The 144,179-nt window shown below is 42.0% G+C and overlaps 1 protein-coding gene across 7 annotated transcripts; it reads right to left on the reverse strand.

Annotated features, from left to right (window-relative positions):
* Window positions 1-1,998: 1,998 nt before the first annotated feature.
* On the reverse strand, window positions 1,999-103,836 carry SULF1 (sulfatase 1). 7 transcript variants are annotated; one of them, XM_053395931.1, is made up of 21 exons: window positions 103,601-103,835; window positions 90,462-90,520; window positions 53,446-53,681; window positions 50,946-51,185; window positions 42,310-42,461; window positions 39,517-39,686; window positions 33,363-33,513; window positions 31,780-31,955; window positions 31,082-31,210; window positions 30,761-30,817; window positions 28,944-29,073; window positions 17,994-18,210; window positions 14,731-14,983; window positions 13,508-13,604; window positions 13,057-13,151; window positions 12,454-12,522; window positions 11,797-11,969; window positions 8,740-8,882; window positions 8,204-8,327; window positions 5,919-5,952; window positions 3,165-3,289 (listed from the first exon to the last, which is right to left on the reverse strand). In XM_053395931.1, the coding sequence occupies exons 3-21, from the start codon at window positions 53,615-53,617 to the stop codon at window positions 3,259-3,261; spliced, it is 2,613 nt and encodes an 870-aa protein (XP_053251906.1). In that variant the 5' UTR covers window positions 53,618-53,681; window positions 90,462-90,520; window positions 103,601-103,835; the 3' UTR covers window positions 3,165-3,258. The 7 variants fall into 7 exon arrangements, with proteins under 7 accessions (XP_053251904.1, XP_053251899.1, XP_053251900.1 ...); XM_053395930.1 differs by having other exon boundaries at window positions 3,165-3,292; XM_053395929.1 differs by lacking the exon at window positions 5,919-5,952 and having other exon boundaries at window positions 1,999-3,289; window positions 103,601-103,836.
* Between the last annotated feature and the right edge of the window lie 40,343 nt (window positions 103,837-144,179).

The raw sequence follows: 144,179 nt of genomic DNA on the forward strand, positions 1-144,179 counted from the left end.
ACATCCAATGGCTGGTAAGGAACAGCAAACAATTTTCTGCCTTCTGAGGCATGTGAAAGAAGTGTCCTATATTATTTAGTAGCTGTAAGAGTGAAAATTGAAATAAGTGATGCCTTTATTGCTAGCCTGTCTCACACTACTGAGTTTATTCCAGTCCTAAATAGTGGCAGACTTTTCTACCACAATAAAAACTAGTTGTTCTATCCAACTAGGATTCTATAGAAGCATTGAACGGTTATTTAAAATGGTTATTTAGAAGTCCCACATAGAATTAACTCAAATCTGCATAAACCTATTAATTATCAAATTTAAAGATTTTGGTCAGCTATGCTGGAATATAAGCCGGAATCCCAATTCTGAACCTACCTTGTCATCAGTAGATGTTTTCAGAGATTTCATAATACTTTAACTAAATTGGCATTCTACTAATTATAGTATTACTGTGTAACTATTGCCCATAAACATACAGTAAAAGTGTCCAACTCACAACTGAGCATAGTGAGTGGTCTTCACTATTAGCTTACCTTAACACCAATGTAAAGTTTACTTAATACTTTGCCTTCAGTAATTGACGTTTGAAAGTATGGAAACATTTGCTACGTTAGCCTTATGAATTTTTGGTTTCACTCAATTTTTTTTTTACTATGAAACAGGTACAGGAACTCTTTATTTCAAGAAATATTGCTTCTAGACTTCACCGAAGTCAGAATTGTTCTATAAAAGTATTGCAGAATATATAATTTTTTTTTTACAAGAACACAGTTTAAAGTCTAATAATGGACACTCTATATACAAACAGCATCATTCATGCCCATAAATACGTTTGTTCGGTCATTCCGCTCATGACACACACATGATTAAACACCTAGTTAATGTCAACAACTTTACAGAGTCCATCACAAGCTTTTCCTTAAAATTATTAAAAAGCCTACTGAGCACCAGGAACACGCAATTGTCAATTTTAACCTGTGTTATTTAAAACAAATACTTTTTAAACCCTATTTCCATTACCACACATAAAGACATGTACCCTATAGATCAAACAACACAGAAATACCACTTTGCTCTATTTTATAATTCAAATGTGGTTCAAAAGAACCTCTAAAAATGTTTGGCAAAATCAAGCAACGAACTTATACTCAAGAGTTTGTCTGTAGTTACGTACCTTCCGCGTCTTCTAAATCTATGGTTACCAAATTTTTGGATTCAACTGTTTTGTTCTAAAGCAGTCCAATCCATTAAGTAATGTGGGTCGTATGGGAGATGGTGCTTTTCCGTCTTTTTGAAGTCACTGGAGAAGCCCTTGGAGATTTCCTGTGTTTGAGAAGCCTCTGCATTAAGATGTATGGCTATAATCCAGCATTCATATGACTACATAGAGAGAAGGCCTCACAGTTGTGTAGTCTCCCATTGGGATGAGTAAAAATCTGAGTGACTCTCCACTATACCCTTCCTAAAAAATGCTTACTGAACATGCTGGTATGAAACACTGCCAGTGGCATATTTGTATAGGCACATTTTTGCATAAACCAGTCCCCTTCTTTGGATGAGAGTTCAGTTACAAACAGAGGTAGCTGACCCATGGCCCTCCAGATTTAGACTTCACCACACAACATCTCTGACCCTTGGCCATGTTGGCTGGGACTGACGAGAGTTGGAGTCCAGTAACATATGGCAGACCACAGATTAGCCTCCCCCGTTCTAAACTCTAAAACTTATCTGAGTAGTTTCCGAGCACATCAAGGCTTGTCTTTGCCTAATGAAAATTAAGCTTCCTTTCAAGCAAAAGACATCGAAAATTTGAAAACCTTAATTACTTATTAGTTTCCTTATACATTGAAATCTGAAAATATAACACCTTCTCTATTACATCTTTTGTTAGCTGCTTCTTTCTGAGGAAAAATTACCATAAAATCAATTTGAGCATAGAGGCTTAAAACCAAACATTGCTTTCTGCTCAATGTTCAGATAATTGGTTTTCATAATCCATGCTGCATATTGCTTATGCTACCAACCTACTTTATTTTGTTGCAATTACACACTATTTAGCAAAACTAAGAACATGTACCAGATTAATAAAGGCTATGGCACACAGATTATAAAAGTGCAATATAATTTTACTCTTATCAGTATGAAATTTCAGTGGTTAATTAAAAAAAAAAACCATGATTCAGGGAGCTTAAGTGGGCAGAAACATTCATTTGTGGTGAGCCATTTGCGTAACAAGAAGACAAATGACTCAAAAGACTAATTTGCAGATGCCTTTATACTGCAGAAAATCAGGGTATCACTGCAATGTGACTTTCTTTTTAAACACTGGAACTCTGGCTCCTTCAGTTACACTTTAAGAGTTTGTGTATGTGTATGCAGAGCACATATCAAGGTCTCATTTTGCTAAAAAAAGTTAACAGTAGCAAAATTTGGAATGTCAGTTGTCATAACTACTACTATTTGCCAACTAATTAATAAAGAAGAAAGAATGTGTGGTTTACCACAATCTAATCTGAGGAGAGTGGAGATGAGGCACTGCCTTCTACACTTAGATGCTGTGAAGCATTTGGAAAATGTTCCCTTTTTTTCAACGCCCTCTCAGTTTTATGCTCCATGATGAACTGGTGGATTGCCCCTGCATTCATGGGAAGATAGATTTGCTCTTCAAAAATATCTTCTGCAGAGTCACTGTCTTGGGCTGAGTCTTTCTGAAGAATGTTACTGGGTTGTAAGGTGAAGCTATGGCTAGACTCAAGCTCTGTCAAGTCATTCCCACTGAAATCTGTTTCAATACGAACTGGTTCTTTGGTCTCCAGCCACGCGTCGGCTTGGTGACTATTCCACTGTGGTAGGTTTGCACTCACGTTTGCAGGAATATCATTGCTTAATTCAGGTTTGCTCTCCTGGCTTAACATAATAGAGCTCAAAGCCAGTGTCCCCAAATCTGTAGGCATAATAGGCTGGGCCTCTTGGGCTGTCAACCAACTTGAACCTTCGTCTGATTCAGCAGAGCTCATATCTAGCAAGGCAAATGGTGTGGATGATTCATCCAAGTACCCACTGGCATAAGTAGCCGGAGTCTTTGCTCTTCCATTTTGCTCAGAGAAACTGTTCAGCAGTGCAAAGATTCTATCTACATCCTTCAAGTAATTTGTCCAGTCGTTAGGACTAAGTCTGTAGTCATTTCTGGCTTCATATAAACTTTCATTCACACTGTACAAATCTTCCAGTCCTTGCCAGTTGACATTTTCCATGAAGATTGGCAACTTAGCCTTCCCATCCATGCCATAACTGTCCTCTGCTAAAAGAGAAGAAATGAAACTGTAATTAGACTAAAGTTCAGTATTGATTGTGTTTGCTACCACTGTCCTGACTCAGTTCAGTAGCTCCTTTTTTTCATAACTGCAGCATGTCGATTGGTTATGGAAAAAGATAAAGATCACACGTTTTTTCTTTTAAAGAAAGTGTGGGGACACCCACAGTGAAACACCCCATATTTTACTTATAGATGGGGAAAAGGCACTTTGATCCAAGTAGCAATAATCGAGAAAAGGAGTCAGAAGCAGCCCACAATCAAAGCAGGAGTGGTATTCAACTAAGTTCTATGGACAGCAGACCCACTGAAATTAATGAATTTAAGTTAGTTGTGTTTACTATCTTCACTGGGTCTACTCTGAGTAGGACCAGCATTGAATACCATCCAATGTGTGCATATGGGATCAATGAACCTTACTTGTTTTCCAACTCTATCAATAATAATAAAGTAATGAAGTAAAATACTTATGACGACATTGTGGTTCCAATAAGATGCTTCATGACCTACTACTGTTTCTAAACTGTTGTGCATAGCCAAGTTACTGTACATTTTCATCTTTAAAAAGATGGCAATGATGTGGTATCAGAAAAGGGGGGTGCTATAATGCAATATAAGAAAACACTGGTGCTTCTAGTATATCACAAGTAAGCCTGTGGATTTAGACAGTAGAAATATTACTGAGAACACTTCATTGAGGATACCCAGGGAATCAACATACACATAACAAAAGGGAAACAAATGTTTGTCCTATACAATAATGGCAAAGTCAACTACAGAATTATGAGGGCTATGCAGCCAATGAGAGGCTACTGAAGAACAAGAGTAAGGTATCCATGTACCAAAGGTCTCTTCTGTTGCCATCTTTTACTCTACCCCAGGTAAATAAACAATTATTCAAGTTTACTGATTCAAAACAAATGTAGTAAGGCCCAATGTCTTCCTGAAATTTTTCTAACAGTCTTGAGTATTCTCAGGGTTCCTCATCTCTGAAGATTCACTCAAGTACATATTACCCAACAGGTCTTCTAGCCAGGCTCTGATTATGTCCAAATCTCCATGGCTTCAACAATGCTACGGTATGAGGTGCTTTCAGACTACATACGGGACAATGCAACTTTTCACTTGGGTTACAGATTCAGGAAATGCAAAAACACATTTTTCGTATCACTTGTGAAAATGCCCTAAGTGTCTGAACATCCTGATCAAGGTCCAAATCTTGAAAGCCAGTACCTACATACTTATAACTTTACAAAATACCAATTCATTAGGGGAGTTAAAAGTCAACATTTATTCAATTGTATGGGATATGACATGCAGAGCTGAAGTATTTTTAATTGCCGTATCAGCTTCGTTGCTGCTGACGATAGCAAGAAGATAAGTGTATTTATAATGAAACATTCTGAAAAGACCAAAATAACAACAACAAAAATGCTTCCATCATTGAAAAATGCATCAGAAAAGGGAACCTCAAGAAAGAATGGCAAGTAGAAGCAAAAAGTAACTGGCATAATCAAAAGAGATAAAATATTGACCCAATGTATTTGGACCATCTTCATGGAAATTTAGAGAGACAAATATCCAACATTTAGATGTGCTGTTTCTTCTTTTCTTACCCTATGATATCCAAAACTTGTTGGATCAATAAACATCGCTTTTGAATCCCACTTTGCTTTTTCTCTTCTGCTTCCAGTTTAGTCATTATAAACAATCAAGATTTGAATGGCATAGATTTTTAAAAAGTGACAAAAGATTTGAATGAATTCCCCTTTGTATAAACCGAATGGCTTGAGAGGGAGCAAGATTGCACCCACTGGTTGTGCCCTTGGTGTCCATGTGTTCAGCATTCATGCACAAGGCTGATGACAGGTGAAATATTCTGGTGGTCACTGACCTCCAGACCACCCTGGGGGTGTCCCCAAGTAAGTGTGCCAGGCAGCAGTGAGGGGTTCCTTTTTACTTTTATATATATATTTATACTCAAGCGCCGTATTCTTGGGACAGAAGTGGTGAGTGACTGTATGCAATTTGCTTAATGGTGTAAAGTGATGCCAGCAACTGCTGCCATTCCTGGCGGCCCCAGCTTTTGCCTGACCGTGCCGACTCTGGGCCTGACACTTATGTATAGGTGAGACTCCTTGTCCCAAGGTTCCTAATTGCATGAAGACGCCTTCTGCAGATATGTCTGCGCATGCATGAAATGCCTTCCATAGGTTTGCTAAATATGTAGATGTTGTGGGACCAGTGGGTGCAGTCTCATTCCCCCCATGTGCATCCATGAACACGAGCAATGCTACTGTCGCATGAAACAACATACAGTACTTTCAGAGAAGTATGCCGTGCCTTCCACTCACCCCCAGCCCCCCGTACAAGGATGATGAGTGAATTTCCTAAAGCAGGACTAATGTAAAATGAGCTGCATGAAGTCTCAGTGTGAGCAAAGTTAAATGTACAGTGGAAGATGTAAAAACCAGTGGCCAGGTGCAGAACATCATTAGCGCTTGCATGCAGCAAAAGCTACGCAATGTGCGGGATACAGGCATTAGTCGAAATGGACCAGGTCATGCAATTATTTGGAAAGAAGCTGCTGAGGAGAATAATAAAGTGTGGATACCTGTGTGGATCATAGCTTCCTCCATCTTTATTTCCTGATATAGGAAAATACAAGAGTAACTTTTGTTAGTGTTTAGATTTGGTAAAAATCATTCATAATGTAGCTTTCCATGCACAGCATCTACCTCCTAAAAAGAAATTTATCGTGTTATAATTAGGTAAAGCGACAGTCCAACAAAGATACCTGGTAGGGAGTGTACTAAATAAATCAAAAATAGAAAAAGTGATAAAATTGTAAGAAAAGGGAAATGTTACATCATATTATTATTATTATTATTATTATTATTATTATTATTATTATTATTATTTTATTAATTAAATTTTTATATCGCCATTCTTCTGAAGATAAAAGGGCGGTTCACAACAACAAAAATACAAAACGAGAACACAAAATGCATAATAAAGCAATAACAAAGCTATAACCCACTCCCACAAACACCTTTAAAAGGCCATAGAATGTTAATCAGCCAAAGGCCTGGTTATAGAGAAACGTGTCTCCCTGGGGAGAGGATTCCACAAATGGGAAGCCACCAAAGAAAAAACCCATTCTCCCGTTGCCATCCTCCAGACCTCTTGTGGAGGAGGTACACAAAGAAGTGTCTCAGGTGATAACTGCAGAGTCTGGGTGGGTTCATATGGAGAGAGGCAGTCCTTGAGGTATTGCGATCCTGAGCCATTTAATGATTTATAGTTCAAAACCAACATTTTGAATTGGGCTTGGAAAGTAATTGGCAGCCACTGCAGTCAGGTCAGGATTGGTGCAATGTGTTCAAACTGTCTTGCCCGGGTGAGCAACCTAGCTGCTGAATTCTGTACCATCTGAAGTGTCTGAGCTGTCTTCAGAGGCAGCCCTGCGTATAATGTGTTGCAATAACCTAACCTAGAAGTTACCAGTGCATAGACGACATAAGCGATCCCTGTCCAGACAGGGGCACAGCTGAGCTGACGGAAGGCATTCTGTGCCACTGAGGCCACCTGAGCCTCAAAGTGACAGCAAAGGATCCAGGAGTACCCCCAAGCTACATACCTGCTCATTCAGAGGGAGTGTAACCCCATTAAGAGCAGGCAACCTCTCATCCACCCAGTCTAGAAAACTGCCCACTTAACAGTGCTTTAGTAACTGGACTGAGCTTCAGTTGGCTCTCATCCATTCCACTACTAAGGCAAGACAACAGTCCAGCACATCCACTGGCCTTACCTGCAGATGTAAAGGAGAAGTAGAGCTGTGTGTCATTGGGATATTGCTGACAACATACTCCAAAACTCCAGATAACTGCACTCAGCTGTTTCATGTAGATGTTAAACAGCATAAAGGATTAAACTGAACCCTGAGGAACCGCATATTGGTAACAGGAATTATTATTGTTTTTGCAAAATTTTAGAGAAAGATTTCCCTGGAACACGGCCCACAACCCCTAATCACGTTACAGGCTTCAGATTACAAAAGAGTAACATAATTCCTTATTTTTCCAGGGAAAATGGAGAGCTAAACACAGGGGACACGGCTATGTACTTTCTCAGTGGGGTTTGATGCCCCTTGGTGGGCTCAATCCCAGGACAAATTCTCATTTGTTCTATTGGCAACCCAATATACGTATTGGACAGATACATATAAAAGCAGATGGTGACCTCAGGCCTTCTCCCAGGCCCAAGGGAATACCTGGTGAAGAGAGGGCTGTAAGATTGGTTTCTACTAATATTTTGAGTGACAATGGAGAAGATGCATAAAATGAGCACACACACACCCTTTAAGGACTCAAAACTTCATGTCCTAACAGAGCAGTTCATTGGTACAGTGAAAAGAAGAATCTGAGCACAAGGCTGCATAGAATAAACCTTTCCAGATGTGTTTTGGAGGACAAGTGGAGTTATTCAGAGAAGCGGGAGTAAGTTTGCAATGTTCAAAGGCAATGCCTTCTTCATTATTGCTTCACATTTCCCAAGCTGACTCCTTGCATTGAGGGAGCAGGGGAGATGTCAGGCTAACAAAAAGAAGAAATCATATATACATGCAGCATAGTAAATAATGCAATTAACTCTGCCTGCTTTTGTAATTATTATGCAGTTTTCCTGTAATATCTGTGTACAGCGAGGTGTCATATATTCTTCAGCTGCAAATCACGTCTAAATGGCTAAACATATTGTAAATACCCCATTCTGATTATGCTTAAAATCATTATTTTTCTAGGTGTTTCACAGACCACTTTAACCATTCCTTGTAGTCATTGAGGGTTCAGGGACGGAAACAACATTAACAACCCAGAGTTAAGCATCATTTGTTATTACCTGTGTCAAGCCCCTTGGGTCTTGGATTGCACTGCTTATAACCTTGACAACTTCGTAGCTCCATTAGCTGTATGTGTAGCTGGTTCAAGGTGCCTCTTTCTACAGTGTGTACTGTATTTGTCAGCTAGACACAGGTGGGAGGGGAAAGGGGGGAAAGAAATGTTATGAGTGTCTGCAACTGCAAAGGGTGCAATACTCAAATGACTGAAGTCTATACGCTTACATGTAAGCCAAGCTTTTGGGAACCACCATAGCTCAGTGGTAAAAGCATGCAGCTTTGCACGCGCAGCAGGTCCCAGATTCAAACCCCAGCATCTTTAGGTAGGGCTGGGAGAGTTTCATTTTCCCATGAAACATCCCAAAGTAATTAACAATAAAAACAAATTTTAATCCACTATAGATGGAAACTGGGATAAGGAACTCCACTTAAAAGGCTTGTTGAGAATTGAAGGCCTTTAAAGAGGTGTCAAAAAGACAACAAAGATGGAGCTTAAATGAAGCGTAATGGGAGGGGCAGACGTTAAACACACATTTACCTGGTAGGGGTCTGTGTTCATGTCAAAATACTCCAGGAATCCTGTAGCAAACTCACAGAAGAGGAAGTTATGTGTTTCATTTAGTGTTCGTAAGCACCAGTAAGTGTTATTGTTTGAGCTTGTACAAGCACAAAACGATCCCACTGTTGGGGAAAGGGGGAAAAAACTTAATCAGTATTAAGGAAGCAGATATTCAATCCAGGAAAGGCAATTAGCAGTGACCAGAGGAGGAATGACTGCTGGGAGGAGCAGAGAGAGAAGAAAACGCCATGGTACACCTGAAGCAACCCAACCAGACGCCTTCATCTGCCCCAGCTGCAACAAAACACATCTCTCCCATATTGGTCTCTATAGCCACAGCAGGTGCTGCAACCTTCCAGCAGCTTGACTTCAGCCCCAAAGGTGCACTCCTCCATTGTCTCCCGAGACAGATGGATGCCAACAACAAAATTATGCATAGTGCAAGGTGCATACCATCTCTCTGGATGCAGTCTTTCATGCGTTAAAGGAAAATGGTTTGCGTGTTCAGACCCAGAGACCTCCCCCTAAATAAAGACACATTTGACTCAAATTTTAGTTTTGGTTTTTGGCAGAATTTAGGCCACAACTTTATTGATTACAGAAAGTGAGTGGTTGCATAGGCTCTGGTTCGACTAGCTCCCTGCACCCTTGCAGGTAGCGCTGACCCAGAGCTCTATCATAGGTCAGCCAAGGGTGAACACCAGAGGTAGGTGGAAAGCCCAGGAACAGACTATGTTCACTCCCCAGATGCTCCCCTGGACTCAGGCACGGGCACAACCCCCTCTCAGGGGTTGACCAAACCAAGCTGAGTCCCTGGATTCCTTTAACGGAATACCCTTCACATAGGGATGGCGAGACTGTTCTCGCATCCCTATCCGCAACCTTACAAGTTGTGACAATTTGCTACGCAGCAGGCGAAACCCAAATGGCAACAGCCAATCAGCCAAGTGGGGGAAATTTCTGTTGTGCCCCTGTCCCAACGACAGACAACACACGACGGCATAGCAAGCTCAATCGCAAAATGCCCTAAATAGGGAGAGGTGGGCAGGTGTTCAGATGCACGAGCTGAAAGAGGGTCAGGTGCTTAGGTATATATAGGTCCCTCAATCCGTTTAGACTGCTCCCCATTGGCCAGATTAAACCCAGCAACGAGGGACCTACCAATCGGGTGTTGTGGCTGTCCAATATACCCACCCACAACTAGGAGGTCAGTCTCCAGGTTTCACTGCAACACGGGCCCTCTTTTAGGGAGGACACGCTTTAGGAAACATGACTGCATCCAGCACCTGGAAGTGCACACATATAGTGCTGTATTTCAGCACCTCATGTGCCCTGGGTAGGCAATGGTAATTCCGACAGCACTGCTCATCTCTGTGGGAGGCACAGATTCCAAGCATCTCCCACCTAACTTTTAAACTTTGCAGCACCAACCATCTGCTTCATAGGGAGCATCTTTGCACTGCTGCTGCCACACACAATATCTCTGGTTCAGGACCATTAATTTTAAATTCATTTTCACAATTTTCTTTGAAAACAACAACTGCATTACACAACGATAAATGTAAGTTCTGAAGTTCAAGGTTTGAAAAAATGCTTTTTGCGCAAGAAAAAAGAAGACGACAGAATGTCTCTGCAGTTTACAGGTGACCCCATCCACATTAAGCATTTTTTAAGGGCCACTGGTTTCAAGGAGAATGGGAGAAACACTATGCTTAAATATCTCCCATTAAAATCAAAGGGACTAAAAAGTGCTTCATTGGATCACATCTTTTAACCCTGAATAAAAAATGGCGGTTAGAAAATATCCCACATTTACAGTAATTAAAAAACTTATTTTCATGAATTATATGCTCTTTCATAAATATTCAGGATTCTGGAATAAATAATCGCTTAAGTGATCCTGGCACTCCAATAAAAAACTTATTTTAACAATAAGAAATGTTGGCTGTATGTAACACAGTGAACAACCCAGTTATACACGTGTTTACGGTTGATGGTGGGAAGGCAACACTGACACCGACACAAACATTAAATTGTATCCAGTGAAGTCAACCTCTTAGTGCAAGGACCTACGCCTTTGCAATGGGACTTCCTTTCCCCCAGAAGAGAGGTGGGGCAGGACATGGTGATGTGTGGAGAGAGGAAGTCCCACTGCAGAGCAGGTGGAAGTCTTGTGTTAACAGGATGTTTTTCACTGGATACAGCCCAAAATCTTACTCTTGAATATTTACAACATCAAAGGCAATGCTTTCTTTAGAGGAAATTGCCACCATAATCTATTGCCCCTGTGGAAGATTTTAGATCAAAGCACACTTCATTTTATGCTTTCAGTTTAAGAATATGGTTTCCATTCTTCACCAGTTGGAGACTTGTCTCTTCTCTTCTTCCTCCACACCCCCAACCTGGTGTTGCTTCTCCTTTTTAATATTGCTCTCTCTTTATCTATACATGTGTGGGAAGACCATGTACTTGAAGACTACGGCTGCAATTCCATGCACAATTATTTGGGAACAAGCACCACTGTCCTCAGTGGGACTTCTGAGTAAGTTAGCAGAGAACTGGTCTGGCTACACCTAGAACCATTCAGGAATCATTCTACTGGGCAGGTTCATAATGTGTGAACAGGTCAAATAATGGAACGCAAACAGGTAAGGTAAACAACTTAAAAGAGGAGTAAGCTATCGCCCAGGTGGGCTCAATGAATAATTCAGATGAGACAGAAAGTGGTATCTCCAGGATACCAGAATCCTATAATAACAACAACTATTGTGCATGCTCTGTGGTCCCATAACCTCATCAGAAATTTGAATGTGCCTGTATTCCAGTTTCTATTTCATTTTTGGCATTAATTTAAGGGGGGGAAAACCTTTAAAAATATTAAACTCATTAAAATCCAGTTTTAAATACAATTTAAATTCAATTCCAGTTGTATTTAAAATAAATAATTCAAAAAAACCACAAGAGTATATATAAATCTCCCAACACTGCAAGAGCTCACACCGACCCCTGAACCCCAGAAGCGAAAGTGGTTCTCACAGTTCCAGAATGGTGCAGTCTGCCAATGGTTGTTATCATGTGTAAAACAAGTGAGTCCAGGAAGGCTGCATTCGTCTCCTTTTTTCTGGCGCTTTTTCCCTTTCCTTTCTTTCCTTCTCCTCCGGTTCTCTTTGAAGAGCTGAAGTTTACCATCTACCTCTTGGGCAGCTTCCCTAGTCAGATTCAAGAATATTTCATAAACCAAGGCTTAATCCTAACAGTTTTCATCAAGCACCTACAATAGACTGGAGTTCTCATATAAGCAAATCAACATGCTTAGCAGCTGGAGGGGAGAAGTGGATTGTTTCAGGACTGATTTTAAAGGTCACCTCCCACCTGTGCTTGCTGCCAAAATCCTCTTCCCTGAGCTGTGACTCATATGGCAGAGAGCAATGCTTAAATGTTCTTGCTACATGCACTAATTTACATGCAGATAGCACACACCAGAGTTATCTGTATCAGGGCTGTGCAAAGCGGGAGTTTATATGGTCAAGAAATTACATATCTGTACCATATGGCTAAAAATGACTTTGCACAGGCAATCTTATAGCCAAACAGCCAATGATGTACACAAATATAAATAATATTAACAAACAATAATACATAGCTTCTTAGAAAGAAAGAAAGAAAGAAAGAAAGAAAGAAAGAGGGGCTTACTTGAATGGATGAAGGTGACTTGTCTTAAGCTTTTCTTGACCTTTAACCCCCTTTTCTTTATTGTAATAGCTGTAATGAAATGTTATGACAAAATGAGGCTTCACGGAAAACCAGCACTTAAAAATGGAAGTGTGGCTATTAGTTTCATTTCATATTTGTACAGAGATTACCCCACCAGCTTTTACATAAATATAACTGTTGGTAAAAATGTTCAAACTCTTTATATCTTTATATATAATATAAAAGATTTCAGTGTATTCTTTACCCAAAGGCTATGAAACAATCAATTTTAACCTTAACCAAATGAAATACTCAGATATTATAAAGTCCAAAATGTTGCTTCAAAAACTCCAGTAGGATCACTTATTTAAAATTTATTTCAGAAATGCAAATTACTGTTCTGTGTGGCACTCCATAGAAGAAGCATTTCAAGCTGAACCAGATGAAAACATGCCTGAAGTTTGGCCAAAATGTATGACTGCTATCTTTATGCTTTATCCCATTTTAACCAGAAAACCAAACCTTGGGAGTTATTATCTGTTCCCCCAGATACATTGATTTTCCACCTGGAATTATGCAGATGAGAAAAAGAAATGCCCTTACCTTTTTTTGCTACAGTCACAGTCCTCAGGTTTTCGTCTTTTTAGATGTCCTCTCACTTCTCTTAAATTCTTAATTTTATCTTGGAGAGCCTCAATCTGCAAAGTTAGTTGCAGGTTTAATAAGAATTTCATTCAATACTTATCAGTGCAGCAAAACGTTGCTACTAACAGACACTGAGTATTGCCAATGGTCATATTACTATTTTACTATTCATCATTTGATAAATCTCACACATTGCATCTACAATGATAGCTGCTTTATACCACTTGGTGAACTGACATCAAGAAATAATTATTTGTACAAGTCCACATAGTGATATTATTCAAGCAGATATTTGAACCTAAATCACCCGGTTCCGATTGTGATCCTTCACCCACTGGTACGTTTTGTGAGATTTGCATTTTGGTAAGATACCAGCACAGGCGTTTAATAAAGGAAAATGACTTCAAACCTCTTTGTCAATGTAGGCTTTGTGGTCTTTCCAGGCTCTGGCTGATTGGTATAGTTCCCTCTCACAGTGAATAGAGTCATTTGGAAGAATAAAACACCTTTAAGTGGAGAAATGGAGAAAAGAAAATAGGGGTGATATTTGGGGGAGAGCTTGGGTAAATGCAGCCTAAATCCTCTGAATCCAGAGAGTAAAGAAAGCACTATAAATTACTTTTACTACGGTAGTTCCAGCATCTCGTAAGATTCAAAGTGGGCAAGTACTTGCTCTGCTTCCTCTCTAGGGTGGAAGGACACAGCTTGGTTGGAGTCTCCTCAATAGCTACGGGCACATTATGGAACAGCTTCCCCTGTGAAGTGTAGTTGGCTCCTTCCTTCCTGGCTTTGTTTGCCAGTTACTAAAGACCTTTTTATTCTTGCAGGTTTTTATCCCCACCCCACCTTGAGAGGTTTGTAGGGTGGCAACAGGTTTGGAGAATGGGCCTATTCTGTGTTGGCTCACCGTCTGAGGAATGCTCTCCCCCAATGATCCTCAAATGAAGGGTAGTATAGGATTTAATAAATAATAATCAGGCTAGTTTCCACATTAATCACAACTTCCTTGCCCTTACCTTTATAATAATGATAAAGATGATGATGATTTATACCCCGCCCATCTGGTTGACTTTCCCCAGCAACTCTGGGCAGCTCCCAACAAAATATTAAAAACATGATAAAACATCAAACATTAAAAACTTCCCTAAACAGGGCTGCCTTCAGATGTCTTCTAAAAGTCAGATAGTTGTTTATTTCCTTGACATCTGATAGAAGGGCATTCCACAGGGCGGGCGCCACTACTGAGAAGGCCCTCTGCCTGGTTCCCTGCAACTTCACTCCTCGCAGTAAGGGAACTGCCAGAAGGCCCTCGGAGCTGGACCTCAGCGTCTGGGCTGAACAATGGGGGGTGGAGACGCTCCTTCAGGTATACTGGACCGAGGCCGTTTAGGGCTTTAAAGGTCAGCACCAACAGTTTGAATTGTGCTCAGAAACGTACTGGGAGCCAATGCAGGTCTTTCAGGACTGTTGTTATATGGTCTTGGTGGCCACTCCCAGTCACCAGTCTAGCGGCTGCTCCTAGCCTCACTACCCTTAATCTCCCTTATCCATCCATCAATCCCAATGTATCTCTGCTCATCTACTTGGCTCCTCTGACTTCACCATAGTCAGCTGTGGCAAAAGCATTCTTACTTATGAGTCACTCTGACAGAGTCTGGCTGGCCGACTGCGTTGGTTCCATCGGCTAACATCGCTTTGTCACCACCAGCGGTATCTTCTGATTGGCCCTCCTCCTCTTCACTGTAACCTCCATGCCGCTTAACAATGCTTTTGGGTTGGAGGATATGCAGTTCTTCCTCCTCCAGGTTTATATCATATATTTCCCCTTCAAATTCCACAGACAGGGAACGAGTCTGGCGCGTGTGAACAAACCGCGGTTTGTATTCTACATTGGTAAAAGAACACAGAAGTGTCAATTAGTCAACTACTCACAGTGCACTCTTTATAAAGAGGGGAAGGAACCAAGACCCGGGGACTGATACAGAGTAATCATACATTCATGATGATTTTCACTACAAAGCTCTTTGGTCCAAACAATCAATGCAACAGACATGACCCTACCTAGCCCTGCACTGAACACTTCATTTCTTTAAATAAAATGGGACCTAACTTTCCAGGGCAAAAAAACCTTCCCAAGGCAATTTTCAAAAATTGCTCTGCCCAGGCCTGCTCTACACAGCACAATGGACTGTGACGCTATTCTTGGAGAGATTTTAATTTTAATAGAGAAGCATTAGGACGATGTCATTTCCTCTCCCAAAATCTGAACTGCTACAGCCTAATTTACATTCTCATTCTGTTCCATTTTTCAGAGTCAGACAAGAGAAATGCAAGTCCCTAGGAGCGGGGAGGATATGAAATGCAACTTTACCAGCATAATCTTGCACAAAAATGGTCCTTTTAAGACAGCGATGGGAAACCTGAAACCCACCAGATGTTGCTGGACTCCAACTCCCATTAGCTGCAGCCAGCATGACCAATGGTCAGGGATGGTGGGAGGGGGGCGGTAGAGCTCAACAACACTCATAGGACAACAGGTTATCTTTCTCTGATTTATGAGATGTTCACATGGAGGTCACTATAATTGTGAGCAAGGCCTGTGATGTTCTGGTCAGGTGAGGTTTTTATTTTACCACCCCTCTGCAGCTTCCTTGGTCCGGTCCCCCCGCCCCCCCCCAAATCAAGTATAGCTATGTTGAGAAATGCCCTACTCCACCTGGTAGGCAAATACAGGTTTTCTGGCTGGTTACAGAGCCACCATAGTGAACTGCCACTTTGCAGATTACTGGGCATAGTACCTTGTCTGTCTCCCTAATATAAGAAATGTGCACTTGATTCAATTTGATAAGTAGTTCACATCGGAGTCCACTGGAGGGCACTGCAGAAACATGTGTTGGAAACTAGCTAGCTAGGAATTTCGCTTTAACAGAAATCTGGATGCATTAAAGTACAACAGGGACAAATAATTTGTGTACAGATGGCTGAACAATTTAAACTGCATTTAGGGCTGGGAAAAAGTGATGAGCTGAGTGATAATATTGCCATTGCCAGGTTGATCTAAATAGTTTGTTCTAGATGTTTTCTGCCCAGCAGAAAGCCATTCATAAGCATAGCTTTTTATCTTGTAAAAAAAAAAGTGTAAGACAGCAGGCAGTTTGCATTAAGGATGCATTCAGTAAATATATACATCTAGATGAGAAATAGCTGCTCAGGAGGACAAGAATACAGAACATCTACTTGGGTATATTTTACTAGCCTTTATAGAAATGTACTAGAAGCATGCTTTTGAGCTACACTAATAACTTTTTCTTCAGATATAAATATTTAAGTACTACTTAAACCTGGCTAAGCTCACCGATGTTGTTTATAATAGTCTAAAAACACAATGCTCCATTAAACTGAGAGCAGACAGATTTTGTAGTGGTGTGGTGGTTAGAGTTGGACTAGGATTTGGAGACCTAAAGCTCACTTGACTATGAAGATTCCTGGGTGTACCTTGGGATAGACACAAACTCTCACCTTGACCTACCTCACAAGGATGTTGTGAGGATAAATGGCGGGGGGAGGGGGAGAGAACCATGTACAGCACTTATAAATGCAATAATTCAAGGGAAAAAATGTTTGTAGAGTCAGGAGCTGATGGGAGTGGGAATCGCTTTGGAATAAAAATAGTACTTTCTCCACATTTACTTCTATGGTTTAACTTGCTTACCCGGTTGGCTCTGGCCTGAAAGCTGATTAGTTGCCCCTTCCTAATTTATGCTTCAGGTGAGCGGCCTTGTTTGCCCCACCCGACCCACCTTGCATACTGAATCCAATCTTATTATCTTATTATTTCTTTACCACACTTCAAAATCTTCTCTGAAGGGGTGGGCAGCTTTGTCACCGATGAAAGATCCAGTCAGTAAGCGCTGTAAAAATTCACCTTCTACTCTAACACACCCTGCCCTCCCAAACCGGAGGAGAAGACTGTAGGGTTGCCAGAATTATGGTAGGTTTCCAAATCAAGCTCACTGCCGAAACAATGCACATCTATGTGCAGCCTTACTGGAAGCCCTATTGTTCATTGGAAGCCTTCGGCAGTGATGGAAGCTGATTACAAATTTTCTTAGAATTCCCGAAGTATAATGGCATCAACTTTCTAGTCTCAAGAGGGCTCAGAGCAATATATGTGGGAGACTACAGCTGCAACCCCGTGTCATTGGTTGCTTACTGCTCCACCTGTCTCCTACTCACAGCCTGCTTTAACGGATGCTGAAATGCAGAAGCAGAGGTACCGGCACATGTCTCTTGAGCAAAGCAACAAATTGTGCCTGTTAGACTGCATGACTGGTTGGAAACGTACTGAACCTGCTTGTTCTGTCAGGGGCCTCTCTCAATAGCACAGTCTGTGAAACACTGGATGAAGGCAATTAGGAATGATGGGCAGGTAGTCCAGGCCAGTGAGAAGCCGTTCCACCAGTGCACTGGATGAGGAAGGTGGGAATAGCTCTGTACAAACGGCCAGGGGGAACTGATGCGGACGTCACACAGCATCTATTGCCTGAGGTGACCACTTCACTGTGTCTAGTGGTAGGGCTGGCCCTTCCAGAGCTGAATGAAGTTCGTGACTAATGCATACAGTTATTAGTTTATTACATCAAAAAATCACACAAGGTGATATCTGACTAAGTCATACTCAGAGCACACCACCAAAGTCAATGCGCATACTCTTTGAATGCAACGTACTCTACCAGATGCCGCCCACAGTGATTTATATTAAGTGGCATAATTTTTTTCAGTCCACAGAGAACTTGCAGGATTTGTTTCCCCAGATGGAAGATGTGTGGTGCCTAAACCTGGAGCAAATTAAAGTCTCTGACCTTTCTGAAAGCTTTCAATATACCGTCACCTACTTTGTATTCCGGGGTTTCTCATAAAAGCTCTTTGATTTTTTCTTTGAGTCCTACTGCTCCGGTAATCAGCTTCTCCGCAGTCGCAGTCATTTTCTTTGCTGCTGTATCCCCGGGAGTGAATGCTTCGCGTTCTCTTTCTGATAGCAAGGATGTCACTGGACGCTTTACATTTGTGAATGCGGAGTTTGCCAGACGCGTCTTCGATGCACTGCCACTTCTGCGGGGAAAAGACAACGAACAGGCTGCTCAAATTTATCTCTCTGAACCTCCATTTTTATTTTGAGAAGAACAACAGGCAATGCCTTCCTTGTGGTCCATAGTTTCTTTTTGCACTCTTGCAAAATGTTACCTTACACTCCAGGTAAACCTGTGTTTGCATAACATGCAAATGAATTACACCATGGGTAGGCAAACTAAGGCCTGGGGGCTGGATCTGGCCCAATCGCCTTCAAAATCCGGCCTGCAGACAGTCCAGGAATCAGTGTGTTTTTACATGAGTAAATGTGCCCTTTTATTTAAAATGCATCTCTGGGTTATTTGTGGGGCATAGGAATTTGTTCACCCCCCCCCCCGAAAAAAATATAGTCCAGCCCCCCACAAGGTCTGAGGGACAGTGGACCGCCCCCCTGCTGAAAAAGTTTGCTGACCCCTGATTTGCACCATTGCAGCAATGGGAAATATATAAACCATACAGATCAACTATATTAGGAGTAGCTGGGCAAAAAAAGCAGCCTCTGCTTCTCACTTGGATGGTGTGGTGACGGGGAATAATGGGGGCCAGTGATGGTCACTGGTATGCCCCTGCAGCCTCAACCTCACTGCTGCCCTACCCCACACCATCCCAGTTAACTGATCCCACCATTAGGACGGTGGCTCCATATCCCACACCCCACCATGCCAGCTGTGTCCAAACTGTTGCATCCAGTGTCTCCCATTACACTCAACTTGTATGTCCACTCACTGACCAGCCTCAATTAACACAGCCAAGAAACCTTCAGAGGACTCCCTTTCAGGAATACACTGGTGCAGGGCAACAAGAAGTTGCACCAAGGTTTCTCTCTGCAATCCCATACACTGTGCAACCAATCACAGCACATCCTTGCAACTTCTCCTCTAGTCAGAGTCTGCACAGCTCCTCAAGGGCAGGCACCAAGCCCATTCTTCTCTGCACTTATATGCTCTCTTTGACTATTACTTACTGCACTATGTGGACAGGTTAAATGGAAGTTGCATAGGACTGAAGCCCTTCGATAATCTGAGCTTCGGGCTCACGCTCTGAAACTATTACTGCTTTTAATTTTTATGAATGTGCAGGCTTTAAAACATCCCAGCTAATCTACCACAAACTGCAAGTTTCCCAATGGGCTAATGAAGAGAGATAATGCAGTCCTTGAGAAGGAAGTTTTCCAAAAAGCCACAAAGTAGTAGTTAAGCTTGATCTGCTGTTGCATAAAACAGCACTTTTCATGCACTGAAAACAATAGTTTGTGAGTAGAAATAGATCTGGAGCACATCCACGTCTGCTGAAGTCCAGCTTTCTTTGCTAGATCACAGAATATCAAGAACAGCTGCTAATTGCTCCTAATGGAAGTTAAAAGCCCATTCAGGTGACCTGCAATATCAGGGTCCTCCGTTTGATCCCATATGCAGCTGGAGCAAAGCCACACACACATCGCATACAGACCAGGGGTGGTGACGGAGGAAGACAAGAAGAGTACTAGCATGCAATCTGTTGGATCGGCTACTTCTGGACAAGCATAGCCTCGATCTACAGAGATCAGTAAACTACAACGGACAGTTTGCTATGTTTAAAATTGACCTATCCTATGTCGCCCAGCCAACTACAGAGGGTTTCACTTAAACATGGGTGTGCTAGATGCCAAAACAGATTAAACCGTGAAGTGCTTTCCATGTCTACTCAGACGTTATGTCCCACTGCATCCAACAGGGTAAACTCCCAAATAAGTGAGTATAGGACTGCAGCCTAAATGGATATAACCAGAAATGGAAAATTACTAAAAGCAAGGGATGATATGGTTTGCCCTAGACTCAAGGCAAAAGATTCCATCACTAAGAAGCACTAATGTAAAGATAAAGGTAAAGGTACCGCTGCCCGTACGGGCCAGTCGTGTCTGACTCTAGGGTTGCGCGCTCATCTCGCTCAAGAGGCTGGGAGCCAGCTCTGTCCGAAGACACTTCCGGGTCACGTGGCCAGCGTGACGAAGCTGCATCTGGTGAGCCAGCACCAGCGCCGCACACGGAAACGCCGTTTACCTTCCCGCTATAAAGCGGTCCCTATTTATCTACTTGCACTTAAGGGTGCTTTCGAACTGCTAGGTGGGCAGGAGCTGGGACCGAACGACGGGAGCTCACCCCGCCGTGGGGATTCGAACTGCCGACCATACGATCAGCAAGTCCTAGGCACTGAGGTTTTACCCACAGCGCCACCTGCGTCCCTTAAGCACTAATGAGACCTGGTTGAAAACAAGGTACTATGTTGCTGAGCACAGGGTGCCACACTTTATCATCACTGATGGGACAGGGAGGGGGTTTTATCAGAGGGCAATGCCTAACCGTGTCCCTTTGAGCCACCATTTTTTCTCAAGTTAGGAAACTTCCCAAAATGATAGCTGCATCAGTCACCAGTGCTTCCTGCCCTCGTTGATGTGCTTCTCCTTTAGATGACTATACAGATCAGCTTCGCTTCCTGCCTTTACTGCTGAGGGTTCTTCTATCACTAACCCTGATGGCTCTTCTTTACAGACACAGCTAGCCAGTCACCTGTTGCCCACTGGCAGCCAGCTGAGAGAAATCCATGACCATCCTCATTTCTTTGACCCAGTCATAGCTTTCAGGATTATGAAAAACCCTCCCACTTGTTTAACATCCGTTATGCCCTAAGCTTCAAAACACAGTCCTGAAGAAGGAAAAATGCTTGGAATGTTTTGGAAGGGAAATGTAATGATGTCCACCTAGGGAACCTTTGGCCCACCAGATGTTTCTGAACTACAATTCCAATAATCCTCTGCCACTGGCCATGGGCTTGCTGTAGCTGATGGGAATTGTAAGTCAACAAGAGGGCCACAGGTTCTGTTGAATAGTGGGTAGATATGGCAGACGACACAGCGATTTCTCCAAAGCAGCTCTTTATTTTGTAAGCTGTAACAGAAAACTGAACAGCAAACAGCTCAGCCAGCCTGCTTTTATAGGCAGCCAGCTATCAACATTGTAGCAACAACAACCCAGGGTTTCCCGCCTAAAATAAGTGACGTGGACCTGAGTGAAAACTATCTACAGTATCCCCCTGCTGGCCCAGGGTGAGAACTTCAGTACATAACACCCCTCCACACCAAGATAAGGCGTTAGTTACAATCGTAATGGTTTCCTTATATACAGCACTACACGTAATGGTTCAATTAGGCACAAAAGCATATCGGTTACATTTCCCATACTTAGACCAACAGTGATACATGTCCAACAACGTAGTCCTTTAAATAAGTTGGGCGCTTGGAAACTCTGCCAGACCGCCGGGGACTGGTAGCCAAGTCCGGGGGGCCACACAATTCTTGCTGAGGCTGTGGTGCGACCCTAGGTGGCGTTGAAACCAAATCCCCTGGATCCGCTGCTGTGGGTGGAGCCTCCGCAAGTGGAGTGGTCTGAGTCTGTGGTAAGTCTGGCAGACCCTCTGAAGCGGCTTGGTTCGGCTCCATGCTGGCAGTTTGCGAGGGAGGTGTAGGTGGAGCCTCGCCATCTGTAAGTGTCTCTTCTGGAGCCACAAGCGCAGTTGGGGGCACCACGGTAGTGTCCAAGTCCCCAACCCTGCGCCTAAGCTGGTCTATGTGCCGGCGCCACAAGCGTCCGTCTTCGAGTGCCACCTGGTACGAGCGAGGTCCAGTGACTCCCACTACTGTGGCTGGCACCCAAGGAATGTCCCCCACATAGTTCCGGGCAAAGACCTGGTTTCCTGGAACAAATGACCGTGGCGCGTTGGCACAGCCTGGGGGTTCGGCCACGGCAAAGTCCGGGTGCAGCCGGTCAAGCGGTGACCTGAGGCGGCGGCCCATAAGCAGTTCAGCAGGACTTCGCCCTGTGGCTGCATGAGGGGTGATGTGTTGCACGAACAAGTATTCGGCGACCCGCTCATGCCAGTCTCCCCGGTCCAGGCACGCCAGTGCCTCTTTTGCACCATTCTCTCCGCTTGCCCGTTGCTGGATGGATGAAAGGGTGCCGTTAGGGCATGGCAGATGCCCAGTCCCAAAAGATACCACTCAAAAGTGCCTGATGTGAACTGCGGTCCGTTGTCGGAGACAAGGACATCAGGACACCCATGCGTCGCAAACAGGCCTCGCAGCACCCGGATGACGGCCTCGGTAGTGGTGGAGGGCATCAGGGCCACCTCCAGCCATTTGAAATAGGCGTCCACCACTACCAGAAAGGTCCGGCCGTGAAAGGGGCCAGCCAGATCGATGTGCACCCTCGACCAGGGTGTCTTTGGCGTCTCCCAGGTGTGTCCCTTAGCTGCCGGTGGTGCAGGCCTCGATTCTTGGCACGCTTGACAGGCGGACACCCAGGCAGTGATGGCATCGTCCATGTTAGGCCACCAGACGTAACACCGAGCCAACACCTTCATTTTGACAATTCCCAGGTGGCCAACGTGCAGAGCCTCCAGGACGCGTTGACGGAGTCTTTGGGGAATCACGACGCGGTCTCCCCACAGCAGACAGCCGCAATGAGCCGAGAGTTCATGTTGTCTGGTTGCAAAGGGCTGGAACTCCGATGCAAAAGGCCCTTGTGGCCATCCCCTCCACACCCAGTTGAGCACACGGCTGATGGTGCGATCCTGGGCAGATGCGGAGGCCACAGTGGCAGCCAATACAGGCACTGCCGGAAGATCCTCAATCAGGAGGAGCGATGAAGCTGGAGCCGGGTCTTCCACAAACGCTGGAAGAGGGCAACGGCTGAGGGCGTCGGCATGGCCCATTGATTTCCCCGGGCGATGGACAAGCCGGTAGTACATAACAGGTTCCCCACACCTGACCCAGGGAAACAGATTTCACCTGAGAAAATTGCCACTGATTTCTCTCCTGTTACCCAAAGGGGTGCTGCAGATCTTTGGCCACAATTTAATTCCTTGATATTTATACAAGTCCCCTCTTTTGTTCAGCATTGATGTGGTTGCACTTACTGGTGTAAAAATAATTCATGCTCTGCTACATTAATGTCCACATCCACCAGACAGCGATCCTAGCCTGACTGCACTGGCTGCCAATTAGTTTCCGGGCCCAATTCAAAGTGTTGGTTTTGACCTATAATGCCTTAAATGGCTCAGGACCACAATACAGTGGTACCTCAGGTTCATACGCTTCAGGCTACATACACTTCAGGTTACAGACTCCGCTAACCCAGAAATAGTACCTCGGGTTAAGAACTTTGCTTCAGGATAAGAACCGAAATCGTGCTCCGGCGGTGTGGCGGCAGCAAAAGGCCCCGTTAGCTAAAGTGGTGCTTCAGGTTAAGAACAGTTTTAGGTTAAGTATGAACCTCTGGAACGAATTAAGTACTTAACCCGAGGTATCACTGTACCTGCAAGACTGCCTCTCCCCATATAAACCGTCATCAGCTGAGGCACTTCTTTGTGTGCCTCCTCCACGTGAGGCCCGGAAGGTGATAACGTGAGAATGGGCCTTCTCTGTAGTGGCTCCCATTTGTGAGATGCTCTCCCCAGGGAGATTCGCCTGGGGCCTTCATTATATATTTCTGGGGCCAGGCAAAAATGTTCCTCTTTAACCAGGCCTTGGGCTGATTTATATTTTGCTGCCTTTTAAATGTGTCTGTGGAAATGGGAGTTATTGTTTTGCTGTTTTGTTTTACTTATTTTCATGTTTCTATCCTCTATTTTACTCTGTGAACTGTTCTGTGAATCTAATAAACAACAACAACAACAATAACCAGTCCATGATAATAATTAATATATGCCTCTCCCACAGGTTCATTGTAGTTAATGGCACAGGGGCACCTACTGCCTATTTGTTGCAGAATACCAAATCTGCCTTGACACGTCTTAGGCCTGTTGCATATTAAGATAGCCCAATGGTTGTCATGGTGACTACAAAGCTCTGAGCTGTTTCCAAGTCTGAGACCGCTTCCATCAGCTCTGACAGGGATTGGCTAGGCAAAGGGATGATTGGTACTGAGGAAATCTCCGAAGTCTCTCCATGGCCCAACACCAGGCAAAAGTATTTAATATATGTTGTCTGCCATGCAAGCTACCTGCTGATAGAGACTGAATATAATTTAAGCTCCTTGGAGGATTTTCCAGTATCGATTATGAACCACAGCACAGTAACAGCTCAATCCAGCTTAATAAGTGTTGAGATGAGCTGAACAGAAAATCCAAAACTGAACTGGCAAATCTAAAAGTAGCTCCTCTTACAGATTTGACATAGTCTTGGGAATTAAGTAAAAGGGCAAACACGTACACATTACTGCTGGTTTTCTAAAGGTTACAGTAGAAAGTACCCATCAAATATAATGTTCAAATAACTACAAGTAATTATTTCCTATTGTGGCCTTAAGCAAGTTCATACTTCTTCTGAGATATACAAAAGGAATCTTTTGTAAACTCCTCATTACTACAAGTAACTGTGTTATCTAACAGGAAGAGAGAATTTACAACATATTTCAAACTGCTAGTATAGGGAACACACAAACAATACTTATTTTTCTATATTCTGCCATCTATAGACTACATGCAAAATTCTAAGGACCAAACTAGACATGATGCTAGATGTGTCTTTGCATTTAATCACAGAACTGAACTGTTGGGAGGGACCCCAAAAGTCATTTCATCCAACCTCCTACAATGGGGAAATAGAAGTCCCCAACTTGAAGTTCCTGGAGCAAGAAATTAAAAAGTCCCTGTCCCAGGTCCTTACTTCCATTTGCCTCCTCCTCCATTCATGCCTGAAAAGTTATTCCCACAAATCTAGTCACCTGAAAGGAATCTGGACAGTCTTTTCAAGGAACTGCCAAGAAAACTGGCAGCGATACACACCATTCTGGAAAGACTTTTCAATAAATCCCAAGAGGCAGATTATGGCGCCCTCCACTTATTGGTTTTATGTGTATTAATATAGATTTACATTCAACATTGTTAAAGTGCAATAAATGCCCCACTTAAGTATTTAAAATGAACACTGTTTACTTAATATGCTGTGATAGCTTTAGACAGCCATTAAAGCCTTTCATGTAATGAGGAAATTAATTACAGAGCCTACAAAAGATGCCTCAACGGTAGGCATGCTTAGAGGTTATGGAAACTCTGGCAGCTGACAATTTAGGCTTTAAGAATGTTGGAAAGGTTGATCACCAAGGCATAAAAAATACGGTCCAGAGTGAAGAACTCATTTATTTTCATTGAATGTCCCCAAAATATCCCTAATGACCCCTGCAGAACGCTGCAGAACCCCTGCAGAACAAATGCCCAGATGGCATAGTTGAAAGAGTTTACCTTTAGCTAATTAAGTCACATTAAAGGTAACTGGAATGCATCAACTTACAAGGTAGCATAAAATAACTGAGAACAAGGTAGAAGGCATAACATTTACATGCCAGTTTCCCCATTAAATTTTCTATTTCCTAGTCAATTGAGGGGGAAAAACACATTTACAGGGAGGAAATTCTTCATAGAAACTGCTTGGGGCAAGTGTTATTCTGAACACATTAATGGGAGTATACATTCTTTAATATCTATAAGAGCTTGTGGCTATTCTTGCCAGCATACTGTACTTTTCAGTGCAAACATTATTGAAAATTTCAAAGACGTTTATAAGGAATGTGTAGTTTCATGCTAAAAGACATCAATATTATTATCAATATACAGGCATACATAGAACAGCACATAACCACATAAAAATATAATCTTAAATACACATTAAAATCTAATGGCGGAGGAAGGTGATGGTGGGGTAGATGCCAAACTGATTCTGCAGGATTGAAGCCACTCCTATTGATAATAGTGCATGGTTGAGTCACATTGAAGATCAGTGTTGCAATAATTTTAAAAGCTGCCATAAAATGAGTCTGAAATACCCAGAACAAAGGGGCAGAAGGAGCGCATATAAAGTCTAATGCATACTGGACTAAAGATAACCCAAAGCCAACACCAATTTTGGATACGCACAACTCTTTCAACTCAATTTCAGCCTTGGTGAGGCAATTAAGGACAAATGGGTGACTGTCAAATTCTGTTTCTCTCACTTCCTCATTTTTCCAATCTTAATTTTGCACATTTTCACATCAGTTTGCAATTTTTTTAAAAGCTGAAAATGTGTTGCCATTTTTGTGTGAATTTCTCCTACCATTCAGATTTCTGTATGCAATTTCTCCTAGTAGACACAGTTTCACAAAGCAGTTTTAACTAACAGAATGCATCTTTATGTTATTTTTGTACACATAACTTGGAAGGAGAACCACACTGCAAAATTTGGAGAAGTGTGAATTTTGAAGTATGGCTGTGTTTTGGTTCATATATTGTTTTGCGCAGTGCAAGTTAGATAATTTCACCTTTAAATGTGTTCTGGACTAAATTTCTTCTCAATCCCTAGGAGAAACCCAGTTATTCCCCAAGGCTCAAAATGATATGCAAGCATGAGAGGGTTTTTTCCACTCTTAAACTTGCCTCTCATTCTATGGACTAGACACTTACCATCTCATGTGTCCTGTGAATGATAGTGGAAGAATGTGCAACCTTATACCCAAACACTGTCCCTTACATTTACTTACACACACACACACACACACACACACACAACCTAGAGTCTGGGCTTTTGTTTGATGATCCTACTTAAATTAAAGTTTCCTGTGCACCATAATTGCTTTTGTAAATGCTACAAGGTTGCTTCAAAAATCAATAATGTCAGCAGTCATGTTTATACGCAGTGTCATAATATGAAATGCTTTTAGTGGATTCTTGGGACTGTCTGTCTGGCTAACCACTTGATACTTCAACCCAGCTTTTACCTGCTGATGTGTTTCAACTGTACTCTATTGCTACCCATAAAGGTGGCCTTTACCAGTATATGAATGGATACTTATTTATTTTGGGAGCACAGAGAGAGCACCAAACGAGACTCTGCATTAAACGGCATCCTAAACTTCCTTTGAAGCATTAAATGCTCCTCGAGTAAAAGCAGCAATCTCTACAAAACTGTACAACTCATGGGTCTCTGAGCAACTTCTAGGACAAAGCAACAAAACGGACATGAAATCTGTCATTAACATAAAAGCTGCTTTGAGAAACAGTAAATGCGTTAACAAAAGTGACATAAAACTACTGCTAGCTTTTTCCAAAGCTAATGCCAAACATCTAAGAAAACCCCTTTAGCTGTTCTAAGGGTGGACTCAGGCAATCCTCCTCTTTAGACCACACAGTGATACTTTCAATAGCTTGGAATTCACATAAAACTGAAAAGGACTGGCATACATTTGATTTCTATAGCCTTCTATGTAGCAATGACATACCATGGGCTCCTCTGGAGCTGGGTGAGAGGAGGCCTTGTCCAGTTGATTATAGAGAATGGAACCCATCTAATCTAACATCCTGTCTCCAGCATCAGCTTACCAGATATCTCCAAAATATTCACAAGCTGAGCCTAAAGGCAGCACCAGTGTTGCATCTAGCAGTGCCCTTGACACCATTCCAAGTTTCCCCTCCTTACTCCCTGTGGCAGCAGCTGGGATGTGACAGTTTGGGTCTTTTTTACTATCAGCACCTCAGCAGTGGCAATGGTAGCAGAAAGGTGTAGCAGCAGCAAACGCAGCAATCTAGACAGCCAGTGCTACTGTTGGCACCTAACGCTGAAAAGAATTCCTCCCACAATCTCTGAGGAGCTGGTGTAGAGTTGCTTAGGGGGGATGCCAGCCAGGCCAAAAGCCACCCAGTGTCTGGCACTGAGAGAAGCCTCAGGCCCAGGAAGCTTTAGGTAGCAGCCTGTTTGCTGACAGGCCCTCCTGAGGGCTCAGGCCATTGGCAACTGCTCACTGGTGCCAACTTCTGGTGCCAGATCTACATGAAGACACCAGTCCTCTCCCACTTGTTTTAACTGTTTGGCAGAGGAACGAACTACCTCGGAAGATGGTTGTCAGGGAACTGCCATTGGCACAGAGGCGAGAGATAGAGGGGGAATTGTGTTACAGGGAGCCTCTGAAAATCTTGCGAAGCAGTTCCTCTTCCGGTGAGGAGGAAAGCCCCACCTACAGTGGAGAAGAGGTGCAAGAACCAGAGGATGCTAGAAAGAGCCTTAACACCGCGCCTGAGCAAGCCGGAGAGGAGGGAAGCACACCCCTGCCTTCGCCCATCATGCACAGTAGCTTGAGGTGCAGGGAGGGGCAGAAAAGGCTGGGGGTGATGAAACTTTATGTTGGGGGAGGTACAAGAACAGACCACTCCCGGATTCTGCTAGCGATTGAGCCAGACATTAACTTATGACGCTCTGCACTATAAATAGTTTGCATCAAAATAAAGCCCGTAAAATACAGGTCAGAGTGCTGCCTGGTTACTCTCGAGCAACCACATCAGCATCTGACAATGGTGGACTCTCCCTTCACTGGAGGTTTTTAAACAGAGGTTGGGTGGCCATCTGTCTGGGGTTCTTTAGCTCTGATTCCTGCACTGGAGTAGATAACTCTTTGAAGTCCCTTCCAACTCTACAATATTTTCAATATGATTTGCTTCCCAGGTTCTAGTGTCTAAGAGGCCAGAACCTGGAAGTTTCATTTGGCTCGTATGGAGAGGAAGAACCATATGTGCACTGCCTTGAGCTCCTTGGGAGAGAGGTAGGATATAAAAGTAATTTCAAAAAATTAATAAATTGTGTGCTCACCTAATCTCTCAAGAAGGCACACACAGTAGAGACATAATGAAAAACGGAGGGATAGTCTCTTGCTTACCTGACCAGGCTGCTCACAAGCTGTTTGGTATCTTGCTTGCTGACACAGCTCCTTTACTCTCTCATATTTGGGCAAGTGATTCGATTGCTGGGCATTTTTGCTCGCTTCTTCCTTCTTGCGCAGAAATTTACTTTTTTATAAAAGAAAAGAAAAGAAGCAGCACTCTAAGGCATTTATAAGTAGCACAAATGAATAAATTGCTTACAGGTATCCTGAAGATCAAGCAATATAGAAAATGTCGTGAAATAAATAAGGCAAGCTTTCCCTGTAGCAGTAGCAAATAACAAAAAGCCAAGAAAAAGCCAATGTCGTACCTTTCCAGATATTGTTATACTGCGACTCCCACCAGCCCCACCCAGCATGGGAAATGTTCAGGGATGATGAGAATGGTAGTCCGATAACCTTTGAGAACAATGTGAGCTATGTGCCTTGAGATGAACGATGTTCATCAGGCCCAGGGTAAAAAACCTGGAAATGGCTTTCATCTGTATCTTTGGGGATTTCTCTGTTTCAGCCAAAGTTATCCCCTTTCATAAGACCTTCTACTATTAAGAAGTTGCGTGGAAGCCCCGCGCAAACCCTTTCCAGATACAACACACCCCAAAAGAATATAAGTAGGGAGGGCAGCACTGAAGATGTCACCCCTGAAATGATGCATGCTCATTAGAACACCTGAGCAGAGTCCCTACACAGACTGCCATGCACACAAGCCCTTTTTCTGTGAAAGATTCTGCATCACGGGAGATGGGAGATACAGTCATACCTCGGGTTAAAGACACTTCAGGTTGAGCGTTTTCAGGTTGCGTCCCGGGGCGACCTGGAAGTAACGGAACGGGTTACTTCCGGGATTCGCTGCTCACGCATGTGCAGATGCTCAAAATGACATCACACGTATGCGCAGAAGCGGCGAATCGCAACCCGTGCACATGCGCAGACGCAGGTTGCGTTCTGCGCAGGTTGCAAACGGGGCTCTGGAACGGATCCCGTTCACAACCAGAGGTACCACTGTACTTGCACAGTTGAAACTCCCTTCTTCAGACTCCTCCCCAACCCCACACTCACTGTGGGAATGGGAGAGTGAAGGGGATGCAAAGAGTTCAGGAAGCAGGACCACACTCTGGCCATGACACAACTAAGGGGAGGGTGCCTGACCAGAGTTATGAAGGTGCCTTCATGCATTCTAATAAACGTGCATAGGTCAAGGGCTGCAGCTTATTGCTCCCATGTACGTATTAATGTCCAAAAAGGAACAATGCACACGCATGCATGTGCGCACGCACGCACGCACACACACACACACACACACTCTGCAGATGCTCCTCTCCCTATTCCCAAGAAGAGCAGGCTGCTTAAGGCAACTCATCAGTGAGAGGGAGGTTCTCTGGATGTGCTCACACACACAACTGTCTTTATTACTGCTTCATATTATTTCGGGGTTGACCTCAGGCATCAAAAATGCCAAGTCTCAATGTTCGACACATGAACCATGAGTCAGAGGCTGTTGCTGCAGGATTATGGATCTTGCAAAGACCTCTTGGCATTGGACAAACAGCTAAGAGCAGCAATTAACAGACAAGCTGAAGGAAAGAGAAACAATGGGATCTGGAAAATTGCTGGATGAAGCTGCTTTGAGGTAAGGAATGAGCTTCATAGACTGCAGTGTCAATGGCAGCAAACAAATGGGCCAAGCTACCAGAAAGAAAGAAGTTAAATCTGTGCATTTGCACGTAACATTTATTGCTTTGCTGCCCATTAAAAAAAAGTGCAGTTGCCCACCAGGAAGATTTTCCCAGAACTCTCTCAGCCCCAATAATTACCCTCTTTCCACTAGGAATGTATCACGCCAAACTTTGGTTTTCTTGTTTGTTCGAAACCTGAAATCAAAATAATAATATTTACTGTTGGCCTCTATGACTATGTTTGTCTAGGCAATTAAAGGTGAACTATTTATTTTCCCTCCAAACCAACTAGCTGCCCACATGTTCCCACAGTTTTAGAAATGTGTTCTTTAAAATAGTTTTAAGCTGGGAAAGCAGAGGCCGACTTCACTAGTTTTACCACAGTTCGTTTTCTATCTGCTTATTGATTTACTCAGGCATTCGCTACCAGACAGCCTTCAAGAAAGAGATTTAACTCACCTGTTTCCTGCTTTTTCAAGGTCCAGCAGTTTTAGAATAGATTTGCCATCCATATCGGGAGGCGTGTCAAGTCCTGCAATATCCAAAACTGTTGGAGCAAGGTCAATATTCAGTACTAACTGAGATATTCTGCAAAATTACAAGAAAAGGTCAGAGTTATATTAGGCACGTTGGAAGCAACCTTTCACATCCTTGTAGAATTTGAACGGCAATTACTTCCAGTGTAGTACTTTGATGTCAAACTGTATATAATAGGAGTGGAATCTAAAAGTTCCCCTTCCAGAACTGTGCAATTAGCAGGAACATGCTAATACTGTATCAAGACATTTTTTTAATATGAGTCTAAGTTAAGCAGTGATATGAAGCAGACATTCTCACAAAATCTATATGTAGCCTGCTACGCCACCATGAGTACAATATATCTTCATGTGACCTTAATAACTCTTTAGCAGCAAGCCACAAAAGAAGAACTGCACAGGGCTATAATAAAACAATGAAGGAGCTCCATTATACCTTTAGCAAGTGCTCCCCCCCCTATATATATGTAAAGGGGAGGGGGTAGGTTTGATCTTCATAGCCAATGCTTTGCAATAATCTTGTTGAAATAAAAACCAGCCACTTAAGAATGACAATCAAATGTGCTTACAAATATTTTACATTAGGTACAACAGCTGCGCTGCAGACATAGGAGAACGTACACTGATCCCGGCTCTACACTTGGACCACGAATAAAGAAAGGGACGCGGATGTCAAAGTCATATGGCATTGACTTCCCTTTGACCAGTCCAAACTGCCCAATATGGTAACCATGGTCAGCAGTGTAAATAATGTAGGTATTCTCCAGTTCTCCAGTCTCCACTAGCATGTGATATAACTGAAACAGAATAAATAGAAAAGTAAATATGGAAAAAATGCTAAGTCAAATCTATCACACACACAGCAGGCCTATACAAGCGAATATATGCAAACGATCTTATACGGTTGCATTTCGGTGTTGAACCAAAAACACCAAGTCAGCAACTTTTCATATTGTAGTTTATTAGGGTTTTTGAGAGAGCTTGTGGGTTTCACACAATGTATGTCCACTGCAAATATCCTGTACAGTGGGTGACCACTGTTGGTTGTAACCGTATCTGTCTCAATAGCAGAGGATGGACAAAGGCAGTTGTAAATCATTTGCTACTGAAAAGTCTTCCTCTCGTGTGGTTATGGAGCCACATGGATATGTCTTAGACCATTATTCCTTCTAAAAGTACCCAGTATCCTCTACTCTAGATGAGAGGTAGCTCATCAAGGCCTCAAGTGAAGATCTTTCCCAGACCTTCCATTAGAGATTTCCTATCCACAAAGATGCCAGGGAACCTTCTACCTGCCTACCATGTGCTGTACCAAAAAGAGAGAGCAACATTATAGTGAGCGTTTCACAGAAATGGTGCCTGCAGAATGAATTGCTCCAGAAGATTCAACTAATGGGTTGGATTTGTAGACACTTCTGCCAATAGATATAGCTCCTCTGGATCCAAACAAATGAGCTCAACCACATGGTATATATCTTTATATTCTCTCCATTTGCTAAATCCAATTCAGTCTTTTCCTATCAAAAATGGAATTACTTTTTGCCACATTTAACAATAGAAAAGGACTTCTTATGGCAGTCGTGCATGGTTATAGATGTGCAATTCATATATTTGTCCAAGGAACTCTAAGGCAAGTAATATCTGTGTCCAAAGCAGCCTTCTCACCATTCCAGAGGAGTAAATCTCCTTTTGAGAAAAGGTCATAGTCAAGTTAAGAAAATAACCTACAGAACACAAATTAAAACGCAGCCTAACTCTGCCAAACTGCTGAAAGATTTCCTGGATACGGTTGCTTCTTCAGAATTGCTTGTTAGTGTTATAAATAATACCACATCATTCTATGCCATTTCCCCTCGTACAAAGAGCTGCAGAATTCTGGGCAGACATCTCCTTTAGGACAGGAAAGACCTATCTCTCCCTCACCCACTTTGTTCCTCTCCCTTTCAACAGAGAAGTATGAACTGGGGAAAGAAAGAGGGGGAAGTGCCTCTTTGGGGTTAACACCAATGTGGGAAATACTGTATTGTGGGACAGGGATTCATTATCCTGCTAACTTCTTCTTCTTCTTTCTCCTTTGGCGATCACTCATAGCCAAGTAAGACTGCCTTCCATGAACACAATATTACTAAGGGGCTCATGACAGCAGCAGGATTAAAGAGAGTGGAAGGCTAAAAAATTGTTTTCAGGATTTTCATTTTGCTCACCCTTTCCATGGAGTCATCAACTGACAGCAAAGTTTGAAGTCGTTTGCGCTGCAAGGTATTTGTGAATTCCATGTGGATAGGAAGCATGGGACCTGTATATTGCATGATCCAATGCTTATCCATATTTGGTGCATAGTTGTAACTGGGAGTTCTAAAGAGAGAGAGAGAGAGAGAGAGAGAGAGAGAGAGAGAGAGAGAGAGAGAGAGAGATATGATAGTTTAGAAGCTTCCAAAGTTCATTTCTCTTGTTAATACCTGCACCCTTTGCCCGTAAGATGCCTGATTTGATATGATTTGCATGCTTAGCATAACAGGATCTTTGAAAAAAAATGTGATAAAAGAAAATACATTTTCATAAATCAAGAGGTAAGATTAAGCAATAGCAACTAAGCAAATCCAGCTGTATACACTGCAGATCTGGGATCTGACCCAGTTACAACTCCAGTATTCTGTGCATTAACTCTGAGACGTTTTCTGAAGCCCTTCATCACAATAAGCAGGTGTCTGGGAAAGAATACCCGGATCACACAAATTTTCATTTTCTTTTAACATGATTAGAAGATGGTGTCATATCCTATAACATACGTAATTGTGCTCCTCACATCTATGCGACTATTGTTCCTGTTTTTTTCCTTCTGCAGAGAAAAAATGTAGTCCAATGCTGAATAGCATTGAATGTGCTTACATTCCAACATGACACAGTCTTTTTGAACAGAAAGGTTTTGCTTGTACACCACCACCATTTCCTTTACATAGACAGATTTCTATGTAATATCTTTACCTGCTTTGCTCCTACAACATATTTTTGTATTCATTTCTACATTAAATCTGAGGCAGGAGAGCCCCCAAATCAAAATGATCTTGAATCTTGGAAAGACAGAGGCCTTAGGGGGTGGGTGGTTCTTGCGGTGGGAGACAGATCAACTGCCCAGTGGAGGAGCTTCATGCTCCAGAACCGGGGGGTGGAGAGCAGGCGGGAGCAGGGCTGGTGTCCACCCTGGGGGTGGGGTGCACTGCCCACAGGGGCAGGGCATGCATCCTGGGGGCGGAGCATGCCACCTGCGGGGGTGGGGTGCCCAGCGCAGGCGGGGGGCAGCTGCGATGGCACCCTACCGGAATCGCGTTGCCGGGGGCAGTGCACTCCTCCCGCACTCCTCTTCCTCCACCAGTGCAACTGCCTATGCTGGATGTGATTGTACTCTCTGTGAAGGAGCTGCTACCCAGGGTCCAGGCTCCATCTGTGATCTAAAAAGAAGTGTTTGCACATGCAGAAAGCAAGCCAGATTCTTGACTATGATATTACTCTTATAATTGCGTTCCCAACCTTTAATAAACACATCTGCTCCCTTCATTAAGCCTTCTATGTTTATAATCCAGAGAGATACTTTAGAGACATTGAAAGTTCTGCATAAAAAGAAAAAGAATGGAAGTTCTGCATGAGCTCAGCAGGATGTTGTCCTTATTTTGCACCGAAGAGCAAACCCACACAACACTGTTGTATCCCAGATTTCAAAAGCAGTTTGCATTGCAGCATGGGGAGGTTGAGGGAGACACTGTAGTTCAGACACCCACAAAGCTTAATGGGGCATCTGAAGCTAGTAATGGATTTCAAAACGCCCCTCTAGAGACCAAATTGACCTAATCAGGATTTCATTGACCTGGGACTCATGCATAGGATCATACCCAGCATCAAGCTAAAACTCATTAGCACCTGAAGCTGCTTTGTAAGTTATCTGTTCAGTGCAATCCTGTGCATTTCTACTTAGAAGCAAGTTCCACTGAGATCCATCGGTAGTATAGGATTGAAGTCTAAATGAAGTGATTCTAAACTGGGATGCATTTCCCATAAACAACCTACGAGGGCTAAAATGTACACTTGATTGTCCAAACATCACATTCCACTTTCTATTAGCAGCTTTGAGAAATGATTCATTCTAGATTAAGAAGCACTCCTAGCCTAGTGTCATGAGTGAATACACCCTAAGAATAGTCTCTTAGGATCAGAAATACAGCCAACGGTATGATTTCACAGCGTTTCCAGAAACATCAAGGGACCAAAACTGAAAGTGATTAGTCCAAGAGGTTTCCATTACAGCAAGCACACATTTAAATATTCCACGAGAGGCAAAAGACACAATAAGTTTCTCTCCGTGATTAAGCCCTGTCAAATAATGTTAAACTAGATGTAAGAATCTGCTTCAGACCAAATAGCTTAACCAATACAGCACACCGGAATCAGCAGTGATTCTCCAGAGACACTTATGCAGAGGCTTCTCTCAACACAAATACATGTTCCGTTTAAGAGGGAAACAGAATAATTAGCAAGTACCTGCTGTATCGTGGATCTAAGGGTGATCCCCAAGGGAAGAAAGAGCAATAACAGTCACATTCCTTATTAGACTCACTCACTTGATTTAGGCACTTATGACACCATTACACACCCACACCCACACATCCCTTTTCAAACAATTTCAGGGTATATTTCCCTAGCCAATGGCAATTCTCAAAATAGACTGTAGGCCTTGATCTTGCCTTCTGCAGACAATTTAAGAATGGGATTCTATGCTGAAATCCACTTGTTCTGGCAGAGCCCCACTGACTTAATCAGAGCTGTGCCAACAAAAACTTCACTTAGGATTACAGCCAGAACATACATTACATTGAATAACAATTCTTCAGTGGTTTTTCCTATTGCTTTGCCTCATACTTGTTCTTACACTTTAATGTATGTTGCATGTTTTCACTTGGTTGCCTTTGAAAAATCACCTGCACCTCACATAACTAGATGTATTTGCACGTTATACACACTGATAAAATCTCTGTGAAGCTTTTTTAAAAGTCTAAATACACATAAAACTAAATATTTCTCATACTGAACATTCCTAACACAGCAACTTCCTAACACAATTTTTTTAAATCCCCCTACCCACCCTCAAAAAAGGAGACCAGTGTCACTTGAGGAGCTAAATTTTACATTCAACCCGCACACCTAAATATGAGAAAGACTAAATTAAGCACCTTTCCTTCAGTGAGATCTTTAAAGGAGAAAATGACAGTCACTTCTTGAAAAAGAGACACAAGAAGTGTTGTTGTTGCTGTTGTTGTTGCTGTTGTTGTTGTTGTTGCTGTTGTTGTTTACACTGCTATGTTGATGCCTGGTAGGTATGTATTGTTTCCAAGATAAATAATTTATGTTTGCTATGACTTGCAATACTGGCATGCCCTCAGGCAGCACCATGGCCCTGCTCTGTGGTGGGAGCCTCTTAATCCCTCACCGTTTTGACATTCCCATAATGTCCCAACATCACAAAAGTTAAGCACAAGTTTCTTTGCTTGGAAAAAAAGTCCAATTTGTCTCAGCATTCAGGACAAAACAAGTTTCCAGAGCTGCCAGACACAAACCGCCTTAAAACACAAGGCTCAGTGGAAACCAAGTATTTGTAACTCTCCTAAGCCTATGACCCGGGGATGCGGGTGGTGCTGTGGGTAAAACCTCAGTGCCTAGGACTTGCCGATCGTATGGTCGCCGGTTCGAATCCCCGCGGCGGGGTGAGCTCCCATCTTTCGGTCCCAGCTCCTGCCCACCTAGCAGTTTGAAAGCACCCTTAAGTGCAAGTAGATAAATAGGGACCGCTTTATAGCGGGAAGGTAAACGGCGTTTCCGTGTGCTGCGCTGGTGCTGGCTCGCCAGAGCAGCTTCATCACGCTGGCCACGTGACCCAGAAGTGTCGCCGGACAGCGCTGGTCCCTGGCCTCTTAAGTGAGATAGGCGCACAACCCTAGAGTCGGATACGACTGGACCGTACGGGCAGGGGTACCTTTACCTTTAAGCCTATGTTCAGAAGTGTCTCTTTGTGTTATCCTGCTTTCTCCTGCTCAAATTCCTCTCTCTTTCCTTTTGCAGCATTCAGATGGCTACAGTTATGCGTGTGCCATGTTTAATGCTCACAGTGTCTTGCTTCAGGTCACTGTAGGAAATTTGCTTCTAACCACAGGTTAAACTCTGGTTTGCATTCACCTCCAGGATAAACCTATGCATGCAGTAAGATGAGGGCGCAGAATTCTGAAGCGATAAAGTGAACTGTACCACTTCAAACTACATGAGTGCGCAATTCTGAAAGCATTTTTTTTTTAAAAAAAGAAGCTTCCTACAAAGTGGAAAAACCCCTATAACATCAAAGAGAAATTATCAACCCGCTCTCTTGTTGTGCCAGTTTCCACTGGCAGGGAGATTTCAAAACATAATTAGCATTTCTAAAAGTGATTCACAGCTACAACCTAAAACTATACAATCCATTCTTCCACCTCAGGTGGTACCACTATTGAAAGTTAACGGCAGATCGGATGGTGCCCAGCAGCAAATGCTTGCTCATTCTTGCTAAAATCAGTCGTCACACATTAAAATGTACAGTAGGATTAAATGCCAAAGGGTAACTTCTGTTGAACACCATACAGGAAGCTTAAAAGCCTCTGATAAAGGTAAAGGGACTCCTGACCATTAGGTCCAGTCATGGCCGATTCTGGGGTTGTGGCGCTCATCTCGCTTTATTGGCCGAGGGAGCCAGAGTACAGCTTCCGGGTCATGTGGCCAGCATGACTAAGCCGCTTCTGGCGAACCAGAGCAGTGCACGGAAACACCGTTTACCTTCCTGCCAGAGCGGTACCTATTTATCTACTTGCACTGCATACTTTTGAACTGCTAGGTTGGCAGGAGCTGGGACCGAGCAACGGGAGCTCACCCCGTCGTAGGGATTCAAACCGCCGACCTTCTGATCGGCAAGTCCTAGGCTCTGTGGTTTAACCCACAGCGCCACCCGCGTCCCATAATACCACCCCCTTAAATACATACGCGTCTGATGCCACCCCCTTAAATACATGCAGAAAGTCCTATGTTCTTCAATCCCTGGCACATGCAGTTAAAAGGCTCGGGTAGCGGTTGGTGGGAGACGTTTCCCTGAGACCCTGGATAGCAGCTTCTGCTAGTCAGATTAGACAGCCCTGGCCTAGATGGACAAATAAACAGCCCTGGTATAAAGGCAGCATCCTATGTCCCTAAGAAAGAACATACAATAATAATCAGATGCACAGGGAAGGGGAAGCCTTCCTGCTCTGCACCTGTGACACCAAGGTCACAGAAACTTCTATCAGCCTGGGAAAGGAACCTGGACACTAGTTTCCAGCCAGATGATAACGTATCGGCCACTGTCTTCTGAGCTGTAAAGCAATGCACAAACATGCAGAATCCCAAGAGCTGCAGCATGTGAAATGGCTATCTGTACAATTGCATGGTGCCTTGAGGCAGACTCACACTATCCATTTGAAGCATATTCAAAGCACGCTGATAAAGCACATGACTTTCTCCACAGAATCCTGGGAACCATAGCCCCAGCACCCTTAACAAACTACAGTTCCCGGGAAACCATGAGTTTTAAGTATGCTTTAAATATATCCTGTGGATCTGCACGTGCATTTACCCTAGAGACAAAAGGCACCCACCATTAATTTAAACATCTATAATCCTACACAGTGGTGCCTTGGTTCTTGAACTTAATCTGTTCCTGGAGGCCGTTCAACTCCTGAACCCGTTCGAAAACCAAGGCGCAGCTTCCGGTTGGCTGCAGGAGCTGCCTGCACTTAATCATAAGCCGTGTCGGATGTTTGGCTTCTGGAAAACATTCACAAACCAGAACACTTATTTCTGAGTTTGCGGCATTCAGGAGCTGGTTTGTTCGACAACTAAGCCGTTCGGGAACCAAGGTACTACTGTACACATATTCTTAGATTATAAATTATAATAGAGTGCAATGGTGCATACTCCAGAAGTGTGCGTAAGTTAGCAGCCCATCTACAGCCCATCTATCTGATGGACCAGGGCAGAAAAATAGGAAGAGAACCTGCAAAATAGCGGAAACATTTGGTACATATCACCCTACACAGAAGCCTCCGAGGTTCTCCTATAGTCACCAAAGAGGCAAAAACCTCCAACAGACACAACCTCTGCAAAGAAAATCATGAGCTGTCATCCTGACATCTAGCGGCATGATTAAGAAAAAGCCCCCCTGATTCAGTCTAAACAGCAATGTCATGTTTTATGCAGGGGCATTTAAGCAGCAGTCAAATCATCAGCATAGTCATGGTGCAATGTTTAACTTACATGTGCTGGGAAGCATTTGGATAGAGCTCAGAGAACTGTGGCGCAGAGTCTTCAGGGCCGTGGGGAGCCGCGTGACTGATCACCATCATTATAGGTCTATGGGGATACATCCTCTTAGACGTTTTGAAATAATTAATGCTGTCATTAGTGATCAAATCTGTGAAATAGTCCTGAAACAAACGTTCAACACAAAAACAAGAATTGCCAAGTGCATCGCTTATACCAGACCATATCACAGTGCTTCATTCTGCTAGGGTGAGCTATGAAACAAACGCAATTTCTCTCAGGCTCCAGTTTCAAAAGCTGGGCTAAAGATGCAGACACAATTCCCAAAGACCAGAATTACAATTCCGTTCCAAAGTCAAGTCTGTGCCCAGATGAACAGCTGTGTTCTGGGAAGGATTAACAAACAGGATAGCAAGGGAGAACGGAGGCAAAAGGTGTCAAGGCAAAGCAAGAACAGAGGAAAGGGTGGACTAAGACAGTAAATTCAGAGATGAGGAAGGAACTGAACACAGGTCTTTCTGACCCAACCACAATACAATGATTCGGTACTGCAATAATGGAATACACTTTGTCTATTTTATATACTTTTTTTTTTAAGGTTATTACTTGCCCTTTTCAAAATGGCCTAGTTCAGATGTAGCCATAGTTTAGTGTGACAAGAACAAGTCACAGTGACTCATACACTCCCCCTTCCTTTGGTGCAGCTGCAAGGAATTTCCCATTTACCATAGTTTAGTTTGTCCAAACTGACATACAGTGATTGTTAGGCACAGTTGTTTAAACAAATGCTAGCCAACTCAGAGTAGACTCACTGAAGTAAATGAACGTGACTAAGTTAAGATTCACTTCATTTCAATGGACTTACTCTGAGTTGGACTAGCACTGGACACAACCCATAGCTAACAGTAAACAAGTCTGCTGATCTGCATAACAAGCTGTGTTTAATTGAAAAGAGAAAATGCCTCTTTCCAGCCAGAAACTCGGTCAGATGGGCAGCGTATTATTATTATTATTATTATTATTATTATTATTATTGACAACTGCACCACAGAAAGGAATTGGGGAAGTGCATGAGACCAAGGCTTGCAGAATATTGCTCTCAACACAATAAACAGTGATTTTGTGGAACCGCCCAAATGCAACACTGGCTGAAAGCTGCCACTGAAAATGGCAAACCACACTATGGCAACATAATGAGTTTACGAAAGAAGTGAGATCTGAACCAGGAATATCCACCTATGTCAGGCTTCCTCAACCTTGTTTTGAAACTACAATTCCCATCATCCCTGACTAGCTAGGGATCATGGGAGTTGTAGGCCAAAAACACCTGGAGGGCCGAGGTTGAGGAAGCCTGACCTAGATCATAGCTCAGACTCACAAGTCATGCTATCTGTGTTCTTGTTACAATAAGAATCATCCTGCTCATTTCTTAAGAGCTGTTGAAGTTCTTCTCCAATTGCCTTCTCTGGCAGAAGAGCATTATTTGGCTACAGCAGATGGCTTTTTCAGTATTGACACCTTGACTTTAGCATGCCCTCTTAGAGAGGCTCGCCTGTCACCTACACTGCAATCATTTTGGAGCAAGGTTAAAACATTTTAATTCATACTGCCATTTAACATTGGCTAAGCCATCTCATACATAATGGTTTTAATTGCTTATTTGTTTACTTACTTACTTACTTACTTACTTACACACACACACACACACACACACACACACACAGTGTTTGTGTGCTGCCCTAGAATCAGAATCAGATGAAGAGCAACTTATAAAATATTTTAAATAACTTTTAAAATGTGCATGAACACATGTAACCATCAGTGAGTCTTCTTTCTAAATTGCATAGTTTAGAGCAGCAGTGCAGCTGCTATTGTCAAAGTAGCCCCTTGCCAACCCCCAACCAACAACAACACCCCTAGCTTAATGGAGAGCCAAGGTAGTAAAGTGAAAATCTGCAAGAAAGAGGAACAAAAAATGTAAAGACGAAAACTCAATAATTAAGCCACCTGCCAACTCTAAGCATTCCATTTTTGGCCCAACGAATGGGTGTGAGCTCCAGAGAAGAGTTCCAAGACAATGTGTGCAGCTTCAAACACTTCCAGGCATGACTAATCAATCAAACAATGTGGATACAAATTCCTGAACAGCTGCAAAAGCAAACACTGAAAGGAGGCCGAGTGCATTTTGCACAACACTGTTGGGGCAACCCGAACAGCTGTGATCAGTTTCACCCCATCGCAAAGAACCTACAAATTAACTGACCCCACGGAACTCCCCAAATAACTCCTCAAACTCCTATAAGTTCAAAATATGGTGAGGAGTGGCTATACAGTATTTAAAGGGGAAATTCATTGAAGGTATTCTACGCCGATTTCCAGCTAACATCTCGCACCTGAAGCTCAACCAGCTTTTTGAGTTCAAGGGTGTTTAAAAAATGCAATAATAACCTTAAAGTATTTAATAAACGCATGTACTTCTTTTCTATAGAAAAAAAAACTCTGAAGAGTATCAGAGAACACAAATCCTAATTAAATCAAATTTAAGTTGAGGGGGGTAGGATCCATTACAAATTCACAGCAGCGCTGAATGGGCTTTTCAGTTCTGTGAACGCAGTTACATTTCAAAGGAGTTCTAACCCTACAGATCAGAACACAAGATTTAAGGCCATGGGTGGGCAGAAAACGAGAGATCTTGAACATAACATTAATTTTTCTAGCATGATGGGGGGGGGAAGGGGGAGTTTTACAGATAACACCTAATACTATGGAAACATGTCTGTGCAATACCTTTGCATAATCAAAGCCGTGCTTCTCTTTGAGGCCATTGCGACAAATAGTATAGTTATAGAAACGGGAGTTCTTGATTAATCCAACCCACTCTCGCCAGCCAGGAGGAATGTAGCTGCCATTGTATTCATTGAGGTATTTCCCGAAAAAAGCTGTGAAAAGAGAAAGAGGAAATGTAGGTTTGGTCGCACTCCTGGGCATAGATCCTTGGTCTGGGTCACACCCAAAATTCATGGATGAACAGACATTTGTATTTATTTATTTATTTATTTATTTATTTATTTATTTATTTATTTATTTTTCAAAGCAGTTTACAAACAGAAGTGCAGTAGAAATACCAGGAAGTGCGGCAGATTGTCAGAATATGTTGATTAATTTACAGCAAACAATTGTTTGTTTTCAAAGCCCACAGTTTAGACACAGCTAGAAACCATATGTTTGAAGTATTATATCTTTAACTACACCTTTGTTAATTTAAGTAAGTGATGGGGAACCTCAGGCCCAGCGACCAAATGGGACCCTTCAGGCCTCTCTATTTATTTTATATTTATTTATTACATTTTTATACCACCTTTATCTTCCAAGGATCTCGAGGTGGTACACATGGTTCTCTTCCTCCCCATTTCGTCCTCACAACAACCCTGTCAGGTAGGTTAGGCGAAGGCAGGCATGTCCAAAGTCCGTTTCTGGGGCCTAATCCAGCCTGCCGGTCGATTTAATCCAGCCCCCATGGCAGTACAGTGGTACCTCAGGTTACATATGCTTCAGGTTACAGACTCCGCTAACCCAGAAATAGTACCTCGGGTTAAGAACTTTGCTTCAGGATGAGAACAGAAATTGTGCTCCAGCGGCGCGGCGGCAGCAGGAGGCCACATTATCTAAAGTGGTACCTCAGGTTAAGAACAGTTTCAGGTTAAGAACAGACCTCTGGAACGAATTAAGTACTTAACCCGAGGTACCACTGTATATGTCCTGGGGTAAAATCCTTAAAAAAGCTCATCAACTTCAATCCTAAAAAGCCCAGAAATGGAAGGAGCAGGAACTTCCTACATTGGAAGATTGGCAGATAAAGATGGTTGAATACATGGAGTTGGCAAAGCTGACGGGGGAATCGGCGTGATGAACTGTTTCAAAAGGACTGGAGCAAATTTATATTTTATATGAAAGAAAATTGTAAACATTTGAAAACCTTTGTAGGTCTGAGTTGAAATGTTTGGTAATGTGAAAATAAGGAGCTGATTTACATGTAAGGAGGTGAATGTCAAAAGAAGATATAAGGTAAAAAAGTAGTCATAGAAATGCGAAGAACTGGTAAAAGATGTTTGGAAGTCAGAAAGAGGGAGGGAAGGAGGTCGATGCTTTGTGTGAGCAATGCTTTAAGTCATGGATTTGTGTAATGAAAATGTAATGAAATATGGAAAACTCAATAAAAATTATAAGTCCCTATTGTCAGACAGGTAGGTGAGCAGGTAAGGTAATATTTAGGTGACATGGTCCAGACCTATTAAGGGCACTTTTATAGAGCTAACTGGAACTTTCCAAGGTTACTGCTATAGGTTTCCCAGCTCAGAAGTGTTTAAGAGCAGAAAGAGAGTTCAGCTACTACCAGAGTATTGAGACAGGAATTCCTCATAGCGCTGCTCTTCTAAATGACTTTCCATGCGCAGACACAGTGATTCTCAGATTTCATCCACTTCCTGATTTTCCTAAGTGGCTGTAGCTTTAATTACCAGATGGAGGGAAATGAAATAAAACCACCTCGTCTTTTCAAACAGCCATTAATCTGGTGTTAATTCAATGAACCATATTCTTCTAGAGCTAAGCAAACATGGGGACATTTTCCTTCCAAACAGCAGATACCAGATTAGCCTGGGGAAATCTAGGTTCAAAGCTGTAAGATCATAAGAACAGCCTGCTAGATCAGGCCAATGGCCCATCTAGTCCAGCGTCCTGTTCTCACAGTGGCCAACCAGATGCCTGTGGGAAACCAGTGAGCCAAACATGAGCACAAGAGCATTCACCCCTCCCATGGTTTCCATCAGAAGCTGTCTCCAATTGTGGAAATAGTGCATAGCCTTCCTGGTTAGCAGCCATTGATAGTCTATTCCTCCATCCCTACAAAGAGCTACCTTATAGCTGAAGATAAAGGAGTGGATCACGTTCACTGCCCTGATGGGACAAAAATAAGCAATACATACTCCCTTCAGGAAAGGTTGGGTTTGTTATGGACTGAAATCAGGACTTCCTGTCAAGACAAGTGGAGAAAAACTGACCCTAGCATAAAAACAAAATCATCATCATGATGTGATGGGGTTACCAATATACCACATTTTTCGCTCTATAAGACGCACATTTTCCCCTCCAAAAATTAAGGGGGAATGTGTGTGCGTCTTATGGAGCGAATGCAGGCTCCTTGGCTTTAGTGATAGCAACACAAAGCTTCCGAAGTGCAGTGGGAGTGTTCTCACCGCACTCCGGAGGCTTTGCGTTGCTTTCGCTCAAGCCCGGAGAGCGAGAGGGGTTGGTGCGCACAGACCCCTCTGACTCTCCAGGCTTCAAAGATAGCTGCCAGAAGCCTCCGGTGCGCGGCGGGAGCTCCCGCTGTGCTCTGGAGGCTTCGGGTTCCTTTCGCTGAAGCCTGGAGAACAAGACTCCCGCTGCGCTCCAGAGGCTTCAGGCGGCTATCGCGCTCCGGAGGCTTCAGTGGAAGGCAACCCAAAGCCTGCGGAGTGCGTAGGGAGCTCCCACCGCGCTCTGGAGGCTTCAGGCGGCTATCTGGAAAGCGAGAGAGGTCGGTGCTCTGGAGGCTTCGGGTTCCTTTCGCTGAAGCCAGGAGAGTCTTGCTCTCCAGGCTTCAGCGAAAGGAACTCGAAGGCGAAAGGAACCCGAGGCTATCTGGAGAGCGAGAGGGGTCGGTGCACACCGACCCCTCTCGTTCTCCAGGCTTCAAAGATAGCTGCCTGAAGCCTCCGGAGCGCAGCGGGAGCTTCGGGTTCCTTTCGCTGAAGGGTAGGTGCCCCTTCAGCTAAGGCGCAGCGCCCCTTCAGCTAAGCGGGAGGAGAAATGGAAGGGGCTCCATTTCTCCTGCCACTTTGCTGAAGGGGCGCTGCACAGAGAGGGGGAGAATTTTTTTTCTTGTTCTCCCCCTCTAAAACAAGGTGTGTCCTATGGTCGGGTGCGTCCTATTCCTATAGAGCGAAAAATACGGTAAATAATTTTTTGAACTAAAACAAAATGCCAAGTACTTAATTGTCAGGACAAAACACCTTTGTTCTTTAAATTCCTGATTATTTCTCTTGCCCTTTTGTACTGCACAAACCACTTTGATTTCTTTCTTTATTCTCATCATATCCAGTACAATAAGAATCTTTTTTTCCTGCTATACTGCAAGGGTGGCCAGCACTGTGGAGGCCATGCAGCCGCCCTCCCAGCACAGGCATTGGTGCCACATATTGAAACATGGCTGGAGTGGGAGAAAGTGGCAGCCAGGTTGGGGCAGTGTGGAACTGATCCATCCATAAGAGGGTGATCTGTAAATATTTTCACAAATAAATAAATGCTGTACAGCAAATCAATGATGATGTAAAGACAGCCATCCTTTTACTTAAATGAAAAAGAAAGTCACTTTCCAACTAGATAGCTTAAAAACAGGTAATAATGCACAGGACAGTGTACGAGTGACTTGTGACCAATAGGCCTAACCAGCATCCTGCATTGGACTTTGAAATTTTCCACATTTGTAGTATTCTCTGTTGTTTTCTTCTTCTTTTACACTTGGCTCATTAAAACAAACAAAACCCTATCTACATGCTCCAACCGGTTGCAACTGTGAAGCTTTTTTCCTTGCTCATGTCTGAAATCTATTCACTGATAGCCACAGGCAACATACATATTTAGAAACAGAAGCAATGAGAATTAGGAAGCCATTTCTGTTTGTATAATTAATAAAATACAAAGTACAGCTGAGTGAATAAAATGTCTCATTAAAAAGTAATACCATTTCAGGGAACATCTTTTCATTATTGTATCTAATGGTGCCCACAGGGATAATAGCAAAGATAAATGTAGATTTTTGCATTTTAATGAGACAGATTTTATCTGCAATACTGGCAGTTTTGCTAACTGTTCCCAGGACACAGTGCCATTGTTTAAGCACATGTAACATACTTTGCCAGCTCAGAATAATGGCAGTCTCTTTGACTATGCCTAATTGAGCTTGTGTAAACAGCAATCCTTCTCAAGGTGAACAATTATTACACTTGATACCCAGACAACTAAGAAGCATTTGGTGACAAATGAGAAATTGGTGAAGGAAGAATTACACTGTGCTTCCTTAAACTTGTTTGCTTACGTTTTCCTAAGCAGCTGATTGAGGAGTCTCAAAGGAAAGCATAAAATAAAATGGCATAGCTCAGTAATATCCTACGTTTAGCAGGGCTGTCCCTATTATTAGGAAGGTACATCAGGTGACAGGGGCCGAGTGGTGATAAATGGTGGTGAGGTGTTTGAGGATAGAGCAGTGTGCCTTGCAGCCTGCACTGTGCTCCCTAATCTAGCCTGACGTCATGATATGTGGTGGATGACGCTGTCCTGGCACCAATGCTGAAAGACTGAACTGCAAGTTTGGGCAATTTCTGTTTGTGGAACTAGGTGGTCTACTCTGAGTGGAACTTAGTTGGCTACAATCCTAGAGTTTTTAGACCTTTTTTGTTTGTTTTAGCCGAGTCGTGGTTGCTTTTCTACGTAGTATGTTTCAAATGAAAGCTGACTTTCCAATGTCATTCCAGTGTCTGCACACACAAGCCGTCTGTGATAATGTGTCTGATTCCCCAGGAGACCCTTTAATTGCAACACTCCTAAACACCGGCCCGCAGTTCTCATAATTGCTTCAATCACAGGCATGCTCCTTTGAAACAAGTGCTTGTGTGTTTCTTTTTTAAAGTGACTTGTAGAAGCCACTCCATGCCCCCAAAACTCCCCAAGTTTGGCTTGCTCCAGCTATTTGTAGGGGCATAACACAGGGGGATTCCTCTCCCCAGGAACTGCCCGACTAATTTCAGTGGAGTTCTTGACGTAAAACCAGAGAACACAATGGGCTCTGGATCAAAACATGTCCTTGGGGTCCTGTTGTGGGTTTCCCACAGGATCTGGTTGGCCACCGGGAGAACAGGATGCTGGACTAGGTGAGCCACTGGCTTGATCCAGCAGGGTTCTTTTTACGTTCCTATGTTCACAGCAGTGCTCTCCCCTCTTGTGATTCCCAGCAACCAGGTAATGGAGAAAACAGAGCATACCAACGAAACAGAACAAATGCCAACGTCCTTCAAGGAAGAGGCATTCAGTACTTGAGAGACTATTTATGCCAAGTGGAGTTTATATAGCATAGCAACTGAATGTAGCTGTTGAGTGTATGTTAAGTTGAATAATGTGAGTTGGGAGGGAAAGAGTATAATAGAGAAAGAGATGCAGGAGGACTGGGCAGTGGAGAGGAGTTGGTGCTCGTAGAATATCGGTTAAGCGACTGAGCTACAGGTCTCTGGTTTGACTCTCTCTTCTGCCATGAATTCAGTAGTTGGCCTTAGGCAAGTCACTCTATCTCAGTTGCCCACCTGCAACCTTTCCATGGTTGGGTTTGCTAAGCATTTTGAACTTTTTTAAGTACTATATGATGCTTGAGTAGACTACTACAACTTTGGTCAATACAAGTTGTTTTAGTGTTTCAGTTAAGTAAAAGCAATTATCCATGATCATCTGTGTATATACAGCTGTATGCCTGGTTGAGAGGTAGCCAATGGCTACCCACCAGTTGCTGGCAGTGCCATTGGCTGTGCTGGCTGGCTGGGGCTGATAGGAACACCTATGTCCAGCTACGACTTTCTGGTAAGCTATGGCTGTTCCTGGACCAAGATAGCCTTACTATGTGTTCTATGCCCTAGAAATTTTACATCTTGATTACTGTAATAGTACTCTGCATGGAGGATGCATGGAGCATGCAGTTTTGCCAGTTATGGGCCTTTGATGTTGTTTTACACAGTCCCTTGAGACTTCTAATCTATTGGACAGATGATTAGCTGTATTATGTCACTGCTGTTTGGAGCTGATAACCTTGTTCCTGAGATTTTAATAGTACTGCTCTTTCAATAAACAGCCCTGTGACTTTTTCAAAAAATGAAGAACAACTTGATAATGAAATAACAAATAAAGTAGTCCAACACAATATGGAAGCCACAGGTCCACCCCCTGTGCTTTTAAGTATACAAATATTTTCTCAACAAAAGTTATGGCAGTGAGGACAAAACCAAACTAAAATCTAATAGTGTTCTAGTAAGTAGTCCCCTGCATAAGTTTGCCTGCTTCATATATTACAATGGGAACAATCTGTTATATTAATATGTAGTTTGTTTGTTTTATAATGGAAGCAATCTGCTATATTAATAAGTGTTCTTCCACACAGGACATCATATGAAGATCCCGTAACACTCAGGTCAGTGTAACCCATACAAGCAAAATGTCTTTCAGCCAAAATAAGACTTTTGCTAATGTGTTTACAATTGGCTTGAGCCACATTGGAGCCGATTTGCAAAGGGCTTCCCACATAGAAGGCATCTGTATGGTATTTCCCCCCCTCAGTGACAGCCATGAAGACTGCATAATGCATGAAACAGATCTCCAGTACAAAGTGAAATTTTTCTATCATTATAAGTGTTATAAAATAAAAAAGGCTCCATGCAACGTTTGTCAACATTATTCAGATCTGCCTTGGAAAAGTATTAAACTCCTTGTCGCAGGTAGGAAAAGCATGGAAGAAGAAGAAGATGAAGATGAAGATGAAGATGAAGATGAAGATGAAGATGAAGATGAAGAAGAAGAAGAAGAAGAAGAAGAAGAAGAGGAGGAGGAGGAGGAGGTGTGTGGACAGCTTCATCCCCACCCCCGGCTCAACAATTCACAGAAATTCCACTGGCAAAGTCAGTACAGTGGTACCTCGGGTTAAGTACTTAATTTGTTCTGGAGGTCTGTTCTTAACCTGAAACTGTTCTTAACCTGAAGCACCACTTTAGCTAATGGGGCCTCCTGCTACTGCTGTGCCACCGGAGCATGATTTCTGTTCTCATCCTGAAGCAAAATTCTTAACCCAAGGTACTATTTCTGGGTTAGCGGAGTATGTAACCTGAAGCGTATGTAACCTGAAGCGCATGTAACCCGAGGTACCACTGTACAGAAGAACCCTTCTTAAACTTTCAAGTTAGGAAATTTATTTTCGTCATGATAAAAAACACATAAGGTAGTTTCAGTGCGGCTGAGACTTAAACAAGTCAATTTCAGAAAGGGAATCAGACACTGCCGTCCAAAGAAATCTGTTCTGCCTGACCTGTTCACATCGTTCTACTGTTTTTTGTTACTGCCTTAAGAACATAAAAGGTACCTTGAAAGATCAGACCAAAAGGTTGATATAGACTAGTAGTTCATTTCCAACTATGACCAGCCATATGCTTTTAAAAGCTTCCAGCAATCCATAAACACAGCAGTCCTCAGAGGAATCCTGCCCCTGAACACAAACCTTTACTGCCTACCATGGCAGGCTGATAGCAGGGATGGGGAACCTGTGGCCCTCTAGATGTAGTTGGACTTCAACACCCATAAGCCACAGTCAGCATGCCCAATAGTCAGGGATGATGGGAGGTGTAGTTCAACAGTATGTGGAGAGCCACGGGTTCCACATCCCTGGTTTAGGGCTCTCTCAAGCACTGCCATCTTCAAATATTGAAAGGGCTGTCACATGCAAGGTGGAGCAAGGTTGCTTTCTCCTGCTCTCAAGTGTAGGACCTGAACCAATGGATTCAAGTTACAAGAAAGAAGATTCTGACTTAACATCAGGAATAACTTTCTGATGGTTAAGAGCTGTTCAACCGTGAAATGGACTACTTGGAAGGTGGTGGAGAGTCTCCTTCATTGGAGGCTTTTAAGCAGAGGTGGATGACCATCTGTTGTGTATGCTTTAGTTGAGATTCCAGCATTGCAGGGGATTGGACTAATGACCCTTGAGGTCCCCTGCAACTCTGCAACTCTATGATTCTATTATTTTAACTCAAACTGCTATGCATAGGTTCTCTCTGGTTTCCCATTTAAAGTAAAGGGACCCCTGACCATTAGGTCCAGTCGTAGCCGACTCTGGGGTTGCGACGCTCATCTCGCTTTATTGGCCGAGGGAGCCAGCGTACAGCTTCCCGGTCATGTGGCCAGCATGACTAAGCCGCTTCTGGCGAACCAGAGCAGCGCACGGAAACACCGTTTACCTTCCCGCTGGAGCAGTACCTATTTATCTACTTGCACTTTGAGGTGCTTTTGAACTGCTAGGTTGGCAGGAGCAGGGACCGAGCAACGGGAGCTCACCCCGTCGCGGGGATTCGAACCGCCAACCTTCTGATTGGCAAGTCCTAGGCTCTGTGGTTTAACCCACAGTGCCACCCTGGTTTCCCATTTAGGCAGCAACAAGACCCAGCTCTTGTTTCAGCAAGGTTGCTGTGACACATGCCTTCCAACAATAACCATGATGGCATTTTAAAGAACATCAATAAAAAGCAAGGTTATTTTTTAATCAAAGGTTTTAAAGGGGTGTATGTGTAGAATCTTACCAGTCCTATACCCAGTGTTGTTCAGATACACTGCAAAGGTACGTGGTTCATGTGTTGCTTGCCAGGAAGGAGAAGAACAATTTTCATTGTTGGTATAAACATTGTGGTTGTGAACATATTTTCCTGTCAACATTGAGGAACGAGATGGGCAGCACATTGGGGTTGTGACAAATGCATTGACAAAAGTGGCACCTCCATTTTCCATTATCTTCCTGGTTTTATTCATCACTTGCAAAGAACCTAAAAAACAAAAAAGAGCTGTATCAGGAGCTATAGCTTATTGGATATCAACAAACCTGGTTAGTACTCCTGCAGTGGGTTCACACATGTAGCATTACCTTCAAGAGCCATACAGCCATGTGGATCATTCGTCTATAAATTTGCCGTTCTATTTTCAACTAAATTAAATGTTTTACTTCACCAAAGATATCTGCCGCTACAAGGGTGCAAGCTGTGGTTGAAGAGGAGGTTTGTTCACAGAGGTTAAAGTTTCATTTTATGAAAACAAGATTTTGGCCTCCTGGAAGATACACAGAATTGGTTCACGCATTGTGGAAAGCCATAGTTAAAAATAAGCTATGGCTTACTGCGAACAAGCAGCTTATTAATACATACAGTTCTTCTCAATCATAACCTCTTTGCTCCTCCCCTTTTCAGCTGGAAAAGAACATACATCGGGGTTGGCTTAGCTTTGTGAGCAAATCAACACTCATGGTTTGCTTGAAAAGAAGGAAGCCATGACTGCTGGTTTGAACTAAAAGTTGAGTCAATGTGGTGGTTTGTTTCTTCCCCTTGGAGGAAATTGTAGGAGTAGGGTGGCCCCCAGCTCCTCACAACATTGGGACATTACATGAGTGATGTTACCCTCTCCATCGTCCTCGCAAACTGGCACCTCTGATAGTAGACATCCCTATACCTATTGGGGTGCAAGGAAATTCTTGCTAAAATAGCATCCTTTAAGAGAACCATACCCCCCTCCCATCACACTCGCAAGCTGGTGCCTCTGATCCTAGGACTTCTTCTTCTTCTTTGGCAATCACTTGTAGCCAAGTAAGGTTGTCTTCCATGAACACAGTCTTAACAGTGACTCCGTAAGTGACTGTGGAGGCCAGTTCTGGATCCACACGTCCTTCCACAGTGGGGACAGAGGTTTCCAGGTGGGAGTTGATCAAGGTGAGGGTTTGCCAAATGTGCCTTCCTCTTAGCACGTTTCTCCCTTTCATCCTGAGTTTGAGCATCTTTGAAGTCTATGACACCTTTGGTAAAGGCTGTTCTCCAACTGGAGCGCTCGCAGGCCAGTGTTTCCCAATTATCGGTGTTTATCCCACTTTTTTTTTTTAAATTTGCCTTGAGAAAGTTTGCCCCAAGTAAGTACAACCTATTCTCCAGAATATTGTAGAAATAAAGTAGCATGCAACTGCATTCCTGAGAGGTCTTCTGTTGCAGCAATAAGACGTAACAGGCATAAAAGGGTCAACTTCAGTAATAGCCTGTATAGTATCATTGTCCAGCTTATTATAAAGATGTGCGCAAATTGTACGAAATTAGTAGTGTAAAAGTAATAGAACAGGGGTGTCAAACTCAAATTCATCGGGGGGGCGCATCAGCAGTTTGGTCACCCTCAAAGGGCCGGTTGTTCAGGCAGCCGTTGGATCTGTCACATCACAGGATGGCATGCGCTCAATATAAAAACAAGTGGAGGTTTCCTGAATGCATGTAAAGTGGAGGTTTCCTGTGTAGAATGGCCGGCGCCGCTAGAGGACAGACGTTCTCTGGCTTGTAGGCTGCCATGCATGCACTGAAGAGGCGGCTTTCTTGTGTAAAAAAAAAAAAAGTGAGAATAAAAGGTGAAGGCTGGCGGCCGGTGGCGGCTACATGGGCCACATGACGAGGTCTGGCGGGCCGGATTCGGCCCGCGGGCCTTGTGTTTGACACCCGTGTAATAGAATGTTGAATACACACTATGTATGGATATTGTGCATTATATAGTTTATTCACTAGGTGGCACTTGATATAATCCTATTTGGGTGGAGTCAGGGGTGTTCTCATTGGATAAAATCAGTAACAGTTCTTGTCTAGTGTCCCAAGTGGCTTCTCCTCTATGCTTCCATGATACAGTACTTCAAATGCTTAAATGCTGTTGGGAAATGGACCATTATTAGCAAAATTAGCTGCTGTTGACAGGCAGCTTCCTTCTTTTCCAAACATGACTTGCCGCACGCAATAACAGAAAGTGTTTCATTTAATCAGAGGTTGCTGAGTATTAACATATATTGATTCTGCAATGTACCTCTCAACAAAATGGAAATCAATTATCAAATGCAGTGAGAAAATTGATTCTCCTCTCCCTTGGAGCAGGATTTACAAATCTGTCAAGTAAGTATAATAACGTGCAGGAAAGGCAAATATGTTAAGGATCATTTACAGAGCAGAAAGTGATCTTTAAAAAACAACCAAAGACGACTGAGTGAAATTATGCAGTAAATTTCAACAGACTTACCCAGCTCCACGTCTTGGTCATCTGTGAGTACAAGGATAATGTTTGGCCTGATATTTTTCCGCTCCTGCTGTACACGTCCTCTGAACCTTGGGGATTTGACAGTAGTACAGTGGCTTCTTAACAGCTGAGTGCCAAGCACAGTCCATATAAATGCAATGCAATAATGATTCATTGTATCTGTCCAATACTGCAGTTAAACCCTTGTGCAAATGCTTCTGTTCCTTAATTTTCAAGCTCTGGATAATGAAAGGGATAAAAAAGGGGGGTGGGGAGAGGAACGAATGAGAGAGAGAAAGAGAGAAACAAACCTAGTTTAAAGCTCAGCTTGCATTCGATTAAATATACATAAGACAGAACAGAAAACTGTTCTTATAGCTGGATGTTGCTTTTTGAAAATGATACCAATATTTTTCAACTGCAGCGCGCTTGGTTTTCCTTCTCCAAGATTTAGTGCTAGCTGTATTTTATGGTTTGCTGCACAGCCATCTTCCAGAGATGCTTCTGTTTTCTTTACAGCTCATTATTTTCTTCTATTATTATTCCTCCACTTTATCTTGCTCAGGGCAACCCAAAGTGACTTGGGTTAGACTAGATGACGCTTGTGGTCACTTCCAACTCTACAAATCTATTATTCTATGACTTAAAACCAAACAACTGATCCAGAAAAAAGCCTCTTTAGAAGAAGCCCTCTAAAAGTGGTCTTCAAATCCATAACCTCTTAATTCCCTGTTCAGCAGTATGTCTCTTGTGTAGCGTGGCAGATATCCTTTCCTGGGAGCATGGAAAGAGAGAAGTCACCTAAATCCATCTCTCCTTATATACAGGGTTTCGGTGAGTACATGCCCTAATGGTTGGAAAGGCCCAGGTTTTCTTCAGAAAATCAGCAAAGCTGATGGGCTTGCCTTCTTCCCTTCAATAAACATTACTACGTTTCTTTCATCTCTTTTCCGTTCAAGAGAGGTCCCGTCCCAAGGCACATGCAGAACAGCAGGCCTGTTTTAGTCCAACTCACCTGCTCTTCTGAAGCAGAGATAAAGACATGGCTGCCGGCCGTAATCTCTAACATTATTTGACGCTGCTCTGTTTCTGTTTGCAACTTAACAGAGAGCTCGTATTAAGTGACAGTCCAGATGATCCTACCCAGCACCATGAAAGCCCGTATCCCTGTCCCTCATCAATCAGCAGTGGGACTGAGCACATCATCTATAATGCACGACAACTCTAAGCAAGCGTTTGTCCCCAGTTCTCCATTTCCAGATTCGGCTCACTGAGCCTATCAGAACCCCTTTCTCAATGGCTGTCAGTCAAGCAGCCCCACTATTGTAAGCCCTAATGCAACCTCAGGAGGGGTCTCCTTGCTGTGGCAGACTTAAACCCACAACAGAAAATGATTGATGGGTCTTGTGACTAAAAAGGTTAGTCACTTACACTCCAGCATTCTCTGCCCCATTGGCAGAGGCTCCACCAAGTGATGGAAACTCGTGATAATACTAACTGAACGTGAAACTTAATTGGCCATATATTTTTATTTTAAAATACAGACAGGGCTTGAAGGCAGACGAAGTGCAAGGAGGCATCCTCCATGGGAAAGTCTGCTTGGAAAAGAGGCGACACCAGCCTTAATGAGAATGGAACGTAACTCATCAGACAATCAGTCCTCCCACACCTGAGACTTCATATTTAGGCATGCAACATTAACTAGTAGGGGATAAATCAGCAGAACTAATTAAATGGAAGCATAGCATAGCAGAGAAGGCAAAGGGGGGGTGGGGGTGGTCCCATCACTCATTTAAAAACACAAAAGAGGGATGCAATTCCTTAGGGAGAAATTTGACACAGACCACCAGCAATAAACATATATCTTTTAAATGCTGGATTTTTTTCTTTCTTTTCACACCCACTTATTACTTGAAACTTCACAACATATCCTATAAACAGTGTCATGCATCTCACTCCTCAGGAGATAATTGCACCAGGAGAGTGTGAATGTTGTTTCTTTAAAACAAAAAAACGAAACAAAAAACCCTCCAAGCATCTGTAAGCAAAGAAATCCGGGCTCCATTGTCTGTGCATAAACATTCCAATCTCTGATTGACATCACAGCATAAAGGCAGTATGCTGGAGGATTCTGCATGCTAAGTTAAATGCTATCGCCCTGACTACATAACATTCAGAGAAGTAGACTGGAAGTCAGTAATTAGTCTGAGCATGCTCTCTCTCCCCTTAAAAATATTTTGGTTTCCAACCATTTGCTCCAACTGGAGTACAGGATTATTGACCATTGAAGTATTTTTCTGCCTGATAACAGCAATGCCACTTACACATGGTGCAAAAGCTAAACAGAAATTTCTCCTGGGGATCCTCTTTAAAGTGCAGACCTCAGACTCCTCTCACATAAAGTCAAAAGAGGAGCATGTGGGAGTAGGAAAGAGCAAATGTGTAGCATTTCCTAGATCAGATGCACTGCCTAGATAATTTTTCCAAATAGCGTTGTACCCAAACAGACCTAGGTTTTCTACAGCCTGGGGCAAGGTGTGCTCTGGCGAGTCCCCTTGTCTATCAGCAAAGTTCGCCAGGATTTATTTGACGGTTGCAGCAAGCTGGATCTAGCCTGCCTTTTAATTTTCCACAATGCCCCCACAAAACAGCATTGCTCTGAAACATTGTGTGCAATTTAGATGGCAGCTGCCCAGCACCACATGGACTGCTGGGCTGAAAAATAAATATAGGGCCCCCCAAGTGTGGCGTCAGCCAGTATAAAGCAGGGGTTAGAGTGCTGGAGTAGGACTTGGGAAACCTGGCAAGACCTAGGTTAAAAAACCAATCCTACCATTAAAACCATTGGGTGACCCAATCCCCATACTCTATTCCAATTTACATTAACACTGTTATGGGAATAAAATGGGATAAGCAAGGTGGCAATCAAGCCACCTTTATTTCTCTGGAGAAAAGTTGGGGAAGAACAGCAGCTCAGTGAAAGAGCATCCACCTTGCATTTAGGAAGTCCCAGGTACAATCCCTAGCATCTCCAGGTAGAGGTGAGAATGTCCCCTGACTGACACCTTGGAAAGCCACTGCAGGTGTGAACAGTACTGAGCTAATTGGCCCTTTGGCCTTGTTTAAGTTAAGGCAGCCTCCTATGTTAAAGGTGAAGGGACCCCTGACCATTAGGTCCAGTCGTGGCTGACTCTGGGGTTGCAGCGCTCATCTCGCTTTATTGGCCAAGGGAGCCGGCGTCCAGCTTCCGGGTCATGTGGCCAGCAGGACTAAGCCACTTCTGGAGAACCAGAGCAGCACACGGAAATGCCGTTTACCTTCCCGCCGGAGTGGTACTATTTATCTACTTGCACTTTAACGTGCTTTCAAACTGCTAGGCTGGCAGGAGCTGGGACCGAGCAATGGGAGCTCACCCCATCGCGGGGATTCGAACCACCAACCTTCTGATCGGCAAGTCCTAGGCTCTGTGGTTTAACCCACAGCGCCACCCGCGTCCCTTGCCTCCTATGTTAATATGATATAAATGTAATACATGTGTGTGAGGGGGGAAGAATCATGGTGGCAGGCTGCTCCTGCTCTAAATATATTCTACATGCCTAGACACCTCTTGTGCAACCAGGGCACCTGAATAGGTACGGCTCCTGATGATGCAGAGCAATGCCCAGGTATCATATATCATGTGTACTTCCCTATGCCCTTGTGCATTCATTTCCCTATTAGTTATCTGAAAAGGGCTTGGAGGGCTCAGCAATCCCAACTACTCACTACGTGCATTACCAGGTCCCCCTTGCACAAGCACTTATTTATTCAAAGGCAACCTTTTTAAAAGCTGCCATCCTCTCACTGCCCGGCTTCTAGCTCCTGAAGGAAATGAAGCAACGAAACACCCCTGCAAAATCTAGGGCTTCAGTGGGGATACAAGAACGTACTGTAGTGTTTGTGTTGGCTACTTTGCCCTAGTCTACAAGTGTCCTCAGAGACACTGCAATTTGTCTTTGAGAAACAGTCAAAAGCAAGAAAAATTAAAGAGAGGCCTTGTTCTTCACACATGGCAAGTGAACGTAAGGCATTGTGCAGTGTCCAAGGATCAAGAAGAGACTACAAGTTGCCTTTCTTCCATAAGGTAAATGGAAGCATATTGACTGCAAGTGAAAAATAAGCTACTTGGAGAAGGTATAAATATATTTTTGTACAGACAGGCATGTAATCAGGTCTCCTAGATGGAATCAGAGGAGATGCATTTCAAATGTACCCCTTTTCCATATATATTCTGATCCTACAAGAAATCAACTTTACAGCAAAAGTTACATGGAGCTATAAAACTGCAAATCCCATTTATCAAAGGAAAACTGCACAAAGAGACTGCTCAGCTTGCTTGACATTCTGTGATCCATTACAGTGTGTATCGTGTTTACAGTGTTTCCGGTTTTTACCCCACATGCAAAAGACTGCACTTTATTCAATGTGTATGCACGTGGGCATGATTAGTCTAGGCCAGTGATGTCCAAAGTCTTTAGCCTGGGTGTTACATCTGTCTCTCCAAATAACATCGTTACAATCTCCCTTCATGTATAGCTTTTGGATCCGAACACACTACTCTCTGAAGCACTTTACTTTGGAAGAAGCATTGTCTGCGACTTTTGGACTGCTTTCATTCCACTAGGGAAGCACACAGGGAAATTTGTGCTCTAGTACAATCCACTGACAACGCAACAACTCTAAGGACCAATGTAGACACGGCCATGACATTAGATGCATGTCAACAACTGATGTGTATGTTCCTCCAAAATGTAAATAGCCACTAAGCAGCACCAAGATGTCAGCAGGTGGAGAGAAATAACACTTTCTCCACCACAATCTTGTCAAAAATCCCCGCCTCAAGCTGGGCTGAAAACCCATGGGAGTTTCCCTTCTAATACAAATAGAAGCTTTTGGCATAAGTGATTAAAAAACAAAAATCTGGAACACACTAAGAAAAAGACAAACTTCACTTCTTGCATCACAGTTCTGACCCTTCCAATTAATAGCTTGTGTGGAGTTAAAATGCTGTGGTGCCATTTAGTCCAAAGTATCCCAAAACATTTGATGGCAGAAAGTGAGGAGGAACTAAAGAACCTTTTAATGAAAGTGAAAGAGGAGAGCGCAAAATATGGTCTGAGGCTCAACATCAAAAAAACGAAGATCATGGCCACTGGTCCCATCACCTCCTGGCAAATAGAAGGGGAAGAAATGGAGGCAGTGAGAGATTTTACTTTCTTGGGCTCCATGATCACTGCAGATGGTGACAGCAGCCACGAAATTAAAAGACGCCTGCTTCTTGGGAGAAGGGCAATGACAGGCCTAGACAGCATCTTGAGAAGTAGAGATGTCACCTTGCCAACAAAGGTCCGTATAGTTAAAGCCATGGTTTTCCCAGTAGTGATGTATGGAAGTGAGAGCTGGACCATAAAGAAGGCTGATCGCCGAAGAATTGATGCCTTTGAATTATGGTGCTGGAGAAGACTCTTGAGAGTCCCATGGACTGCAAGAAGATCAAACGCATCCATTCTTAAGGAAATCAGCCCTGAGTGCTCACTGGAAGGACAGATCGTGAAGCTGAGGCTCCAGTACTTTGGCCACCTCATGAGAAGAGAAGACTCCCTGGAGAAGACACTGATGCTGGGAAAGATGGAGGGCACAAGGAGAAGGGGGCGACAGAGGACGAGATGGTTGGACGGTGTTCTCGAAGCTACAAACATGAGTCTGTCCAAACTGCGGGAGGCAGTGAAAGACAGAGGTGCCTGGCGTGCTCTGGTCCATGGGGTCACGAAGAGTCGGACACGACTAAACGACTAAACAACAACAAAAATCCCAAAACATGACAGCAGGTGCACTGACTTCTAAGTGACGAAGAGATGCTTTATTAAAGCAGATTAACTGTACGGGCATGGAAAGAGACCAAAACAGTACAGAGATCTTAGAAGGCTAAGGGCTAGCAGGAACAAGTCCAATCTAGGAAGCAGGGCCAGGGTTCCCAAGTTGAAGATCAGGAACAAGCATTGCAAGACTGCACAGGAGCTGCAAAGTTGTTCCAACAAGTTTTCCCACCTATCCACCAAGCTTTTAAGCAGAGGTTGAGATGCCCAGCTACTCATGAGAATCCTCAGCTGCAAGTTTTAAACACTTTTTAGGCACCAACACTATAGAGCATACACCCAGTGAACCTGGGAAAAGCCACTTTTGACCACAGATGTCACCGAAGACTCAAGATCTTCTGGAGGAACTATGAAAAGTGCAAACCTGATGGAGTAGGACACAACCCACAAATTGCAAATACAGTGGTACCTTGGGTTAAGTACTTAATTCATTCTGGAGCTCCGTTCTTAACCTGAAACTGTTCTTAACCTGAAGCACCACTTTAGCTAATGGGGCCTCCTGCTGCTGCCATGCCACCGCAGCACAATTTCTATTCTCATCCTGAAGCAAAGTTCTTAACCCGAGGTACTATTTCTGGGTTAGTGGAGTCTGTAACCTAAAGCATATGTAACCCGAGGTACCACTGTACAGCAACCACCTATCTACTGTTCATTGGAAAGCGAAAGGTGCGATAGGTGAATATGACAAGCATTTTTTGATAATATTTCCTTACAAGTTGGCTGTGATCTGCCTGCAGAACTGGAATAATTCACTTCCATACTGACCATAAACTAGCAAGAATTAAACAAAGATCAGGCCACTCCCTTTTTGGCGTTGAGTCTTAAGTGCCTGAGAATATGGAAAGAAATGCAAAGCAACTTATAGTTTAATAAAACAAACCCTTTCTTGAAAGAAAATCTTGAGTAGTTTTATTTTCCCATCAGAACCAAAATAGTAAGAAGAAACGGAAACCCCCGACCTTCAATTTAGAGATTAAAATTAGCTCCCACTAGTTAATCAACCAATCCATCTTTAGACGACTAGTGTACCGACTGAAGCCTACCTACCTAATAATTGCCAATGAACAATTTTGACATTCCTTATGTTGAAAATGCTGGCGAGTTACAAACACAGAAGCTTCAGGATTGGTGTGTATGTGGTGGTGGTGAAATTCTAGTTTATCCTGCTCAATTCACATACATCGTTTCCACTGATCTCCAGTGTATGTATCAGAGAGAGAATGAAATGCCACTGTATTTGAGTTTGGGTAGCCCATTTAATTAGCAGTCCTGGAAATTTAAGTTTTAGGGTGACCATATGCCCTGTGTTATGTATCTGAAAGAGTGGTCTTTTTGAATGATTATCCAGTCTCAGTCCAAGTTTAAATAGAAAGACAAAAAGAGTTCACCTTGTCACCGAGTTCCTTATTATGGTGAGATGCATTTCACTGAGACCCCTGGGTATAGGGCGGTATATAAATTTAGTAAATAATAAATAAATAAATAAATTATATTTGAGATTGCAGAGATCATTTCTAAGCATGCATATATTCTAAACATTAGCATTTGCACATTGTTATCACTAAATCTGCATCCTGCTTTATCATCTTTTTTGTCACCCTAGACTCACAGAGCTGGAAGGGATCCCAAGGATCATCTAGTCCAGCGGTTCTCAACCTGTGGGTCCCCAGATGTTGTTGGACTACAACTCCCATCATCCCTGAGTTCTGGCCTTGCTAGCTAGGGGTGATGAGAGTTGTAGTTCAACAACATCTGGGGACCCACAGGTTGAGAAAAGCTGGTCTAGAGGTGGAAGGGATCCCGAGGATTGCCTATGCAGGAATATTCAGCTGCATAGGGATTGAACCTGCAACCATGGCATTATCAGCACCAGGCTCTAACCAACGGAGCTATCCAGGCTGGCCCTGGTAAGATATATAAGAAGTCGTCACATGAAATTTACTGTAGAATTTTGGTCAAAAACAAATTAAAAGTTAAGGTGAATTTTTCTTCTAAAAGCATATGACAGTTGAAAAATGCTAGTTTTCACACATACTCAATTTCAGGGTTTTATTAGAGTCCCTGAAAAAAAGGGTTTAAAAGCAGGCAACGATATTTTTCAAACGCTGCACTTATATTGCAGGAAAACAAGCATAACAATCATTTCAGAAAATCAGGGCTAGCATTCCAGTTTCCTATGGGAAAGCAAGCCTCTCAGCATGGAAAATGCATTTTCAGTACAGCAAGTCGAGAACAGCAGGATCTACTGCCTCCTCTTAAAGGTTAATCCATTAATCTTAGTTGTAAAGCACTGGATTTATACTGAATATAAAGAATGCCATCAAATATCTAGGCCTAGCATTTATCTGTCTGATCTACAACATATTTATCAGTCAATCAGAATTATTTGCTCACCTCTAAATATAATCTGCCTGCAATTATGATGTTTAACCCATGCTGGGGGATAAATTATCATACCCACCAACTATAATTTAGTCTAACTGCAGGCATAGGGATTTGTAACCTCATAAAAAGTACGATGTAATTTAACAAACAAAGTACAATCAGGGGATTTCTGCATAAACTTTTATGCAAGCATACATTCCTGCATAGGCACAAAAATGTAACACATGTTTTAATCCACCATAACCATTGTGTATATGCTAAGCAGCAACTTAAACTAGTCAAAAAACTGCCAATTGTTTTAAAACTGAAGGAAACTTGTTTATTCCATTGGGCTGGTTTTGCCCATGTCTTCATTTCCAACCAGCTCCTGGGAAATATTCATAGGAGTAAAGAAATTACTTACTCACAAATTTAGGCCTGGATCCAAAGAACCATGAATGGAAGGAGAAAATAGATTAGTGTTGTTCCATGGGCCCAGCAACTAAAAGACAGTAGGGGCTACATTACGTTATAGGAAACCAAATAAGGAAACTGCGGCCTGCCATGTGTAACTTAACTGGACTTGAAAATAAGCTCTTACAATGTCTTACAAAGGACTTTGCACAAACAGGGTGCTTCCTCTAGATTTGGAATACGGTACTTTTCCTCACACAACATCTTCCACTTGGAAACAGTCCTTCCATGAATAAGAGAGTCTTTCTACTAACAGAAGGCATGCACCTTCAGATTAAATCCACAGAATGTGAAGGTGGCAGCCACAGCTTAAGCAAGCCGTAATTTCCATGACGACAGAAATTCTTTTGCTGATCACTGTGATCATGGGAATTGCTGCAGGCATTCTCCTCCTCATGTGGTGTCATGAACCAGGGCTCCGACTCCTCACTCTCAGGAGAAGAGGCCATAAATACAGAGGACTTAATGGACTGGGAGACAGATTGGCCCTCAGAATCAGCCATCAATTTCTATGCCTCATTGGGTGTTCCCTCACCAAAAGAGCCCATGATGCCAGTACATCTCTAGCCTGAAGACTTCCAGAGACAGTGGAGTAGAGGCTCCACTCCTCAGAGGCAGGATAGAAGCAGAGGCTCAGTCTAAGTTTGCTGGTTGCTACAGCAGCATATAAGCCTGTCTTGTGTTCCAGCCTACACTCTACACAGGTGGCGCTGTGGGTTAAACCACAGAGCCTAGGACTTGCCGATCAGAAGGTCGGCGGTTCGAATCCCCGCAATGGGGTGAGCTCCCATTGCTCGGTCCCAGCTCCTGCCAACCTAGCAGTTCAAAAGCACATCAAAGTGCAAGTAGATAAATAGGATAAATACCTTCTGACAGGAAGGTAAACGGCGTTTCCGTGCGCTGCTCTTGCTCGCCAGAAGCGGCTTAGTCATGCTGGCCACATGACCTGGAAGCTGGACGCCGGCTCCCTTGGCCAATAAAGCAAGATGAGTGCCGCAACCCCAGAGTCGGTCACGAATGGACCTAATGGTCAGGGGTCCCTTTACCTTTACCGCAGCATGTAAGCCTGTACTCAGAGCTATCCAGGGTCCTGCCCACTTTGCTTATTTGCCTTGCTGGACCCTGTATTGCCTGACTATGCTTATCTGGACCTCCAATCTGCTTTGTTTGAGTGAGCTCACTTGAGGTGAACCCTGCTTTGCCTGCCCCTGCTAATCACCTCAGCTTGTTTGACTTTGCCCTGCTGGAACTTGATCTGACTATGTTTACTGCATCCTGAACGGAACGAGGTCAATTGGCTCTCCTGGACCCTCCTCTGAAGATCTCACAAGCACCCCTCCCTGTGAGTGGCAGTAAAAACACAACAATAATAAATTATATGACCAACCATTTGCTGCCCTTTCATGGCACTCAAAGTGTCCACTTCACTCTGACAAATGGCAGATTTCCTAAATAATTTTAGAATAGGAATATTTTCTGGATTTGCCCCCTGGGAAAATTGCAACAATTTTTAGTTTGCATCAGGTCCACCCCCCCCCCGAAATGGCCTAGAAAGTGATCTAATTCAGCATGTTTATTTGCATTTAGTGAACAAAGCTATAAATTTAAAACAGCCAAGCTTAATATCATATTTGCAGTTTGGCCTTCATGCATTTTTACTAATGACCTTACAAAATGGGGACGGGGGGGAATATTTTGGGGAAATTGCCCCCCACATCACTGCCCAAGAGTAGGTATGACTGGAGCTGGTGATAATCAAAATTACTGTAAGGTGAGGGTTTCTTTAAAAAAATTTAAAGTGTTTAAGTGTTGTTAAGATTATTGCACCTGATCTCCAAATTTCCAAAAGATCTAGAAGTACACAATTTTCAACCATGATGACTAAAATTACACCTGTAAATCAAATCTGGACTGTACCTTATTTCTGCATGGGAGCAAAGAAATATTCAAAGTGGCTGGATTAAGATCATTTTTCTGTGCCAGTTAGTTTATAGGCCTCATCAAGAGTTTAAGTGTAACAAGCTTTAGGTTTATATTAACCATATGTGACATGAAATAATCCAAGAGAAAGTTCTAATACATCTTTCAGCAGAAAGGAGAGCTTTTACAAACAACTCTGATGTGAGCTTTTAACACACTTTTCCTAACTTTGTTTTCTCGCTGTCCAATTTGCTTTGTTTTAGAGGTTCATATTTCAACTCGCTGAGAATTGCACTTGCCACACAAAAGGATGTTGATATAATTAAGCCAGATGACGTGCCCCACAAGTAAAATCAGCCATTCATGAAAGCTGGTCACCAGAGGCCATTTCAAACAATGCATATTTCAGGGTAATCTAAAGTAATCCCTTCTCTCTGCTGATTTGGTTTCCAGGCAGTCTTAAGCACATGTGTGCTTGCAAACAGGAGGCTTATTAAAACCTGATGTTATATTGGAGATTATTAAGGCAGTGTGCTCGTGATTGAATTCAGTGTCTATTGTCCTTCAGAGCTAAAATATCAGTTATGGATATGCTTATTAAAATGGAGATGTGTCATGATACATCCAGTGAGTTCTTGTTAACTCATTAGGAAAAGTAACCCAGGATTCTAACTTTCAACTTTTTGAAAAAAAAAGTTAGTCTTGGCCCAATTTTAGCAGCTACCAGGAAATACATGACAAAACTCTTCAGATCTTTCCCAGCCATAAACAATGACCTTTGTGTTTACTGGAATTTAGGCTATTTTCACATCCTCTTTATAAACTGCATATTTTTGCTGGGCCTCTGCTCAGCTGTGCAATACATCATTTAAAAATGGACCATAAAAATTACCTATCTAGAATTCAATGACTCAGGAGAGTGTCTCAAAGTCAGGATTATCAAAGCTTCAAGAAACATAGACATCATTTTTATATTTGAACCATAATCTTAGACATTATAAAATGTTGTTATCCTTTTTTTTTATCCATTTGTCCCCAGAATAGTTCGTAAGTCTCCAAAAGAACAGTCCCATTTTCTATACCTCTATATATTATTTTAAAACTCTCCTGGATCTTTGATGGACCCTAATGGTCCATCAAATTCTTGGAAGAACATTTTTGTGACCTGTAATTGACCTGGTACAACAAACCCAAGAATGCTGCCTCCACAATGCTCGTGATCCTGTGCCAGGAGAAATAGCAGCATTCCAGAATCTGCATACCAGAATAATCAGACCAGGTGAAAAAACATCATGTTGGTCATTTAAAATGCTTCAATAGATATATCTTGTAAATACAGGTGCAGATTAACTTACATTTGGGTCTGATTCTGCAAGAACGTAGACAAACAACCACCTAAGATCATTAGCCTGCCCAGAGAGATCACAGCTACACACCTGTTTCAATTTAAGCAATTTGTCAGACCATGTAAGTTCGTGATCCTAAGGCTTTTGGGGGCTGGAAATAAATGATTAGGATGGAAACCATGCCCTTCCAGTTTCAATGGATTATGCCAGCGTTGCCAGCACAAATAGTTGGGATCCGAGTGCCAATCTATAATCTTCAAGCATTAAAAAGAATTACACGCACAAACCATATATTTCAAATATAGTGTGTGTACATGCCTTATCCTAATTCTAACATTTTCAACTCTGCCGAATTTTAGGTAGAAGTCTTTCACATCCCAGTCACCGGAGATCCATTTTAAAAGGTGGTGATAAGGACCCTCTGCAAGCAAAGCAGAGATGCTTTACCACTGAACTAAGCTAATGGTTACATTTTATTAATTTACATTTCTAAAATGTCTGTCTACCCCTTCAAACTTCAAGCAAGTAAGTGCTCAGGGTGGCTTACTAATAAATATGTAATAAACCAAAACAGAATAAAAACAAAACATTTAAACATATGACTTAACTCAATAGTTTTTGTTCTCTACCATATACATCTAGTGAAGTTCAGACTGTTAAGGGTTCTCTATGATATCGATTTCCAGGCCCAATTTTTCTATAATATGGATTGGAAAACTGTTTTAGCACTGGGCATGGGGGATTGGAAGCTTGAATTTGTTTTATTCTGGATTGTTTTATTTGATGTTTTAATGTGTTGTAAACTGCTTAGAGATTTTTTCCCTTTAAAATATAAAGCAGTATAGAACTGAAATTATTATTAATAAGTAATACTACTACTACTACTAATAATAATAATCCCACCACAAAAAATGCCTAGACGTTCCATTGTAGCAACTGTAACCTAGGTTTAAGGTGCCATTTGGCAATTAGCTTATATATCTGAGTTTCTAACACTGCTCAAAGCCGATGGCTGTTGTGACGTGGGGTTTGTGATTTCAGCTCTCTTGATATAATATGCTGGAGACAGTTCTGTAGTAACACTTCTTTATTAAAGCAAACAAGACTGAGAACTGAGGAGGGGAGAGCTACATTTATAGGGACAGGGAACTAGCTAGAAAGGATACATTTTGGAGGGAACAATATCAGGCAATCACAGTCCTGCCTTTTGGAGGAAACCAATAAGACAGAGGATCCAAATACAGCAGCTTAAATGAACCAATAGTAGCTGTACCCTCTGGAACCAAAAGGCAGTTACTTTACCCTAATGCAAATACAGACAATAATAATACAGATATAAAATCCTTTGACTCAATACACAACAATGGCCAATCAAGACAGCCAGCACTGGGTTGCTCAGATCACCAGTCTAAGCATTAGATCAGGGGTCAGCAACCTTTTTCAGCCGTGGGCCGGTCCACCGTCCCTCAGACCTTGTGGGGGGCCGGACTATATTTTGAAAAAAGAAAATGAACAAATTCCTATGCCCCACAAATAACCCAGAGATGCATTTTAAAGAAAAGGACACATTCTACTCATGTAAAAACACCAGGCAGGCCCCACAAATAACCCAGAGATGCATCTTAAATAAAAGGGCACATTCTACTCATGTAAAAACACACTGATTCCTGGGCCGTCTGCAGGGCCGGATTTAGAAGGTGATTGGGCCTCAGGTTGCCTACCCCTACATTAGACAGCTTCTTATACAGTGGTACCTCGGGTTAAGTACTTAATTCATTCCGGAGGTCTGTTCTTCACCTGAAACTGTTCTTAACCTGAAGCCCCACTTTAGCTAATGGGGCCTCCCGCTGCTGCTGCGCCACCAGAGCACAATTTCTGTTCTTATCTTGAAGCAAAGTTCTTAACCCGAGGTAATATTTCTGGGTTAGCGGAGTATGTAACCTGAAGCGTATGTAACCTGAGGTACCACTGTATATGTTTACCTGCTATAATGACATTAAAGATTCAGCACATTAGACTGCCTCCTAGCATTTTATGTTAAGACTTAGTGCACTATCACAGCAGCAGATGTATTCCCCACCCCTGCTGCCTCCAGAATGAACTTCATGCCCACAGCATGCACTGAAAGTTCTCAAATCCCAGCGCCCAAAATGCTCATGGCTTCCTGCCATGTTTCGAACCCATTTGCTTTGTTCCTAATTCAATACATGAACTGGCTTACGCACTTCAAAAACGTTCTGTTTATGTAGTCACATTTGCCATTATCGCAGGCTTTTAAACGCACATACTTCGCGTAATGACCATAAACTTAAGATCTGACTTCTTTTAAGATAGATGGAAGGGAAACGAAACATCTTGCCCATCTGACTAAGCCATGGTATTTATTATTATGCTCTATGAAGTATTTTAATATGAGTGACTACAGAAGCAATGTGGTCTATCGCACAGTACACTGCTTGCTAATTATGCATGACATCAATTTTTGAAAGTATTACACACTGACCTCTGAAAGGCTGAATTAATTTTACAATCAGGCTTGGATATCAGATTGCTGAAATGGTATTTAGCTTTTATTACTGCTCTGGCTCTTTATTCTCGGTCTCTCTGAAAGGAAAACAAATTCTCATGGAAAAAGACTCTTCGTCACTCCAAAACAACAGGACTCGGTTGGCATGTAAACGCTCCACCATCATTTTCCACCTGTCAGTCACTGATATAGAACAGATACAGGCCAAGCCAAAAGATGCTGTCTGACAAGAAGAGTTTCTAAGGCTGCTTTCAAGAGTGATGCATGCATTTTGTCTAACAACCTTTTTAAAGGGGCTTTTGAATATTGGACAGACGATAATGAGAAGCAGCCATTTTCATTCAAAACGATACCCCCATCATTTGAATGCAATTAGAATGACTTGGTTGGCATGCATTTTACTGTGCCATGGTACATTGGCAGTCTGGAAAATAAGCATTATCAGCACTTGTTGCCTTTTTTCTGTTACAGAGGGATGTAGCACCTGGGCCACAGGAATCCTATCAGTGCAACACTTCCACAAGTGTGAGAGCATGAACATTTAAAAGTATATAATGCAAGCCAGCATGATGCCACATTAAATACACAGACACGGTCAGTGTTCAAGCATCATTCCACTGTACCAGGTACAAACTTATTAACACAGAGCCTCTGCCCTTACGAAATTGCTTCACATAGATATTTTCCAGACATGATCTACAATTTAGCCTCACCTGCTTCCCTCATAGTAATGGGCTCACCATATCTCCTTGGATTCTTTGGCTTTGGTAAAGTGGATGGCATGTGTGCTGTCAGTGAAAGGATTTGCACTTGAACAATTGAACCTCCCTCCCCCCATGTGCCCCACACTTTCCCCAAATCTTCTCTGGAGAGTTGGGGAAACACCTATAACTGATTAGGGGGACACCAGGGGAGAGAGAGAGAAGAAACTGGACCAGGGAAGAGAAGCGGCGGAAGAAGAATGGAAAAAGTTCAAGGACTATTTAAAGAAACACTATAAAATTAATGACAGTTAGAATGATGTTGGATTAAAATAAATGGTTACTATTAGTAATGGTCATGACAAAGAGAATAAGGGTGATTAGTATAAATTTATAACAAAATAAGGCAAGATTTCGCTGAATAACTGTAAGAATCTGGAATACAGAAACGGGAAGTAAGAGGAGGTCGTGGAAGTAAGGTTTAGAAATTGGGTTATGAAATGGTACTTGTTTTATGTTTTACTATTGTTTGATGTTTGTTTATGTATGTTTTGTTTCTGTTATATAAAAAACTGTTCAATAAAAATATTTTTTTAAAAAAAAAAAAAGAGAGAAGAAACTGTCATTGAACAAGTGCCAATTCTTGCTCTGATGCAAAGCACCTATGGGATATTGCCCTGTGCTTCCTCGTCACTTTTGGGCACGGTAATTAAAATAGCTGATTTGTGGTAGTCCTACAACAGTGACCTCATTTTCTTAAAAAGACAAAAGCCATGTAACATGGCATTTCCATTTTGGCTGGTCTTCCAGGAGGTCTATTCTGAAGCAGAGGGCCAGTCTGTATGAAAGAAAAGAGGCAACAACTGCCAGAGTTTATTTATTTCGCTTTAGACTGTAAAGGGCTGGTGGTAGTAGGTTCTCAAATCAGGGAGTGGGAATGAGACTAAAGCATCCCTGCTACTGTTTGCCAGAAGAGGAAGTCTGCTGCACCTGGGCACCAACAATTCAGCTGGTTCAAAAAGGTACTGCATTTGCTGAGCGATTGACACAAGAGGTCAAATTCTATAGACGCTGGCACCATTGTGATTCATTTATTTTATGCTTTTGGCCCAAAGGCACAGTAATAGGCAAATGGCATATTAAAAACAAAATATACAGTACAGTAAAATAGATGGGTCATTGGCCTGGTCCAGCAGGTTCTTGTCACATTCTTAAAACCCTTCTAGACACATGCTCCTTAAGAGGACAAGCTCTTTGCCTCCCTCCTCTTCTCAACCTCAAATCCCAACTACAAACTGGAAAATAGGTAGGCCTATCACCAGTTAAGATAAGCTGGAACTCCTACAATTAATCAATTAAATCTGCATTTAAAAAAAATATATACAGCAGTAATTTTAATTTTAAAAATACATCTGGTATCACAGCAATAATTATACCACCTGCAGTTTCTATAAAAAGTTCTATTAAAAATTATATTAGAAGTTAAAACATCTGCTGTTGCCTGATTAATGGAGGCCACTTTTGTAGATAGTCAAGCAAAATGCTGTTAATTCATTAGATCAATCAAGTAAACACTGCAGCCCTAAAGGTAACAATGAACTTATTCATGGGGTTGCTGTGAAAACAAACATGATCAGGACTAAACAATTCATTGTGCATTTAAATGATTGCGCTATACAAATTATCAGCATCTTACGTCTATGGCAGAGGGTGTGTGTGTGTGTGTGTGTGTGTGCATGAATGAATGAATGAATGAGAGAGATAGAAGCATATGTCTCAGCAATGATGCAGTTGGGTAATTTTAGACTTAAGAACCGATAAAGAGCCAGCTGGATCAGGTCCATCTGGTCCAGCATTCTGTTTTCACAGTGCCCACCAGATGCCTATGGGAAGCCTGACAGTGGCATTCTCCCTGCTTGTGACTTAATGCTCTTATGGAGGGTGGAGGTATAAAAGTTTTTTATTTCACTTACTGCATAATGTAGCCAGTACTGAGTTAGCTCTGCTGCTGGGCTTGGGGAACCTGTTCATTCTGCTGACTGGAAGCCTGGGTATCTGTCTCAAAGTCCTGCCCATATGACAACAGTGTGTGGAAGCACTAGCATTCCAATTATACAAGGTGTGTAGGTGTGTGTTATGAGAGGAAGAGAAATAGACCACTCCACTTACCTATTGGTGGTCCTCTGAAATATTGTTTTTAGAGAGCTAATGGGATGCATGACTTGACTCTAAAGGTGGAGGAAGAGAGGTGGGAATGAACTTCTGCAGTTCATTGATTTGGCAGTGTGCGCTAAGATATTTATAAAAGCACCACTGAGACCATACCCATAGGCTTACAAATCACATTCCCTCTCTCTTTCTCACACACCCTAAAAACCATGATGCCCCTTTCCTTGACTCTTCCTGCCTAGTTATCAGCTTCTGTAAGCTTTCACAACATAACCATTTCTAGAAACTTCCCTGAATCCCTCTCAGTCTCTCACCCTATTGTGTGGCAATGGATACCTCTTCTAATCACTACCCATTCATTTTGGCTCCCGAATTGATCTTTTACCGAGGACTTTGACAGCTAATTATATTTATAAATAGTCCAGCTTGTGCTTTCATAATGAGCTCAAGGCATTTTAATGCAAGGTACACAGAGCAATTAAACATTTCATACCAGCCTGCTTCCTTCTTCCAACAAGAGGACATTACAGCAGCAGCCCAAATTCGTCTGCAATAAGAAGAGCACTTTTAACAACTGAATGTCCCTTGCAGCCTCCTCTGCTTATGATCTCTACTGCCAAGGCAATAAGGCCAGCTTCCTATATGTGAAATTGCTTTCCTTTGTCCCTTGCTGCTGATGTAGTAAAAATAATTGCAGGATTAGGAAGGAAGCAATCTAGTTGTCCAGTGGTTTTTGGTCTTCACTTAATGTCTTTGATGTTTAACCTCCTGCTATAAGTAGGTGTCTTTCAGATAGACAATTAGTCACGTTCTGGCTCTGATAAAGCCAGCGACAGAAATCCCCTATTCACCAAGATTTTATTTCTAAGAATGATTTAGCTACGCCAACTGTGTGCTACAAGTTCAGGTGTCAAGCACTTCATATCCCCAGTATCACTGGAGGAAATTAAGCATTTCTAGTTGCTGTAAGCAAAAATAGGAAATTGTCCTCTGAGATACTGTCTTCGGTAAGGAGGCTAAAACACCTTAAATTGTAATTAACTTTACAAAACATTATCTGAAGCATAATAGTTAATCCATGAAAAGTTGGACTTCATTTTTAACCCAGATCAAGGACTCTACATAGTGAAACGATTTTTAGAATGCTGTAGTACTTAAAAAGTGCTTCAGAGAAATGCAAATTTAGTCTCAATGATTAACATTCAAACTAATGTTTTTATCCTGTAGATCACGGGTGTCAAACACAAGGTCCGCGGGCCGAATCCGGCCCGCCAGACCTCGTCATGTGGCCCGTGTAGCCGCCACCGGCCGCCAGCCTTCACCTTTTATTCTCACTTTTTTTTTTTACACAAGAAAGCCGCCTCTTCAGCGCATGCGCGGCAGCCTACAAGCCAGAGAACGTCTGTCCTCTAGCGGCGCCGGCCATTCTACACAGGAAACCCCCACTTTACATGCATTCAGGAAACCTCCACTTGTTTTTATATTGAGCGCATGCCATCCTGTGATGTGACAGATCCAACGGCTGCCTGAACAACCGGCCCTTTGAGGGTGACCAAACTGCTGATGCGGCCCCCCGATGAATTTGAGTTTGACACCCCTGCTGTAGATGGAAGAAGGCACAGTGGTACACAGGGTGGATTCTGCTACTCTGCAGCAACCATGTTTGTCTTGACAATAAAGAGAGCTTCCATTTTGCTACACTGGCTGCCATTTGCTACAACATTCTAGCACTTTTCAGACATATTATGTGATGCTCAAAATACCTTCAGGAAACTGCAAAGATGATAGTCATCCTTAGTGTGCATTTTACCTTCCTCCTTTTCTGCCAAATTCTATACATACTATGCAACAGGTTAGCATGAAACAGCTGGCGTAAACAGACACTGCCGAACAACACCCATAGCCGACACAGTAGCAATGTGAACTGAGGCTCCATTGACACAACACCGTGCTGCATGTGAAACACTAATACAACACTTCTTCTCATCCATCATGGCACCTTCAAAAACCATAAGCCAGATCTTAGCACTATTCCGTTTTTACACACATTTTGAGGCTGCACAAAGTAGCCGTGACTCTGATGTCAGGTTTTCCGACCAGCTCCTTCTCTTCCTGTCCTGTGTACAATGCAAGTATCTGCAAGGATGCGACTTTTGCACACACACAGCTTTGTGTGTGAAAGCTTCCATGCAATCTGGAACCCCCTATTGGTTAGGGTTCCAGATCAGGTGTGGGCCTTTACATATACAGCCAAACATGCAAATGCCACCTCCCTGCAGTCATTCCAGCTGCGGTTGCAGGCACCAGTCAGCATGCACAACCAAAGGGGTTTCGCTACTTCGCACTGCCCTGTTTCCACTTATGTATTGGTCTGACAAGGGACGCAGGTGGCGCTGTGGGTTAAATCACAGAGCCTAGGGCTTGCCGATCAGAAGGTTGGCGGTTCGAATCCCCGCGATTGGGTGAGCTCCCGTTGCTCGGTCCCAGCTCCTACCAACCTAGCAGTTCCAAAGCACGTCAAAGTGCAAGTAGATAAATAGGTACCGCTCTGGTGGAAAGATAAATGGCGTTTCCGTGCGCTGCTCTGGTTCGCCAGAAGCGGCTTAGTCCTGCTGGCCACATGACCCGGAAGCTGTACGCCGGCTCCCTTGGCCAATAAAGCGAGATGAGTGCCACAACCCCAGAGTCGGTCATGATTGGACCTAATGGTCAGGGGTCCCTTTACCTTCACCTATTGGTCTGACACTATGAGTAAAAGCTTATGAATAAGGACTGTGTATGCTTCTCATCTGATAGCAAGCCTGTAATGAAGACTACATTTTTTATTAGAAGCAAGGGGAAACCTTATACCCCTGCCAGCTTTCATGGTATTACTGTAAGTACCTTGCAGCCAAAAAGATTGAGCATGCTGATATAAAACTTTAGAAATGATAAATTAAGTGGGGGGGGGGAGATGATCTCCACATTATTGGAGCTTGGAACTATTATTTGTCAGAAATAGTATTTAGCTCAGAATGCAAAATTGCTATTTTTATGGTGAATGACTGATGCAATAATTGTAATGTTAAAACCTGTTTTTATACCTGTATATTCTACTGTTGCGGGATGGAGGGTGCATAAGAAATATTATAAAATAAGCAAATAACATTTAGGAGCTGGCATCCCTGTGTCATATTCAGTAGCAAGGAATTCACTGTGGACACCCCTGCCTCCAGGCTTCCTATAAAAAAAAGGCCTGATTCAGGTTTGTTTTGTAGAACTTAACCCTGTTAAATAGGTCTGTTTAGAAACCACCCCTTTGCATAACTTGAATGGTTTAATTTTTACAGGCAAAAGAACCCCAAATTTTAGGAGAACAGAGACAGTCCCATGATAGCACACAGCTGAAATATGGCTAAGTGTATACCATGATGTTAATGAATCTACATCTAACTTTATTTAGGGGGAGGGAAGTATATAGTTTCTATATGAGCAAACAATAACATATTAATTCTTTTGTAAAGAGTTGTACACATGATCAGCCATACATATGGAAAACAGTTAACATATCCATTGAAACGTAAAAAAGGTGAAACACCAGTTTAGAAAAAAAGCAAGGGAACACAGCACATGATTCTTTCTCCAAAACAAGAGGAAATTGGAGTAGTTGGTGCCTCTAAATATCAATATGCAATGCATTTCAGTATTGTGATACAAGCAGGTTATATTGCACTAGAATAAATGAATATATACGTATTTCTCCCCCTCCTCCTGAATGCCATGCCCTTTTGTGTGTAAACCTCTCTTTCAGAATCCTGGGAAAAAGAAATCAGCAATTATCCTCTCAAAGGTCACTTGGCAACTCAAACACCAAACCTCAGCCCGGTATTGGCTGCTTCAAACTCTGCGCAAGTCAGGCCACAACCATTTTCTCCCCTTCCTGTGACTCGTGTTGGTTTTATTTAATCAGCTTATGAGACCTCCCCGAGTTTTCCTGTGATGCACTATGCTAAACATCAAAAAGGTTTCTCCACCGCTGTTTTGTTTATAAAGGGAAAATAAAAGAATAGCCGTTTAATCATGCTGTGCAACAGCTCCAGTCTGAGCATTTTAAGACCCATAATCCCTTTCCCCCTCAACCCTCCCAGAAGAAAGTGTTAAATTATAAACACATGAGCCCCATTCTGCCCCCATTGAAAAACAGCAGGAAACTCCCAGTTCTTTTCAACAGGAACCTTAAAAGAATTACTGTAATCATGGAACATACAACAAGCCTTGGATTTTTATGATTCAGAAATAACACTTCGGAAGAATGGGAGAGTTTACTTATGGGACTAGAAGGAGCAGTTCCTTAAAACCACCTTGACTACAGGCATGATTTGGATCACATGACCAACTACACTTGCGCATCTTTGTGAATCAAGAAATGCAAAACTGCAAAGTTATTTTTTGAAACAGAGAGCTACATTAACTAAGTATGCAAGTAGACCACAGCCGTAACATTTTCAGGAAGGGAGTTTGAACAACTGAGGCAAAACATAATGATGAGAGATGAACTCTTAAGGCTTCATCAACAAATTAAAAATAAACAAATTGCCAGGTGATCTTGAACAACTCAAATGTGAAGTGCTGATCTTCATAACAAAAATGTGTAACTTGCCCCTAAAATCAGCTTCCATACCTGATGGCTGGAAAGCTGTTAATGTAACAACATTTTTTTAAGAAGAAATCCAAGTGGGGTTGCAGGAAATTACAAGTGAGTTAGTTTAAAGTTTTTTTTTAGTTGAAGTTGGTCAAAGGCAACATTAAAGATAAATGATCAAGTATATATTCTTCTATATTATAGAATAAGTCTCTACTTAATCAGCATCATGGTTTCTGCAAAGTAAGTCCTGCCACACTAAACTTTTTGAGCGTTAATAGGCATGTGGATGGGGTGATCTCATAGACAGTAGATACTTGGTGCTTCAAAAAGCTTTTGACAAATTTCCTCACCAAACTATGCTGGAATGGGATAAGAGGATGGGATAAGCTAGAGATCTTTGAAAAATCCCAACATTCAAGAAAAAGAATATAGACTGAAGTCCTACATCCATTTACCTAAGGAGCAAGCCTACTGAACTCAATGGGATTTTACTTCCAGTTGTAGGATTGTGCTGCTCATTTTGCTCAGGGAACTCCAGTACTCGATGTAGATATGATATACAAATTTTAAACATTTTATTGGAAACACCACACCACTTAATTGTACTGAATTAAGACCATCCCACTAATTTTACAGAAAATCCTGAATTATACTGAAAAGAGTTCACTTTTTGCACAGACACAAAATCACCTCTGTTTACGTTTTATGATCAATAAGGAGTGGAGTAGACTACTTAGGCAGTTAAAATAAGTTCAATATTCCAGACTGTCTAGTAAAAGGTACATGAATTCCGGGGGGGGGGGTGTCCCAGCTCAATGAAGCTATAGACTGCACTCTAGTAGAGGTTTCGTAATTCCCTCAGCTGCAAACTTAAGAGGCACACAGCCTCTCTTCTCAGGCAGACACTGCAGCATGCCAGCTTCACTGAATGCATGCTAAAGAGGACCCTCACCCACTCAGACACAGAAGCAGCCTGTCCTTACTTGCACCTTCTAATACCTGAAAACATGTAACCTTTGCTGCTGTTGAATAGTCCTGTCTAGCCCAGAGGCACGTTAAATGAGCTTCCTTCAGATGCATTATGACACTGCCATTAATCTATAGCTTGTGAATTTAGCAGAACCACATAACCTTTTCGTTGTAACTCCAGACAGTTCATAGAAGACACATTTTAATATTATTTAATATTATTTTAAGAAGAAACTGCAAATTGTTTAAGGCTTTTCTATAATTCAGTAATTATACCTTGACCTATCATGTAAACCTGTGTTCTTTTTTGATGATGATGATGATGCATAAGTGATACTCTACCTTTGGAAGGGGACTGCACTTTGAGCGGGGGGAGGGGGAGGGGCAGGGGAGGGGGACGACTGTCAAAGAAAAGGTTCTGTCTTGGGTTTCCACCAATCAAACCCTTTAGTGGTGGTACTGTATTTATTTAATGGTGTTGATATCTTCTGGGCAGATTCATAAGGAAGCAGGGGGCCTTTTCAGGTACCATTTATAGGTAAGCATCAGCCTCCAGAACTGAGTCTGGAAATAAATAGGAAGGCAGTGCAACTGATGTTAGACTGGATAAATGAGGTCTAAAAGCCATATGCTGGACAGAAACCTGTCTGCCGTATTTGCACTGCTGCAGTTTCCAAATGATTTAAAGATTAAAGCAATGCACTATTTGTGTAGCTATCTAATCTAATTTGTCACTGGGGAGCATGTGCTTAGCATCATACTCTCCAACATGCCGCAGAGGAAAACTGGAGTTCTTGTGTTTTGGGGCCATGCTCCCACGTGAGTCACACGAGAACCTGGAGCCCTGGGTGTATTGCAGGGCTGTGCTCTCGCAGGAGCCAGGTGAGTTGTATGAGAGCATGCCCCCCCAAAACAGGCATCTTTGGGGGCAGCACTTTTGCGGGAGCCAAAACAGGACATCCAGTCAAGCCGGGATGGCTTCTGTAATTCTGTGATGTCCCGGAACAGTTGAGGGCTTTGGTATTACCCACTCTGCTTCTAGCCATCAAATGCCAACAAATAAATTCTGCTCTCTTGTATATAAAAAAATGGTGTTTCCCTGCAACTTCATGGTGGCAAATAAAATGTGGAAACAGCACCTCCTGGGCTGCACAGAATACATACAGTCAGAGGTGGTCCCTCTGGCTGTTCCTTCTTCGAGCAGAGAGACTCTTTTCAGTGGCCCTACACATCTCTTGCCCTCCTTTCCCCAATGCATTATGGATGCCTTCCCCTCCACTAAACACACAATTGATGCCCAAAATTTAAAAAGTGAAATGCTGCAGATGGGATCCAGGAGGAAAATTTAAGAACACTTCCAGTCATTTTGTTCCATTATTCTTACACATCAGGACAGTGAACGTGTTGCAAAATTTGAGTGTGAAAATAATAAAATAAAATAAAATAATAATAATAATAATAATTTATTATTTCTACCCTGCCCATCCCACTCTGGGCGGCTTTCAACAGAACATTAATAACAGAATAAAACTTCAAACATTAAAAACTTCTGATGTCTTCTCGGGATGCTTCAAACTTGCAATTATAATAAAAATGCAGGCAAATTAATCTATTTAGAAAGGCACGTTTAATCACCAATAGGAGTGGGACACAAAGTACTAAGTCTTTATCTGCTTGATTATGCAGCAGCCTGAAATGGAGCCCCATTCCATCAAATGTACTCTATGCAGAAACTTTAGCATGTGAACATTTAATCCTCTACATCCACTTTGCAATAATCAACATTATTTGCATTCTGGACTTTTAAGTTCCAAGCATCACCAAGTTGCCAGTGTAGGGCTGCATTGTTAGGTTTGATACCGATGTGGTTGATTAGTTTCATTCTGGGTTTGAGCCAGGAAAGGGATTTCATTCTCAGGATTTTTTCCATGTCCCAAATACAAGGCTGTAATCCTAATGATACTATAGGGTTCGCTTCATATTAGACAGCTTGAAATACAACAGTCCACGTTGAGATCACGTTACTGGCAGGAGAAGAATGCAGCTGACTGAAAATACATTCTTCTTGAACACAGATTCAAGTATTCAGGGAGGAAAAACACCCTGAACACCTTGCAAAATAAGCTTTAAAAGGAGCATTCTGGAAAAAACATTGTTTGAAACATCTGGGTATCTAACTGTTAGGTAACCACAGCAATTCACCATTAAAGCACAATAAGACAACTGATACAGGCCGAACCACAGAAAGAGATTCTGGTAATATGGAACCAGCAACCTAAATACTAGAAGAGGTTTTCGGAATGCTTCCAAGAATCTAATACTTAGATTTACTTGCTGAGAGGCAATGCAGGTATCATTTACAGATACTTCTTCATTATGGCTAGGGGGAGTTTCACCAAATCAGTGTACTTTCAGGTCATACAAGAGCAAAGATCCATCTACTCCAGTATTCTGTTCTCACAGTGGCCAAGCAGATGCCTATGGGAAGCCTACGAGCGAGAGGTTGAGAACAGCAGCACTCTTCCCATTTGTGATTCTCAACACCTGGCGTTCAAATACATACAGGCAATCCTCGTTTTGTGCGGGGGATACGTTCCGGACGCACATCAGCAAGAGCCCATGTAAATGCTCTGTCCCCATCCCGCCCTTTTAGTGAAGTTTTAGCGTCACTTCCGGGTTCAGCACTATGCACGCATGCGCAATCCTGCATCAAAATTGACTGTTGCCTGTATTGCCTCTGATAGCGGATATAGAACATAGCCTTCAAGGCTATGCCATCAAGGCTAGTAAGCCCTTCCTATTCTCCTTGAATTGGTCTAAATATCTAAATTCAGTTTGGTTTCACTTTTAATACTTAATTTACACTTTGCAGAACAATACTGAAACTAACATTTGTCAGAATTTTTCAATGCCGTTTCCCATCCATATAATGTGTATATGTAATGTGCATAAAATAACATTGTAACGTTATAGGGGGAAAGCATTAAGATGCATTCTATTTGAAAACAAAATATTTCAAAAATGTGTATAATTAGTAGAAATCCACATTGAAATAACGATGAATTTTCATGAGCCCTTAAAAAAAAACTTTGCAAACTGATGAGGAAATGTGGAGAAGTAGATAGGAAAAACGAGTAACTGAGAGAAATCAAAATCGACCTGTTTGCTCATCCTACTTCAAAGAAAGAGTGAAGTGTTTTGCCAGCTTGCCCACTAAACCTCTAAACACTTAAAATATATTTCATTAAACAGCTGTACATGGAATATCTGCTGTCTTGGTGATTTAAGATATGCTCCTTTCAGATAGACTGGGTGAGGCTTTTGCGGGATGCAGCAGACGCACTGTGCCTGCACTAGCACCTTGAGAGAACAAGAGCACTTTATTCTAATTACCCAGAAGAAAGCATATACCAGCAATATCTGGAGAGCCAAAGGTTCTCCAGATATTGCTGAACTACAGCTCCAATCAGCCCCAGCAAGCATGGCCAAGGATGATGGGAGTCCAGCAACATATGGAGGGTCAAATGTTCCCCACACCTGACTTTTACCCAGGGGCGAATGAAGGCGTCTTGACACCCGGGGAGGGGCGTCGCTACGTACGACGCATGCGCTGTACATAGTGATGCCGCACATACGCTGTACATAGCAGTTTGCCCGTGGCGCTGCTCCAGCGCCGTACAGATGGTGCCAGGATCCCTCCATCGCTACTACAACCATGAACAGAGGATCCTCCACATGCGGCTGCGGTGGCGCAATGGCTGATTGCGCAATGAGCCCCCGCGGGTGCCTTCTTGTCACCCCCCCCAGACATGGCACCCAGGGCATACCTCCCCCTCCCCATCCAGCATCGGCTGCGACGCCACTGCATTTACCTTTGGTTTTCTAGAAATAAGTACCTGAGGCATTAGTTGAAGAGAAACTAGACAGAAGGATTAATAAAGAGGTTCAACCACCAAGTGACCTGCTGATTCAAAGAAGCACGTGATGGCATGTTCATTTTTATTAAGTTTCTCAATTATGTGATTTATATATTTGGATTCATGTTTCTTTCAAGGATTTAGGTATCTGAGTATTAAATATATAAACACATCACACCAAACACTTTTTATTAAACCACACATTTTAATCTCTTTAATAGAGTCATCCTTTCAACAACTTCTTTAAGTATTGTATTTGGGACTGCACTTCATCCTGTCTGTGTGGGTCCCTGCAGGTCTAACCCTGCAAAAAGATGGTTTGGCCACAACCCAACACAGGAGTTTAGAGTGTGCCAAGTTTGTGAAAATCATTTAGCTAGTTTAGATGTTATATTCCCATTTACTGATTCACCACAGTACACTGATTCCTTAGTTGAATAAGAAGCACTTAATGTTTGACAGGATGGAAATAAACAATAGTAAATCTTCTCGTGTCTAATTATTAACTATCAGGTGATGCAGATCATGCCAATTGTGTCCCCCCCCCCCCCCGTTTTTGGTCTAATTAATTAACCTGTGTAATGTTTGATTTTGGTGCCCTTTGAAGATTTGCTGCAGCCAACATGTCTGCAAATTTTCACAGCATTGAAATAAAGTCAGTTATGTGATAGGATCAGCAAAAGGTAGGCAGGAAGAGTTTCTACTGTACGGCAATTTATACACCATATATCAACCTTCGCCAGCCTAGCTTCTACCAGATACTTTAGACTACATCTCTCATAAACCCCATCCAGCATCAGCAATAGCCAGTGACCACGGACACTGTAGTCCAAAAATCTGGAAGGCAGCCATTTGAGATGGTGCTACATACTTCCACCACAGCTCTCATTGCAGTGATGAGCAAAAATGGCTTATATACATACATGCACCAGAACGTGGGACAATTTTATGTGTATCTGACTGAAAGGAATTTACTATGGGCATACAACATCTACTTCTGGATGTTTATTCCAATACATATCCAATTTACTCCTGAAGTTCCTAATCCAGCAATCATATGTATACAGAAGCCTGCTTGGGTCTATGCACCTCCTTCGCAGAATCAGGGTGCTTTAAATATTTACAGTATACAACCAACATTATAAAAACCAACCCTTTCCCTATTGACAATTTCATGTCATCACTCAGTCCAGATTAACAGTGCAATCCTATACATGTCTGAGATTAAGTCTCACTGAGTTCAATGGGCTTCTTCCCAGATGAGATAACTCCGTTACTGAAGTTATTATTCTGATATAGAGAGTAAGAAATTTTGGCTTTATAATTTTTATGCTTGTTCCAAACCAGTGGTTCTCCTTCCAGAAGCATATTAAAATGCCCACTGTAAAATAGGCATGTGGCACACGGTGGAAGGTGCCTGTGTTCCCTCACCCTGCTGTTGCAAGAATTTGCTCATAGTGATTATATCTTTTAAAAAATTGTATCCAATCAAACTCTGCTGGGAGTTCATATTTTTCCGCCACTGTACTACTGCCAAGCACACTGCAGTTAATAAATTTTGGATTAACTTTGTGTAAGAACAAATAACTATTTGCATCATTTTATTAACACAGCATTAACCATTTCCCCCCTAAACACTAGAGCAGCTCCAAAAGGTGTAAATTTATACCTGAATCCTTTCCAACACAGACCATTTCATACGTATGAGCAAATTTTATAGGAGGCAAAGGCGAACAAATTAAATTTTCTTTAGAAAAAGATCTGTTTAACATTAAGACATAGAACAAGCTATTAGGAGTTCTATAAATAATGGCCAGTAATTTGGCCTAGATCAAGTAGCACTTCCCATCTTTTTAACGTAAAACGTCTTCACATCTTGTTTCCTTCAATAACAATTGATAAAGATGAGGCTCTTGTCCCTTGCCAAGATGTTCTACATATCCTAATAACTTTTTTTTTAAGTGACCCAATCACTTGCAAATATTTCCCCTCATAATTCCCTTTTGTTCCATATGTTCCAGTGATGAAAAGCTAAACATCTTGAAGCCCTTTGCTGTAGAATGTCCAGCGCAAATTAAGACAGCATTCATCTGAAAACCCTATAAGCCCCACTTTTATTGAGGAAAAAAGTGGTCCTTGATATAAAAATTATTTTAGGAAACAATAAGTGCATTGGAAACCAGGCTAATGGAGATGTTCCAGAACTTTCTACCAAGTGCATCAAATCTCATGATGGGAGTTCATAATCAGATGTCTATGAAAGCATAGCTCTCTTTGCGGTTTTAGCCATACATGTCTACTCATAATGTGACTTAACTCTCACATAAGCATGTATAGGAATGCAGTCTTAGTTATCCACAAGACAGCTTTGAGTGGCATGGGGAATATTTCCTACCATTCAGATTTCAGCCCACACTGGTGTCATGACGCAAATGGTGTTGAAACTTTAGTGGCATTGCTATTTCCCCTGCCACCAATGTCATACTAAAAGCCTGAGCATGGAAGAACCAACACTACAGCTTTTCCTCATACCAGATCTGCTCCAGCCTCAGCAATCCCCCCAGGACGGGCTCCTCACATAGGGTATAAGGTCATAGGAAAGAACAAAGTAAGGCGGTAGCATCAGTGACAATGGAAATTAAGAATTCTGGCTAAGCCGCCTGAGAGTTCTTTTAAACAGGATCTGGGTTTTGCAAGTATCTATTAACATAAGCTAGAATTTACAAAGATACCAAAAAATATATTGAACCTAGGAGTGGGGATGGTGGATCTCATGAATAGGAATGAATTTTCAAGGGGATTCTGGTGTTCCCAAGATGAAGAAGCCATGTTTACACCCACCTTTAAGCAACAAATAAAAAATTAATTTTGATTAAATGCAGCATAAACAAATATGAGATGCAACAGTCCCCATCCTTGCCCTAATCTCCTCTTCCTCCTCATTATTATTTTTTCAGATTTATAAACTGGTTCACAGCATAAAGCCGTCGAAGCAGTGTACACAATAAAAACAGAAGAAAACACACAAATGCAAGCTCTAAACAACAAAATCAATTCAATGAACTCTAAAAACAAGTAAACCATCCATACAAACAAAAGCTGTTCATTAGATATGAAGTTGATGTTCCATAAACAGCTGGGCTATGCTTCAGGAAAAATCTTAAACAAAAATCTTCTGTAGGATAAATTTCATGAATTTGCCCACTTATTCTGCTACTTCACATATCACCATGATGACTTCATGCATGTATATTCTCATCTTCCGCCAGAACATTTCAGAAGTTCAAGACCTTGGAGGTTTTAGCAAAACGTATTAAAAAGCCTATGAAGTATAACGGAAACGTTACTTAAAGCAAGTCTGAGACTAGTAAAAAGAAAGCTCAGCCACTCCAATAAGTGGTGAGTCGGCAGTCCCAGGAGATATATAGAACGAAGCCAGAGATAGCTGGAAGTCAGATGTCTTGGAAGATTTATTTATTTATTTATTGGCTATAATGGATTGCCAAAAGCGTGCATTTCATTATCAGCATCTCTACTGAAGAACAAGACCACAGATTTCCTGAAGCTACACATCTGGGGTAGACATACACCAACATTTATATGAGGAGTGAATAAACTTTTTCAGACAGAAGGAAGTGTTCCCTCGGGGGCAACCTTTTAGAGGCCACATGCTGGTGCTGGACAGGGCCAGAGGCAAAAGTAGTCAGAGTAATGGATGTGAACCCTTCCATTATACACATATTCCAGGCACAGAGAAGCCAGGATTTTCTCCAGCCTTGCCAAGCCCCATCTTTTCATCCTCTATCCAGACAAACAAGAAGAATGAGCACAGCTCAAGGACACTTCCCAGCGAAGCAAAAGCACTTGGAGAGAGTGAAGAGCAGGGCTAGGAAGGGTTGTTTCCTTGGGAGAAGTGTGGCCTGGAGAGTCAAGGGCCAAATGGAGAGACTTGGAGAAGACATCCCGTATTTTTTGCTCTATAAGACTCACTTTTTCCCTCCTAAAAAGTAAGGGGGAATGTGTGTGCATCTTATGGAGTGAATGCAGGCTGTGCAGCTATCCCAGAAGCCAGAACAGCAAGAGGGATTGCTGCTTTCACTGCACAGCGATCCCTCTTGCTGTTCTGGCTTCTGAGATTCAGAATATTTTTTTTCTTGTTTTCCTCCTCCAAAAACTGGGTGCATCTTGTGGTCTGGTGCGTCTTATAGAGCGAAAAATACGGTAGTTGGCCCCAAGTCAGAGGTTCCACATCCTTGCTATATACTGATCTTATGTATATATTTGACAGCCAATGTGCAGCTTGAAACCATGAGTGCCCTACATGAAAAAAATGCACAAAACAGGGTTTGCTGTTCTGCTTCCTACAGCATGGACCCACTACTACCTAGGCCTCATGGCTTAGCGGCTGTCCATTTAGTAGGGTTTTGTGCTTCAGAAGTTGACAGCTCTAGATCTCTGTGTTCACTCTCGACTCAGGCATTCTGACCTCTCCAAGTTCTACTTAAGGCTCTCTTGCAACGTACAGTAAGGCCACTGATTTACATGGCTAATTCATGACGGAGACCTACTGTCTTATAGAGTATGGTACCACCTAGGAGGAAGACCGTTAGCAGCAGAGTCAAAAAGATAAAACTTGTCTGTGAGGACACAACAGATCCCATGTGAATCAGCTCATAAATTATTATAAAAACTAGCGGAGCTGAAATATACCTGCAGTATATAAACTCACACCTCTCCCCCACAAAAAGGTTGCAACCGTCAAGGCACTTATCTCTGAACTGTTGATCCAAATAGAAATCATTTCCTGCATAATTTCCATTGTGCAATGTTGCATTTTTGGAGATGTGTGTGCTTTATATGTGTGTACATTAGGGTGGGGGGTATAGCTAGCATTTAAAGAGCCATCTCTCCCTGTATATCTCTCCCTTCATTAACTTTATGAAAACAACATACAAAACTGAGACACCCAGGAAAGAAGTGGTGTCACCTTCTCAGTATGAACTGATGGAGGGTAATGAGCTCAAAATTGCATCTTTCTCTGCACAACGGTATCAGTATTTCTCTGTCACTGCCTTGTATTTCTGGCAAATTAGTTGTTTTCTCCACCAAGCAGGCAAGTTATGGTCTCAGGGTTAGAAAAGGATGCTAACTAATGATGGTTTAAGTTTATGGCTAAAAATACTAGAAACCTGCATTATCAAATCTTCCCAGAAGCACGCATACACACAATGCAACTTGCAAACTGGCAACTTCATAGTCACCACCTGCACTCTAAACATAGAATCTTGACTCGCATCCAGATAAAAAAATAGTATATTCAAAAAGCAGGATAAGGAACAATTCAACAAGAAAACCGCTGTCCAAAAAGCTAGCCCATATGAGCAGCAGGTGGAGTGGAGTGGCTAATAATGAAGTACAAATCGTGAAGCTCCTGGTTTTGCCATGAACTCACTACATGTTCTTAGGCTTTCTGTCTCAGGAGACAATGAAGAAGTGCACCTTTGGGGATGAGGTTGGGATGTTGCAGCGCTTGCTGTGGCTGTGGAGACCGATATGGGAGAGACGTGTTTTGTTACAGCTGGGGCAGATGAAGGCATCCAGTTGTGCTGCTGTAGATGCACTTTCTCCCAGCAGTCATTTCTCCTCTGGTCACTGCAATGGATACACAACTTGACCACCTGCCTCTAGGTACTGCGGTCGTCTGCAAGGGATTCCCACATGGTGGGGTTGATGTCAGCCTTCGTGTCATGTTTGCAGCCATATTTGTAACACACAGCTGGTCTGTGGTGCCAGAAGCCAGCTCCCCTTAGAGCAGGTCCTTGGGGATCCTGCCACCTTCCATTCTGTGGACATGACCAAACCAGCGTAGATGTCGCTGAGGCAGCAGTGCGAACATGCTGGGAATGTGGGATTGGGAGAGCACATCTTTGTTTGGAATTCTGTCCTGTGCCCCAAATCCTCCTGCACCCCAAATCAAATCCTCCTGATTCAGTGCATGTGGAAGGCATTGAGGCATCATTCCTGGCAGTTGTAAGTTGCCCACAACTCTTTTTACTAGTCTCAGACTTGCATTAAGTAACATTTGTGTTATACTTCATAGGCTTTTTAATACATTTTGCTAAAATCTCCAAGGTTTAGAACCTTTGAAATGTCTTGAAGAGCGCCACATTGGCTACCGCTGTGTTAAAGTATATATGCAAGAGCATTGAAACAAACAGTGCTACGGGAATGCTAAACGACTTGTTTTGGATTGCATTTTTTAAATAAAAAAATGTAGATGTTCTTTTATTTTTCCAGTGAGGCTTTAAACTTTCTTCCGAAATTGAAAACATGCTTCCTTCAGTTTGTATTCATTTATATTAATTAAGACTGCAGCTTTTATGTTCACGCAATAATAGTGGAACATTTGCAATGTATTTCTAAACAGTTAGATACAAATTAATGCAATGGTGGTGGTAGCCTTAAGCAAATTTCTTAATAAACAGTTGCTATTTAGTGTTGAATAAGTGGCTTAAGAGGGTAATTAGAGACATGTTTAGGAGTCTTAATTTAATGAACTGCACCACAAATACGTCTCCAAGCATAAGCATAGGCTTTTTTCCAAGCATTGTTTAAACTCTTACAGATACTGAAGCTATCATAAAAAGGAATACAATACAGAAGTATTCCAAGTTGGGACAAATGCATTTTACTTACACTATGATAACATTCCATTAGCATCCCACAATTATCGGTTGCCACTGTTTTACTGCGGAAAGTTTTACCTAACAGGAAGAAATGGATTACTTAAAACACACACACACCACACACCCTGAGTGGCATCTTAGGCCACCCAAGACTGAGGATGTTTAAAGACATTGTGTTCTTTCCCTTATTCTTCAAAGACGGACAAAGCAGTTTGCGGACTAGTAGCAGTCTTTTTCCCCGCCCCCCGAAGACCACTCAGCTATGTTGTTTTAATTATTCTTGAGAATTACAAATTCCTAAGAAATGTAGAACCTATTACCTTTTCTTAGTTTCACATGCAACAATACTGTAAGGATACTTGAGGAATTCAGTCTTTGGAAACACCAAAGGATGGCAAACCTGTGGCCCTCGAGATGTTAATGAACTACAACTCCCATAATCTCTGACAACCAACAATTCTGACTGGGGCATATGGGAGTTAGGAGTCCATTGACACCTGAAAGGCCGCTCAGGTTCCCCTGTTACCATATGCCTTTCACAGGTAAGTTCTCAGGTAAGTAGCTTCAAAGACAGAAGTCCTATGGCTGGGTCAGGATGGCATGGGGATGAGGGACCAACTCCCTTCTCTTGCGGGGGCCCAATTAGTGCCATTGCCTTCCGTTAAGAGTTTGGGTGTAATCCTTGACGCCTCCCTTTCCATGGAGGCGCAAGTTACAGCAACAGCCAAGGCGACATTTTTCCATCTTCGCAGCATCAAGCAGTTCGTCCCTTACCTTTCCCGCCCCGACCTGGCCACAGTGATCCATGCAACGGTCACCTCCAGGCTTGACTACTGTAATTCGCTCTACGCGGGGCTGCCCTTGAAGCTGTCCCAGAAACTCCAGCGGGTGCAGAATGCTGCAGCGAGGCTCCTCGCAGGGTCTCTGCCATGGGAGCATATTCACCCAGTGGTTTTCCAGCTGCACTGGCTCCCAGTGGAGTACAAGGTCAGATTTAAGGTGCTGGTTTTGACCTTTAAAGCCCTTCACGGCCTAGGACCCTCGTACCTACGGGACAGCCTCTCCCGGTATGCCCCACGGAGGACCTTAAGGTCCATAAATAGCAACACCCTAGAGGTCCCGGGCCCTAAGGAAGACAGATTAGCCTCAACCAGAGCCAGGGCCTTTTCAACACTGGCTCCGGCCTGGTGGAACGTTCTGCCTCATGAGACCAGGGTCCTGCAGGATCTGATTTCTTTCTGGAGGGCCTGTAAGACATAGTTGTTCCACCTGGCCTTTGGCTTGGAGCCAGTTTGATTCCTTCCCCCTCTTTTTCCTTTTTCCTTTCTCCTCCTGTGATGAGGCTGCATTTTAATATTTTAATGTTTCAATATTTTAATTGTTGTATTTTAATCTTGTTTTTAAGTTGTATTCATTCAACTCGTTTTTATTATTGCTTGTTAGCCGCCCTGAGCCCGGCCTTAGCTGGGAAGGGCGGGGTATAAATAAAAAATATTATTATTATTAACTAAGCAAACTTTGAGTTGCAAAATCTGTGAGGTTACCCATAAGGAACATAGGGTTGTACCCAGTGCTAACCATACACAGAGCAAACATAGCTAACTTTGGTCCATTAATTTAAGTGGGTCTACTCTGAGTAAAAGTTAGTGGGATGCAACTGGAAACCTGAATTGCAAGTTAGTGAGCAAAAGTTAGTGGGATGCAACTGATAACCTGACAGGTATTGCGTGGATAATAGGAATCTAATTATTTGAGAGAAAGTTCATTAAAAAACGCAAAAAACTTATAGTGCAACACTAGACTTGTCTACTCAGAAACAAGTCCTATTGAATTCAGTTTATGTCCAGATAAGTGGGATTAGGATTTCAGCCTTAGTTTACTTTTAAAACATCAAGTAATATTTATATAACAAGATATGCTATGATAGCACAGAACATATGCAAAAAACTCAGTACTGAGAGTTGCAATAAGCAAAACCACATTTTCAATGCTATCTAAGGATTCTTAAGGAGCTATCCGTTCTTATCAAAATGATTTCTCTGACTATGTCCCAAAGGAGAAGGGAACAAGCTAAGATGATAAGGGGTCAATGTGTTAAAGGCCTCCTTATTTTTTTCTGAATTAGTTCTAAATATTTATACTCATACAAGTCAATTATATTTTTTTAAACAATAGCTTGGATCATCACACTTAAATAATGAGCTATTCCAGCTCTAGTTTCATCATCTACATGTCAGGATTTCATAAACAGTGGGTTTCCACTAAGGCTCAATATAAAACAATTGACTTTAGGTCAGGTTTGAATTCCCTACCTGTGACCCCTGATAGTATAACTGCTTTGAAGCTGCCAAAATGTTTTCACTACATGTTCATCTTCTTATGTTAGCCAACAAAGTTAACAATACTAGCTTACCCAAAGTTCCTCTCCCTTAAAAAGACTCTTTTGGAGACAGACAGCAATAAAGCAACTAAAATGCAGATGAGCCAGTAAGTAAAATAATAATTAAAAAATACTTAGATAAGAGGAAACAGCTAGCAGAAAAGGGGGGGGGGGAGAAAGCTTAATATCAGAGTGAATATAACAATCCAATTATAAAGCAAATATTACCAGGCAGGCTATATAAGCAACATGAATTTGCAAAGATTATTTTAAACTAAGTGAAATTATGTTTGAATCACTAGAGCAGAGACATCGGAGATCAGAGCTAATCTATTTTTCTCTAATATCCATGACTCCCTCCCTCCTGTCCTATACAAAAGGACTTGATCCCCATGTCTAATGTGAAGATCAGAATCTGAAGATCAGAATCCATGAGATTTTGCATTTTGTCGAGTACTGCATCATGGTTCTTGGAAGTTTTTTTTTGTGTGTGTTATTTAAAAGTGTATTTTGAGAGAAAAGGGGTTTCCCATCCTTCAAAATGTTATTGTCTCTTGTTAAGCCACAAGTAAGACTCCTGTCCCCAGTTCTTATGCACATACATTCTGTGGTATATACTGTTATCTTTGTATATTTTTACACTTACCAAGGCTGCAATCCTAAGTCTGCTTATCTGAAAGTCCCATGGAACTCAATAGACATCCTTCTGAGTAGGCATGGTTAGGGTTGCACGTTAGAAGTATACATCCCATACATCACACTCGCACACACCCCTCTCTAGTTGTGTAGAAGTAAAAACCTGAATGTAGAATCTGTCTCCTTGTGTACGTCCCATTTTCAGGGAAGACTTCATCACCCACACTGTAGGTTGCTGCCTGCTCCCCAGGTCAAGATGCACTGCAGAAATGATGGCATCGTGGAAACTAAGGAGAACGCCAATTCTCAACTTGTTGCTTTCCCTCCATTTAGCTTGCATTGGAATCCAAATTGTCTCTGGTTAGTCCCTTGAAAAAACTGATTTGCTTACCTTGTCTGCAGTTTGAAAGAAAGGAACTGTAAAACATGAGTCCAGATGTGGATGCCCAGCTGTTGGGAGAAGCAAAGTTAACCGTGAGTAAATATGTGCTCTTTAAAAAAATGTTTTTTAACTCCACTTTTTAAAGCATTATAGGACAGCTTTATTTATTTGAACATTAAATTATTTAAACATAAAAGGGTATGGAAACATTTGCAATACAAGACAGAGAGAATGCTGGGATGTGAACATGGGAAGTCAGGGGCAATGTCCACCTTATGCATGAACTCATTAGATGTCTACAGGCCATTTATTTTAAAGCAATCATAAACTACTTAATATATATTTTAAAATAATTAAATTTCTTAAGTGGTGAGCCTCAGACAGGCACATTTCCCAGACATACCTGGAGATGTCAGGAACTCAACCTGACTTCTCCTGCGAGTAAAACAGTTGCTCAGTCACTGTGCTGCCGAAACTGCAACCCTGCACCAGATCTTGACCATCATCACAAAGTGCGTGCCAAGCTACATAAATATTGACATCTGCATAATGCTTACTACAGAATTATAGTAGTGACATGTTGACCAAATCAGAGTATTTCTTCTTTTAAAAACCCAGTGGGACAGTCATGGCATTTAGCCCTTGCAAACTGTCATGGACAGCATTTGTTAAGGCACAAGGCTTGCAGATTGGCAGGAATAATGTCATTCCCTCCCAATGAAAAAGTATAAAGGAATTGAAATCTTGCATTTTCAACAAAGCCCAGTCACAAAATATTCTCAGTTGGACCTTTTTACTCCAATGTGGCACATCAAAGCAAGAAGCACATAGATAACATTAACATATTTACTGTGAGGTGCTTTTGACTATGGAAAAGAACTAGAGATTTATAGAACAATTATGAAATATTCGGCCATAAAATCCAGACTGCAGAAATGTGAGGCTAGTCGGAATTTGAGTGGCTCCTATTTAGGCTAAATAGGCAGGTTAAGTAAAATGATGATAAATGTCTAGATATTATGCAGAAGCCTTATCACATATTGTTTCATTGTAAGTATCTGGTATGCTTAGAAATCTTTCAGAGAAAGTTTCTAGGAAATGAGCCAAGTATAACTTAGTATGGAGCATAACAAGAAGGGGAGTTTGGGAGTGCCTTGAGATAAGATCTTTATAACAGAGAAGTCAAAGCTTTTAAGGGAATAAATGATTTAATGACTTTGAATTTGGTATAAAAGTTTGACTGAGAGCCTTTTGGATGAAGAGACTTTATTCCACAGGTCAGACTAATGCAAGAGGACCACACAGCACAAGAGCTCTGGTTTTTTTCACATATACCAAAGAAAACAACAACAAAACTTTCCAAGCCCTTTTAACCTTTGCTTGATTTTTTTTTGTATTTATTTAAAATAATTTCTACCTCACTTTTTGCCCGGAAAGGCTGGTTCCAGATGAAAAAACACTAGAATAAAATTAAAATATCGAGATAAAAGAAATACAGTATCTCAATCAGTATTCAGTAGGGCTGTTAGGGTCAGATGTGTTTTTTTGGTGTGTTGTTTTTTTTTAAACCCTCTTCACAACAGGAGTTGAAGGCAAATTAAAAGAACATTTATGCCATCCAAAGAAGTGGGGAAAATAAAACCTCTTTTGGAAAGGAGCTGGACAATCTGGTGCTGTTCTAATGTCCCCCAACCAAGCACATTAGTGAAGATGGTGGAACATGGAACAGATCTTCAGATGCTTAATACTGTACAGTGAATATACATATCCATGCGGGAAGAGAGGGTGTTTCAGAAAACCTGCCCCCAAAGCCATTTAGGACTCTTTAGGTATCAAATACCACTTTGACCTGTGAACTGAAATTAATCAGAACCAGAGCTAATGTAAAAGAACTGATATAATATATGCATCCTAAGCAGTGAACACCAAAACTACACCAGATGCTACATTTTTAATAGCTCTTTGTAACACTCTTCAAGGACAGCCCCAAACAGAGTGCCTTGCAGTAGTCCAACCTAGATCTAACCAGGAGTGATACAACAGCCAGAACGACATGACCCAGACCTACTATTCAAAAAGCACTTGAGTCTTGTCTGGATTAAACTTCAGTTTATTAGCACACATTCAGTCCATTGAGCCCAGATAATAGTTCAGGATTACCACAGCACAATAGAGATAGTGAGTGAGATAGATAGATGATGATAGATAGATAGATAGATAGATAGATAGATAGATAGATATAGATAGATGATAGATAGATGATAGATAGATGATAGATAGATAGATAGATAGATAGATAGATAGATAGATATAGATAGATGATAGATAGATAGATAGATAGATAGATAGATGATAGATAGATAGATAGATAGATATAGATAGATAGATAGATAGATAGATAGATAGATAGATAGATAGATATGGTTATCACCTGTATATTGATGACACCCAACTCCCAATCATCAGATGACTCTTCCGTCAGTGGTTTCATGCAGACAATAAAAAAGTTTGGGGACAAAACAGAACCCCATGGAACCACATACGCCAAAAAGAACTAATGTTCATGATATTTGGACTCTTTGCCCTTTGGTCACTTCAACATGACCATACTGAAGCTTAGTTCCCTACAAGCTAGCACAGAGATTTATTACCACTGCTGATATGGCAGTGGAACTATTCTCATTTCTAAGCAGACTGAATTACTTGGACTGTTGGTAGGGAAAGACTGTCAACTATCCCATAAGAGATGCACTACTGCACACTCATGTGGTACAGGAATACAGTGGTACCTCGGGTTACATACGCTTCAGGTTATAGACGCTTCAGGTTACAGACTCCGCCAGCCCAGAAATAGTACCTTGGATTAAGAACTTTGCTTCAGGATGAGAACAGAAATCGTGCGGCAGCAGTGGGAGGCCCCATTAGCTAAAGTGGTGCTTCAAGTTAAGAACAGTTTCAGGTTAAGAACGGACTTCCAGAATGAATTAAGTACTTAACCCAAGGTACCACTGTAGAGCTAAAAGTTGCAAAAAGAAGCTGAGGGCACCAGCTCTGCCCACAGACACCAGCTGCAATAGATAACTCACAGGGCTTTAATCCACACACATTTTTTGTAGTGTGAAACAAGGACTCCCCACCTCCGCCACTTCATGACGACTCTTCCTGGTTCAGACCAAGTACCCATCTAGCTCAACATCCTGCTTCCTCTAGTAGCCAAGCAAACACTTCCAGGATTGCAACAAGTAAAGGTTGTAGGTGGGTCCACCATCCCTTTCAGAGATGTACAAAGATCTGTGAGCATGGAAACCTCACTGGCATAGGTATGGTTAATGGAGGGTTGGGCTAATTCATTCTTAGAAAGGGTGTAGGAGACAGTGGTCTTCACTATGTCTTGTACTAACTGCTTCAGAGTGGTACAGAGTGGAGACTTTGCCAGGATCGGCATACCTCTGTGCAACAACAAAATGTCAGAGTGCGCCTTGAACTACAGAGATCGTATTGGAAAGGCTGTAATAAAGCCAGTGCAGACTCTGTGCATTACTACTGCTTTTCCAGTCCCATCAAGAAGCAAATCTTAAACAGTTGCAGTCTTAAACAGCTTTTGCTACAAAAAAAGCAAGTTGTCTGTCCATAAGGACAGAGACAACAGGAGCAGGACTTCACCTGTGACAGGAAGAGCCTGAAATAGTGCACATTGTCATTGCTATTGAAAACTGAACCAGAACCATAATCTTAATTCTTCCACAGACTCTTCAAAATGATTATTTCTCTTGACTGTAATAGCTTTCATTAAATAAAAAAATTCCTTCCAGTAGCACCTTAGAGACCAACTAAGTTTGTTACTGGTATGAGCTTTCGTGTGCATGCACACTTCTTCAGATGATCTTGAGGTATCTGAAGAGGTGTGCATGCACATGAAGGCTCATACCAATAGCAAACTTAGTTGGTCTCTAAGGTGCTACTGGAAGGAATTTTTTTATTTTGTTTCGACTACAGCAGACCAACACGGCTACCTACCTGTAGCTTTCATTAAGTACAAGCAATTGTCAGAACTGGCCATAGTTTTTTTATGCTGAGAAATCATGAGCAAAGATGTCAGTTGCAATCCTACGTACATTTACCTAAGAGTATCACTGAACTCAATGGGACTTATTCTTGAATAGACGGGCATAGCTGCTTTCCTGAAAAACCTGCGTAGATGTCCTTCCAACTATGTGATCTTGCTTAGACCGTCTACTTCAGCCTTCACAAACCAGGTGCCTGCCAGATGTTTTGGACTACAAACCCCATCAGTCCTAGCCAGCATAGTCATAGGAGTGACAACACTGTTTTCATAATGTACATTTAGTACTTTTAAAAATTCACCATGCACAATCTAAAACAGGCATAGGCAAACTTGGCCCTCCAGATGTTTTGGGACTACAATTCCCATCGTCCCTGACCACTAGTCCTGTTAGCTAGGGATCATGGGAGCTGTAGGCCAAAAACATCTGGAGGGCAGAGTTTGCCTAAGCCTGATCTAAAACAACCAGTTGCAAAACTATGATGACCAATGACAAAAAAGCAGGGCAATAGCCCCAAAGCAATAAAGGTTCTAGGAAGGCACACGTAAGATTTATGGACCCAATGAAGTATCCATTTTAGATTCTTCAGGGTTGGGGGAATGTAATAAATATAGCTACACAAAAGACCATGGTGCCTAATGAATGCTATGTGTGTATTAAAATCCATTTAACCAAACAATCTCCCTCTGAAGAAAGGCTTCAAAGCCCAAGTTTTGCTGGGACATTGAACCAATTAAGTAAATCTTGTGTGCACTTCCTAGAACACTCTGTGCAACTTTGGCGACACATGGCATCATCTGGAAGTCACTGTCCCCTTCTCATTTCTGAAAAATGGCTGGGAATCATCACACATAGATGCTGGCAGCACGGCTACTGTTTGATTTCCAAGACTTGTGGGAACCTCCCTCCAGTGTTACGTGCTTGGATGATTGGTGCTGGAATGGTTCTGTCACGTTAAAGCTGCCCCCTTTCATTTTAAGGATGTGTCTTTGGCATTGTTATAGCTGACCTGAACCACTTGAGTAGCCACCATACAAGCAACTAAACAGACAGATGGAGACGATTATGTGGTCAGAGATCGTCATAGTGCCAATGGAGTGTAAGATTTGTTGGGTGTGGTTTCCTCCACCCTCTGTTTTTGCATTCCTGCTCCCACCCTGAGTGGCCTGGATGGGAATTGCAACAATACACAGGATTTTCAGAAACTGGAGAGCATGGATGGAGAATCTGCAGCCCGCCAGATATTGATGAACTCCAACTCCCATCAGCTCCAGCCACCACAGCCAAAGGTCAGGGATAATAGGATCTATAGTCCACCAACATCTGGAGGACCACAGGTTTCCCATCCCTGTAAGAGAGACTTAAGCCTTTTTCACACATTATGAAGAAGGCCCCACATGATTAAGGGGAACGTCTGAAGACGGAAAGTCTATGCATGTAGGCTTCCTCACTTCATGCATGGTTACGGTTGGGGTGAGGCATTGGGAGTTCCTAATGTTAGGAGCTGGGCCTGTGATACAATCCCGTTTCCTCTTCATTCTGTGAAGCTTCCTTCACATACTCAACCAGCAGAGCATGAGACTCTTAATCTCAGGGTTATGAGTTTGAGCCCCACATTGGGCAAAAGATTCCTGCATTTGCAGGAAATTAGTCTAGATGGCCTTTGTGGTCTCTTCCAGCTCTACAATTCTATGAAACTGTGAAGATGACTGCAACAGCATACTAAAGACACAAATCCTCAACTGGAAAAATATAAAATAGATTTTTTTAAAGCTTCCAAGAACTGTGTGGCTTGTGTGTGCCTCCATTGAAATCTTCATGGTTACATCTTAACAATTTGCTTTTCATGGCCATTGGAAGCAGAAATCCACATTTCTCTTTTTTGTGACATCACTGTCCTCCGGTTTGGGACTGACTTGTCTCCAAGTTCTCTAGTCAACTAGGAGAGGTGTCAATGCTGGAAGAGGAGCTAATTGTCTTTTGGACAGTTGGACTTCTATCTTGATCAGTATCCCAGGCTTTAATTCCACTCTAATATCAGGCATTCCTCATTTATTTTTCATTTGGGGTGAAGGAACCCCACAGGGTGATCACACATTAAGGTTACAATCCTATACACATGTATTTGGGAGTTATAATCTTGCTGAAGTCACTAGGGATAAAACATGTAAGGGATAGTTCACATTGTGCTTACTGTATTTTGCACTTAATGACTCTATGGAGGCCAAACATGTCAGCCAAGCTTATACAGCCTTGATTTCCATGACTAGGTTTAAAAAAAAAAGTATGACTGACAGTTCTGAATTAGTCATCTCTTAAATAGCTCCAATAATCCATGTTCCCATACAAAAATGCTGAAGATAAGAAAAGAGTAATCATTCAGCCCTATAAAGAATAGAAATTTGAAACCACCTGCAGATATACTGCTGGGAAACAAAGTCATTTCCTTCTTGCAGAGCAGCAGCTAACATTGGTGTAAATAAAAAAATAGCTCCTGGACGCAAGTGGATGTCAAACAAGCTGTGGAAGAATGAGCAAAGACTCTTTAAAAAAAAACAAAAAGACTGGCTTTATCTTAACACCCAAACTTATTGTGTCCAAATCAAACCTCAAACATATTCACGCAGACACAAGTCCTATAGAAACCAACTGAAATTTGACCCTGAAAGCACTTACTGGCTGATGTGTTTTCATTTCTCCCATGCATTTACACATATTACTGCTAGGACCTTTCTCTCTGTTATACTAGTAAGAGGAACCAGCATATGAAGAAGAGATGGTGGTAACCCCTGATATTCTCTAAACATTAACGTGACATCATCAAGGATTCCTTTGAAGAAGATCGTAGTATTCAAATTAAAATAGCAGCAGTGCAGACCTAAGACATTTTGGTGCCTAACGCAGAGCAGTAAATAGCATCCTCTCTCCCCAAAGTACTCCATACTGGTCATGGTACCCAAAGTCTTTCCAGTTATTTTAGCACTTGAGACAGAAAAGCTCTTCTGCTCCCTGGAGGTAAAAATAAAATCAATAATAAATTAAATAACCAACAACTTATTTCATAAAATTTACACACCATTTGATTTAGGGGTTGTTGTTTTTTAACAAAGCAATTTATGAAAACTTGCATACCATTTTATTGATGTCTACCATTAGGTTGAGACAACCAAAATCAGCTGCCTCAGGTGGCTGCCACAGTCGAATGGTAGGGCTGGCTCTGAATAGCAGAAGCCATTCAGCATTAGTGCCCATTCCCCCCCCCAATTAATATGACATTGTTGCTGCAAAATTCTAAGATGCTGTGATATAGCCCCTAACCATCACAGGAGTATCCTTAGTTTGGATATTGGATGTAAAAACTTGTGGCAACACAGGAACTGCCTTTTTTGTGTTAAGAGCCTCACAAATCACCAGGCAATCAGGTCTGTAGCCCTGTAAGAAGTATAAACCCATCCATCTTCAAATGGAAAAATCCTTGGATGTCAAAGGGTCTTCCTTATATTTTCAAACTCACAACCAGAACTCCAGCTTCATATGGTTGTAATAAGCCATACCTCTACACATAAACACTGTATCATTTTTTTAAATTAAAAAAAAACTTGATACGCCTAGGCAGCTCTATGATTCTGTATTATCAAGGCTCAAAGCCTTGATAATAAACCATCCAAAATCCTTTGCAATAGATGACCTAGCCAGAAGAGTATTTGAAAATCATTCAAAAATCATTCTTTCCATAGATGCCTAACTTCCTGTAAGAGTGGTGGTTCATAATGCCTTCCATATTTGGAAATGCTGTCCCGCACCATCTCAGCATGTTTCACAATCTGTTTTCATGAGTCTTTGCCCAGAATGAAAACCCACGAAGTTCTTTAACTGGGATCCTGATATCTGCTACTATTTCAAAGTACGGAGAGATGCAAGCCCATTTTCTCTCAAGTTTTTCCAGGATGAGCAACAAGCGTAATAAGAAAAGACGACGTTCTGCGACAATCACAAAATCTGCTCCTTTTCTCTATTTACCTATTCAGATATATTCCATGCTGTTTTGAAAGATGCACAGTTATACATTGTTAGCAAGATTTACATAAACCAGCCACAGCTCAAATCAAAATGCTGCAGAGCTGAGGAGGCTCACCTTACCTGGACTATGAATTGCCAGAAAGAGTAACCCCCTGCCAAGTAATAAACTAACACACAATTAAGCCAATCTACATCAAAGCATGTTCAGCCTCTAGCAAGTCACTGCATTCCTTGCCAGAATAAAAATGAACTGGGTTAAAGCAAATAATGTTGCACAGTTCAGTGAAATTACATTTCTGTCTCTTGAGTGCAGGTGACAGAGGCATCCCAGGCACACAAATAAAACCCAACCTTTGATCCTTTAGTTCTGCTCTTTCTGACCACAATGGTGATGCCTGCCACCATCACACATTTATATCCCAACCTTTCTCTTAAGGGATTTGTCCCCAGGGAAGGGCTGTAGCTCAGAGGTCGAGCCTTGCAGGCAGCAGGTCTTGGGTTCAACCCCTGGCCTCTCCAGGCAAGGGCTGGGAGAGTTTCCCTGCCTGAAGCCCTTCAGAAATGCTGCCAGCCAGTTTAGACATCACTGAGCTAGGTGGGACCAACTGTCTGACTGCGTTCAAGGCAGCTTCCTGTGTTCCAGAGGTTAATGCTGAGCTGCAGGAACTCAACAGGAAAGTCTCCAAGGACAGTTCATAGCCGCACTCACAAGGAGAGTCCAAAAATGCAGGCAGCTGTGTTGATTCACAGAGAACAACTATACTGACAACCCGGATGAGCCATGCGGCATGACGGCACTCTTGTGCATAGTTATGCAGGAGTAAACTCCCTTGAATTCAGAGGAAGTTACCCCCAAGTGCAGGGGTCAGCAACCTTTTTCAGCTGTGAGCCGGTCCACCGTCCCTCAGACCATGTGGTGGGCCGGACTATATTTTGAAATAAAGTATAAACGACTTCCTATGCCCCACAGATAACCCAGAGATGCATTTTAAAGAAAAGCACACATTCTACTCATGTAAAAACACCAGGCAGGCCCCACAAATAATCCAGAGATGCATTTTAAATAAAAGGACGCATTCTACTCATGTAAAAACACGCTGATTCCCAGACTATCCGCAGGCTGGATTGAGAAGGCGATTGGGCTGCATCCAGCCCACAGGCCTAAGGTTGCCTACCCCTGCCCAAGTGCATAGGTTCGAGTTGCAAAACACAGAGCTTTAACAAAAGATCTTCCACCAGATGAAATGCAGCATTTAGCTTTCTGTTAGTAACATAAACTATCTTAAAAAGAAGCACTACTATTTAAACTGCTTGTGTGAAGTAGAAACCCTGCCAAGAGAAAGAAGCATAAGGCCTCTGCTTGAATATTTTCTTCATTCCCCATGTAATTAGTTTTATTGTGAAAACTATTAGCCACTCTTTGTTGTAAAAATAAAAAAGGGATATCATAGAAGGATACATTTACACAATATCATCACATTCCAATGACTTATAAAACAGGCGGGGTAAAGATGTCAACAGCCATATTAATAATGGTACCATAAAGCAAGCAGGCTCAGAAGGAAAGGAATGGCCGGGGGCACCAACACCCTTCCCTCTATATGTTAATCTGTGACCAACTAAAACTTGAAAGCCTCATTATCACCTCATCCACATGCTAGAGCAAGGTGTTCCAGCAAGATGGTGGCATTTTGCTCCTCCTCTGAAATCATCCTAGAAGCTACACTTGCCTGCTCTCCTTTTCCAGCTCCACTACACCGCTTCTCACAACAACCTTGCGAGGCATCTCCAGGTAAGGTTGGGAAAGACCCTGTCTGAAACCCTGGAAAGCTGCTTTCACGCAGGACTGAGCCAGAGCGACCAAACTTTCTGACTCGGTACAAGGCAGGCTGCTATAAACTATAATTCTAGGTTAGCTTGACAAGTAACAACTTGGCCAGAGCTACTTAGTGGTCTTCATAGCTGAGCAGTGAGTCCTGTTCCAAGTCTAACACTCTACCCATTACACCACATTGGCTTGTGACTCGTCTGGTATGTTCTGCATTCCATAAAGAAGACACAAACACACACACACACACACACACAGAGAGAGAGAGAGAGAGAGAGAGAGAGAGAGAGAGAGAGAGAGAGAATGGAGGCAAAAATGCCTATTCCACCCAAATTGGAAGATTGTCCTGCATAGCGGCAGACCTGTCAGCCGCAGGGCTTCGCCACACCCCCCAGGAACTTTTTCTCTCTCCCCCTTGTTCTTCAGATAATCTCCCTGTGCAACATCCTAAACTCTGAACAGTTTTACAGCTGTCGAGTCGCTAATGGGAACTTCATCTGTGTGTACCCAGCACAAGTGCTGTCAGGAAGAAACCAAATGTCAACCTGAGGTATGCAGCAGTAGCCATAAATATTCCTTTGAACATTTACCATCTGGAACAGTAGATTCTGCTTCGACAGAGAGCTTGGACTAGCCGGAGGGCATTGTCTTTTCTTTTTAAAGATAGTCCCCCGTCAGGTCAAGTGATGCGAGAACAGAATTTAGATCCCTGCTCAGTTTCTCTCCCTCCACCTCTTGGCACCCAGAAGTTTTCAAGGACATTAATGTCACTAAGCTCGCAATCCTTCCTCACAAATTCTATCCAACTCAGCGGGACTTACTTCTGGAGTAAATATGCACAGAATCAGGTGGTAGGTCAGTTACCTAAAATGCAGCTCCACAGGAGGAAGCAATTAGACTGACATCGCTTTGCGTGTTTATATTCTTGACACCACACCGCTGCACCTTGCCTTGTACCATATTGTATATCTTTGTGGAGACAAGGTGGCTTACAGAACAAGCCTCACCAGCCACATTTCTCCAGATATGAAAGGGCAGCTGGAGCTGTTCAGCCCATGGAAGTTTTAACCCCCATTTGCAAGCGTTCTCTTTTTCTGCCTTTAAAAATATCTGGGAAAGTTTCCACCTCTCCTTAGGAGCTTTGTGTGGAAGGGGGTGGAGAGAGAGAGAGAATCAAAACACTCCCATTTTAGTCATTTCATTTAACTAATTAGCAGTTTGCCAATACCCTTATTTGATACTGCTAGAGGGGTTATTTAGGAAAAAAACTATGCTTTCTTGGAGAGGGTGTATAATCTGTAAGCCAGCCAAGCAGACAGGGGAATGCTAAATGTATGCATTTAACTTGAAAAGTTTTAGGGGTGATGTTATCCGAAGCACGCATCCTCCATCATAACCCCCCTACATTCCTCAGATCTTATTCCAGAAAGGATTAGGCACAGTATCACTTAGAGAATCTCTCACCTTTAAAGGTTGAGAGCATAGCAAAACTCCCCCCACAGCCAGCCACCCATGGGAGAGAATAACTTCTCGCAATTCTTACATTCCAACAAGGGATGCAAGAGTTATTGCCTATGCATATTTATTTATTTCAAGGCTAAATGTTGTTATTTGGTCACAGATTAACACAAACAAACAAAACAAAACCGGATGCCTCAAAATATATAAGAAACAGAGAGCCAATCATATCTAACCAACAAACCGCACATTCTACTTAAGTTGGCAAGTAACCTGCACCATAAGAGCCTGGAGAGCAGTTACAGGTCCCGATCCTCCATTTACCAAGGAAACCCCATAGAGTTCAATGGGTTTACTCCCGAAGCAAGGGGCATAACCACTTTAAAGCCGGGAATCCTTCTAAGCAGCAATCCCCACATGTGGGGGTAGGAGGCATGTTGGCGAAATCAGCTTTGAGGGGTAGCCCTGAAAGTCGTCGCATTAAACGCAGATTAAGGACCATTTATTTGCCCAAGTCTCTGCATCTTGTTCCTTCCCTGCAGATTTGTTTCAAGAAGGGAAAAAAGAAAAGCCCCTTTCAATTTAATTAACACTTCGGAGAGGCTGTTTAGAATCTATAAATAAATACAGCTAGACTTTAATGATCCGTTATGGTGATGCTACTTAGTTTTCAGCGAGTCGTAAAACTTTCACAAACAGACCTGCAAATGAATTACATCCATCTGCTCCGCGCAGCTGCGAGGGCAGCTCCTCATCTCCACAGCGCTGGGCTGCTGCTCTCAGCTTGCGGCTGCTGCTGCTGCTGCTCGCCCTCCTCCCACCTTCACCACCCTGGAAATCCAGCAGGCAGCTTTGCCAAGTCATCGACATACCCCAGCCCAGCCCAGCATTTGCCAAAAAGGAGCCCGTCCCGGGGAAAAGAAAAACCAACTACACCGGATACCTCTCCAAAAGAAGAAGCTGACTTGCCTCTCTGAACCGGCCAAAGCACAAATTCCGCCCCGCTGTCTTTCTTGGCACCCGGTTCCCGCAGATAGCAGAGTTGCGTGCGGGCGCTTTCCAAGGAGAACGCGGCCAAACTTTTTTGTTTCCTTTTTTTTTTTTTTTGGTACTTGAATGATCTACTGCTACTGGCAGTGGTGGTGGGGAGAGATGTAAGACCCTGGCATCGCTCTAGGGCGCAACTAAAGCTTCTTTAGCATCAGAAATCTGGAGAGGGGAGGGGGGTCGAAAGCGTGCACGTGGGTGCGTAAAAGACACTCCCCCGCCGCAGTCCATCCCGTCCCCCACCCCACCTTCCCCGCCGACCAGAGGCTGCTGCTGCTGCTGCTGCAACACCTTCTCGAGCGTGACCTTAAAGTGCATCCAGAGTGTCAGGTCTGCGAGGGAAGGCAGGCATCAAGCTCTGCCCGCTGTTATCTGTCAGCTATACAATAGGAGCATTGATAAGACGGCCGCGACCGGCTTGGACCAAGTGCGCCGGGCTAGCATTCCATTCAAAAGCAGAGGAGAGAGAGAGAGAGAGAGAAGGGTGGCTGGGAAGAGAAAGGGGCAGCACAGAGGGAATCCTCCGCTGACTTTTGTCCCTTTTACCTGGGCGATCTGCCGCTTCCTGCGTAAAAAGGGACCCTCTTCCGCGCTCCCCCCCCCCAGGAAAGAGCGCGCCCGCGCGCCACCTCTGGCTGCTTCCTTTGCGCAGCCGGAGGAGACCACCCCGCTTCGCCTGGGCCGCCCTCGGCTCGCCTAATCCCCACTCGAACGCGATGACACACACTAACCCCAACCATCTGTTGAAACACGTCCTCAAGCCCTCGGCGCGCCGCTGTGTCAAGACCGCGGGGGCTGCCCGAGCCAATCGCCGGCGCGGGGTGGCTCCGGAGGAAGCGCCGGCGAGGCAGCAGCGACGAAGACGGCGGCGACGACGCGAGGCTCCAGGTCGGAGCGCGCACTTAAGCCCGGTAACCTGAGAGTTGCCGACAGAAAAAGGGCGGCTATTAAGAAATCCAGCAGCCGCAGGAGCAGGAGGCGAGGGGCGGGGTCAGCGGGGAAGGTAGAGGGGAGGGGAGGCCTCTTCGCCTCCGCCCCCTATTCAGGCTGGGGGGGGGAGAGAGGGTGGCTTTGCAGGCGGGGGGCGGCGGTCTTTAGCGCGCCTCCCAACTCCTTGCATTCCCAAAGGACCTTCAGCTGTGAGACGCACGGGAGAGAAAGGGGGGGGGCACCAAAGAAAAGCACATGGCAAGGCTGTTGAGAATCTCCAAATAAAAAAGCCTTCCTCCTCAGCTAGAGGAAGAGATCAAAAGCTCCCGCTGGAGAACCTGAGCAAGTGCTAATGTGCGGGTCGTTTGCGCCGAAACGGAGCAATTCGCATCTTGAAATCCTAACGCCACCTCTTCTCGGGATGGTCTGGAGAGGGGTGGGGAGAGAGACTGCGAGAAGAGCCGGGCTCTTTCTGATGCTAAGGGAGGCTTTGCCCTCTTTACGCGGGTGTAGATCCGCTGAGCTGCAGGCATTTCTCCAGCGCGGATCTCTGCATGTCTGGGTCCGCTGCCTGTGCAAACAAGTGGATTGTCTTTCAAGCCAAGGCGCAGCAGTGACCGAGGGGCAAAGCAAGGCGCCAGCAGAAGGGATCCTATCAGAGCGACGCATCTGTGTAAATGCCCACATTCCCAGGGGGCAGTTTATGCCCAGGAAGCCCCAGCCCACTGAGCTCAGTGGAACTGAGAGTGCAGTCCGATGCAGAACCAGCCTATTCGGAAGCCCCATTGAATTCAGAAGGATTTAACACTCCCGTAAAAGTGTGCAAAGTTATTCACAAGTAAACATGCAAGAGTTCATGCTTCACTTAAGCAAGTTATCTCATTTAAACAACAACAATACACAACTGGCCAAATGAGGTATCTTGTATGATTCTCCTCGCTCTTAATCAGGTCAGAAAATCTCTCTGAATTAGAGAGATGATTTAGCAGAGGTAATTTTCAATTTAGGAGTGGCTTCTATCAACACAGATTACAGATTTTATATCTATCTGAGCTTTCCTACCTCTGTGACATCTGTCTTGTTTGTAAAGCGGACCTAATCATTAGAAGGGTGATACGAAGGCAAAGGAAATACATTTTGTAACTAATAAAAAATCCCAAAATCCTTATTTGCATGTTCTGTGAAATAAGCAAGTGTGGAAAGAAGAAGGGAGAGAAGTCTTTTGAGTCTTTAAAGATTCATTCTAAAGTGTCTGACTTGACACTTCGTTAAATCTGCATTTCACATGAGGACAGATGTTGGATTTCTTTGAACTGGGAAAGGAAATTCTAAAAAGAGAACTGTCATTAAAAGTGCAAAGCTCTAAACTGTAGAAAGACTTGCAAATATGATCTGTTTTAAGCGACGAGTTAAAAGAAAATGATCTGAAAGCCCAGAAACACTTATTCAGTTTGCTTCGTTTTTGAAATCAATACATGTTAATGGAAGATATGTTAGACCCACATTTCATAATAAAACATTAATTAAGAGAGGTATATTTTTGTGCCCAGATGGTAAATGGGGAAAATAAATAGTTCTTCATTTCATTTGCTTCAAGTTCTTCCTAGAAGTGATTATATGGTGTCTGTTTCAGCCTATTAAACTGCAACCGCTTTCACAGATGCTGGTATTCACCACAATACAATTCCCTAATCTTCTCAATCCAGGTAAACAAGGAGCAGGGCAATATTTTCAATGATGGTAAGTGGCAAGGCCAGCTAAACCTATTATCCCTTGGGTATCATAAGAATTTAAATAGTGCCAATTAATGTTACAGGGCAAACTTTGTTTTCTCTCTCTCTTCTCTCTCCCCCCCCCCTTTATTTCTTTCCCTACCAGACTGTGGTCTTGAAAGTCTCTGGATAACCTTGTCCATTTGGAAATCCCTGGAGGCATTCTGAGAGCTAGTTTGTTTTACATTCTCTTCAACTGTTCTCTGAGTACTAAGTAAAACCGAAGAAGCTGCAAAAGGACAGACGTAACAGTTTCACCCCTACCGTTTCAGTAACACCACATCAGAAGTGCATACTATTTGGAGACATGGGAAATCCAAAATATTGCAAACAGCTGTTAGAAAAGATAGCCAGTACTGAATTAAGCAACAGAGACAGAACAGGTGAAAAAAGTTTACTGTTGCTTTGCATACTGAAGCACTTCAAATATGTTTTTTTACGAACAGATGGTCAGCAGTTTGAGGACAGAGAAATGAAATTGTTGTGAGTTGTCCGCAGCCAAGGGATAGGGTGTAATGTAAACAGTGATGATGTAAATACAATTAAATGGTAATATTAGTAAAGTGGAAATATTGTTTCTAAATTTGCTGTGGCACGTACACACTGACTATGTTTAAGTCCCCCCCCCCAATGATGCTGATTTTCCCTTGCTAGACCTAAGGAGTCCCTAATTTTGTTAGTTTTTAATGGCAATATAAATTCAAACGTGTCCATGCAAGCATTAATGAAATACTGTACTAGCAAGCTGGCCGTCGAAGAGTAGCAGTGTATATGGGCATGTGCTTTAGGAATGAATGAGACCGTGCATAGTAAGTGGTCTTATTCTTCACCACCATGTTTGCTGCCTGTGACCCTTAATATTGCTCAAGGTGATTATTCTATGCTGCACTGCACTGGATACAGCATTTTTCTTCATTCACTGCCCTCTTCCTCCACACTAGTCCCACAACTTCCTCCCAAGTCTCCCCAATATTTTCAGCAGAATCTATTCATATATTCAGATGCAAGTCCTAACTGGGAAAGGGAAGAGAAAACACATTTCCAGGAAGTTCAAGGATCCTTCATGAAGGTCAGAGCAGCAGGAACACATCTACCCGGCACAATGGAACTTCTCTTTGTACATAAGAGAGATTTTAGAATATATGGGTGCATATTACTAGATCATTGATAGATAATCCTCAAGTCCCAGTGATCTAAATCAATCACAAAATAAAAAATTCCTTCCAGTAGCACCTTAGAGACCTACTAAGTTTGTTATTGCTATGAGCTTTCATGTGCATGCACACTTCTGCAGATACTTCAGATACTTCAGACCAATACGGCTACCTAAAGGTAAAGGTAAAGGGACCCCTGACCGTTAGGTCCGGTCGTGGACAACTATGGGGTTGCGGCGCTCATCTTGCTTTACTGGCTGAGGGAGCCGGCGTACAGCTACCGGGTCATGTGGCCAGCATGACAAAGCCGCTTCTGGTGAACCAGAGCAATGCACGGAAACACCGTTTACCTTCCTGCTGGAGTGGTACCTATTTATCTACTTGCACTTTGATGTGCTTTTGAACTGCTAGGTTGGCAGGAGCAGGGACCAAGCAACGGGAGCTCACTCCGTTGTGGGGATTCGAACCGCCAACCTTCTGATCGGCAAGCCCTAGCAAGCCCTAGGCTCAACCTACCTGTAACTAAATCAATCACTTCTTCTACGTTCAGCATTCTCTTATATTCTCTATTTATTCAGTTCTCTTATTTATAACACGCCCCCTGAAGGCACTTCAGTAAACAAGGTCCTATATTATATGGATGGGAAAGCTGATATACACACAATTTTGTAAATCTGTGGTCTTTTTTAAGAAAGAATGCTATTTTCTTAAGAATTAAATTAGAAACATTCAGTTCCACAAAGGAAAGTCTTCCTGTAACATTTAAGCTGTTCTAATGAATGCCATTTTGGGAGAATTTAGGATAATTTCAATTTCCCAGATGCTCTTGTACATTTTTTTTAAAAAAACTACACATCTCTTATAATCTGTAATAACCCCATCACACTCCCTGTTTGCTGACTTCTTGCCCATTCCTCTCATGCTTTCGTTGATTACTAAACTCCAACTTGAGTTCAGTAATCAACTAAAGCATGAGAGAAAGTGTCAGTTCCCCTTGAATTTAGGAAGTCATGGATCCATTTAAATCAATTTAAATGGAGACCTTCCATTGTCGATTGTGTGTGAATACTGCATCTTTGCATGCTCTTGCATTTACTATAGAACCAGGATTGCCCCTACCATTAGAGTAAAGCAGTTGCCTCAGGTGGGAAAGGCTGCAAGGCGATGAGTGATGGTGAGAATTTAGAGCACAGAGTTCACCTAAGGTAGCCCAAAGTCTTAGGACAGTGGTTCTCAAAGGATGTGACATGCCACACTGGTGTGCCAGGAGATTTCAAAGCCATTCAAGGAAATATTAAACATTTCAGTGTAATATAGTATAGTATTAATATTGTTTAATTTATTTGCAAAATATGGATATATATCTTTTCAAAATCTTTTCTGTTTGTTTTCCAGTGCATTTCTTATCAATAAAACGTTTAGTGTGGTGAAAGCAAATTTTTATTCTGAAAATATGGCCGAGAGTGAAAAGGTTTGAGAACCATTGTCTTAGGGCGACCCTGTATGGAACATGACTCAGCTTTCCAGGCTTGAAAAAGAGCTCTGAGAATCTTGAAAGGTTGTTTGATCCCTCAACACATATTTGCACATTGTATCCGAACGAACGTTGGGTTTTCTCCTGTGAAGCTCATATGAGGAATTGTTTTAGCAGTCTGCTCTGCTCAAACCACCCACCATAAATGTTAAAAGGAAAATGGAAATCCTAGCTAGGTCAGAATGACCTTGTTGAGATAAGATTTAGAACCAAATAAATAATGTCCTGCTGAAAAGAAAATCAGACATGCAAGATTCATTGTTGGCAAATTCAGTGTTGTAAAATGCTCACTTTTATTCTCGTTCCCACAGTTAACATCTTACAGTAACCAACAGGTCTCTGTAAGAAAGTGTGTTAAGCGTCCCTCATCTTGGTTCACTTCCAGATCTGTATTCTGATTACTTTGCACAAAGTTTGCAGGGAGGCTATACTGAATCCACTGTTTACTGAGCATTCCCTCTGATTTGTTTACTGGGACATTAGAGGAGTCACATAAAGTTGGCTTGTTGCAGAAGAGCGGCAAGATTGACTTTAATTGTGCAACCTGAATTTGCCAGTATACCATAGAATCCTAACCACAAAATACCAACTGTCTGGATGTGCCCTTGATCTAAAATGAATTTCCTACTTTCCCCTCCTCTTCCTTGCACCAACGTAGGAACTACTATGCAGACACAGTTTCAAATCTATCTATTTAGCTATTCTTCCTTTAGTTTTCCTTATTAATAAGTATGTCCTGTGACCCACAGCTGCAAATGGTGCTGAGGTGTATAATGTTGAATCAAGTCTCAGAATAAAAACAAGTGAGGAGGTCAACAGGTCATAATAAATGGCATTGACCACAAGCCTTTAGATATCACTGTTTCCAGCTACATACAGCCTGGCGAGAAGGTTAAAGGGGAACTGCAATGGTTGTCAATCCTATTTTTGTCTTTCGCCTTAAGCATCATCTATCAACAGCACATGTGTTTTTTAGTTGCTTCAAGCTTTCTGCCCTGCATAGGGAATTGCCTGTAGTGGTCCAGGGCCCAGGGCAAAGTCTGAAGGCGCAGGACACAGCAACTAAGCAGGTGTAAGCCATGGCACTGTCTGGATGAGACACACCATTTGGCAACTCTTTGTACACTGCTTTGAGGTCCTTGAGGTAAACGGTTGGATATGAATATAGCAAATAAGTTCACTTCTTACTATGCCTATGCAATCCAAAACGAACAGGAATTTTATCTCCCATTCCCAAGAGAAAGTGCTGAAGTGTCAGGTAAGAATATGAAATGTCAAGTAACAAGCTTGTTCTGTACATGTCTACTCAGAAGTAAGCACCACTGCATTCATTGGGACCTACTCCCACATTGATGTATACAGGATTGCAGCCTTCCAGAGCATAGTGCTATACATGTTTACTCAGAGGTAAATCCCACTGTATGCCTTGGGGCTTAGTACTTTGGGCTGCAATCCTAATAAAGTCTACTCAGAAGTAAGTCCTATGGAATTCAGTGGGGCTTTCTCTTAGGTTTGGATTTTTCCTTGGGGATTACTCCCGATGCCTTTCTCATGAATGAGCATGGCTGCAAGGCAGCCAAGATTTAGGGTGAGAATTCTTCTCCTAGGTAGGCTACTTTCCTTATGGTGTACAGGTACTGTGAAACAGACAGAACAGCTAGAACACAAGTAAATGTAGTGTTTTATGAAAAATGCATAAGAGCAAATTATTAGGCCTACTTTGTGGCAGTGAAGATGACAAAGCGATCCCATTTTTCTGCTGCCATTGTGTCCACAGGTAACCCTCCAGCAAGGCTAAAGGATTACCGTACTTAAATCAGACAAAAAGGCTGGAGGTGATAGAATACTGATAGAAGACCTTTGCAGCCTGTTTTACCAGTAAAGTGGTTCATATTTGTTCTGCACTTGACTGTGCTGTTAATACAGATTCCATGAAGGTGTCCAGAGCACTGTCTAGTCATACAGCTTGGGATAAATTTCAGTGAGGATGTGGGAATATACATTGGAAGGGTTTCAGTCAACCACCTGTATACTTGACCCTTGACCCATATGACTCCATGCCATGTAAGCATGGAGCCCTAAAGCATTTGAGGCCTAAATACTTGACTGAAGGAGGGCTTTCCCTATATCAAGCTACACTAGACTTAGGCTGCAATCCTAGGCACACATACCTTTATGTATTTTTTACATTTATGTTCCACCTTTCCTCCTCTTAGGTCAGGATAAGAGATAGTGAGCGGCCTAAAGTCATTCTGTGGGCTTCATGGCTAAGTGGGGATTTGAACCCTGGTTTGCCAGTCCTAGGCCAAACCACTACACCACACTGGAATATGCCCCAATGAATAAAATTATGATTTATTTCTGAGTAAACATTGTGCTCGTATAATATGTATTTTCCCCTTAGTGCACCAAGTTGCAGATTCTCCAGGATCCCCTGCCTGCCCGCTTTCTAGTTTCTAAGTATGAAGTTAACTTTATTCAAGCTAAAAATCTGGGAGTAAGCCTGGCAAAACATGTGCTCTGTAGAACAGTCGTTTTAAGAGTGTTAAATGTGAACAAACTAAAAACAACTGATCAGAATTAAATCGCTTCCTTTAGCCAGATCTCGCCATCTTCATTCCTTCCCAGCTCAGCCTGACACAAACCTGGCTCTGAACTGGAACAGAGAGATATGAGAAATCCACAAACCTCCACATAAATTTCTCTTATCAACATTCAGCTTCAACATTTTTCCCTTGAGCTCGTTTCTATTATTACACGGAGCTGAGGTACCACTTTCCTAAGAAAACAGTAACAAGGGCAACATGTCTCTGGACAGAGAGCGTGGGAATGCACAGAGTTTAATATACCAGCTCATTTCCCTCTTCATCCAATAGCAGCGAGAGGAAATGAACACTATTCATGATGACAACTGATCGCTTAAATTCTGCAACAGTTTAGGAAGGTGATGCAAGTAATGCAATCCTTTGCATTTGACTCAGAAGCAAGTCTGGTTTACGGCCACAGAGCTTCCTCCCAAGTAAGTGTGCTTAGAATTGCAGCCGTAGGACCCAACCAGGCATGCACTAAAATGTGCATCTTGTTTATCCTTAACTAATTATAAGGGTGGAGCAGCAGAGTTCTCACTGTTAAGGCAACCTGCAAAGGAGGCTTATCTCTTTACTCCCCAAGCAAGATTGGAATGGAAATCAGTCTTTTCCACCCACCTATCATAACTAGGCGCTTTAGGGGGGAAAGTCTCCACTGGCACCAGTAAGGGACTTCCCAACCTACCCAAGGCTAAGCCAGGCAGGGGTCCCCAATCTCCATTCCAAATCTTGGTGGAGGAATGAAGAGATAAGCCTCTCATTCCGGCATGCTGCCTTCAGAGTGAAAAATGGGCTCTCCCACCCCTGTAATTAGTTAGGGGAAAACAAGGAACAGCAGCTGCTTTCTACACATTCAAGTGCATGTCTAGCTTAGCTCTCCAAGTGCCATCTGTGATAACCCATCATATGGGGCATAATGGCCAACTGGAAATCTATACCCTGGGCAGAAGTGTCTGGATATCCCATGTTTGCATGTTTTAATCAACTGACAGCCTGAGGGGCAGCTGCTTTGCATGCTGGGAAAGTGGTGCTTTGGGAGAAGGCTTTAAATAATGTCCTCCTTTGCTCTGATTTAAATTATCTGTGTGGCTTCAGGAGGGAGGGAGAAATATGATTCAAACCAGGGAAAGGGAGGGACAGATTAAACATCCTCTCTCAAACTGCCATTTCCCAGGTCTTCAAACAGCCCCATAGGACTGCTCCTTTGTTTCTGTTTTAAATGGGAGATTGCAATCATGGTTTTCCTATTATTATTGTTTTTTAAAAAGGAGGGGGGATGGAAATGTACATGGTGGGTGGTTGCGTGCTTGTCTTCCTCACTCCTCCCCCCACCTTGTGCATGGGTGTAGCCAGGATTTATTTTGGGAGGGGCAGGCTTTATGTTTGGAAGGGGGACAGAACCAAGTTATCTGCGACACAACCAGTCAGTTAGTAAAGTATTTTTATTTACGTGATTTGGGGGGGCAGCTGTCCCCATCCCCCGCAACTAAGCCTTGTGCAAAATGATATAAAGCAAGGAAAGAGAACCTCACATATAAGCAAAAGATGATGTTTGATTAACAGCATTCTTTTATGCATGTCTCCTCTGGAATAAACCTATAAAAGAACTTGCTTCCAGGAAGAAGCTAACCTGGAACCAAGCCCTGCTGAATACAGTAGGACTTACTTCTGAGTAACCATTATACAGCATTGTGCACTGCAACGGTGTAATCCTTACATGCATTTACCTGGGAAGAAGCCCTACCGATGCATAGTAACATGACACAGTAGTGTAGCTTCTCTAATTCTGCCAGTGCACTAACTAAAAGCATTAGATGTATGAACTTTCCAATTTGTCTGTGAAGACAGGGTAAGCGAACATAAGTGTGCTGCCGCAGATCAAACTGACAGTGGCCAGTGAGGCAGCTGTGAATAGCTGACAGTCGGGCAGGAAGGCAAGGTCACCCACTGAGCTTCATGGCTGAGTGAGGACTGAACCCAAGTCTCACAGCTCATAGTCCAACAATCTAACCACTACACAACACTGGGTTTAGTCTCATTGAGGCCTGATTCTGCTCATGCTAAACCTCTGAAATCAATGGAATTTATTCCCATATATAGGATTGTAGCCTTGGATAGGGCTGTTTTTCTTCTTTTGGCAACATATTATTATTATTCTGGTCCTGTTTTTTGACTGTGTCAAAGGCATTAAGCTTGACATAATTCTGACAGACAATGAGGTTCTTGTAATGAATTGTTTCCTGTCCCCCAGATACATATGAAACCTATATTCCATACAGAGATTTTAAACCAGCAATGCCTTCCCACAAGACATGACCACGTATCAGGCTGCTATTCAAGCATTTTTAGTCATTGCCTAAAAGATAGAAGGATGCAGTGGATTTACACAATGGCTTTCCCATCACTACATAATAGGGTTGCTATCTTTTTCCAGTACCGTAAGAGCACCTAGGGAGAGAAATTTAGTGGACATTTTAGGCCACTGAAAGCAAAAATCTCATACATGTCTATTCAGAGGTAAACCTCATTGAATTCAATGCTATATACTCCCAGGTAACTGTGGGATTGTACACAACTGTCTGCCAATATAAGCAAAAAGGAAGCCTTAATTGTGGTTTCTAAGTCTACAGCAGGGTGGATTTTTAAAGTCACCTAACAGTGAAATCCACACTGAGGGCTTTTGCCCAGAATTCTGGGCCGAATAGAACTATCAAGGTAAGAAAGAAAAAAACCCCTGTATCAGATATAGAGTAATTTTGCACCTCTTGATTATTTTAGCCTGAGACACAAAACACTGCAAACAGCTTTCCCAAAGCATTTTCTGAAATCTAGGCCCTGCTAGGGGCAAACGTGCTAAGACTGACCCTTTGAACTGTCCATTCTTTGTGGGCAAAAGTAGCACAATGCCACTACTACACACGGCTCTATTGCAATGCATCTCCAAATGAAAGATCTGCGAGAAGCAGATGGGAAGCAGCCGCATGAATGCACTCACTGATCCAGTAACTCTGTTAAAACAATGTTAAATATGCTTTCTTAATAAAATGATTGGGGGTGGGGGGTTCTTTTAAGTATACAGAAGACTTCTGATGAGCGTGGAAACTTTTATATATATATTTAAAAAATGTTGGCAAGTATAACTTCAGTGAACTGAAGAAAGAATTTGACAAGTCAAAGACTTTTCTTTAAAAAATGAAAATCAACTCACTGCCAGCATTATTTCTCCTGTGGCTGGAGGCTGGGATACCCTCACTTTCTCCACTTATAAGTGTAGAAATTTATAGTGATTTTATGCAGGTTCTACAGGCTCCAATGCATGCTGGGTGGATATGGTGGGTGGATATTCTGGTGGTTATAGTCCCAAACATCTGGAAGGAGCCTGGTGGATGAGGGCTAGCATAGAGCCAGTTCTGGAGTGGGCCCCAAGTGCCTTTGCCAGGGTGTGAAAGTCCCCACGGGTCCCCACTCACATGAATGATTTTCATGGAAAGAGCCCAAACTTTGGCTTTTCCCATCAAATTGCTGCAGTGATTGGTGACTGGTGCACCAGGCAGAAGTCTTCCCTGTGCAGGGAGACCCAAAGTATTTTTTAAGGTGAAAGGTGAAAAAGTTAAATTCAAAAGGGATCCCCCCACTGCACTGAAAAGGAACAATTCATGAAGATCTCGAAGATCACATTTCAGGACTAGGTTTCTTCTTTACTCTCTACCTTGCCTCAGCTCAGCCCTCCCTCCACTGCAAAGTTCTGGTTCCAGTGCCCAGTATGTAGAAGACACAGTTGTGTCAAGTTGCTGGGTCCTAGAACTGCTCCCCCCCTTTATTCATTTGTCTTGACCACAACAGCAGCCTTTTGCCGCCTCTTCCTCCATTTTATTTCTATAGTCAAGATAACACTGCTATTTAATGTGTTTAAAATGTGAAAATGCAAGTGTTCAAACTGAGTATTTATTTTTTATCAGGACTGACAAATCTTGCCCTATTACACAAAGAATGTAGAAGCAGTTCTAAAGTATGGAGTGGTGGGGAGAAAGGAAATACAGTATGATAAATGTTAATTGTGTGGGACGCGGGTGGAGCTGTGGGTTAAACCACAGAGCCTAGGGCTTGCCGATCAGAAGGTCGGCGGTTCAAATCCCCGTGACGGGGTGAGCTCCCGTTGCTCGGTCCCTGCTCATGCCAACCTAGCAGTTCAAAAGCACGTCAAAGTGCAAGTAGATAAATAGGTACTGCTCCAGCGGGAAGGTAAACGGTGTTTCCATGCGCTGCTCTGGTTCGCCAGAAGCGGCTTAGTCCTGCTGGCCACATGACCCGGAAGCTGTACGCTGGCTCCCTCAGCCAATAAAGCGAGATGAGCGCCGCAACCCCAGAGTCGGCCACGACTGGACCTAATGGTCAGGGGTCCCTTTACCTTTACCTTAAATGTTAATTGTATGCTCCACAACTGAAGTATTACACATGGCCATCTCAAGATCTATTCCTTCCCTAAGACCTTTAAGTCCAAGGTCTAAAACAACCTGGTTGCACCAATCAATTTGAGGAGCCAGCATTTCCTAGGCAGGTGGGTAGGGTGCTATTGTTCTGGGGGTGGTGAATCTTTTTGTCCAAACTTTCCTTGACCCATAAACTTAGATCCTTTTATTATTATTTTTAAAAATAATTGCTTTGCTCATTTTATGATGCCTCTTTATTCTTATGAGACTGTTTTATGACTTTTGTGGTGCATATGTTTTTTTTGTATACTGCTTGGAGATTTTCAAATATTAAGCAGCTTAGAAGTGTTTTTCAATAAATAAAAACAAATCTCTCTGCCTTCCCTCCTCTACTGCATCACATCTCTCTTATTCAAAATCAAGAAGCCAATTTTATAATGTATTGATTCAGCCTGGTAAATTCAAAAAAATGTTAGCTATTGGGAACTCTACCAAAGTTTTGTATCTTTTCTTTTCTTCTCACTCTCTTTTTTGAAGTTAAATCATCATTTATTAGGCAGACAACACAAATTATCACTTTGATTTCTGACTCTGTGCTTGTGCCTTCAGCACCTTGAAAACAATAATCTGCTCCCCAATAAGGAATGTTTTTTGATTCTGTCACGAATGCATTTAGCACACATGGAACCACCATAGGATCTGCTAACATGCTTCTTTGTTTTTGACAGCCTCTTAAGAACTTTAGGGCGAACAGCACGAAGTCCTCCTGAGCACACGCCGCATGCAGACTTTGGTGGCTTGCCAACTTTCTTGGTGTACAATCCTGTTACCTGATGTTTGGGATAGTCTGGTCTTGTTAGAGACTGTGTTGTAGGAACATCATGTCTCCATGCCCCACTCCAGCCCCCATTGCTACGAATGGAAACTATCTTTTCCAGAACACAACCTTTCAGTTTAATTCATTTAATCCCGGTGGCACGTTCTGGTGACAAGTGTTTTGTCACATTGTGTGACAAAAACGCCTTACAATGTCCCTACCCACAACATGGGAAATTATAATATTCTGTGAACAAGAATGCTAACAAATGCCTTAGCAGCAGTGGCAGTAAGGCTAGTGAGTAAAAGCACCAGTAGATTAGCCATCCCACATCAACCATTATATCATCGTCTTAACGCAAGGCATTTAGTGGTCCTGTATCAACAGCTCTTCAAACCTTCCACTAGCAATGGGCAGTGTAATTCTATACATGTCTACTCAGAAGTTACTTCCATTGAATTCCATGAGGTTTACTCCCAAAAAGGTGGACGTAAGATTGTACAAGTGCTCAATCCTGTCCTTGGCGCAGACTATGCGGAGAGGGGAGTTATGCCTAAATTGTGTGTGCCATACACTGGGCCCAGGATTAAACTAGGCCTAGGTTCAAATGCCATGCAGCCATCTTGTCCCAGCCACAGGATTAAACTGTATATTGAAAAAGGAAGGCCACTGTGCTACTTAGCTATCCCACGTGGCTGATAAAGGAAGACAAACTGGTCATAAAATACATTCCTTATCTGAATTTGGGCCAAAATCTACATTATAAAAGATTTGGAGCTGATGCCATTCCATGGGTGATATCCAGTCACAATCCCTTTTGAGCCCTGAGGGTTGCATTTCCTAATGGGAACCGCATAACAGTGAAGGGTGAGTCCACATGTAAAAATGGACAAGGCAAATGGAAAAAAATTATTTCCTTCCAGTAGCACCTTAAAGACCAACTAAGTTAGTTCTTGGTATGAGCTTTCTTGTGCATGCACACTTCTTCAGATACACTTCTTCAGAAGGCAAATGGGTGTGACTCTTACCTTTCTACAATAGATTACATTCCAGCCATGTAAAAATCAGAGGTTTCCTCACACACACCTCCAGGCAAGCATTCCTCCCAGGCAAAAGTAATCAAAGAGGTTTGGCCTGAGAAGACTCCCAGGGGCTGAAGGCCTGAGGAACCCCAAAGTCAGAGTGGAGCCATTGAAATCAATGGACTTACATTAATCACAATCACCTTATCCATTTATTTCACTGCACCTTCTCTGCCCATGATTTAGTGGGATGCCATCTCATGTCTCTTTCCTTGTTTCCCTCATAATGTCAAATACAAAAATGTGTAATACGACTCTTGAATTGTCCATCTGTCAATGGGAAGATGCATCCCACATTATTTGCAATAGACTGTTGCAGGGTTGATAATGTAGCGGGCACTGCCTCTTTTAATACCCACCCTTATAATGGTGTGTCTCTTACAACATCTACTTTTACCCTTAGGGATATTTATTAGTATATCCCTCAATTAAAAGTGTGAACCTCTGTTTGAAGCATTGAAAAATCAACAAAATATCCGTCTATTAAATGTTGTTAGTTGGTGCTGTTTGCAAAGAAAGGAGGACTGTAGATGCTTCCAGACTCAGACCCTCTTTTGGAAAGCACAGCCTAAAGTGGCTAGAAGAAACTCTTTCTTATGCTAAAGAGTCCTTGTTAGTTTAAGGGAACAAAAGCTTTGATTATAAGAGTAAATACACATGAAAATACAGAGTCAGTGGCTTGTTCTGAATAACTTGCATCAGTGCAGGTTTCCAAATAAAGATTTAATTGCATCCACTTGCAGCAATTATAATATCAAAGCCATGGACTTTAAACACACACACACACACACACACACACACACACACACCAGAGGGTTCTCATACTCAATGACTGTTTTGCAGTGGGTTTTGAAAACAGCCTAAATGCAGTTATAATGAGCAAGCTCTTCAAAGCAGTTTTAAGAAGAGTAACACAGCAGTCTGTGGTTTGAGAAATCAAACTTGAAACAAAGTCATAGCCTTCTTATCATCCGTATTTTGCTCATGTGAATATCTGGGCGAGGGGGAATGGAATGCCTCAGATAAACATGTGCCTTCAAATGTGGGCAAAAAGAGTTTTTCACATTGAGATCCAAGTCTCGGTGCTTAAAAATGACTGGATAGCAGGAGTAAATGGCGTAAATTTAATCTATTTCAAAAAAGATTATAAATGAATGAGGGAGGGTAAGATTTGCATCAAAACAAAACAAAGCAATAGTCTTTATTCTCTCATCATTTATTCCCCTCCCCCTCCCACAAATCTTTCTAAGTGAGATGTGGCAAAAATATATATATCTAAAAATCATAACTCACATTTTGCTTTGCTGTTGTTTGGCCAAATATGAGGCAAGGTGTGGCGACTGCCTTGGGTGGCAGGATCCACAGGGGCAGCAACAACTGCAGTGTGCTCCTTTGAAGCTGGATTACACCAATGCTATGAGCACCGCAAGCCCAGAGTCATCCGCGATTGGACCTAATGGTCAGGGGTCCCTTTACCTTACCTCTACATCGGCCTCTTGGTGAATAGGAGGCATTGCTGCTCACCTTCCCCTCTTGTTCCCAGTGTATTTCCCCCTTGTTCCTCAATAAGATGTTCATTCACCCCTTCTTCCCAGGCAGGGTAGGTGGGATGCTGCCATTTTGTGGTTCTCCTCAGCTGCCAAAATGTATTGGGCTGGTCCTGGTTGTAAAACCATATAGGAAGACACAGTACTGAATGGTACATGCCTATACATGTAGCCAAGTGTTTAGAACTAGTGCTTTTCCTGATTTGCCTTTCAAAAGATTATTCCTGAAAAGGGGCAGGAAATGTGTCCCAAATAGATAACCTTCTGTGAAAAATAAGTTTTATCGTTAAATATCAAAAAGCATCTGTCATTCTCAGCTTTGCTTGTTAATCGCTGCCTCTCATAACTGAACTCTGGGGATAGTGTAAAATTGTTTATTTGAGGAGGATAATATAGTTTAATCACCCTCTTATGATGAGTATTTGGTGATATATATTCATTGTGTAATCAGTGCTCCAATTAAAATCCTCCAGTAATGAAAGCTAATTTAATACACACACATGAAGGACTCAAGGAAACTGGGGAATTGTAAAATAGAGACCAAAAAGGTAGTAGTCAAGGGGGACACAAGAGCATAAAGCACCATGATTCTAAAGCAGAATTTACTGTTAGTGTTTTGATATGGGTGGTTTTTATTTTATTGGGTATTTTTATATTGAAAGGTGGGGTGGAAGCACTTTGAATGAATACAGTTTCCCCATGCTGAGGGGAATGTTGAAAACATATACAGTCCATACCTTGGGTTACAGATGCTTCAGGTTGTGTTTTTTCGGGTTGTGGTGGTCGCACATGTGTAGAAGCGCTAAATCGCGCTTTGCGCATGTGCAGAAGCACAGAATCGTAACCTGCACGTGTGCAGACATGCCGCTGTAGGTTGCGAACGTGCATCCCGCACGGATCACGTTCGCAACCCGAGCATCCACTGTATTCTTATTAATATCAGGGCTGGCCTAGGACATTTTGTGGCATGAGGTAAAGAACAATGTGGCATCCTTGTCTATTCCATGTATGAAAGTCAACTGGACTATCAGTTGAATCTTATGTCACTACTGATGATGGGTCAGTATCTTCTACTGCACCTGAGGATAGCAGGCTAGATTAGAGGGGTTCAGGGCAGGCTCTATGGCACATGCAGCTTTATTCTCCCTTGCCACTGCTCCCAGCATCTTCCACCAGAGACAGCTGCCTCACTATGCCTAATGGTAGAGATGGCCCTGAACGTCATAAATCCACTCGAGTCTACCATTTAGATATGTCCTCTAAAGGCTGTCTTGAATGTAATATATTCACTAAGGGATTCTTCACTAAGGGACCCCCAGATCAGTCACAGGTTCACTCAGCACTAAACTGCAGTCCTATGAACACTTAGGAGTCAGTTCAGTTGAACTCAGTGAGATGAACTCCATCAATCTCCTAGGCTGCATCTGAAACCTATTGATTTCTTAAAGAAGTAAGGAAATTGGGAACTGGAGGATAAAATAAATCTAACTCACACATCTTTGAGACATTGGATGCAACTGCTGACTTCAAAAGAGCCTGTTTCCAACCACAAGTTGGTTTCCTATCAACTTCACAGTGCGATGAAGCAAACAGAATGCTGGGCATTGACTAGGAAAACCTAGCCTCTAATCCTTCTACATTCACCAAGCTGGTGACTTTAGGCAAGTGACTATCTCTCAGCCTATTCTGCTTCACATTATAGTTGTGAGGCTAAGGGGGAGGGGTGCTCTGACTGTGTACCCCTCCTTCTTCTTCTTCTTCTACTACTACTACAACATGCTTACAGAAAACTTATTGTCTATGATTCAGATATTACAAAGATGTTGATCAGTTTTCCTCTTATACTTAAGATCCAAATAGGAAAAAAATATTTTTGGAAGCTGCCCCCAAAATGAATGGGAGCAAATTCAGGGGGGTAAAATGTTAAATTGTCCAATCTACATATTGATTTAATCTCTTCCAGGCTTCTCACCCATATTTAAAAGCTTCTCTTAATTGTTCCCTGCCTTCTGCCTGAACAGATAAGGAAAAGCCTGCACACCTGTCTTTTTCTGATTACTAAATAACTTAATCAAAGAAAAACTATAGTAATTGGGCATTTAAATATACTTGTACATAATTAACTGAAGATCCTTATTTAAAACATGTAATCACTTTCCACTTATTGTAACAGCAAAATTTCTATATTGGGTTTCCAAACCCATGTTTGAGCACCAAATTCAATGTTTTGCATAATTCACCTCTGAAGGCAAAATGTTTAATTTAATGCTCTTGAATAGAAACTAAGGGCCAAACTACATATAATGATTTTTTAAAAAATAAAAATAAAACTAATAGCAGGCTTTATGTGAGAAGGGATTGAATCATACTGGAACGACAGTGCGTAGGAGGCAACCCCCCACAAACCTCCACAAACCACAGGAAGTGACAGATTAAGTGTCATGTTAAATTTGGCTCTTAAGTATTACTAATGGATGCAACATTTTCACACAACATATCATTCCCAAAAGGAAAGGTTGCAACATTTGGGACTTCTTAGTTTAGAGAAAAGATGAGTAAGAAGTGATAAGTTTATAAAATTATGCACGGCATAGAGAAAGTGCTTAGGGTAAAAGTTTTTCTCCTCTCATGACACTAGAAATCTTGGATAGGATGCTGGGCTCAAAGCATTTCACAAAAATCATAAAATCATTTAAAAACAACAAACATTTCAATCACTATAATATCACACACAGTAGCATATAAATAAAGCAAACGACAACTACAAATTCATAAAAAGAATTGATATAATCCAATAAAGTTATATATAAACTTCTCCCTTTGCTGCTGCCTTTTTGTTAGAGTAGGGGGACACACAGTTGCCCACCTGGTCCAATTTCACAGGTAGGGAAAGCTGAGGCTGCTCTGACCCTGATGCTCCCCGCCCCAGGCAACCTGCCATGGCTCTGGCCAAGTCTCCTCTGCACCCCTAGCCTCCCCCTCTGCTCTGATCATGAGTCCCATCAGCCTCTCTGGTCCTTTTTGCCCCTCCCTCACCTCCCAATGATTTCAGTTTCCTCTGGAGAGTCTATTTGGTGCTGCAAACACCTATGACACAGCTCAGAATTCCTCCCTGCTCTCTGGAAAATATTTTTTGTGAAGGGAGCTGCAGGGTGGGGGAAAAAGAAACGAAAGATCAGTTGTGCAAGTTGTCTTCCACTCATACAGCCGCTGGATAGAAGTAGAGATGGGGGAGAAATTCACTTCACTTCACATTTAAAGCTGAATTTATCAAATCAAAACTTTCTGAAACAACATGAGAAGCAAAACACAGCCATCAAAATTTACACTTATCTGAAATTTGCTATATATTGGAAAATAAAACCCCTAGGTGGCTGTCACCAATGGAGCTAAGGAAGTTAAAAAACTTAATATGGAATCTAAATGGCCAAAATATTGGGAAATTGTAGAACAAGAAGGTGGAAATGTGAAATTACAGAGTTATGAGAAATTGAAGTTTAAAGTAAGAGATTGGTTACATTATTATCAGATAAATGAAGTTTTTAAACAGGACAGGAAAATCGGCTTCCAGGTGGAGAAGTCAAAATTAGAAACAGAATTGTTAGAACCCAATACGAAGAATCTGTCTAGAATGTACAACTTGCTGCTGAAATGGAATACACAGGATGAAATGGTTAAATCAGCTATGATTAAATGGGCACAGGACATTGGTCATGACATTATGTTTGCTGACTGGGAACAGTTATGGACCACCGGTATAAAATTTACGGCATGTAATGCCTTAAGAGAGAACATTATGAAAATGATTTATAGGTGGTACATGACCCCAGTCAAGCTTGCAAAAATTTACCATTTGCCCAATAATAAATGTTGGAAATACAAGGAAACTGAAGGTACTTTCTATCACCTTTGGTGGACGTGCCCAAGGATTAAGGCCTTCTGGGAAATGATCTATAATGAAATTAAGAAGGTGCTTAAGTGTACCTTTCATAAAAAACCAGAGGCTTTTCTCCTGGGCATGGTAGGCCAATTGGTGTCAAAGAAAGATAGGATGCTTTTTATGTATGCTACAACAGCAGCGAGAGTTCTACTAGCAAAGTATTGGAAGACACAAGAACTACCCACACTGGAAGAGTGGCAGACGAAGGTGATCGATTACATGGGATTAGCAGAGATGACGAGCAGAATCCGTGACCAAGGGAAAGAGACGGCGGAAGAAGATTGGAAGAAATTTAAACTTTATCTTAAAAATATTTGCAAAATTATTGAGTGTTAAAATGTCATGGGTAAAGCATAACAGATTCGCAGCGATAAATGATTGGATAAGAGTTAAAGAAAGGAACTAATAATAATTTGGATCAGGGGTTGCTGGAAAAAAAAGTTTAAAACAGAGATGCAGAAAAGGGGGGCATGGGGAAGTCGCTGAAATTGGGTATATGAAAAAATCTATGAAATTTTACATGTTTATATGTTTGTTTGTTTGTGTCTGTCTTTTGTATTGTTTTATATTATATGTGGAAAAACCAATAAAAAATTTTATTAAAAAAAAATGAAATTTGCTATATAGTTCTCCAACCAAGGCATGTTTATAAAAAAATGTATATATTGGGGGAAATTGCTTGCACTAAATTAACACTAAAATGCTGGAGAATTTTCAGGGGGGATTTAAAAGAGATTTTGCAATTTGCTGTAGAAATGTGGAGAACCGAATTAAAATGGGAAAAAGCAGAAACTGAGGCAGCCAAAACAGACAGATCTCTCCATTCCTAGATAGAACCCTCACACTATATCACAGTGGCTCTCAGTCTTCTAATTAATGCCCATTGCTAAGCCTCACAAACTTCAGCCAACAGAGCACAGGCCAATATTTGTCTTTTGTATTTGTCTTATATTATGGAACAACTGTAGCAACACTACTTCAAACTATTCAATGAGGATGCCAATTACGTATAAGGAAAACCTGGGAATTGGCTTGGAAATGGTTTCTTCGAGGAAGTAGGCATGTCAAAACAACAAGAATAGCTTCAGTAGCAGAACAGAGAAGCAGCAATTCAGGATTACTATTAGTATCGCTAGCTCTGAAAGTCACAGAGCTAAATACTGATCACACTAAAAAGTCATTCTAATCAGTTTGGATGTGAATGTCCAGTTTAATCAATTCAAACAAGACTAAAAATGTCCACTAGTTTCTAGAAAAACTTGCCTACCGGTTAAAATTTTCATGAATGAAATAAGATGTTGAATATTGTATTGAAGTCTAATTAAAGCATTCAACACACATGAACACCCCCCCCAAAGTGTGCAGGCCATAACAAAAATTTGACTTCACTATATCTGGTTGTAGAACCAAGAACTACCTACAAAGTTTACAGCCACCATTTGCACAGAGAATTTGTTTCCTGCCCCTTTAAAATGACACCTCCTTTCTCCTTGTCAATTTAACACATCTCCCTGACATTCAAAAGTGGTGGCCCACATTTCCCCACCATTGTAAGAGCCCTTCGTTCTTCGAGCTCCCACATCCTTGCATGCTGTAACCTTTGCCCTTTCGGTTGACCAGAGCCAAAATGCTACCTTTAGAAAACTAATGTACCAGAGAGAATGGAAGTATGTGCCGATGGAAGCAAGCGAATGCCGAGATGCCACTCTCCAGTTCGCTTTGCTTCTAACTAAAACCTTTTTTTTATCTGGAGTGGTTTTTGTCAGCTTTGAAGGAGTGCAGAAAACTTTGCAACTCAACCCTCCTTGCCAGGTGGAACCAAAAACCACTTAGCGCCACAACTTTTAAAAAACTGGGTCTTTCTAGAATGACATCTCTGATGGAAAAATAATATTGCAACAACAACAAAAAAGCACTTTACATCACCAATAGTTTCCGGGTAGCTCCTCGCAGTTCCCTGGGAATGGCTTTTCTGTCAACCTTCTGACACGAGAGCTTCACCTTCTTTTTGATCCCAGAAGTGCAACCATGTGGAAATGATTGAGAGTGACGTCACATATTCAGCATTATGATTTAAATTGAGGATTGAGGAGAAGCAGAAAGGAGGGGGGATTTTGCCTATGGTGGTGGACATCCCTTGCCGTCAGAGACAACCGTCGATGCTCACTTATAAGAGCAAAGCAAATTCTGAACATTTACAGAGAGATTTGAATGCCTAGTTCGTTTGGGCAAAAGCTATAAAAATCAAAGCTCTGTCTGTGTGAGCACAAAAGTAGCACATCGTTCCAGTGAATGGTTCTTCACTGAACCCATGTGTTTCACTGCAGAGCTTCATGAGCTGGATGGAACAGATCAGTGTATTTTTTTTATTGATGTTATTTTTGCATGTGTTCATTCATAAGTCTGCTCCATCCCATTTCAACATGAATCTGTTATTTAAAAACAAAATATGCACAAAAAACCCATGCTTAAATATGTATTGAAATACATATTTTATTACAAATTACTAAACACACATCTTTATGCACTTTGGTACATTTATTTTGAACTGAAAACTGCATTGCAAAATTCAGAGATGTGTGACATCAAAAGGTTAATTAGGTTTCAGTTCACACATTAGTCCAGGATCAAGTCAGTTCTCGTCAGAAATTGAATTCCCCCACCATCCTTTCATTTGAACAGCAACTCATCAGGCCTTAGCTCCAAAATAGCTGAATAATAGTGAACTTTTTTTCTTTGTTTAAAACATGTTTATCCCACGTCAATAAAATATTTTCAGGGTGTTTTAAAACATACCTTAAAAACACCAATAAAAATAGTCATGCATGCAAAAAACAGCATTTTCCAGTACTACAGCAAAATACTAACTAAAACCCAAGTTAAAAACTTCATTGCTCACACCTTGCACCTGCAAATCATCAAGTTTGGCACCAGGCAAACTAACAAGGGGAAGAATTCCATAGTTGAGGGGCCACCACTGAAATGGCCCTCTCCCTATGTGCCACCTCCAAGGGTAGTCTGGTGGGTGCTGACAAGAAAATGGGCCTTCTCTGTAGTAGCCCCCCCTGCGCAATTATGGCATGTTCTCCATACGGAGGCCCACTTGGCACTGACCTTTTCATCATTTCAGCACCAAGCAAATATGGCCAGCACCAGTGATATTATATTGCATTGTTAAATCTGATTTTAGTACATATCTGTAATTTTATTGCATTTTTTTTTGCTTGCTTATAAATCTCTTTGAGACTTCTTAGAGGGAAGGAATACACAAATTAATGAACCTATAAACTTAAACCTATGTTCCTACATTATTTTCCAAACAAATTGCAGTCCTAATGGTGGTCTGCAGCATTGCTGTGTTTTTATAAGAGAGGCAAAGCGAAGGAGAAGAAGAAGAAGAAGAAGAAGAAGAAGAAGAAGAAGAAGAAGAAGAAGAAGAAGGAGGAGGAGGAGGAGGAGGAGGAGGAGGAGGAATTGCTATGGAAAGGAATTGCTGAAACAATTAACTGAAGTGGAATACAAAAAGGGAGGTGTGAGGAGGTTGTTGAAACAAGTGAATGAAAGATAAGATATGGATTGTTTGCTGTGTTTTAAATTGTTTTTGTTTTGTTTTGTTGGTTTAATGTCCTAGTATTAGTGTTATGTAGTGTTTTTGTTCTTGTATTGTATTGTTTAACTTTTTTTCTTTTGTAGTGTTTAAACTGCTGGGAAAGTAATAAATATCATTTAAAAGAAGAAGAAGGAGAAGGAGAAGGAGGAGAAGGAGAAGGAGGAGAAGGAGAAGGAGAAGGAGAAGGAGAAGAAGAAGAAGAAGAAGAAGAAGAAGAAGAAGAAGAAGAAGAAGAAGAAGAAGAAGAACAACAACAACAACAACAACAACAACAACAACAACAACAGGGTTCCTGAGCCCCATTTCTATGTAGGCAGGTTTTTCAGAGACTCACCTTTTCCAGAGAACAACCAGAACGTAACAAATGTTCAAAATCAATCACATGTGAAAATCTTGGCTTCAATAATACATATAGCAATATCTTTCATATAGTATATTTTTCAAAGGTAGTTTATCTTTGCAGAAAATGCTTTGAAGATTTATATAAAAATGGTTTTGCTTCCAAATTCAACTTACCTTAATGAAAGATTTTTAGAGGAATATGAACAAGGGAGGTTTTTCTTCTTATTCTTCTTTCAGTTGGTTGCCATATTTAGCCTAAAGGAAATGGAGAAGATTTTTTTTAAATAAGAAGCTAGTGTAAGTAGTTACCATCAGGTCCATGCTGAGGCCCAGGGCAGGAATCTTGTTAGAGGAAAGTTATAAACCCAAACAAAAAAGCAGCCTTTCCTTGTCGGGGTCCCCATGACCAGTTTAGCCCTCCAAGACCTGGGACAAGTATACCTTGCTTCCCCCTGCCACCCACGCACACCCCTGCATGGGCCATACCTATAATATTTCATTTACAAAAGGGACGGAGAATCTGTAGTCCTTCAGATTTAGTTGGACTACAGCTCCTATCATCCATGATCATTAGCCATGTTGGTTGGGGCTGATGGGAGTTGGAGAGTTTCTTCACTTTTATTAACTACTTGTTGGTAAAATAGATCACTCCTTTTTAGGCTTTACTTCCTTCCTGCTTCTTGTCCAAGGATAGTCACTATCAGTATAAGAAAGCACAAGCGGGTCCCCACCTTCGCCGTGGCGGGTAGACCCAGTTTCCACGGAGCCAGTTCCTCCAGTTGGAGGAACTCCGCCATTTTGCTGATGGCGCTAACCCGGAAGTCCTAACTTCTTGGCTCCATTTTTGGTGACACATGAAACCTGCACTAGGAATGGCTTTGTTTGTTGTGAGTAAAGTATCCATACATTGTCGCCAACCATGAATCTACACCACATGCTGAATGATCTGTGCAGTGACCCATAAAGGCAGATAATAAGAGATGGGCTGTCTAAGACAGGGGTGGGGAACCTATGCCCATCCAGATGTTGCTAGACTACAACTTCCATCATCCCTGACCTTGTTGGCTGGAGACGCTGAGAGCTGGAGTTCGACAACATCTGGAGGGTCACATATTCCCTACACCTAACTAAAGAGCAGCCCTCCTGGCTCAGATCAAAAGCCTGTTTAGTTGGGCATCAGTGACCAACCAGATGCCTATGGGAAGCCCACAAGCAGAGCATGTACACAATAGCTATCTCCCCAGTGACTGGCATCTGTTTAAAGACATGTTGCCTCATATCCTGGAGAAGTGTACAGCCATTGTAAGTAGTAGTTATGGACAGCCTTACCCTCCACAAATTTGTGGAATCCTCTTTTAAAGCCATCTTGTTTTGTGGCTATCTTCTCATCTTAGTGGTGAATAGGTAAAGGTAAAGGGACCCCTGACCATTAGGTCCAGTCGTGACAGACTCTGGGGTTGCGGCGCTCATCTTGCTTTATTGGCCAAGGGAGCCGGTGTACAGCTTCCGGGTCATGTGGCCAGCATGACTAAGCCGCTTCTGGTGAACCAGAGCAGCACACTGAAACTGCATTTACCTTCCCGCCGGAGCGGTACCTATTTATCTACTTGCACTTTGACGTGCTTTCGAACAGCTAGGTTGGCAGGAGCAGGGACTGAGCAACGGGAGCTCACTCCGTCACGGGGATTCAAACCGCTGACCTTCTGATCGGCAAGTCCTAGGCTCTGTGGTTTAACCCACAGTGCCACCCGTCCCTTAGTGGTGAATACCACAGTTTAAATATGTGATGTGGGAAGATGCACTTCCTATGGTCACAAATTTCTACCACTCAGCTTCTGGGAATGACCCCAGGTTCTGATATTATGCCTAATTTTCTCGATCATGTCCTACCTTACTCAGCTTTTTTTACAAAATAAAAACCCCAAAGCCTAAAATTCTGTAACCTTTCTAAGTAAAGGAGTTGTTCCAGCCCCCTGATCATTTCGGTTACCTCTTCTGCCCCTTTTGGAGCTCGGAAAATCCTTTGTGAGATGTAGAAACCAGAACTGTACACTGTATTCTAACTGAAGTCACGCCATAGATTTGTATCAAGCCATTACGATACTGGCAGATTTCCCTCTCATTCCTTCCTAATGATTCATAACACAGAATTCACCTTTTTCACAGCTGCTATATGCCGGGTCAACATTTTCACTGAGCTATCATGATCCAAATATCCCTTTTCTAGACAGTCACCACCAGTTCAGAACCCGTCAGTGTCTACATTTTTATCTACTACAGACCATTTTCAAACATTCCTAATTTTGGTACAGTAATTATCTACCCATAAGTCAAAAACCACTACTGTGCTACCATCTGAGCCCAAAACATAAAGACCCTTTAGTTTTATCAGCACGGTACAATTTAAACATAAAACACAGATAAGTAACAGAGATCTAGTCACTGGGTCTTTTATATGCATATAAAATATTTATCAAAGACCATCCCATCGTTTTAATGATTATGTGTCATCAGTTTTATGTATCTGTTAATTGAATTGATTCTACTACTCAATTGCACTACATAAAATGTAATTGGGTGGCAGAAATTCCAGCTATGTTTAACGGCATGGAGAAGCAATATAATAATTGCTAATCCATCTTTATATGAATTAAAGCAAAGAATAGGTCATAAAAATAATAGGGCAGATCCATTAGCTTTACTAGAGCTAGGATAATATGCACAAGTTAGGGATTTCCCTTGGGCCATAAATTCTGGTAGCTTATTATTCTGTACTTAAGCATACTTCAAATTTCAATCTGTAATAATCTTGACTAAAGTAGCAGCAATGAAATGGGTGTTTTTGGGACAACTCACACAACTGCGTTTACTATATAATAATTGCCAATAAACTCATTACAGCTCAGTTATAGGGTGTAAGTATCACAACTAATCTGTCACAGACATGTCCTGTAAATACAGTGGAGATAGTATTTGCCAATGGGGGAAGACTGGCTAAAGTAATTTTGAATCTCACAAATTACCACCTTAGCTGGCTTTATCTAAATTGGTGCATTGTGCTCCAATATATTCTTCATGATATTGCATCTCACATTAACCTGAAAATATGTGGATTCACATAGGAACTTAGGTAGTGGAGGATGGAATTCCTGTGCTTATTTAATTACTTCTAATACATAATACATCTATAGTGTGAATGGAAGCTATTGAATGGAGAACCACTGCCCCTATGGAAACATCCCTATGCATGGAAAAATGATGCACTCCAGGATCTTTGGCTTGAAAGTTGATGCAAACTATGAAGGTGACCTAAGACCAAAAACCTGATACCACTAACAAGAGCTATGCGCAGTTAATAGGCAACAGAAATGTCATGCTCAGCGTGGCAGCTGAATAGCTTTCTTAGAAAGGGAAGCTGCTATGGAGGCCAAGCAATGCATATTTGATCTCCAGTGATTTGACTCACAGGCCCACAGCCCTTTCTTCTCCCCATTAAACAACAGAGGAGGGGCGAAAATATCCATAGTTATGTGGCAGTTTGTTGTTGACAGGTTCCTGATATCCACATTACAGTAACCCATACGTGGGGTTGGTGCTGTGGTCTAAACCACTGAGCCTCTTGGGCTTGCTGATCAGAAGGTTGGCGGTTCAAATCCCTGCGATGGGGTGAGCTCCGGCTGCTCTGTCCCAGCTTCTGCCAACCTCAAAAAGCACGCCAGTGCAAGTAGGTAAATAGGTACCACCGCGGTGGGAAGGTAAACGGTGTTTCCGTCCTCTCTGGTTTCCTTCACGGTGTTCTGTTGCGCCAGAAGCGGTTTAGACATGACCTAGAAAGCTGTCTGTGGACAAACGCCAGCTCCCTTGGCCTGAAAGCGCAATGAGCACCGCAACCCCGTAGTCGCCTTTGACTGGACTTAACCACACAGGGGTCCTTTACCTTCACTTTACCTAACCCATATGCATTGTGAACATGGCTGCATTTTAGATGTTGCAGTCATGGTGGGAATGGTTTTTCTGTAGATTTGTCCCATGGTGCTGCTGTTGAGTTTACATTCTTATGACCACATGGGTGGGGCAAATGGCATAGGTCATCCTTATCGATGGATCACAACCATCCGTACAAGATGTGGATACTGCCCACGTTGCCTCCACACACACACACCACAATCAAATTTAAAATAACATACATCTTATGAGTGTGGGTCACACATGTTAGAAATACGCAGATACAATTTAAGCTACAATTATGGCTTAAATGCCTGGACAATAGAAATCAGTAGCTTAAGTGGTCAAGAGAAATTGATAATTGGAATCATCTGGACTTCTCTTTCACCTACAAAGATATAAATATAGCACACTATAATATTGCAATGCATCTACATGCTGTAATGTGATGTGGCATAAACGTTCTAACATTAAGAGTTTCTTTGGCCACATCAGCCTGCTATCAAAGCATCTGGAACAATACAAGTAAAACAACGCAAAGATTTATAAACTAATAAATCACAGATTGTAAAGTGCAGGGCATCACAAATGACTGCTAGTAAAAATGTTATATCCCCTCTCTACCCACAGCCGCATATGTTCTGTATTTGTAACTCTCTTTTTAACAAAGGAACCAATATAAAATGTTTTAGGGGTTGTTTTTTTTAAAGAATTGATGCATTTTTTTGTATTCTGTTCATCTGTAAAGCTTGGTTATCTTAATGACGATGGGCCCCAAGTGCAGAAAAGCAAAGCAAAACCTATGAAATACTGGAAACTTTAAACTATTGTATTTTTAATTGCAGTGTGTTAAACCAATTGGTCTGATGAATCAGGCAGATGGTTCATAAAACTGAGGTACCATATTCGCTGGAAATGATGCTTCCAACTGAAAGCTTAGTGATGGAGAGGAATTTTGTTATTCATCTGTATGTAGCCTGGCTACTCTGATAACAGACTAAATTGTTTCACAGTGCAACCCTAACCATGTCTACTGAGAAATAAGTCCTGCTGAGTTCAATGGGGCTTTTCGCCAGGTCAGTGGGCTTAGGATTGCAGCTTTACTTGTCACTTTACTGTGTATGTCTCTTAGATGACAAATGGAAAGTGTGCCAGGTATCTTTATTATGAAACCTGCTAATATATATGCTTGCAACCAATACATAAATATAGACGAAAGTTGTTATCCTTCAGCTGAAAGTCATATAACTTATTTTTCTGTTGGAATTCCAATGCACTGATTTTTGTCTTAATGTTTGGTAAACTATTATCATTGTTGGGTGGTATCTAAATCATAAGCATAGCAGAACCACTGAAATAGACTTAGGTTAGTCATGCCTAACTTAATTTATATTATTAACAACCATGTCAACAATAACAGCCCATTAGAAGCATTACTAATAAGGAAATGCAACGCTATTTAAACTTATGGCGCTGTGGGTAAAACCTCAGTGCCTAGGACTTGCCGATCGCATGGTCGGTGGTTCAAATCCCCGCGGCGGGGTGAGCTCCTGTCGTTCGGTCCCAGCTCCTGCCCACCTAGCAGTTCAAAAGCACCCTTAAGTGCAAGTAGATAAATAGGTACCGCTTTATAGCGGGAAGGTAAACGGCGTTTCCATGTGCTGCTCTGGTGCCGGTTCGCCAGAGCAGCTTCGTCACGCTGCCCACGTGACCCGGAAGTGTCTGCGGACAGTGCTGGCTCCCGGCCTCTAGAGTGAGATGAGCACACAACCCTAGAGTCTGTCAAGACTGGCCCGTAAGGGCAGGGGTACCTTTACCTTTAAAGGGTTTACCCTAGCCAAGTGGCATTTTGAACTTCATTTTCTTTGAAGAGCTGACTGCCCTCTCATGCCATATAACAACTGTTTTTTTAATTTTAATTAAAAAAAACCCTCCTCCATTTGAAAAGCAGTTTGCTATGAGGTCACAAGAAAAACAAAATCCAACCTTAGGCTCATGGAGTGAATTTCCCTGGCTCTTGGCCAGCTTCAGATTTTCTGCAGCTGGTTATTCAAAATTCTACTGACAAGATTTATGAAATTAGGTTGGGCACTAATAAGCTGTGCCACAACTTAATGCAAAAACCATTTCTTCCATCCTGGCTATATATGCTCTGCACACCATTGCAGAAGACACTTCAGCAATTTTAACATTAATGGGCATGTTAATGCTCAGATAGCAATGCAAGTATCACCACCTGTCTTCGGCATCTCAAAAAAGCACTCACCACCCTGAATGCCAATAGCCCAACAGCCCAGGCAAAACAAGGGAATATCATCTGTTCAGAATCAACCTTGGGGATGTTGGACCGTCTTCAAACATTGCTGATGGAAAGCAACAACAACCTCATTCATTGTTCCATCCAATGTAAGCATAGCAAATTATTCATCCATACTCCTATTCTATGCATGTTTACCCAAAAATAAGCTTCACTGAACTTTGTAAAGCTTACTTCCAACAAACAGCACATATAATTGCAGCCTCAGTCATATTTCTCTCAGAACTATTCAATACAAAACAGAGAATGATGTGGTAGAATCTGAGCTGCACCACTTCAGACTGCAGAGAGGGTCACTTTTAAAAATGCTCTCCCATGTTCCTCGCAAGAAGCAAACCAGCACATCAAGGTTATAAAGAAGTTCTTTCTCTGATGTGCAAGTTTACTATAAAAGGTAAAGGTAAAGGGACCCCTGGGGTTGCGGTGCTCATCTCGCTTTATTAGCCAAGGGAGCCGGCGTACAGCTTCCAGGTCATGTGGCCAGCATGACTAAGCCACTTCTGGCGAACCAGAGCAGCGCACGAAAACGTCGTTTACCTTCCCACCGGAGCGGTACCTATTTATCTGCTTGCACTTTGACGTGCTTTTGAACTGCTAGGTTGGCAGGAGCAGGGACGGAGCAACAGGAGCTCACCCCGTCACGGGGATTCAAACCACCGACCTTCTGATTGGCAAGTCCTAGGCTCTGTGGTTTAACCCACAACGCCACCTGCATCCCAAGTTTACTACAGGGAGCTTTTAATATGGTGAACCAATAACATATACACCTTTATAAAGTGGTCACACTCCAGAATGTATCCACTTCAGATTGGGTTCTTTCATTACTTCTTTGCTGTGGAAAAATCTGCAATGAGTAACCTTGTATGTTGTGTTTCTCAGGAATTCTAAGAAACCGGAAAATCATGGCAATTTTGAAAGCATCAGTCTGCCATCTTGAATAAAAATATATCCAAACATAGACAAACACCTGCTCCTTGATCTCAGGAACCACCATAAACGATGTCAAAAGAGGTGTCCAAAAGGCATAGAGAACTACGGTAGCTAGAATATACAGTAGATGCTGCTTCTCTCTGAACCATCACAATATTCTGAGAAGTGAGAGAGAAGATATGGCCCAACCTGTTTCCAGCATCAACCCAGCAGAAACTGGATGAATGGCTGGCAGTGGAAGAAGAGAAACCACAAAATGATTTCCCCCTACAAGTTCTTGGTCTTCTCATGTTACCCAACAGCACTACAGCAATCCCCATACCACCAGAGTAACATAATAACCCACCAAGAGAGTACTAATTTATCTTGAACAATGGGTAGATCAGCAGTGGTTCAGTCATATTTCTGGGTCAGCATAACTTTTCTCATTTTGGTGTTCAAGTCCTAGAGGAGAGCTGCAAGATCTTTGCACAGATTAAGGCATCACGTTTGACAATTCCAGGCACTCAACAGTAACCATAGTGTTGCTGCTGTTGTTGTTGTTCCTGTTGATGGCAGGAACAATCAGGAAAAAATATTGTAGCTTAAAGTTCCATGAAGGCAATATTGTCCCTATCTTTCCATACCAAAGAGAGAGAGAAAGAACAAAGGCTATATAATTTTAGCTCTGGAAACTCACTTTTCAGCATCAAATGGCCTCTTCAACTGCTATAAAACCCTGGCTTCTAGACAAAAAAGTGTGCATTTCCTTATTTCCAAAGGCTAGGAATTTAAATGGAAATTATCCTAAGGGGTTTTAGTGTATTTCTATACTTTCTTTCTTTCCTTTTCTTTTTTTATAAAAAAAATTAAAGTTCTCTCTGCACATAAAGTTTACTACCTTATTGTGCATAACTTTGGCATTTTGCTTTTCACTTTGACAGAGAGCCAGAACTGGATTAGGGGATCATTGTTGCAGACCAAAAGATGCAGAGCTTGAAGAGGCTAACCTTCCATTGTTCCATGATGTTAGCCCAATTAGTCGAAATAAAAGCAGGAATTGGGACAAACAGAGATTTGCCAATATGAATATACAGGCAGGGCTATTACGTACGGCCAAGTTCCATCTACGGTTTAGCTAAAGACACAGAGAAAGTGCTTATCCTGGGGGATAAAAACTCAGAAGATAAAATGAAGAAATTTTCAAAAGCATTCCAAGTGTTCGTATTGAATGGATTCAATAAAACTTCTCTTTGAATCCTTTATCTTGTTAATTCAAATGGGAGCAACTGCTGGTAGCTTGTTCCATATTTATTTATTTAGCCTGACTGCCAATCAGCCGTGCATCACAGCACTAAGGGCCCTTCCAGACGTTTAGTTGCTGTTCATTTGATCAGGATTGGGACCATAATGCCAGGGAGGAGGGAGGATCAACATTTTCCCCATGTTGTTTTCCCAGTGAAAATCACCCACCTGAAGCTGCTGTTTACTGAGAGGCTGTGGTGGGTGGGGAGCCGCATATCAAAATGTGTATATTCTTGTGGATATATTCTTTCTTTTAAAAACCATATATTAATGTAGAAACAGAATGGAACAGACCTAAGTGAATGTGTGCCAAAGTAACACAGACCAGAAATAGGCTGATTCTGCTCTATGGCTAGTTACCACCCAACCTCAGAGCTTCAGGGCTAAATGTTTGGTTACATGGTCATGCACCTGAATGAGGGCTGAAGCCAGTAAACAGATTGAGCAAGTGATAATGTTCTGGTCTATTTCCAATATTTTCACAGCATTTTGACTACACTGAATATTACCACCAAAGCTTCAGAAGTATAACCAAGAGTTATCAGAGAAACAGGTCTGGAAGCAATCCAGGAGGTCATCTGATCTAACCTCCCTGTCCAGGATGCAGGATCCCTGCAGGATTCAATTATGTTCTATAATTTTATGGCTCCACCCATGATCAGTACATAATAACTTGTGTTATTAGGCTCTGTTTTTTTACAGCGGTTATGTCATGTATTGCTGGGATAACATGGTGTATAAATTGATGCTGCCGCCTAGTATGTATTTATTATATATTATGTATTGTATATTATATATTATGCAATTATTATGAATTGCATTTCTATAACAGTTGTAAACTACCTTGTGATCTATTGAAAACGAGTAGTATATTAATTAGAAAATGAATGAATGAATGAATGAATGAATGAATAAACTACAGAACCTCTGACATATGCCTGTTCAGCTTTTGCTTAAAAACCTCCAGCAAAGGAGTGCCTATCACCTCTTGAGGCAGTCTGTTCCATGGTTGAACAGCTCTTATCATTAGGAAGATTCTCCTAATCAAAATCAAAATCAAAATCAGTTCAGGAATCAGAAATGATTGTTTGAATGCACTTTGTTACAGAACTGTAAGAAACAGAATATGTAGCACATTAAAAGTGCAACTCCAGGGACAGTCAATATGATGCCCTCCAGATATTGTTGGACTTCAACTCCCATCAGCCCTATAAAACATAGCCAATGGCTAAGGATGATGGGAGTTGTAGTCTAGCAACATCTGAAGGCCATGATGAAGGCTACCCCTATTTTTACTCCTATAATACCGCCATAAACTATGTCATCAAAAGCACTTTATATATTGTTCCATGAAAGGCAAATAATAATAATAATATGCTAACAAACACTTGGAAACTATTGTCTTTCTCTTAGCTTCTTAGCTACTTAGCTGTATGTAAGTAGATTTTTACACCAATTACCTAGATTTCTTAAATCTCTTGTTTGGTATTTCCACCAAGAATACAGAACTGGCCAAAAACTAGCATTGTTGTTGAAACGTCTCTAGCAACTAAATTCTGAAATCATGTGTTTAAAGTTCCAATTAGGAAACTTAAACAACAACACAAAATGAGTTTATGGTGTTTTTAAAGGTAAAGGGACCCCTGACCATTAGGTCCAGTCATGACCGACTCTGGGGTTGCGGTGCTCATCTCGCTTTATTAGCCAAGGGAGCCGGCGTACAGCTTCCAGGTCATGTGGCCAGCATGACTAAGCTGCTTCTGGCGAACCAGAGCAGCGCACGGAAATGCTGTTTACCTTCCCACTGGAGCGGTACCTATTTATCTACTTGCACTTTGACGTACTTTTGAACTGCTAGGTGGGCAGGAACAGGGACTAAGCAACGGGAGCTCACCCCGTTGCGAGGATTCGAACTGCCAACCTTCTGATTGGCAAGCCCTAGGCTCTGTGGTTTAGACCACAGCGCCACATGCTCAAATGTTTCAATTCTGTATCCTTAAGCTTTCAGTATTCAAAAGAAAAGAGAACAGGTACCATAGTCTGCAACATCAATTCACATCACAGAGGTGGTACTTGATTTCTTTAAACAATATTATTGAAGGTTTATTCACAAATATGAGGGTAGCTTCTTTAAAATTTAAATAATAATGTAAATCTTCTGCTGCGGTCAGGGAATTGTTTCTTCAAGTAAAGATGTAATTCATATGATAATCTGTCATCATCTGGCAGAGTGCCCTTTCTAACAGAACTTTAATGCTATCTTGATCTCTTCTAGCATAATTGGCCTCTCCAAATCATTCTCTTTCCTCCTTTCTGGAAAAAGAGACTCTCAGGTTTTGTTTCCCTTAACCCTTTCATTAAGACATATTGTTTACTCTTTCAGTATCTGTCCAAAATGCCTGAGAGCTTTGAGTAATCCATGCCAAGGGATCTATGTCGGCCAAAATCCAAGAAACTGAATCTATAGAACTTGGAAGCTAAATAAAATATCCACTGGTCTTCCAAACTTCCTGTCAGAAATTAATTTTCTCTCACATGAATAGCCCACAATATGTATAAAATATGCACTGTAGGATTCATGTGAGAAATTTTCAGAAGCACAATTTAGAATTATCTGAAACAATTTGCTCGATCACTGTTGGAAATGATTAAAAAGAGAAGGGCCATAACTCAGTAGTAAAACATTTGCATTACATTGAATGACACTTGTCTGAGACCCTGGAGAGCCACTGCCAGTCAGCATAGACAGTACTGGGCTAGATGGACCAGTGATCTGACTCATCACATGGAAGCTATTTATTTTGCATACAAATTCCCATTAAGATCACATCATATCATTTAGCCAATGCAACCATTTCCACCTCTCTCTCCCCATGCTTCCCATGAATTTAGATACTTGGTGTGTTCAACTGGATACGCTTAGAGAACCTTCCTTGTGATCAGAAACTCTGCAGTGTCAGGATTTGTGATCACAGGGAGGTTTCGAAGCATATTCAATTGAACACATGGAAAATCCCTCTTTAGGAATCGATGTGAGGTGATAGAACCCTGGCAAGCCTGGCTTGGGCGACCCCATACCTCTTCATCCACACATGTTCTTTTAATATCTGGAGAGGACTAAAGCCATTGAACATACTTTGCCAACATGTTCAACCCTGGTTAGACTCTCAAGGAAAGTAGTAAACAAAGTGCAAGCTTGACATGAGTTCTGTCTGCATTTGGAGACGTATCTTATATTTGTGAAAAAAGCAGACATTGGCCCCTTGAATATATATCATTTTTTGTGGGGGGAGAGACTGCTGTGTCATATAGTTTGGCTCTGAAAGAAGCCCTGTTTATCCCCCATGCTATAAAGCTGCTAAATTCCACATACATTCTAAAGTGTCTGCAAATTTATGGTCCCATTCCATTACAGAGGTTTCAAAATAATTTTGATTCCATATTCTAGGGTTTGCTTTGTGTACACCTTGAAATGGAGCCCTATTATTTCCTTACAGTTTTATTTCTCCTACTCTTCAGACACTGCATGATTAATCAGTGACTGGTTTTTTGTTTTTGTTTTTTTTGTTTCCTTTGTTTAACTGTCACTGTTGTAATAATCCTTTTTTCCAGCAAACTTATTTTTTGTAGCAAAGAAGGCACAATAAATTATTTTCATGTTTTCCTTCTTGGGGGAAAATTCTTCAAACTTTTTAATTGAGAAAATCTTACTTAGTTCTCCATAAATCACAACTGATTTAAGAAGATGTAATCCATCAGAATTATAATCCCTTGACTTTTTGTTTATTATCATGGCAACAGCAAGTATTATTGCAAATTGCCTTCTTTGCAGTTTGAAATGAAAAGGTAGGATTTAAGTATATTGAAATAGTCATGCTAAGTTAGCTACTGTGACTTCTGTAATAATATTGAGATCCAAACGACTCTTGAACATGTTTTCAAACCATGCAGATAGGTTCTGCTTTTTAAGCAATTTGCGGGTGGGCAGGTGCTTGTTCCTTAAGTGGTATCACATTCAAGCCCTTTCTCAATATGGGATTAAGTGGCGTTAATCTTCAAGTATGGAAATGTTCTGTTCAGTATTGCTTTTGCTCACCACCATCTATCACAGTTTGGTCAGATGAATAACAGGATTCTCTTGTATTTTTAGAAGCCAGGATATCCAACATGGGATGTGCAGCAGTGGCTGGTGCCCATTCCGACTGGTAGGGCAGAAGGTAGGGAGATTAACAGGAGACAAAGCCGGAGCCAGTGAAAAGCTGGTTGTAACTGGCTGAGGGCAGATTGAGGTTGGTGGGGCAGTGCCTATTAGCCCTTATTAACTAGACTCCATGTGGAATGTATAAGTAATAATAATAATAATAATAATAATAATAATAATAATAATAATTTATTTATACCCCACCCTTCCCCGTTTAAAAACTGGGCTCAGGGCAGCTAACATCAAATATAAAACACTGATTAAAATGTGACTTAAAAACAGCATAAAACAGCATAGAATACAACATAAAATGCACCATCAATATCAGTAAATTTCAAAAATTCAAAAATTCAGGGGTATTTTTTAGACATCGAATGATCACCAGGGCTAACTGGCCAAGTTGGTCCTGCTAGGGCCAGCAAAGAGGTGTGTGAATAAGAATTTAAATGTGGGGTCCCAGAAAGGGCTTCTTCATAGAAGAGGAGAGGGAAAAGGGAATAGAGAATAGAGGATCAGGCTAATTCAAATTGAAGTCCAGGCAGAATAGCTCTGTCTTACAGGGCCTGCGGAAGGAGATCAAGTCCTGCAGGGCCCTAGTCTCGTGGGACAGAGCATTCCACCAGGTCGGAGCCATCACTGAAAAAGCCCTGGCCCTGGTAGAGGATAGTCTGGCTTCCTTAGGGCCCAGGACCTTCAAGCTATTATTATTCATGGACCTCTCCGGGACATACCAGGAGAGGCGGTCCCGTAAGTACGAGGGTCCTAGGCAGCATAGGGCTTTAAAGGTCAAAACCAGCACCTTAAACCTGACCCTATACTCCACCGGGAGCCGGTGAAGCTGGTAGAGCACTGGGTGAATATGCTCCCATGGCAAGGACCCCGTGAGGAGCCTCGCTGCAGCATTCTGCACCTGCAGAATGGAATTTACTGAGAATTCTGCTATAAACATGGTCAATACTATATCAGATGTGAAATATGTTGCACGTACTTATACTGCAGCAGTTGATATTGATAGGTATAGATTCATCTCCAAATACAAGGAGATATTTGGCAAACTTTCTGTTTTAATTGACTTTCATATTTTACTTACCTAAAACTGGCCAAAGTGTGCTGCTTTTCTTTGTTGTCTGACTGAAGAAATAGGGTACCTGATGATAGTTTCTGGAAATCTGCATTGCATACAAGCTTTTTCTGCAAATGAAATAGATGATTTCATTACAATTGGGGGAAACCTGTATCAGTGGCCAGAGAACGCTTTTTAAAGTCACTGATGCTTCCTTTTAGTATCTCTTTCTGCTTCATCACTGTTGGTGTTGAAAGATACTAGATTATATTCAATCGTTGTGCGAATAGAAGGCCGACGGACAACCAACCTTTCCCTTCTCCCTGCATTCCCCTCCCCAAAAAACATTCCAAATGGTTGAACATTGTGGGCTGCATTGAAGGAGGCTACTGAGAGATGGCTGAATTGTCCAAAATTGGGTTGAGGAACCTTGTGTGAGAGGAAGGAAAAGATCAGTTGCACAAGTTGCTTTCCTCTCTTGCAACTATTGGAGTCAACCCATCAGGTGTTATCTAAAGTCATACACAAAGTAGATACACTGAAATAAAGAGACTTAAGTTACTCTTGACCAATTGAAGCCCACTGATTTCAGTCTGTCTATTAAGAATATGATTTAGTCAGATACCATCAGTATGTTTTTGCATCTCATAAGAGAAAATAAGAAATTTATTGTGTACACTTCTTCCTCCTTTTACTTCTATTTGAAATTTCAGCAATACATTTCACTCCTTGTACAGATAACATGTATTACAGACTTTGATAAAGAAAAGGTTTTCCATCTCCCTTGGTGCACCCAAAAATATGCATATGCGTTACTATCATTGCAATCTGCATGAATGGTTTTCTCAATTATATTCAATTGTTCTAGATTTTGTTTTGCTTTCATAGACGGTTCTGTGTTATAGTTCAGACACTTGTACTATTTTTTCTCCAATAGTTGGAACCAATTTTGTGGAATTTATATTTCCAAGATTTATTTATTAGGAGTATTTTGTTGATGAATCTTGACTCATGTTGACTCATGTTAATTCCCTCAAGTGGCACAATGGGTCAGTGCCACTGGCTGTTAACCAAAGGTTGGTGGTTCAAGCCCACCCAAGGACAGCTTTGGGCAGGATTCCTGAATTGCAGGGGTTGGACTAGATGCCCCTTGGGGTCCCTTCCAATGCTAAAATGCTTTGATTCTTATTTGTGCTGTTCCTAAAGCCAGCTCTTCATCATTTTGTATAAAAACAATTTGCTGTTCCATTGTCAAAAATTGTGGATTTTTTTACTACTACAATTTTTATTGGTGTTTTAAAGAAACAATTTGCAAATACTATCATTCAAACAGTTTGATATCACCCTTTACCCAATCCCAATGAGGTATAATGTATTAATGTATGTTACATAGGTTTAGTCTTATTAAGATTGCATTTCAAGAATTATCACCGGGCTGTATCTGATACAACCCATTGTCTTTCATTTAAAATGAACATTAAGTGAACATAAATTAAAGGTTCCATTGGTATATGTGCAGGAAGCCTGACTGCAGTATGAGATTTGTAATGTAAATCACATTCAACTATAATATTGAATTAATGTACATTGCTATTTCATTATAATTGTCTGGCTCAGATGTAATGCTAAATTATAAGTTAGTGTTACGACAGTCACAACTAGCCTTAGCTTCACTTACGGTAGCTTGCCTTCACTTTCTCCTTAGCATAAGCAGAGAGGAGATTGGAAGCTTCCACTGTCTCTCTTGAACAAACTTACTACATGTAAAGTTGGGAAAAGGTTTCTTCAGAAACCATAGTCTGGTTTTGGTTAATTTGAACTGCAAGTAGAATAAACTATTGTTTTCCAACTTTACATGTAATGGGAACTGCAGCTTATTCAAAACTGGAAGTGGAAACTACCAATTTGCTCCCCACTCAAGCACAAAAGAGAAGCTTCACCATGCCTTGTTCTCATGACATTAAACCACAGTTTAGTGTTACACCTGAGCTGGACCATGGTTAGACATCATCTTCTAGTTTTACTGCAAAATGTGCACAATCAATGCTCCTTGTAATGTACTGAATACAGTGCCTGAAAACATTTCAAAATATAGGTGGGCCTGAAAAGTATTTCAATAAATGCAGGTTGCAAGGACTTATAAATCCAGTACTGTATCTGAATCCATACATCCCCCCTGTATATTTTTAATGGTTTTGTTTCCAGTATGTTCACATGCAGGGCAACCTCTTTACTAATAGAAGAAGCTATACTACACAAAAACAGCAGCAACATTAACTGCATCGACAGGCTCTGCCAACCCAGGCTATGCCACCCCAGTTTCTCCCTGTACATTCAAAAGTAGAAATCAAAGCCACAGTGGTTACCAGAATGATCCAGAATTCAATCTCTCCCTTCCCCAAATAAGGACATGAAGAAATCCAGGAAGCTCATAAAAAGAATGCGAATGTTTCCAGCAACTACAGTTAATATATGGAGAGCGATAGTTTCCATAGCTCAGACAGTTACTTGCTTTTAATCACACACACACACTAGAAGTAAGTTGCATGCTGCAAGGCCAGGGTTTGGAGAAAGGGTTCAAAGGTATAAAGCAGAAAAGCATTTCCCCACCCCCAACTTTGGCCACAGTCACTTGAAGCAATAAAGAACGAGAAAAGCATTCTTGAAACAGCCAGTTGCTTCTAATGAGGAAACGCATAGTGAGCAATTACCAGTTTGCAATCACTGTGAGCTTTACTCTCTTCGCTTTAGTCTCCTTTAAAAGGCATCTCCCTCCCCCTTCTTTTTTTGCACCTGGCACTTCAGTGAAATGGCAGCTGAAAGAGGACACTGCAACATGCTGATAATAGGGCTGCTCCCCTGCCTCCAGGACCAAGTAGCCATTTCAATGGCTGCAGATGTTAAAGGAAGAATTGTCACTGCTAGGTACCATTCTTCCTTTGGTAATTCTAGGGTCCTTGTAGTAGTCAACAGCCTGAGCTCTTTTAAATGCACACCACACAGCCTCCATTTTAAAAGGTCTCAAGGAAGCTTTGATAGCTTCTGCTTCAGGTTTCCTCCAAAGAGTGTGAAAATAATGCTAGAACAGAAGCTTCATATATTAGTATATTTGTTTACATTAAAGGCATTCTTCAAATGGAGAGTTTTCCTCAAGGCTTTATGTGTGAAGAGATCTACCTCGTCAGATGTGTAGCTTGCTGAATTCCAAAACAGAAAAACCCCCTGCTAAAACTGGTTCTCATTAAATGTGTTAAATGGGAGCACTGAAAGGTAGCTGAAAATCAGGTGCATTTAATAAAACTATTTCCATTGGCACACATCTGGTCCCATGTGATTTCAAGTTAGCCAGTGCTGCAAGTTTATCATCTATATTACTGATGGTTAAATGTTACTTCAGTCCAATAAAAATAGGCATCACTTACCATTTTTATCAAATGTTGTTTCAGTATATCCATGGCTAGATTCATTAGCTAAACGTGAGAGGCAAACACAATGCACTTATTACATTTATGGTACCATGAAGAACGATTTAATGCCAGTTGATCAGATAAGGCTCCAGGGAGGCAGAGAGCTGTTTGAAAGGAAACTTGTAGTGCAATATTTACTTAAGGCTGTTCATTCACATTGTGGAACAGAGGCATCCTTTTTTCAAAAATTTGACAAGTTTTTGTAAGTGTGATTAGCTTACGTGTTACATGTTCAGAATCACCACATTTCAGTTCCTGAGACTGATTGTTATCTAAGAATCTTTTTACAAGCTTCCAGGGCAGAATAACTCTCCCCCGCCCCCCCATCTGAACCCAGGCTATTCAAACCCACGAAAG

This window comes from Podarcis raffonei, chromosome 7, assembly GCF_027172205.1.
Source record: "Podarcis raffonei isolate rPodRaf1 chromosome 7, rPodRaf1.pri, whole genome shotgun sequence".
Lineage (NCBI taxonomy): Eukaryota > Metazoa > Chordata > Lepidosauria > Squamata > Lacertidae > Podarcis > Podarcis raffonei.

Bases quoted from the DNA above. Each gene is read 5' to 3' on its own strand.
- SULF1 (XM_053395927.1), bottom strand. From the start codon at position 53,617: ATGAATCATTATTGCATTGCATTTATATGGACTGTGCTTGGCACTCAG. The intron at 33,514-39,516 runs GTAAGTTAAACA...CTCTCTCTTTAG, and splicing joins CCAAATGCTTCCCAGCACAT to AACTCCCAGTTACAACTATG. The intron at 12,523-13,056 runs GTAAGGGCATTT...ATTTCATTACAG, and splicing joins TGTGACTGTAGCAAAAAAAG to CTATTACAATAAAGAAAAGG.